Here is a 138,824-nt window from a genome sequence, read left to right on the forward strand (position 1 = left end):
AAATCATACCTGGTGGTAAAATAGGGGCCCTTGAACAGTGTCCATCATAACACCCTACAGTCTAAAGTGGAAACCCGTTGAGACCAACTTAAAGGCTGTGCAAATCAAGTTGAAAACAGGAAACATATAGTCGGGACTCACCAAGTGGTCCCCTTGTAAGTCCAGCGCATGGTATCCTAGCAACAACACAGAGATGGCTTGATTAAGCAGCGAACAGGAAGTTCCACCGGCGTGTGTGTGGCCATAATAAATCAATGACCTACATGCAACCACCACGAGGGGACAGACAAACAGACCTCGCCTTAAAAAGCAAACACATTATAACGATTCCCCAATGTCAAAGTCCTTAACCGGGAGCAGGGGCAAGAAGATAGACAATAATTTGTTTTTCGGTACAACAAATGATTGGAGTTTGTTCTTCACACCCGTTCAAATGACCAACCGTTTTTTCAGTCGTTCAAGTGATAGTTGCTGCAGTATGAGTGATACCCGTCTGATATCTTGTGTGAGGTGGGTGACGAAAGGCGCGTGCGCGCGCGCGCGTGTGTGCGTGCGCGTGTGTGCGTGCGCGTGTGGCAGGCGTTGTGAGGGGGCGTGTGTGTGTTTTGTGAGTGTGAACTCTCACCAGCTTGTTGGGGTAGGACAGCAGCACCGGCTGGACTGGACCTCCCGCAAGAAAAGCACCTGGAACCAGATGAGTTAGTGAGACGGACGGGAGGGATTTCAGAGAGACAAAAAGACAGAAAAGATGAGCCAATCAGAGAGATCTGATTGGCTGGAAAGAGAGGAGCGAGAGACAGAGACAAGGTGAGAGGGAGAGAGAACAACAGGGAGACAAGGAGAATCCGGTAGAGAGACGGACAGAGACCAAAGCGATCCAACGTACCGGGTTTGAACTTCATGAGCACTGTCCCGTTGGTGGTGGTGCCCTCTGGGAATATCAGCATCTAAAGAACACAACCCACATCATCATTAACACACACACAAACACAGCAGACACCTGAAAACCCCACCCACAACAACTAAAAGCCAAAGAATAAAGAGGCTAGTTGAATGACACTCTAATCCAAGTGTTAAACAGCATGAGTGCATATAATTCTTAGCCCGGCCCCGGTACGAATCGACCACAAAACCCTGGCAGTTTAGAACTATTTTCGTTTCACAAACAAAACTCAGGCAAAAGAGGTCAATGAGGAACAACAAACAAAAACACCAAGCGGATCGCCAAGATAAGATGAAGGTCTCTAAAGGTGACCACAAAAGATCCCATGGATCCACGACGACTAACCAACTAGATAGGACTACAGCAGACAGACAGACGGTAGAGTAGAGACAGACAGTTGCTGGTGGGAGACAGACAGGCAGCGGAGACAGATGGGTAGTAGAGACAGAGGGTTAGTAGAGGCAGACGGGTAGTAGAGACAGACAGGCAGTAGAGACAGACAGACAGGCAGTAGAGACAGACAGACGGGTGCTCACCTGAGGCCAGTATCCGTTGGAGGTGAGCCTCTCCTTGATCTGGGTCACAGCCTTCCTCCTGGACTCTGGGTCCTTACGGCTGACTACCACAGACTGGTTGAACCCCAGGAGGGCTGGGAACACAACAACACAAGTTACGCAACACGTTTAATAAACCACAGGGAAAGACCAGCCCGGGACGACTGGGAGAGGGGGAGAGAGGGGAGGCTGGGGGAGGGAGAGAGAGGGGAGAGACTGGGGGAGAGAGGCTGGGGGAGAGAGAGAGAGAGAGAGAGAGAGAGAGAGAGAGAGAGAGAGAGAGAGAGAGAGAGAGAGAGAGACTGGGGAGAGAGGCTGGGGGAGAGAGAGAGAGAGAGAGAGAGAGAGAGAGACTGGGGAGAGAGAGAGAGAGAGAGAGAGAGAGGGGAGAGAGAGGGGAGATAGACAGGGGCACTGAGAGGGGAAGTGAAGAAGTTAGGCAGAGCGTGAGAGAGAATGTTTAACTTCAGCATACTTTGCATGTTTAAGTTTTTCTCCCTTCAGCTGTGTGGACAGATTTGCCCCAGAGGAATTGTGTGTGTGTGTGTGTCTGTTTGTGCTGGTGTGTTTGTGTTGAGGCATGCATAACTCTTCATGAATAATCCTTTTCTCCCTAAGGTAAGGGTCATCTTGCTCTGTGATGCCTAGAGGTAGATATTGGGGGATTGAATCCCACACTCTCCAACTGGGAGTCCCACCAGTCACTAGACGAGACTCTCATGCTCCCGAGACTGAACAGGGGACAGTCCCAATTACAACTCCTATACAGCGCATTTCCTCTCCAAAACAAGAAATTCCTGCTCTTGGGTTCTCGGTTCCTGCTGGGATCTCCTGACCTGCCCTTTGCAACCCCTTCCGCCTGCTGTCAAGTTGCCCAATCAACACTCACTTAGGCCACCAGTAAATGGTAAATGCTGGGGATGAGGTCAATGATGCAACGCTGCAACCCGCCCCCTCAGCTAACCATCGAAATATCTAGCTCTATCTTCCCCATTCAGCCAGAACTTTTCGAACTTTTGTATGCTTGAGTTTTCAAGCATCAAAGGTGGTCCACCAGAGTGGGGCACCTGTTTGAGTCTCGAAGACCATGACTTGGACCAGTCGAGAATTAGACTAGCGCGTGACCAGAAGAAGACCAGACCAATAGCCTGAGCAGACCCAAACCAAACCTAGACCCAAAGAAATGACCAAGCCCACCCCAAATCCAAACGAGACCCGTCCCCTTACCTCCGATGACGGGCAGGTTGACGTTCTCTGAGCGGGACACCACGGTGGCCAGCTGGGTGGGCATCAGGATCACCATGTCCAGGAAAGAGCTGTGGGGCGCCACCACGAGCGCTGGGGCCTCTTTCACGTCAGCGCGCCGACCCTTCACCTCGATCCACACGAAGCCCAGGGTGAAGAACATGACCCGGTTGATGCTCAACATCATCGCGTGGAGCAGCCAGCATCGCCAGCCACGGATGGGTCGCGACAGCTCCTCCTCGGACAGGCCGGCCGTTCGCAGCATTGCTATCGGCCACATGAGCAGGAATAACAGGACAACAAGAACCAAGCGGAGCGGGAACAGCACGCTGCCCAAAATAATCCCCTGGTGCCGGGGGAGAGAGACACGAAAATAGCATTAGAAAACATTCCTGCGGAGCCTCCTTATGTAAACGTTCCTAGTTTTACGATTTCAAAACCTGTGGTTTAAAACCTGTGCAGAAGATCACGTCATGTTTGCGAATCAGGTGATTGTTTAAATATGAAGACAAAGGTGCAGCCAGCGTGATTAATCCAATTTCTTGCAAAACGAGTATTGTCAGTATGTGCAACAACTGCAACAGCTCATCTCTTTAGTTATGACACACCGGTACAGCTCGGGGAAGGGGGGGGGGGGGGTATAAGTACGCCATCTGTTGACCCCTCCTCTACCTCCACAATAAGAGCGGTCCTGTGCTCACCTTGATCCGGTGGGCCGTGGGCAGCCTCACCCGGTGAATGAACGGATGGGGGTACTCGGTGGTGGCGGCGTGGCCGTCCCTTTTCTCCATAGCGACTACAAAAAAAACCTTAATGACAATTAAGAACAGACAAAGTCACTATAGGATCATTAAAGATATATAGAACGAAAACTGGTGCGAAGAAGGAGTCCAAACACTTACCCTTGTTGGTGATATTCCAGGTATGCGTGTCGCTGCTCTGAACTGCGACTGAAACAAGTGCGTACTGAGTGCCTGCCTGGTGGACGCGACGTGCAGCGCGTGCGAACCGGTGAAATCCAAACGTAACAACAAAAATACGGTGGCGCAAAACGTGGTCCAAAAGTTTGTGGTTTAAAAAGACAAAGACGAGTGAAAAATAAAGCGAAAACCTTTGATTAAAAAGCACAACGTCCTCCGTACACACATGGACCACATGGAGACCTGCCAGTGGCGAAGGTCATCGTTCTTTAAACCTTACTCTTTAACCCGACCGGCCACGCCCCAAATCTGACAGCTCGGCCCACCCTACGGGTCCGACCGGTCCCTGGAACCATCCCTCAAAACACGCCCGCACCCTCCTGTGTATGTGCGTGTATTGGGGGAGAGTTTCTCTATATTAAAAAAAATCACATGTATGACATAACATAAATATCTAAAAGTCGCTTTTCATATTAGGAATTCTTAGACACCGCTTTTAGTATGTGTTCCTTAATGCTTCCCTAATGTTGTGCTCATAAGCCATATGGATATCTTATCACCACCAAGGAGAAGGAAGCTTTGTTCCACCTGGATTCTCTCGTTCGACTCCTACCCCACCCAGAGCTGTTGTTCTCACCAAGGTGTTGCGATACCAACTACTCAAACTCTCCCTTTTTCTTTCTCGCTCTCACACACACACACCCTCTCAAACACTCTCTCTCTATCAAACACACACACACACACACACACACACCCTCCCAAACACTCTCTCTCTATCAAACACACACACACACACACCCTCTCATACACTCTCCCTCTCTATCAAACACACACATACACACACACTAATGCCATAGGGCTGCATTCCAATTTTTCCTTGTGTCTCCAAAACTCCACATTGATCATGGAAGGGAACCTGAACAACCAATAATAAAATATAATGCTCAAATCGGTAGCCCCTTTCCTGAGGACCCAAGGTATTAACATGTGGGAGACACTGACCATGAGATAAATGTGTTCCATATATATGAACAGATACTTTAGATAGATCTCACATTTCAACCAATTTCCTTCTGAATTAAACACCTTTAAATGTTTTGCTGAAACGAAAAACTAACTTGGGAGACTCAGTCATTTTAAACAATTTCAAACATTTTATTTGAGAAAGAATTATCATACGGCTAGTCGTTATAAATAAAAATGTCATTGTAACTTATTTTTCTTTAGAAAGACATACGTTAGTTATGATGATTAGACAGCATGACGCACACATACCTGCTGACTCCATAGATTTCAAACTAAGAGAAAGCTGAAAACTTTAAATTGAAAAATGGCATTTCAAAAAACAAAATAAAACACCCCAAATCATACTTTGTCAATGCCATCATGGAGTAAAACTAACTACAAAACACACATTCAACAGGTTCCACAAAGGTGGTAGTTTTAGTTATGGTGCATTATTGTGGAACTGGCGCTTTTATAGCAGAAAGCAGGGCCCGATTAAGACCTGGGTCGTGGCCTCTTGAATCCGATGTCCGTTTTGATCTTCCAGTAACGGTACAAGCAAACAGGTGTGTGTTTGTTTTTCCTGTTTGTGTTCATTGAGTGAGTATGTGTATGGATGTGGTGTGTTCCTTACAGCACCATTCCTCCACCCATTATTTCCATTCTCTGTGGAGAGAGACCACAGATCAATACATTTGATTAGACTCGACATATACCACTTATACATACTTTACACGAAACCATGAAGGTTCTCCATACACTGAAATCATATGTGAAATGAATCGTTGAATTCCAATACATTGCGCAGCCTTTCTTCCTTCTATATTCCTACTATTTACATTTATTTTTTCAAAATGACTCAAATCTGAATGTCAGTTTTACCAGAGGCGGTTCTATGAAGGCCAGCCAATCCGACGAGTGTGTTGGCAGCAGTCCCATTGATTGACACTTGTAGATGGCCAATGCTGAGCCCAGGAGGTTCCCCACAAGGTAGACCAGCCCCTGAAGCCACTGCTGGCTGGAGCTCTCCAGGAGCTTGAAGGCTGAGGAACACAGGAACACACGTCAACATTCATTCATATATAAAGGGTGCATGGATACATGTATTCAGTCACACAGGTTAATATTAATTCATCTATAAAAAGGGTGCATCTATACATTTATTCAGTCCCACAGGTTAATATTAAATAATCTATAAAAGGGTGCATCTATACATTTATTCATAGTCACACAGGTTAATATTAATTCATCTATAAAGGTGCAACTATACATTTACTAATAGTAACACACATTCATATTTTAAGCATTAAATCCAATAATTACTTATTTTCATACACACACACACACACACACACACACACACACACACACACACACACACACACACACACACACACACACACACACACTACACCTAGAATCCATGTTTCCTACATCCATAAACTGATCTATACTATTTACTAGGGATGGGCAAAATGATTCTTTTCCGGGAACTAGTTCTTTCAGTTCAGTTCACTATAACGATTCGTTCGTTTGATTCATTCGTTACGTCAGATTACGTCATTTGACAGGGAATCTCAAAGTTGTCTGCCCCCCCCCCCGTGAAAATCGACGAAATATAAAATATAGTTTAACCAAACGTCCCACCAATATTTATACCACTTGCTTACTCTCTATATGTCATTCATGGTTTTATATTTATAATTTGATTTTACTTTACATTTAATTCTTCATCATTCAGGCATTACAGAACTTTCATGGTCATAAATAAAAAATACGAACTGCAGTTTAATTTCTTTGTTTGTTCTTGAATTGACGTAGAATGGAGCAAAGACTCCTGGGATTGGGAAATGCGTTTATCCAATAAACAGATGGAGGTCAAGTCTATTTTCGGAAATGTAAGGGGATATATGAGTGGCCCCACGTCGAATGGTATGACCCAAGATACGTCAGACAGAGAAAGCGCGCAAATTCGACGGTACTAACTTGTCATTTGTCTACCCGGGTGCCATGGCAACACCATTGCTACCTCTCATTGGCTGAATCTTTGAGAACGTTGTAGACTCAATCGATATAAGGTCGCGGGGAGACGAAGCTCTGTTCGCTTGTATATTTTATTTACGCGACTATATTTTTGTTTTATGTTAAAAAAAAGAATCAAAGAACCAGTTCTTCTTGTTTTGGGGAACCAGTTCTTGTCGTTCACGTTCGGGATTCGTTCGTTGTGAACGAATCGGTCCCGACCGACTCATCCCTACTATTTACACACAGGAACATCAGATCTATCCATCTATCATCCATGCATACAGCCACCGTTTATCTGTCTAGCTTTTCATCCGTCCATCCCCTGACCTAAAGCAGACCTATAGCTACACATAGCGGTCCAGCTAGCCCCGGCTGGACAGGGGGCCCCAGGTAGGAGTGGTCCCACCCCAGGGTGGAAGCGGGTGGGCGGCGGGGTCAGGACTCACTGGCAGACATGGACATGAGGGCCTGGATGGGTCTCCAGGCCATCATGCACACCATCATGATGGGGAAGATAGAGATGGTGTTCCCCGACATGTACATGATGAACAGGTTCATGGGGATCTGCTTCAGGGGTCCCAGGGCCACGTCCCAGCAGCGCTGCAGGGGGGGAAGAGAGACAGAGACAGAGACAGAGACGGAGACGGAGACAGAGAAAAAATACAATGTGAAAATAATTAAACCAAGTTTTAAATCATTGACCGCAAAACAACATATCAACAAATCTGCTTACCTGAACCACATTTAATCCGCCCCCAACTACAACCCCCACAACCCCTCAGCGAGCATCTGCATGACATCAACCTCTCATGTTGAAGCCATTCCAGCCAAATTGAATGGGGCCAGTGTCTACATATACACTCCCTCCCCTGATCTGACTACCATCATCACAATGACTGTTGTAAGGCAGTGGGAGGATAGTACCTTCTCCACCAGGTTCTTGTCCGTCTCCTGGATGCTGTTGTCTGGGACAGGCTTCTCAGAGTAGCCGATAGGATACACCACGTCCCCCTGGCCTCCCTGCCGGTCCACACGACTCCTGCACACACACACACACACACACACACACACACACACACACACACACACACACACACACACACACACACACACACACACACACACACACACACACACACACACACACACACACACACACACACACACACACACACACACACACACACACACACCATTTGAAACGTTACAAAAGTGGCAGTCTTTGTTAATCGTCGGCCCTGCTGATTTGCATTGACAACCTCCAGTTGGTTGATAATGTGTGACTAACGACCTATTGTATCTAAAGGACACAGGTTCTTATTACTGGCTGACAGTGTTGGGATTGTATTCTGAATACTTGGATTACTTCCACATTGAATTGCATTTTATAAGTGTAGGAATGGGGCATCAAATTCTGTTCTTCTGTTCCAACTGGCTGAATGTGTTAGGCCCAAGTCTCCCTGATAGTGCACTATATTATATAATTTGCTGTAGGGAAACACAGACTATAAGGGCAGCTCGGGCCAGTCTTTTATTTAGGGTGGCACATGATTGTCAAAAACTTCCATTTTAAAACTCACACACCGCGTGTCAGCCCGTCAGGCCATAAACAATGGATTGAATAAACGTTTCAATCCATCGTTTCTGTTCATTTCTTTTTCCAGGCTCGTTGCCAGCGGGGGGGCCATCCTCTGACTGGCCCCCATGTGGCTGCGCCCCTGATGATGTTTATGCAAAAGATAAGAGCAGCTGTCCCTTTTCAGTTTCTCTATTTATTCAGCTGTGGGAAAATAGATAAACATAACATTTTCTGTTTCTGTACAGAATTTGCTATTACATTTTTTTACTTGGCTAAGTGCATAGGAGTAAAATCAGACACAGAGAGAGAGATAGAGAGAGTGAAAGCGAGATTCACACTCCCTAAATATATTTTTGGGGTTTGGTGCGGTTCCTTTTCACATTGCAATCGCAACGGTCTCCGAATTTGTCAACAACACATGTGTGCAAAGGTCGTTAAATCATTGGACAAAAAGGTCTAGTGCGGGGGAAAACAGTAGATATAAAAAAAAAGAAGTGAGGAAAGCGTCTGTGAAAGTAAATAATCATGGATATCCAGCGGGCTGCAGTTGCTGTGCTGATATTGATTTGTTTCATACAGGTGCGGACCGGTCGAACTCCTTCTCTCTCATCCTGATGCTGAATGTGTTAAATGGCATTTTTATGTTTTTTTTTCCAAGCATAGTCTTATGTGGGTGTCCGTCCAAATATCCACTAGACATGCCGTCTCCTCTTTGCTCCATGCTAAGCCACGAATTATTTTCCACGACAATGCGCTGATAGTCTTGGAGTTACCGCTAATCAAACAATAATTCCCCTACTGCGTGCAGTTGAGCGGGTGCCCGTTACGTCCAAAGAGGCGTATGCTTTTTAGAACTGGATCAGACTCTGGTGCCTTCGCTTTCACATCTCAAGCGAAACAGAGAAGCATCGTCACGTAATCCATTGATTTCAACAACGCAACTGTATTCTAAATACCAACTATTTAAATTGTAACTGTAACGGAATACAGTTACTTATAAGTTGTACTCTAAATACGTAACGCCGGTACATGTAATCCGTTACTCCAACACTGCTGGGTGAGAACACATATCAGCGGACAAGTTATAGGGCTGGGGTGAAGTCGCCCACCAGTGATGTCGCTAGTGGATAGATTAAGCCATAGACTGTATAAAAATGTGTTAACCATAGACTTTAAAAAAATAAAATGTGTTAACTGTAGACTTAAGTGCATAAAATGTGTCTTTACGATGTACCTCAGTGGATAAAATCTGTGAACAATAGTCTTTGTTCTAGAAAATGTGTGTTTTATAGACTGTGTTAAACTGTGTAAAATATGTGTTTACCGCGCGTTGCCCATGCTCAGCTCCAGAGCCCATTTCATCCTGCGGACACCGGCTCCTCCCCTAGTGGACAGAGCTCCTCCCCCTCCTCCACCTTGACCGCCGGGCGAAGCCATCAATCAAGCCAGCAATAGCCCGTATACCTGAAAACATTAAACAAAAGAGTTATTCGTTTTCGTTTCAGTTGTCAGACACACCATTTCACCCCCTAAATAACGGGTAGATTGTGTGAAGGGGAGAAAGTTCTTGATTTGAATTCTTGTAATGTCAATAAAATTAAAAGAAATGCAGATATACATTACGCATATATTGTGACGTATATAGGCCGAAGATCGATTTCGTGATCGTGTCATCTGATCTGAGGCCGCATGTTTTGGACACTCGGGTAAAGAGAGGGGCGGAACTGTCAACCGACCACCATCTGGTTGTGAGTTGGATCAGGGAATGGGGGAAATTTCCGGATAGACCTGGTAAGCCCAAACGAGTAGTGCGGGTGAACTGGGAATGTCTGGAGGAGGCCCCCGTCCTAGGTATCTTCAACTCACACCTCCGGCGGAGCTTTTCTGGCATTCCTGTGGAGGTTGGGGGCATTGAGCCGGAGTGGGCGGTGTTCAAAGCCTCCATTGCTGAAGCTGCGGTGGCTAGCTGTGGCCTCAGGGTCTTAGGCTCCTCAAGGGGCGGTAACCCTCGGACACCGTGGTGGACTACGGTGGTCAGGGAAGCCGTCCGACTGAAGAAGGAGGCCTTCCGGGATATGATATCCTGGAGGACTCCTGACTCGGTTGCAGGGTACCGACAGGCTCGAAGGGCTGCAGCGGCTGCCGTGTCGGAGGCTAAGCAGCGGGTGTGGGAGAAGTTCGGAGAGGCCATGGAGCACCAAAGTGTTTCTGGAAGACTATCCGGCACCTCAGGAGGGGGAAACGGGGAACCATCCAAGCTGTGTACAGTAAGGATGGGACTCTGTTGACCTCAACTGAGGAGGTCGTCGGACGTTGGAAGGAACACTTTGAGGAACTCCTGAATCCGAATAACACGCCCTCTATGTTGGAGGCAGAGCTCGAGGTTGATGGTGTTTCGTCGTCAATTTCCCTGGTGGAGGTCACTGGGGTAGTCAAACATCTCCGCAGTGGCAAAGCCCCAGGGATTGATGAGATCCAGCCAGAAATGCTAAAGGCTCTGGGTGTTGAGGGGCTGTCATGGTTGACACGCCTATTCAACATCGCGTGGGAGTCGGGTACAGTGCCAAAGGAGTGGCAAACCGGGGTGGTGGTTCCCCTGTTCAAAAAGGGGGACCAGAGAGTGTGTGCCAATTACCGGGGTATCACACTTCTCAGCCTCCCTGGTAAAGTCTACTCCAAGGTGCTGGAAAGGAGGGTTCGGCCGATCGTCGAACCTCAGATTGAAGAGGAACAATGCGGTTTTCGCCCCGGACGTGGAACTACGGACCAGCTCTTCACTCTCGCAAGGATCCTGGAGGGGGCCTGGGAGTATGCCCATCCGGTCTACATGTGTTTTGTGGATCTGGAGAAGGCGTATGACCGGGTCCCCCGGGAGAAACTGTGGGAGGTGCTGCGGGAGTATGGGGTAAGGGGGTCTATCCTCAGGGCCATCCAATCTTTGTACTCCCAAAGCGAGAGCTGTGTTCGTGTTCTCGGCAGCCAGTCAGTTTCGTTCTCAGTGGGTGCTGGTCTCCGCCAGGGCTGCGCCTTGTCACCAATCCTGTTTGTGATATACATGGACAGGATATCGAGGCGTAGTCGTGGTGGGGAGGGGTTGCAGTTCGGTGGTCTGAGGATCTCGTCACTGCTTTTTGCAGATGATGTGGTCCTCATTGGATCATCGGCCTGTGACCTTCAGCACTCACTGGATCGGCTGGCGGCCGAGTGTGAATCGGCTGGGATGAGGATCAGCACCGCTAAATCTGAGGCCATGACTCTTAGCAGGAAACCGGTGGATTGCTTACTCCGGGTAGGAAATGAGTCCTTAGCCCAAGTGAAGGAGTTCAAGTACCTCGGGGTCTTGTTCGCGAGTGAGGGTACTATGGAGCGTGAGATTGGCCGGAGAATCGGAGCAGCGGGGGCGGTATTGCGTTCGCTTTACCGCACCGTTGTAACGAAAAGAGAGCTGAGCCGCAAGGCAAAGCTCTCGATCTACCGGTCGATCTTCGTTCCTATCCTCACCTATGGTCATGAGGGCTGGGTGATGACCGAAAGGACGAGATCGCGGGTACAAGCGGCCGAGATGAGTTTTCTCAGAAGGGTGGCGTCTCCCTTAGGGATAGGGTGAGAAGCTCAGCCATCCGTGAGGAACTCGGATTAGAGCCGCTGCTCCTTTACTTAGAAAGGAGTCAGCTGAGGTGGTTCGGGCATCTGGTAAGGATGCCCACTGGGCGCCTTCCTTGGGAGGTGTTTCAGGCACGTCCAGTGGGGAGGAGACCTCGGGGAAGACCCAGGACTAGGTGGAGAGATTATATCTCAACACTGGCCTGGGAACGCCTCGGGATCCCCCCGTCAGAGCTGGTCAATGTGGCCCGGGAAAGGGAAGTCTGGGGCCCCCTGCTTGAGCTGCTCCCCCCGCGACCCGACCCCGGATAAGCGGTCGAAAATGAGATGAGATATATTGTGACTCATGTCAATACACGGATCTAATAATAATAATAATAATACATTTAATTTAGAGGCGCCTTTCAAGACACCCAAGGTCACCTCCTTACAGAGCATATAGTCATCATTCAAAACTATGTAAAACAGACTAGGAATAAAAGGAAAACAGAGGTTAAACATGAAGAATAATAATAATTAATAACACTCAAAGACGCCTAAAGTGAAGGGGGGACCTCACTAACCACCACCAATATGTAGCACCCACTTGGGTGATGCACGGCAGCCAATCGGTGCCAGAACGCTCACTACACACCAGCTTGAGGTGGAGAGTTAGGGATGAGGTGGAGAGATCTAGGACGCTGTCAGGTTAGAACAAACGTAACCTATGGATTACAAACGTAAACCATACAGCACCGTCACCCGTGTCGGACAATGAATAACCCCTTTATGTGTTTGAGGTCCATAACACAACATTGCAACTCTTGAATTCTCGTCATTTTCAGATAATGTTCAAGTTAACATACACACAATTTAATGTAGTGTAAGGGTGCTGAAAGGTTCGGGGATCGATTCCCCAATGTCTGCTGCCTAACTTGCAGGCGTCCGAGAGCAAGATGATCCCCGACCCCTACGTGCTCCTTAATGAAACACATCTTAATTCACTGTCAGCCACCGTGAATGAATGCATCTGTCAGACGACTGAATGGTCCAATAGCTACCCTGTGAAGCTAACCATAGCCACAGCTAAGGCTAAACCTGGCCATGGGCTGATAATCAGACAAGATAGACATGAACAAAATTATAACCACTATCGTTCTTACCTTGTGCACACGTTAAGTTATTGAACGAGATCGTTTATTGCGGACGAAACGCTAGAATTGGTCCCCTTATAGACAAATATACAGGAAAGAATCGAGTGCTGCTCGCTGTTGGTAGGCACAAAATGATGACGTACCGGAAATAGTATCTGGGTCTCGACCGCTCTCTAGCGAATACGTCAGGAAATACAGGCGACGCGCAGATAGTCAAGAGATGGGACAGCTTTATTAAACGACTATCATTTAAAAACAATTATCAGTATTAACACACATTGTAAACCCCATAAAAAAAAAATACATTTCGGGTTAACAAATACGAATACTATACAACTATAATTCCATCCTATATTGTCATTTTACAAGCAACAAAACAAAACAACATAAGTGAACAAGTATGTATAACATACCAACTTTTAAACGACTGAGTTAAGGACATATTCCTGACTAGGCTTATTGCTGTGGACTGCAAGGTCAAATATAGACCTAATTAAAAAACAGAATATTTACTACATCCTTCTTTGCATTTTATTTAACAAATGCCCCTCTATCATTGGAGTTATAAATATAGACACATACATGTTATTATTGCATGTTATTCTGTGGTGTTATCGGCTGGGGAGTTTCAGCTCTGTGCATTACAGCCAAGCTGTCTGTATGTTTCTAACAAGTAATTTAAAGGCACTATGTGGGTGTGGGTGCATCTATGTTGTGTGTTTATGCATGCATATTTTGTTTATTGTCTCCTCTCCTTCACTTGTACAAGCTGAGCTCGGGACTGTGGTAGAAACACATGTAAGCGTCACACAGCAGGCGGCGGGCGGGCTCAGGCAGGGAGGCGGGCTCAACACGACTCAGCTCCTCCTCTGATAGGCTGAGGAAGCGGCCCACCTCGGGACACGCTCTCACCTGCGGAATGTTGAAACCGTTCTCGCCACCTAGTGGAAGGAACATGTATGACATAGCTTTAGCGCCGTAAAATGTTGTTGCAATAACCGTTTTTGTATAGTATAGACTTTATATGTTCATAGTAACTCAGGGGAGATGTTATTCTCCTTGCGGTTATTTATAAAAATAAAGGAACATTCTATCCTAAACTATTTCATCGAAACACAATAAATACTTTAAAATTAATGAAACAAACAAACAGACAGGGTCTCACCCTCTCGGTCGGCCATGCTGTCGAAGAACAGCCAGTCCGAGGGCCGTGGCCCGTGCTTCACCAGGCTGACGTAGTGGCTGGTCTCGATGCACGTCACGGCGAACAGCTCCAACCGCTGGCGGGTGCCATGCAGGGGCCCCGCCCACGGCCCCCCGGGGACCCGCACCGGCTCAGGGGTGTGACCCAGTCGCTTCCTATGGCTGTGGACCTGGGGGGACATTGAGAGGAGATTTAGGGTGCACTCTCACTAGGCCATTTGGCCGTGGCCGTTTGGCGTTTTCACACCTAACCGTGCTCAAATCTGCCAGTGTGAGTGTGGCCAGTCTGGCCAGGCCAGGCCAATATGGCCACTTGGGAGAGGTGTGCTGCTACGGTCCGGGCCGCTACGGTACAGATGCTAATGAGCCAAAACTCGCACACGCACCGCTACGCAACCTGAGCTGGATGACGTATAGTCCATGCGATGACCGCGGACATAATAAAGGCGACGAGTCTTTATTATGGTCCATGCAGCGGACGCTTGGTGATGACGTGTTACGACGTGATGACGTGTGTACAAGAGCCTACCGTGGCCAGGCCACAGTTGCGACGGCCAACGGCCACGGCCAGATGGCCTAGTGTGAGTGCAGGCCGGAGAACAATGGGGCCAGTTGAACACGGTTGGGTGTGAAAACGGCCACACGGCCACGGCCAGATGGCCTAGTGTGAGTGCACCCTTAGCAGTTGTTTCATGTGTATTTACCTGTGTGTAACAGTTGGAATTACCTATGTGTTACCGTTATATTTACCTGTGTGTTACAGGTGTACTTACCTGTGTGTTACAGGTGTATTTATCTGTGTGTGGGAGGTGTATCTACCTGTGTGTTACAGGTGTATTTATCCCTGGTTGACACAGCTGTATTTAACTGTGTTACAGGTGCATTTACCTGTTTGGTACAGGTGTATTTACCTGTGTGTTACAGGTGGGACAGTATTGTTTGAGGCGGCCAGGTGTAATGTCCTGGTCCGGGTAACACTGAGAGCACTCCCACTCAGCCACTGCCTGGCAGATACTGCACTGTCTCAATGCTGGGAGAGAGAGAGGAAGAGGAAGAGGGCGGGAGAGAGAGAGAGACATACATAGATGACATGGGTGTGACAGAGTCATGGAGAGAGCGAGAGACAGACACCGAGGGATAATTAGCTATAATGTTGATTTCACAGGAGAAGATGGATGTTATCTCAATGAAGCCAATTTGACTATGTTGATGGTTTTAGCATCTACTCTCCACACGGAAACCGCCGATCAACTAGCACTGTGCAACGTGATCCCCATGTAGTACAGGTACTGTAGTCACTACAGGTCCAAGAACTATAGACTACCAAGGGCGAAAACTAAAGCTAGGGCCTCCTAGAGTGGGCGTACTGTCGTCCAGCAGGTCAGTGATGTCCAGGGACAGTGTGGGCGAGATGGCATCAAACATCTTGAAGTCCTTCCCAAACCTGGGCATCAGTAGCAACAGACAGGAGGGGGCCTGGGGAGCACACACAGACACACACACACACACACACACACACACACACACACACACACACACACACACACACACACACACACACACACACACACACACACACACACACACACACACACACACACACACACACACATTAAAGAAAAACTCACAATACATCCAATCACAAACATCAAGCAGAACAATAAATCACCAGAGACTAACCCTCTTAAACCTTCAAAATGCACATTATAGTGTAACGGTAGTGAAAGCGAGCATATTACGATAATAAAAAGACACCTTATATGTCATCCATTATGAGCCGGCAGGCCTAACATTCCAACCAATGAAAAGAGTGAGATGACGATGGAGGAGGGACTGTGACGGAGCACTTCCTGTCCGGTCTGGACACACGGTTCTGCGTGGTTACCTCCACGAATTTGAGTCCCGTGTGGAGGAAGGAGGAGTCCAGCATGGCCTGGACGCTGGCCACCCGCATGGGTCCCGGGCCCTGGGGGAGGGCGGGGGGCGGCGAGAGGGAGGGGGAGAGAGGAGGGGAGGGGAGGGGAAAGGCGGGAGAGTGGGGGAGTGCGGTCGGAGGGAAGAGCTGGTAGAGGTGGCACTCCTGGGGTTCCTGGGACATGGATCTGGGGGGGAGAGAGAGCGAGAGAGAGAGAGAGAGAGAGAGAGAGAGAGAGAGAGAGAGAGAGAGAGAGAGAGAGAGAGAGAGAGAGAGAGAGAGAGACAAGTTAGCAGAGACAGACAGACAGACAGGAAGACAGAAGGCCTAAAGTTATGTTTCAGGTTAACATAATTGACCTTAAAATAAAACATGTAAATTCAAAATAAAACACAAAACTTCAAAATAAAATACGAAACTTCAGAATAAAACATCTAAGAGAGACGTGAATTCTTTTGGAAACATGAAACTATGAACTAACTATAACTGACTTGTTTTTCAACATTACTCAGCGTCTAGTAACTTAATTACGCAACAACTGAAAACACTCTTTGACATAGTTGACACACACACACACACACTGAAGGGTGTGTTCACCGGATCTTGAGGAGTGGCTCCACGTGAAAGAGCTGGAAGAGCATGTTGAGGAACTCCTCTGGATCTGAAACACAGCAGCAGCAGGTTCACATTCTTGTTCTCACCCTGAGCCCTCACACATACACACACACACACACACACACACACACACACACAGCTAATGGTACTCTGCTAACAGGCAAATGGCCCACATACACACACACACACACACACACACACACACACACACACACACACACACACACACACACACACACACACACACACACACACACACACACACACACACACACACACACACACAGCTAATGGTACTCTGCTAACAGGCAAATGCCCCACATACACGCACACACACACACACACACACACACACACACACACACACACACACCTTTCTCCTGGTTGGTGAAGCCGGCGTCGTGGTTGTCCGCCTCCAGCAGCAGCCTCAGGGACATGGTCTTGCTGGCGCACACGTAGCCGAACCTGGAGGGGGTGAGTACGACCCAACTCATCAGTAACCCCCTGACTCCCAGCCCGGGGCCCCCCTGTAGGGGCCCGGGACGCTAGAACCAGCGCTACACGGGGACCGGCGCGGACCAGACCTGCGCAGGGGGTTGACGATCTCGCAGCGGAGCAGGTCCTTGGCCCGGCCGGAGCCCGGGGGCTCCGAGGGGCCAGGGGGGCTCAGCATCACCCAGTCGGCTGAGCTGCAGCAGGAGAACAGGCTGGGGGGCGGGACACAGAACAGAGGGGGGCATTAAGGCTCCTGATGGGGGATGGATGGAGGGATGAACAGATAGATGGATGGATGAACAGATGGATGGATGAATGGATGAACGGATAGATGGATGAATGAACAGATAGATGGATGGATGAACAGATAGATGGATGGATGAACAGATGGATGGATGGATGAACAGATGGATGGATGGATGAACAGATAGATGGATGGATGAACAGATAGATGGATGGATGAACAGATAGATGGATGGATGAACAGATACATGGATGGATGAACAGATGGATGGATGAATGAACAGATAGATGGATGAATGAACAGATAGATGGATGGATGAACAGATGGATGGATGGATGAACAGATAGATGGATGGATGACCAGATAGATGGATGGATGAACAGATGGATGGATGGATGAACAGATAGATGGATGGATGAACAGATAGATGGATGGATGAACAGATGGATGGATGGATGGATGACCAGATAGAGGATGGAGGACAGGGGGTGGATGGGTGATTGACAGGGGGCTGTGGTACCTGAAGAGGGAGGCGTCCAGGTAGCAGGAGTTCAGGTGACCTTGTATTCCTCTCTTCCAGCCCTGCAGCACCTCCAGCACCTCCCCCCCCTCCAGAGGGGCGGTAGGCTCCTCCACACGCTCACTGCCCCACTCCGCAAACGCTGACACGCAATCACCGTGGCAACACAAACGACAAGGTCACACAAACGCCACGACCGGGCCAATAAACGGCGATAAGCGCCATGGCAACGCAAGACTCCATGTGGAAAGGACAAGCAAACATAACCGAGATTACAAACACTTAAAGAGGTCATTCACTCACTCACACACACTCACTCCCACTCACCTATTGAGTTGCATCGCTCCACTTGATTGACAGGCGTCTCCGGCGCCGGGAACCTGGAGTCCCGCCTACAGTTGCGGAGTTTGACGAACAGCCCCTTGTTTGCCGGGCAGCGGAAGTACCGGTTGCCAAGGTAACTGCCGTCCGTCGCCGCGGCCAGCTCCTGATCCTGAGAGAGGACGCTCGCATGTTTTATTGCAATAAACCGAAACAAGTTTTTTTAATTTTTAAAAAGGTGACATATTCTACCACAAGGTTTTGGTTACAAGCCATTTGAAAATCAGCCTCTTCTGACGTCACAAGTGGGCGCGACCACCTAGATTTATGACAGATAGATGAGCAACGTTTGCTACAGTCCACTAGGTAGGCTGGTAGACGGATCGATCCAGTACACATCTAGGTGGAGACGCCCACTTGTGATGTCAGAAGAGGCCGATTTTCAAACGGCTTGTAACGGCTAATCACACTCACACCTGGCGGTATAATATGTCACCTTTAATATTCGGTTTCAAATATGGACAGACTCTAATCCATGGCAAGCAGTTTGGCTGTGAACACGCTGGTGGACGAGCAAACACAACAACAACAGCCTTCCCGTCGTACCAGTTCGAGTCCGGCCACCGTCTGGTTGATCCCACTGATTCGTCCAATCCAGCGGATCACTCCAAAAAGGGGCGGGTCGTTCACCTCCACCATGGACCCCACCTCCAGCGCCATCGCCACATCCGTCCCTCGGCCCCTCCAGCCGCCGTCCTCGCTTCCGCCCGGCGACAGCATGGCGGGAGAGGCGGGGGCGGGCTCGCCGCTGGGGGGCCACTGTTGGTCCGCAGTGGTGGGGATGGGCGAGGGCAGAGCCTGGGGTTTGGGGGGTGGGACCGGGACCGGGGGGAGGACCTTGTAGGGCTGCTTGGGAGGGGGTAAGGGTGGGGTATTCGGGGCTGGTTTCGGGGAGGGGAGCTTGGGGGGCATCAAGGCCACTTTTGGAGGGGGGATGGGTGTGGGGGAGAGGGAGGGGCTAGGTCTATAGACGGGAGGTGGCTTTAGAATGGGTTTAGGGTTGGAGGGGACCGGTCCTGGAAGACGATTTGATCGGGACTCTGTGGTTGGAGACGGGCCGAAAGAAAAAGAGAGATGAAAGATAGAGCGAGATGGATAGTAGACTGTGTTTGAGGTTGGGGGTTAAATTCCATCAGTCTCATCTCGTAAGCATCCTTAAGCAACAGGACTAGGTGAGGCCCCTACATTAAAGGTGAATCCTAGTACCTTGGGAGACTTTCGCGATGGGCAGCAGTAGCCCATACAGGGGGCTGGGGATCTGACACAGCCTCTCCCCTTTATAATGGCCATCCCAGTTGCCCACTGGAGCATCCTGAGAATGAGGAAACACAGACGCTACCCAAAGGTCAAAACAAGCCAACAGCACGCTCAAACACGCTCACCAACCCATGTTCAGTGAAGGTCATAACCTGTTGATTTAACACATTTCCATAAGCATTATCATTTCATCGGCATACAACAACACATACCAGCAGTACTCCCACGTACGTTCCCGAGGAGGCCCGACCAGGCAGGGGCCCACAGTAGCGCACCTCCCCGCCCTGGACCCTGTCTTCCAGGGTGAAGCACACCCGCTGGCACACCTGCAGCAAGGGGGGGGAGACAGCTCTTGCCGTGGCTTGGCTCGGGGCGTGGACGGGCGCCGAATCCGCCGTGCGCGGCAGAATGCTAACGGCTTCTAGAGGCTGGCCCTCGCGGCGCTGGTGGAAGCTAGCGCGGACGCCTGCGCGAGGCTGCGGTGCCGGCGGCTGGTGCTGAAGAGGATGGGTGTTGGGGTGGTCATCGCTACCGCGGTAACCTTTGTTGTTGTAGTTGTTGTTGGTGGTGACTCCGCCGGCGTGTTCCGGACCTGGGTTCGGGGCGTTGCCGCGTGACAACCGCCGTATATGGATGCAATTAGCCGGTACGAAGAGGGCAGAGGCCTTGGGGCAGATGAAGAAGGACTGGCCTTTGTAGGAGCTGCTCACCCCGTGACCCGCCGCCGCCCCCTACAGGAAGGTAAGAGAACAAACAAGATAGAAAAAGAAAGAAAGAAACTTAAAGGGACACTTTGTAAAACTTACTCCCATCTAGTGGTACAATTGTATATTGCATTCAAACTAATAGTGCTCGCTTGTTCAAAAACTACGGTGGGCAGTATGTGCCAAGAAGCTGTGTCATGACATCCAATACTACGTCATCGAGTCATTCGAGTGATGATGAGGTTCGTTATTTCAATCAAATTTCAAACTGCATTGAATCATTAGTGTAAGCTAATGATGTATGAGTAATTATTCCTCGAGCAAGATAGTGAAGTATTTCAGTCATCATTCACGCTGGCTCAGAGTGAAAACGCGTTTGCATTTCCTTTACCACGTAGTGCTTTTTGTCCTTCTCGGCAGTTCATAGACCGGAAGAACATGGAAGCCTTCATGAAGCTTACCCGTCCTATGTAACTACATATTAATTATTCTTCGCTCAGGAGGATAAGTGAGTTTTTTGGCAGAGATAATTTTACACCAATGAGGACTTATTTATGAATGAATACGTTGATTTGAGGTAATAAATGACTGAAAATATTACACAGTGTCCCTTTAAGACATTGCTGACACGAACACCTTAAGCAGGTGCAGAGAGAGCAACATATCCTGCTACACTGTAGCATATATGAACACATTAAATATCATAAATATAGAGCAGGGCTGCAGGGTACTGTAGTTTGCTAGGGGGGTCGACTCTCTGCTGAAAAGTACTGGGTTTGAACCCGAACCCCGTGAGCAAGATGCCCTCCTCAAGAAAGGGTTGATTCTGATTGGCTTTACAAGCCAATCAGAATCAACCCAACTCAATCAGGAGGGCATCTGGCTATTCATCGTCCCACCTTAGGTAGTTAAATAGGGGCCCTTTAATAGAGACAACTAAGCTAAATCTATGCTACTCCTTACCTTGAGCTCGACCCCAAACATGATGGCCGAGCCTCCTCTGGTCAGAGGGCCTCTGTAGCGAAGCTCCGCCTCCATGAACTCATCTGAGTGGCTCCTCTGCACCATGAGGGCGGCGCCGAGGGGTAAGGCAGCCAATTGACGCAGCTTCAGCGGGTTGCCTGAGAGACAGCCCAGTACACATCCGGTGCAATATAATCGTTATAAACATGCAATATTCTGCAGTGTAACATTTCTACTAATGTCAAACCAATCAATAATGATATGCTACTTAATTGTACTTATAAAGAATTTTGTTGCCTATTCATGGCATTTATAATCATAACGTTTTACACTTTTCGGCTTAGTTCCAAGTTATTGAACCGATTTTTGACAGACTTTTAAATGTAAGTTAATGTTTTACTGCGTTTCACGTTTATTATCGTGTTGATTTTACCGAACAGTTTAAGGCGGGCCTCCGCTTCGGGGACGGCCTCCAATAGGCCGCTGAGGTCATGGGGAATGTCTACCAGGTGGATCCTATCTATCCTCACCAACACGCCGATGTCCAACACCTAGGAGAGAAGAGGTCAAAAAGATTGAAACTATCCTTTTATTTGAGCTGTGATTGGATCTACCGTCTTATTCTCAGCATTTCAACCGTTTTCCTTTAGCTCACTAACTTGTGATAAAGATATTCTCGCACATTCGTCACCTTGGACGCAGCTTTATGGCCATGCTTGTAGATCACTGTCCGCTGGACAGCAGCGGTGTGTTTAACGGGAGGACGAAATGTGTGGTGATATTTATATATTATAATATTATTCTCACTCGGTAGATAGTTCCTTCCTCTTTTAGAGGTTGATAATGGTGGGTTTGGTGCGATGGTTGCATTTGTTGAGCATCTTATATATTATATTTTACAGCAAATGTCTAATCCCACTCGTCAGAACGTTTCTTCCTATTTTTTGGTTGTGATAGTTGTTTTCATCCAACAAACAATGCGCGGTTGAGTCATGAAGGTATAATAGCATCGATAAAGGGGCGTTTCTGTTTACCTTCACCCAGCTCTGGTCCGCCCGGGAGCTGGGGGTGGACTGCTCCTGACAGATGCTCCCCCTCTCCAAACAAATGGTTCCTTCCAACTGATCCTGCAGCTTCAGGTGTCTGCTGATCAGGAACATCTTGCGACGTCTCCTGGGTGGCTGCGGACCACCAGACATTGTGTATGAGGGTGTGTGTGAGGAAACCAACTCCTCCAAATCCAACTTATTTTACGCAGTATGCTCGGAGAAAACCTGTGGAAACAAACACAAGATTCCAACGTTTAAAGATACATATTTTTTATTTTAGGAAAAGGCTCAAAGTATGCCACAACTCGGTTCATTCAGTGATATTCAGCTTCATATGAATAAAAAAGTTTGACAATAATAGAGTGTTATTATGGGAAACTTCCTACCTATCAGAGACCAAGGCGTTTTCAACTCCTGGCTCGCTTTGCTCTACAAAGGTTCATCCTTGGCGCAATGCCGTCTAGAAGTATTTAAGGCGATCCCTCTCGCCTAAACCTCGGTTAAAAGTGATAAGTAAATGATTGTTGCTCCGTCTCATTTCAGTCAAATCGACTACGAACTTGTTTCTACATCGTTGGTTATGGTTACTTATTACAACGCAGCGCTTGAAGCAGGAAGCAGTTGATTGGCACCGAAACGGGCCAACAGCAGCTGAGAAAGACTGCTGACGTATATATAGGAGGCGGTGCCTTCGCACCTATACGCTCTACAAAGGTGAAGTCTAGACTCTATGGTACACACACACACACACACACACACACACACACACACACACACACACACACACACACACACACACACACACACACACACACACACACACACACACACACACACACACACACACACACACACACACACACACACACACCGAAACAATCTAAGTATAATATATTTATTATTATTATTTTACATTCATAAATAAAAGTAGAAAAATACTATGCCTAGAAGCTGGAGTAAACTATTCGAATATTCACGTGCAAGACTTCCTGAATGTTTGAAACCATAACTGAAATTTTTTTCATCAATTGCACTAAACCGAAAATAAACTAAAAACGTATTTTTATGTGTAATGTGTAATAAAAGAGCTGTGCTTTTCAATATTTATCAGGCTTTACATTCGTCATATCAGAGCAAAACATAAACAAACACATACCCTCTCTATTATAAAGAACGACATTATTATGCTTCAAATATACATTTTCTTAAGGCAGCAATATAACATCATTTCACAGTCCAATTGACTATCTAGCAGATGCTTTTACTCAAAGTGACATTCAGTGAATTCAGATACATGTCATTAGGGAGCAGGTAGGGGTTAAGGCCCAGTCTCACATCTTCGTCCGGCACCTCCGCACTCCAACCGCTTCTCAGAATTGCATTTAAACGATATTATAGCATATTTTTTTCCCGTGGATATGATGCCTTTACAGCATGCGTTTCCCCTTCCCCTGAGGTGAGAGCATGTATGCAGGCAGCGCCGCGCGGTGCCGCACCGTCGCTGGGCGGCTCTCACCCGTTGTGGGACGCAGAAGGTGAATTCAGCTTCATGGGAATTCAGCTTCAAGGGGGCATCTTGTCTTGGATGCCTACAGGCAAGGCTGCAGTCAGTGGGGTCCGAACCCAAAACCTCCTGGCTGGAAGTCGAACCCCCTGACCACTAGTCTATCCCGCTTTCCGGTTTCATGGTGGGAATGTCAAGCCCCACCACCTGATGGGAGGTTCAGCCTATCAGACTCAGTTAATTTCCACGGCCACATAATCACATGATCAGCTGGCAGTGCTGTGATTGGCTGGGGGGAGGACCGGGGAATTTATTAGTTGGTGTTGATGAAGTAAGTGGTGAGTTGACCTTTGCCCTTGACATTAATCACCCCGCGTAGAGTGACCCCGTAGCCTAGAGCCTTGACCACCTCCGCAGTCTCCTCCGTGACCTTCGCGGACCAGGGAGAGAGAGTTTAGCTTAGAGAGAGAGAGCGAGAGCGCAAGACGACAGACTGAGGTGTAGACAGAGCAACCTATCCTGCTACCTCGTAGGGTTTATGAACACATAATAAATCATACATACAGAGTATTCCATACACTCTCTGACCAGACTAAACTGAAACATATATCTGTAGATGTTACTGGAGAGAGAGAGAGAGAGAGAGAGAGAGAGAGAGAGAGAGAGAGAGAGAGAGAGAGAGAGAGAGAGAGAGAGAGAGAGAGAGAGAGAGAGAGAGAGAGAGAGAGAGAGAGACGTTATAAATGACCTGTATCTTGTTGAGTTCTCCAGTGCTGTCCATTCTGCTGGCCACGTTGACTGCATTGCCCCAAATGTCGTACTGGGGCTTGTGGGCTCCGATCACCCCCGCGATCACTGGCCCATGGTTTATTCCTGCCAGGTCAACACAACACAAGACAGAGACTCAGAGAGTCAGTTGGTTCAGCCCGGGAGGGGTGGCGGAAGACATCATGAGAACATCATTAGCACACAGTGCCAGGTTGACCGTTTTTATTTTGTATTTGTGTGTTTGTTTGTTAGGATCAATAGATACGTGTTCTGACCGATACGCAGTTTGAAGCTGTTGAAGGAGTGTGTGTTGAGCAGCTCCAGCTTGGCCATCAGGGCCATGGCGAACTCAACCATGGAGCGCATGTTGCTGTGAAACATGTCCACCGCCTGCAGGGGGGGGGGGGAAGATAGCACAACGTTTACCGCATAAAGAAGGTGGCGTTTGATCAGAGCTTGAAAAAATTAAATGCATGTAATCCAACTGAATCGAATTAGTTGAACATTACAGTAAAGTAGACCTTATATTTAACGTGTGACCTAAGATAAATGTTAATGCTAACATATTGATGATGCTGTATCACAATTGATGGCAGTAACCTCATCGTCAAACCAGTACAAAACCTCCACCAGCCTACCTTGGGCTTCTCCTCCTCCTGATTGGTTAGGCCGGCGGCGGCCATGTAGGTGCTCCCGATGGTCTTGATCTTCTCCACGCAGCAGAACTTGGGCTTGGACAGCAACTGAGGCGACAGGGGGAGATGCAGGAGAGGTTGGCGTTGAGCTCTGGTTCATTTCTGGCTAATCTTTGGTTGATGGCAGCGTTCAGCTCTAGTGCGAGGTGAGGCACCTCATCGAAGTCGGAGATGATCTCGTTGAGGAAGCGGATGCACTCCAGTCCGTCTCGGTTCTCCATGCTCTCACTGTAGAACTCTTTGAACTCCGGCACCGAGGCGAACATCACGCACACGCAGTCACGCGAACGGCTGTACAGGTCCTGGAGACAACACAGCAAGGAGTATGTAGAACACAACAATAAATAATTGTTGAATAAAAAGGAGAAGACAAAGTGATAGTGCTCATTGTGGTTTAGTACGAATGGCTCGCAGTTGGTTTTAAAAGATTAACTTTTGACAGGATTTTTATTTTGTTATTTTGTTACCGGAACTGACCTATAATTCTCATGTTATAATATATTATACAATATATACTATCACAGCACTTAAAATGGCCACTTATTTTTATTCTGCCATTTTATATTTTTAAATATCACGGTCAGAAAGGACATAATGTTGACCTCATATTGACACTGAGCCCTTCCTTTGATCCTCCACTACCTGTTGTTGAGCTGTGGTTATTAAGGCGTCACCGTGGTTACCTGATTGCATACAGCCTTGCCCATGAAGTAGGAAGCCACGTGCAGCGGCAGGACGTTCTGCAGGAGCAGCTTGTTGACGTTCTCCATGGTCTCCATCTCCTCCTGCTCCGTCCGGAAGCACCGACCCAGCAGGAACTCGACCCGGCTGGACAGCTCGTCCTGAGGGAGAGAGACATAGGGGGGACTCAGTGGGAGGGAGGGAGGGAGTGGGAGAGAGAGAGAGAGAGAGAGAGAGAGAGAGAGAGAGAGAGAGAGAGAGAGAGAGAGAGAGAGAGAGAGAGAGAGAGAGAGAGAGAGAGAGAGAGAGAGAGAGAGAGAGAGAGAGAGAGAGAGAGAGAGAGAGAGAGACCTTACCTGTCTGATGAGTACAAGACATGTGAAGTAGAACATGACCAGCCAGATTCCTGACATGATCTGAGGGTCCTTCAGTATACCAGGCCTATACATTAACACACATTAACACACACACACACACACACACACACACACACACACACACACACACACACACACACACACACTCGATTACTTTGTTTTTGGTCATAAAACATAATGTGTGTGTATGTGTATCTGATACGGTGTCTGTGTGCGTGTGTGTGTGTGCGCGTGCATGCGTGCGTTTGTGTGCGTTTGTGTTTGTGTGTGTGCATCAGTGCATGCGTGCGCGTGTGTGTGTGTGCATGTGTACAGACTCCTACCTGGTGAGTTTGTAGTGCAACATCACCAGACAGTGAGCCCTCTCTGCGTAGACGTGCAGGAAGAGAGCCAAGTAGACCACCACGGCCAGGGTCAGCAGGAACGACTTGAACAGCGCAGACATCCTCACAAACACCACCACCGCCAGCAGCGCCAGGAGGCAGCAGTACAGGTAGTACTGAGAGGGACACAGAGAGACATGGAGGGAGAGGGACAGAGAGACATGGAGGGAGAGGGACAGAGAGACATGGAGGGAGAGGGACAGAGACATGGAGGGAGAGAGACAGAGAGACATGGAGGGAGAGGGACAGAGACATGGAGGGAGAAGGACAGAGAGACATGGAGGGAGAGGGACAGAGACATGGAGGGAGAGGGACAGAGAGACATGGAGGGAGAGGGACAGAGAGACATGGAGGGAGAGGGACAGAGAGACATGGAGGGAGAGGGACAGAGAGATGAAGGTAGAGTTGCATAGAGACAAGGAGATAAAGTAATTAGGGATGTGAATAACTAACAATTTGTCATGGTCGAATAATCGGTGGGTGGTGTTAACGAATGATCGATTAATCGACATTCACAAAGGCAGCCATGGATCATCGGATATAAATCACTTAATATCTTAAACTCAATAAAACAACTACCTGCTAAGTAGTTCCAGTCAAATTGTCTGTTGGTATATATATAGAGAAAAAAGATGATAGCAGTTTAGAGACAGATCTTACAACGTAGGTGTGGAGGTTGAGGTCATGTAGGTCTGGTCTGCTGGTGATAGACGTACAATTATCACCGCTGATGAAGATCTAGGAGAAGACAACAGGGAGGGAGGATATTCACATGCCGACAGACAGACAGACAGGCAGGAAGGCAGTCAGACAGACAGACAGACAGACAGACAGACAGACAGACAGACAGACAGACAGACAGACAGACAGAGAAGAGACATACTGATAAACTGACAGAGAGATGGACAGACATTCAGACAGACAGACAGGCAGACTGACGGTGACACAGACAGACAGACAGACAGACAGACAGACAGACAGACAGACAGACAGACAGACAGACAGACAGACAGACAGACAGACGGTGACACAGACAGACCGACAGGCCAGGGAGGCAGACAGAGATGAAGACAGACAGGGAGGCAGACTGTCAGAGATACAGACAGACAGAGCGTGACAGACAGACAGGCAGACAGATATGCATCTCACCATGTTGAGGAAGGCCATGAGGAGGATGACGAGGAGGAAGAGGCTGAGCAGCAGCAGTCGTAGCGCCGCCCTGGAGGACAGACCCCGCCACAGCCCCGAGAACCACTGGATCCCCACCGGCATCTTGGAGCGCCAACGCTGGGACACAACACACACACACACACACACACACACACACACACACACACACACACACACACACACACACACACACACAGACACACACACACACACACACACACACACACACACACACACACACAGACACACACACACACACACACACACACACAAACACACACACATACACACACACACACACACATACACACACATATGCATACATATACACACACACACACACATACATACACACCCGCATGCACAAACATACACACACATAGTGAAGACATGCACACAAACATACTAACAGCGAACATATATGTGTGACAATAAAATATCCACAAGCATGTACATGTAGCACCTCTTTTATTTATCTAAACTGATCTCAATCAACTCTAACAAAACTAGAATCTAGTCTGTTATGTAGCCCAGTTGAATGTGATGAGATCTAGTCTTAATCTGCTCTAATTCAATGAACTGTTATCTAATCTAATCGAATGTCCTCATCCTGTTGCAATGTGCTATAAATTAATGGAATGTGATCGAATTGCATTGCACTTCTAAATCAACTCAATGTTATCGCAATCTACTCCAATCCTTTGTCCTGTAATCCCCTCCTCTGTCACCATCGAGGGCGTTCTCCTGTAATCCGGTCTGTACCTCCAGGTATCCTGTGAACACCACGGCCAGCAGCAGGATGACCACAGAGAAGGTGACCCCGTACGACACCGCCATCACAAAGTTCCTGCAACCAGACGGAGAGTCATGGCCTCAGCACAGAAGACGAGCACACACTGGCTCCCAACCTGGGGGCCAAGAGCCCTTTGGGGTCGGCTGATCTGCATATCGGGTCGCAGAAGAGTGGCCAGGGAGGGGACGTTGGTGGGGTTCTTATGAGAGCCCTCCCATACTTGATGATATTAAGATATAAAAAAAGTGCACATTTGGTACATTGTTTTGAGGACTACGTTGACTACTTGAATTCACATTTAAAGGAATGTTCTGCGATCTCTCTGAACTAGTGGCTGATCCTCCACTTCGTTGTGTTTTGGTCCATTACTAAATGTCAACAGTTTACTGACTTTAAATACACCTAATAAGAATCATGCCTTTTACAGTAGTCGCAAATAGGATAGCTTCCAAAGGGTTAAAATCACATACCTAAAACAAGTTTATAAACACAGGCAAAACCAAGGTCACACACTTTTCTTAGGCACCGGAAATGCATACCTAACATGTTTTCTATTGTATATTGGAGGTAATGATATGTATTTTCCTCAGTGTTTGCGGAAACAGACACTCCCAAAGAATGTGTGGTAACGCCCGCGTAGGAGATATAGCTATCAGACGATAGGGTGAGGGAGTGAGAGGGGGCGGGGCTTACAGCTCAGAGACCAGCATCTGGACAGTAAACATAGTGATGAAGATGAAAGCGGAGCATCCCATGGAGTGATGAAGACCAGAGACCTCAGAGAGACGAAACTAACACACACACACACACACACACACACACACACACACACACACACACACACACACACACACACATACAAACAGTGCTTTTAGGGGATCATTACAAATAACACCATCATAACACTATAACAATATATTTATAGTGGTATAAACACAAAGTCTTACCTGTTTCTCGAGCTCAATGTCATTAAACCACAACGTTAGCCAGTTCAGCTTATTTGTCCTCCTCCTACAAACACACACAACACTTAAAGGTTGATGGTTTGAACCCCATTGTCCACAGTGTCCCTGTAGGCATACTTGAGCAAAATGTCCCGTAACCTGTACTTGCTTCATAATGAACTGTCTCTGTAGTCAAGGTAAATCTCTTTGGACTAAATGACGACACACAACATTTATGAAAACTTATCTTTACATTAATATATCCATAATAATGTACCATATATCAACATACAGACATACAGACATACAACATACAATATAATTATTTATTGATTATATTGTGTATCTACTCCCGTTCTCTTTGATATTAAATAACCAACCCAAGAGGAACAACAGCAGTAGTAGCAGGCGCTGAACAGAGAGACCTCACCTTGCACACTCCACCGTGTCCAGGGATGCCCGGGCGATTCGGACATCTTCCATCTGCACACTGAGGACCAAAAACAGTTTGAACAAGCTTCATCAAGACCTACCACCCTGTACATTACGAAGTTTGGTTTGGGGTTGATGGTGGAGGGAGGAATTCTTCGTAACCATGGTTGAGCTCTTACCTGACTGGCAGTTTGTTTTCCAGCGGTCCTTCCTTTGAGCAAACATGAAGTGAATTAGTTAATCCACCAAACAGTTAACCAATCACTGAATCAACCAATTAACAAGCAAATAAATAAATTCCTAACTAATAAGCATTTGCTAAGTTATTCTTTATTATAATATCTTACTGTAGATTATTATACACAACAAGTTATGAATAATCCATAATGAGCAATCACAGATAATACACCAAGAGCAACATGAACTAATGAACACTGAAGGAGTGGATAGTGCGTGATGAGCAGAACCTGCAGGTCGGGCAGCGCCCGGGTGGCCGACGCCCGGGTGGGCCGGAGGCGGGGCTGGAGGGCGGCGGCCTCAGGGTTGCTGAGGTCGGCGAAGGGGTGGATGGTCTGCCAGGACTGCAGGTACTGGGACATACGCACCGACGCCCGTAGCTTGGTCCCCCTGGCTCCCAGGGAGTTGCTCTGCACAGCCCGGGGAGGGGGGGGGGGGGGGGGGGGGACACAGGGCCATGAGCAGGAGCTAACGCTAACACAGCAAGAGCACGCCGATGGTGGATCTCATGCTCTGTTAGCATGGGACTCTATGGTAGCATGGGACGCTATGTTAGCATGGGACGCTATGTTAAGACAAGATAACATTTATGCTACACAAAACAGCACCAATTTCGGCTTCCACCGTACCAGGGTTATTGGGCTGGGTGCGATTTATATAGAAATCAGGACAGCGAGAATGCCTAGTGGACTCGATGTGTTTCACCACAGCATCGCGTTTCAGATTAGGGTTCCCCGTTATAAACAGAGAGGAGCTTGCCATTGCCAATGGGGCTTCCTTACAAAATGTACAGAACATTTTCATGTTCTTAGCATCATAAACTAGCCACCCGAAATCCTTCAACCAGTCAGGGGTTGAATTTGGAGACTTTATAGACTACAGTAACAGCATTAACTTTCTCCACGCAGTCTATTCATAATATTGTAATGACCACGGAAGAGGCAGTGAATGAAGTATAGATTAGACAGCGATTTAGATACCTAATAAACCGTGGAACACACAAGACTGGTAACCATAGCAACGTAGGTAAACAAACCCCGCTAAACCCTCCCGTAGCGCCTCCCACGCTACGGCCACCCGGAGGCGCACAGAGCTTTTGGCCGTGAAATTATGTATACAAAACAATTATATTATATTATATACTGTTCTATATAGAGCTCGGGGAGTCGCAAACGGCAACAATCACTTTCTCCTCCATTCTGCGGTTCACCCCGGACTGCACTGCAGGGAACGGTTGGCCGGTTGAAAACTGATTGGCTGTTACGTTACGCACGTCACTCAGTGGCCACAATGTTGAACGCTGATTGGCTGTCATCACGCGAATGTCGCGGCAAAGTTTAAATATTTCAACTCGAGCAAAAGTGGCGTGCTGCAAATCCACCTGAAATCCACGTGAACGCGCTCGCCCGTGCCGGGCAAAAGTGTCGCGCTGCAAATGGAATCGTTTCGTCCCTTCGCGTTTGGTGTGAACGCAAAGTATAGTGCGCTGTGGAGAAGTCACTCGCACGCGTGCTCCTGTTTGGTTTTTCCCGTTCGCACGCCGAAATATTCGCTCGCAAATGCGAGTGAAATGGGCGCACTGTAGAGCCATGGCTGCCGCTGTTACACGGGACACTTTTACACAAATAGTAAGGTCCCCCAAGGAATGTTTACAGAAGAAACGTATCCTTAATTTTCAATTTGCACACTTTAAATTGGTAGTAATTGGTCTCACTCTAGCAGTTAAACAAAATGATTTGTGCTGAAACCCTTAAGGAGGGCCGCAGTGAGGCACAGACACTATTATTGACCTACCTCAAAAGGCCTCCTTGCTTTCCTCTTGTGGGGGTCAGTCACCAGGTAAGTCTTCCTGCCCTGGAGGAGAGCGTCCCTGGCGCCCCCGTCTGTGTCCTCCACTTGGTACATCCCGTTTAAGTGCCTCATGGTTTCCTCAGAGATGTGCACTCGGCTGCAAAATGGAACGGTTCATTAGTTTGAAGATGGTGTAATACCCTCAACATGGCGTTGATAAATTGTCATAATTATAAAGATAATAATAATAATAAAACAACACTATAAGATAAGCAAACATTGCATTGAAAAAAAAGGATGTTAATTTAGGGGGTGTTCACACAGGCAGTTTTTTTTTCAGGTGCGGGTGGATGTTTTACATTATATTCCTATGATACAGGGTGTTTTTGTAAAAACATCCTGGGTGCTTTTAAAAACACCGCTGCCAGCGGTTTTTTTTCACTGCTCTGGGTGGTTTTCAAGTTGGGATAAATTCAACTCGCCAAGAAAAAGCACCCGACGTCAGGCAGTTTTTTGACAGCTGACCAATGAACGAGAACCTACGTCACTAGGAAAAACGTTGGAAATTCAAGAATGGCGACCCAAACCAAGACTTTCCCGACGGAGAAACTTGTTGTTCTTGTTAGTGAACATGTTGAGTTATATGACATGACCAACAAGTTATACCACAACATATATCACAAGGAGAGTATCTGGAGGACGATCGGTGGGATTTTGGGACATTATCAAACCGTAGCTCCTGAATACAACTATGAAACGCCCCGTACTGCTGCCGTCCCCGGTTTATGTCATGCACCCACAAACGGGAGGGTTCATCGTTATCCTCGTCGTTGTCATCTAACGCCAAAACAAGGGCTAATTTTCTCATCCTCGACATTGTAACCGACACACTAAATTCCCGTAAGACCACTCTCTCCCACCAGTCTTGGCTGCGGACTCGCATCCAACTTCCTCTTGTTTGCGGCGGCGCTTAGGGTAAATATAAAGATCTGACGAGAAATTGACGTTGCTGCGCTGTCCTCCTCCTTCTTAATTGAAGGAGCAGGCAGAGAAAAGCTCTCTCCTGCTGTGCTTTCATTAAAATCAAATTTAAAATCCCCGATAGTGATAAGACATTATGTCGCCGCCGGTCCAGAGACGTGTCAGGTGTGCGCGAGAGACATAACGGACACTTTTGTTACTGCCATGTATACAGTTCATTCGGAACACATTTTAGGAACAGATCTATGCCGCATAGAAATCTATGCGGCATAGATCTGCCATGTAAACGCGGCTACTGTAGCATAGTCAAACCACTTTGATACGGTAACCGATTGGCAACGTTGGCTCTAGAACATTCTGCTCTAGAATGAACTTGACAAAACCACCCTGTCAGTTTTTTAGTTGGTAAAAAACCGCCCGGGTCAGGTTTTTTTATATATTTTTTAGTCTACTTTTTTTTATAGTAATATAAATTAAACAGTAAATCGGAATTATTCCATCTGATTCAGCCATTTTTTATCATATAAAACATCTAAACATATTTTGAATATTATATTATTTAGTCAAACATCGTATATCATCTTACCCAGCAAGTCCTCCCGACTCCATGTGATTGGCCAACGTCACGTCATGTGACCAAACATCATACTGCCACTTTTGTAGGCCAATCACACCGCAGAGCACGTTGCCGGTGTGAACTCCGACCCGCATGCTGATATCCACCCCGGTGGCCTCGCGTAGCTTACTGCGAGGGAGAGACACAACGGGGAACCTTCATAACGCGGTCGTCCAGACACCAGGGAAAGTACTGAGGCAGGAGGTGACAGGATGTACAGTAAGAGACACTGTAATCATCATCATTTAAGATATTCACGTCCAAAAGCAGAATATACGATTGTTGGCAGGAGGAAAGATGAGGAGAGAAGAGGAGGATGGTATATATATATATATATATATATATATATATACGTATATATAATATACATAATAGAGTAGAAGAGAGGAGAGGACTGGAGAAGGAGAGGAGAGGAGAAGAAGAGATGGAAAGGAAAGGAGAAGAGAGGAGAGGAGTTGAACGGAGGTGAGAGGAGATGATAGGATGAGAGGAAAGGAGAGGAGGAGGAGATAGGGGGCGAGGACAGGAAAGGAAAGGAGAGGAAGGGAAAGGAGAGGAGGAGAAGAAAACAAGTGGAACCCAACCGCAAAGAAGAGGTGATAGACTGGCTTGTGAGCGGTTCATGTTTAGGTGATGGATCAACCCGTGTGGACCGACTACTGATCATGTGTGAGTGAGTGGGGCTGACTTGATGGCGGTGCACATGTCCAGGCCCATCTGAACACAGTTCCTGGCGTGGGAGGACGTGGGGTCCGGCAGACCCGACACACAGTAGTAACAGTCCCCCAGGATCTTGATGCGCAGGCACTCGTTCTTCTACAGAGAGAGAAGCACAAAGGGCACACCCCCTTTCACAACTCCCTCCTCGAATACAAGCGCTTCTCCTCAACTTCATCACGAGTGCGTCTCTGAGAAGCTCAGTGACATCATCAGCCGTACCTTCGCGATGTCATCGAAGCGTCCGAAGAGCTTGTTGAGGACGACCACCAGCTCCTCAGGTGTACAGCTGCTGGACAGCTTGGTGAAGCCCACGATGTCTGCATACAGAATACTACAGGGAGAGAGAGAGAGAGAGAGAGAGAGAGAGAGAGAGAGAGAGAGAGAGACAAGTTAGCAGAGACACACAAACAGGCAGACAGAAGGCCTAAAGTTAAAGGGATACTTCACCCATTTAGAACCGGCGTTCTATCATTATAAAATCGCTATTGTAATATAAATAAATATATAAATAAATATCAGTCTAAACCAGTCTCCCCTTGGCCCATTTTTTCTCATCAAATTTTCTCCCGAAATGACGTCAAATGACGCGTTTGACGTCATTTCGGGCCACCAAAACACACTTTTGGTGGCAAATTTTTCCACCAATAAGGAATGAGAGGGGGCGGGAGCTCGCGTACGGGAGACCGGCAAATGGGTCGGGGGTGCCCACTGGTGGCGCCCTTAATTAATTAACTAAATTATACGAAACCCTCACCGTAGGACAACGCGACCCCCCCCCCCCATTAAACATGTAACTTCAAAATAAAACATGTAACTTCCAAATAAAACACGAAACTTCAGAATAAAACATGGAACTTCTAAATAAAACATTTAACTTCAAAATAAAACATGGATCTTGTCCCTGAAGGACAACTGCCCTTCAGGGATGTCTCTGGCGGATGGCGTTGCCGTGGAGACGCAGGTCACCTGACGTCCTTATGCTGGCGGACGTAGAGGCTGTGGAAGTTGTTGGAGGTGTTGGTGTCCCCCTGGCACGCCTTGGGTTTGGACAGGCGCTTCACCACCTCCGTCTTCAGCTCCAGGGCGATGTAGCGTGGCAGCACCGACAGAAGCAGCTGCTCCTATAGCGACACATGCAGAGATACATTTGAAAACTATTTGAAAATGTTAAAAAAATAAATTGTTAACTATTTAATTTTAGAATGTCTACATTAAGAAGAATAACAATGGGGTGTCTGCCAAAATTCGAACAGTCAACCATAGAAACATAAAGAAAGTGTCACATCAACCCTTCAACCATACAGCAAATCAGCAAATCAGCATAAACATAATTCAACAATTCACCAATATTACAATACAACCATTCAAATGCGTAACAATATAACAATACCAAACATGAAACAATTCAAACCTAAAGATAACATCTAGTATGTGCTCTTGGTTTCAGTGTGTGGGCTGGGAGGTGCTGACCTGCTGGTACTTGGTGACCTCCTTCTTGCTGCGTATGCAGCTGAACTCCTCCCTCTTCTGGTTGGAGATCCTCCGGTCGCGTTCCGTCATCCACAGGTGGAACAGCCCCACGCCGTTCACACACACAAACATCACTGCGTTGGCCACCAGCTAGACAGGGAGACGGGAGACGGGAGGGGGGGTGGGGGGGGGAGGAGGAGGAGGAGGAGGAGGGGAGAGGATAAGAGGGAGAGGAGGAGGCGGGATGTGGAGGTAGAGCAGAGAGAGGAGGGGAGGAGAAAGGAGAGAGGAGAGAGGAGAGAGGAGGGAGGAGGGAGGAGGGAGGAGGGAGGAAGGGAGGAGGGAGGAGGGAGGAAGGAGGAAGAGAAATGGAGGGAAGGAGAAGAGAGAATACATTTTTAAATATCAACACAGATAATGTCAACGTAAGTGACCAACAGCAGAACAGACCAATAGCCTATATTAGTATATACTACCCGTGAACCTCCTAAGATGGCGCAATTTGATTGGTTCACTACATTGGGCAATATAATAGGCAATATCCATGATTGCGATCTCAAACTTGGGATATTGTTTTCATCGCAAAATGTCGTCTCGTCACGCTAATAAAAACAAATAAACCGCTAATAAAAACCAATAAATCCCGGCCAAAAAGTGTTATCTTGTATATTTTTGGTGTGTTCACATGTAGTATATACTAAAACAATTATTCACCTCAGGCTCCGTGAGGGAATAGCCTGAGGTGAGTAATTTATATTCACTTCGCCTTCGGCAAGTTATTGATAATTATGATCAACCTAATAAAAGCTTTGTGTTTTGATTGAATCTTAGACTGTAATTGATTTCCCGGTATAACACTGTTTTTCCTAGATGACAAAATGTCAGCGCAACAAAAAGTAACATTAGAATGTAAGAGGGACTGTGTTTCTGCTCATATAACAGCTTCTGTCTTGTTCCCATTATATTTTTAATTTCCTTAACCTGAACTTTTCGATTTAAACTGTGTCAGGATGGTAGTTGCTGGATGAATCAAATCACACACACACACACACACACACACACACACACACACACACACACACACACACACACACACACACACACACACACACACACACACACACACACACACACACACACACACACACACACACACACACACACACACACACACACACACACACACCTCACCTGTACTACCAGGTGGGGTGTGTCTGGGCGCTTGACGGACACGTAGGTACTGATGATGATGATGTGCGACAGGCTGGTTGCCGTGCCTACGATGAGGGCCCAGCTCAGCGATAGAGGAAGTACGGTGTACACACTCAGAGAGAGGAAGAGGAAGAACGCCACCTGGAGTTGAGGATGTCGGAGAGGTCACCAGGAAGTAGAGAAGGAGAAGTTACAAAATATATTAATGGTTCCGGAAAGAAGAAGAGCATTACCCATAGACTCCTTCCCTGTTTTCCCTCTCTCTACTTCTCGCCTCTCTCCTTCCCTCCTCCCTCCCTCTCTCTCTCCCCCCCTCCCCCCCTCCCTCCCTCTCTCCCCCCTCCCTCCGGCCCCTACCTGTTCCCAGGCGAGGACAGGCCCCCCGGTGAAGATGAACACCAGGGCGGTGGTGTAGAGCATGAGCCAGACGGAGAGGGCCAGCGCCCCGCTGCAGCGCCTCACGCTGGCCAGCCAGGGCAGGCACGCCAGCAGGAGGCAGCCCAGACACAGCACCACGCACACCACCGCCAGGGCCCCCACGTCCACGATCTATAGGGGGAGGGAGAGGGAGAGAGAGAAAGGGGGAGAGAGAGAGAGAGAGAGAGAGAGAGAGAGAGAGAGAGAGAGGGGAAGTTTGAGATGCAAATGTTGCTTTATGACGCTGAATGCAAACGACGTGCCCGTAGAAGCATGCAAATATAGTTACAGTAACTACGGCCACATAAACACACACACCTAATTGTTAATGTAAATGTAACACAAACACACAACAACACAGCGGGTGGCAACCCCGCGCCGTCGCGCCTGGACGAACCGCGCCAGCACCCTGAACAGCGCCCTCTCCGCGGACAGGGAGTCCGAGGGAGATACGTGCCGTTCAGCGAGGCTGCGCTAGATCGCGCATCCCACAAACCCGGGCAATCATGGACATCGGAGTCGCCTGGCGGAAGGAGGCGACAGAGGGTATTTAAGGGCCGGGCACGCGCCAGACGGGGGAAGAAACCGAGCTGGAGAGACGCAGTAAGGAAAGAACGCACCGTACCGCATTTCACGCCGGAACACTTCCTTCCCCAGGACTGAGCGGGAGAAGCCGCGAGCGAGAACCACGCCGACCTCCCCGACGGACCGGACCCGGAGACGCCTCCCCCCCTTTTTTGCCCCATTGAGGAAGAATTTCAGTTTCTTAATGATTTCTTCTTTTTGAGCTGCAGGCAATAAACCCGTTGCACCGAGCCCTGTTGGAGCGTTTTCATTCGTGATCCCAAGCGCCGACGAACGGGGTTGCCACAACATACAAACAAACACAACACACACACCTTGCACATGGTGGGGATGAGGATGATGATGGTGATGGTGAAGAGCAGGGTGAGCAGCAGCCCGGGCAGTATGGCGGGGGTCTCCTCCAGGCACCGCAGGAAGCCTCGGCTCACCGCCCGGTAGCAGCAGCACAGGCTCACGCTGCGCCCCGACCAGCCGCCGCCGCCCAGGCTGCCATGGTTACACCGGCAGCACGTCGCCTGGTCCAGGCCGCATCGGACGCAGGAGTGGGCCCCCGAGGGCCTCCTGTGCAGCCCTCCCCCGTCGCCATCGTCCTCCGCTCGGGCCCACACGTCGTCTTCCTCTTCTTCATCTTCTATGTCTCTTACGCAATTTCCGGCACTTCCGACAATTTTTCCGTCATTTTCGTCCTTCTCCCTGGAAGCATTGAGGTCGCCCCCGACTTGTGGGGCGACGTCCTCCGACCAATCAGACGCCTGGGTGGAAACCGGGGTTTCGGGCTCCGTGGGCGGAGTCGAGGGCGACGTCGACGACACCTTTGGGTGGGCCTCGCGGGGTTCCAGAGCTAGCGCCGTGATGGCCACGCCCACCTCTACGGAACTCGCCGAACCAGCGAGCTCCGGGGCACCGGCGGAGTCGGCCGTGAGGTCCCTTCCTGGCGTGACGACGCCGAGAGGGTCCCGTCCCCCAGAGTTGTCCTGCATGGTTGGGGGGGGGGTCTCTCCGTCAGTCCAGGGCGACCAACTCGCGCTGTGTCCGTCTTTCTGTCCTCGTCAGGGTCACCGGTGTAAAAGTCATTCTCTGTTCGGAGTTCTGTATGTCCGTCTGTCTGTTTGTCTTTCTGTTTGCTCCGTCTGTGTATCTGTCCTGTCTGTCTGTTTGGCAGCCTGTCCGTCTATCTGTCTGCTTGTCTCTCTCTCTCTCCCTCTTGGTCGTCCTTTGTGCAGTCCTTTCAGCACACAGTAAAATACATTATCACACTGTGAATACAACGTCTCTCTCTCTCTCTCTCTCTCTCTCTCTCTCTCTCTCTCTCTCTCTCTCTCTCTCTCTCTCTCTCTCTCTCTCTCTCTCTCTCTCTCTCTCTCTCTCTCTCTCTCTCTCTCTCTCTCTCTCTCTCTCTCTCTCTCTCTCTCTCTCTCTCTCTCTCTCTCTCTCTCTCTCTCTTGTCTTCCCAGGTCTTCAGTGCAGGTGCTCCTAGGTAGAGTGCCTCCAGACAGACCAGCTCAGGGGTCTACCATGGTGTTGAGAAAGCCCTCTCCCTGGTCGCGTCGTAGGGCCGGGCTCCCCAACGTCGCTGTGCCGGCCGGAGGGCTGGAGAAGGAGACCTCTGGAGGTCTCTCACAGGAAGGTGGAACGGCCCTGCTGTGAAAACAGAGGTGAGCTGTGCAGACAAAGAGCTCTGAACGAAGCGTTGACCGTAATGCTTTTTATCCTGAAAATCACACAGAGGCACCTTATTCAAACCACAGCCTGACCTCACCGAACGGGAAGTGGGATTGTATGGGAGCCTTGTTGGATATAAATATGCTGCGTTAAACCACAGCGCTGATGCAAACCCATAGATAACGCAGCCTTAATGCTATTGTAATGATGAATGCGTTGGGGCTCATTTCTCTTTTATGTAGAAACTTGCTCGACTGGCTTGTTGATATACTTCTCATTAAAACACACGCGCGCGGGCACACACGCAGGCACACACATACGCACCCACACACACACGCACACACACACACACACGCACACACACACACACGCACACACACCCACCCACCCACACACCTCAGCAGAAAGAAATGTGAGCGGCGCACCCAGACAGCATTAGTGCAAGTTCACCTTGTCTCTAGTTCACCACATATAGGCTATCTTTCCCTCTCTTAGGTTGAGACACATGTCACACATGCCAAAAATAATACAAATACCTTAGTTTTGCTTCATATCATATTGGCGCTACGGAAAAATAAATACAAAGACCTGCATGTGACTGCGATGCACGCTTTACGCAAATCCTAGCGAAAACCCGTCCGCACGTTGTCATCGGAGCGTTGGTTTTACTGATTTTATTTAACTTTATACATGAGTCGTTGTTTGTCTAAAGTCCCCTAACAATCTCAAACTTTATATAAAGGCCTATATAACAAACTTTATTTTATCACAGTTTATACTCGAATGTTACCCGGATGGATTCAGCATAACCTTACGAGATAGACTCAGAAAACCTGGTCTTTTACAAAGAATATTGTTTTCAATGGCGGTTTTAAAAGTAGGAATCGGGTATCTAAAAGTATGAACTACGAAGAAAGAGTATAATAATATGACTACCTTCATCGGCGGAGCAACGGGTGGAGACGTCTCCACAAACGGGCTTCTACGGCAGACTGACTTCAGACAGTCACAATTACCATCACGACAAGTCTCGTAAAAAAAGAAGCCCAACCACATAACCAGTTAAAGGGTTGTTTCACGAACTAAATCAAACGTTAACACTGCCTTTACGTCTCTGAAGGTGCTCTCCGATCCGGTGCGTCATAGGCCCGTGCGTCGACTTCATTATTCACGATTCGCGCGCGAATTTCTCACGGCTTAGTGACAGGTCACGCGCATTAATAAAGCACGGAGGTCCCTGGCCGACTGTGTCTGAGATGAAAGGGCGGAGGGCGCGCACCCGATGCGGCGTCCGAGGAGGAGCGCATGTTGGTCTAGTCCGTACTATGCAAATATCAACAGAGGAGCCGCAGACGCACCAGTCAAAGGTCAAACCGCATTTATTATTTCCATTTGCAAACAGAAAGATTGGATAGAAAGTATACCTTCTCTTCCTGTCTCCCTCCCCATACAATGCAGTGCAAAGGGTTCGCCTTTATTGGCATGGGATACGTGCATTAATGTCCCAGCACAAAGGGTTATGAAAATAAACGTGAATTAAATTTAAAATGAAAGATTAGTCAAAAACAACAATGATAACACATGTATCTTAATCCGACTACGCTCACACACACACACACACACACACACACACACACACACACACACACACACACACATACAACCCCCCCCCCCACACACACACACACACGCACACACACTAACTCAGTAATAGTATGGTCTCTATTGTTATTATTCTACGCAAGTGTGGGCGTGCACGCCATGTAGAGCTCCCCTCAAAGAATGTTCCAGAAATAGTCGCAGTTTATTCTCCTCCATTGTCTAAAACACACCCGGCCAGTCTTATATACCGGTACACCTAATCTCAGAAATACCAATCTGCTCACGATAGAGGTCATGCATGGCCTCATGTAGAGATGATCATTATTTGATGGCTATGTAAGCAAAAGCATGATGACAATATAAACCCACTAAGAATATAATATTGTTGTAGTGGCCTGTAACAGGTAAAACTTTGCAGTGTTTTCTATAGTTGCTACACCTGCAGAAACTTCCATTTGTTGATATCAAAAAACCTAAATCTACAAGATGGATAGCTAACTAACTAACAAAGTAACTATTACTCTCTTACTAACTCACAGACCATTAAATAAACATCCCAACCAGCTGTAATATCAACTGAGTACTATAGGCTAAACTGAACACGTAAAGTTTAATTCTTCCACACAATAGTGAATAAGTTGACACCAATAATTAGCTAATTAAAATATATATCTGTACAGGTCAGTCCTTCACTTTGCGCTTGGAAGTTGCATAAGATTCAAGATTCAAGATGGTTTTATTGTCATATGCACAACAATTACAGAGCAGTCATGGCAATAACATTCTTTAGTCTTGGGCTCCTCCAACAGTGCAATATAAGAGAATATGGTTTTATTGTCATATGCACAACAATTACAGAGTAGTCGCTGGCAATGAAATTATTTAGTCTTGGGCTCCTCCAACAGTGCAATATAAGAGAACGTAAAGGTAACAGCACTTTGCTCCGATTGGTTTAACAGGAAGGGTACAAAGTCCGGGTAGCCAGCATCACCAAACAGCTGCTCTGGTTTCTTGACAATGGCGAGAGGAGGTGGTCATATAGAACCTATACCTACGCCCAAAGGCCAAGTTTTGCGTGCGCCAAAAAATATTCAGACTCATAAAACCCTGCGTACGCACACCGTACGCAATCTTTGCTTTATAAATCACAGAGTGCTTACAAGTGTGCGCAGCTGAATCAGCTTCACGTTCCGCCCTGTACACGCCCCTTTTTAACCATAAATGGTCAATGCAATCGATCTCATGAATGCGATCTGCATATAAAACAGACTCAAATGCAAGTATTATGTCTTGTCGGAAACAATGGCAGAAGGACTGAGAAAAGCAAAATAGCGAAATTTCGCGGAGGTTGAAGTGGAGACACGTGTGGGTGAGGTGGAGGCCCGAAAAGTAGTTTTGTTCGGCGGTCACGGGATTGGGATCACTAACAACAAAAAGCAGAGTGAGTTGCAACATGTTGCTGCAGCAGTGAACTCTGTCAGTGGCACGGAGCGCAGTCCCAGGATTAAAAAAGAAGTGGTCTGACATAAAGGTACATATTTGTATCTACCAATAGATCGTTATTGTCCCTGAAGACCCTCTCCCTCCGAAACCATCCTCCAGCAATGCCAGCAGTGCTATGGTGCAACATTACGCACGAGGCTCACCGCTGTATTTATAGGGTTACGGTAATAAGACTGACCAAGAACACCTTGGATAATCAGTTTGTAATCACCCACGTAAATGTTTTTGAACATGACCCCTTTTTAATGCCTGATTTGTCATGAAAAGCATCAAGAGGAACGGACAATAATATAACGATTGTGATGAGGAGTAGGCCATGTGGCTTGGTTTTCCACACTTGGGATTTCATTGACATTTGATTATGTGTTTACAGTGTCACATAAGAATATTATGTTATTGACACATGTTGGACGGATGCTTTATTCCATGCAGTCGCGCCGTCAGTGGACAGTATGGAGTGACGGGATTAAATATAGAGACTTTTCTTTTCTTTCATTTCTATTCTAAGGAAATGCTTCTGGAGTTATAACTGAGAAATAACGCAGTTGACTTAAATTATTCTGATTACATAGATTTAACACATGATACGGGTTGAAATTAAATTTATGAAGGGCGATGATAAAACATAATCGTTCACTCTACAATTCTTCTTTCTGACTTCAGTTCACCAACACACCTTCTGTGTCGCCAGTACTCCAAACCATGCGTACGCATGGGTCAAGGCCAATTTCCACCGGAATCGGCACGGAAGCGCCACGGCAGCGAAGCGGCTGTGTTCCATACTGCAATCCCCACTGGAAGCGGCACGGACACGTTCCGACAGATGGCTCAAGACGTGCATAATTATACAATATTATTCACAAGTTATATTCAAACCATATATATTATAATATACATTATAATATACATTATAATATACAATATATATATATATATATATATATATATATATACACACATATATATATATATATATATATATACACATAGGCCTACCTTATAATCAACCATACACATAACCCATTAAATACGGTAGACCTATGATTTCTAGATGTCATGGCAACGTCCACTCGCGACACTGGACTTGCGAGGCATCGACGCGGACTTTCAATTCTTCTTTGCCACTGATTAGCTATTGATACCATACCATAGATAGACTGTATAATATTACAATACCCTGTGAATTGCATAAGGATCGATGTGAGCTCATGAATATTCATGCACAAAGGCAAACTGATTGGCTGTAGTCGTGTTCTGAGACACGGCAGCGAACCGGCAACTTTCAGAAATAGAAGAGGCAAGTATCGTAAACGAAGTGCCGGTTTGGGGACGGTTCTATGAAGGTATTATTGTAGCAAAAGTCTTTAGCACCTGTAACTGCAGAATTTGAATGCGTACACTAAAGTCACAGTAAATTTGAAGTCGTATATATTTATTTTGCATGTGTACTCTAAAGTCACAAATGTGTAACAGTACATTTGTAGTCGTAAAAAAAATATAAATATTTTTTATACCATTGTAAACACAAAATAGGGTCTACGAGTACGCTAATCTGTGTTACAGGTGCACAAATCCTTTTGCTACAATTATTGCAGCGCAGTTGGTGCAAAACACATTCGCACACCCGTGTTTCATAATCTGAGAACATGCCCAAAAGGTGTGCATTCGTGAACCCAAATTTGAACAAATGCATCAGAAGTTGCACATCTGTGAACGCTATGTTAATTCAGCATTTTAATGAGCGAGCACAAAACCATTTTACAACTGCTCGAATCTGCTCCTGCAAGTCTCAGCTGTGGGGTTTTTGCAGGTTGTTTTGCAACACCCCTAGGTGGTAAATGTGTAGCAAAAGTATTCGTATCCGTAGATGACAGAGCGTCCGTGAGCGGGACAAAATAGTCCCGCCCATAATTTCCTAATCCAATGAAAATCGCCGGCAGGGATGCATTTCTCAAATTACACTGGGACCCACCCCGTGCCAGCCATGGAGCTATAAAGATCGCAGCATACTCGGCACGGGATACGTTTCTTTCTGGAGAAGTGAAGAGGGCGTCCTACTGAACGGAGATGGGTATCCTACATTATGTTAAATGAAATGACTTAGTTCAAGTGAATTCCCCCCAAAGTATTTCATTAACATGCCGCAAATGTCCTTGAATGTATTTTAATGGTCGCCATAACATAAATTCAGAAATGTTAATGCAATACTTTGGGGAGAATTCCCTTGAACTAAGTCATTTCATTTTACATAATGTAGGATACCCACCTCCGTTCAGTAGGACGCGATTTTCATTGGATTAGGAAATTATGGGCGGGACTATTTTGTCCCGCTCACGGACGCTCTGTCATCTACGGATACGAATACTTTTGCTACACATTTACCACCTAGGGGTGTTGCAAAACAACCTGCAAAAAACCCCACAGCTGAGACTTGCAGGAGCAGATTCGAGCAGTTGTAAAATGGTTTTGTGCTCGCTCATTAAAATGCTGAATTAACATAGCGTTCACAGATGTGCAACTTCTGATGCATTTGTTCAAATTTGGGTTTACGAATGCACACCTTTTGGGCATGTTCTCAGATTATGAAACACGGGTGTGCGAATGTGTTTTGCACCAACTGCGCTGCAATAATTGTAGCAAAAGGATTTGTGCACCTGTAACACAGATTAGCGTACTCGTAGACCCTATTTTGTGTTTACAATGGTATAAAAAATATTTATATTTTTTTTACGACTACAAATGTACTGTTACACATTTGTGACTTTAGAGTACACATGCAAAATAAATATATACGACTTCAAATTTACTGTGACTTTAGTGTACGCATTCAAATTCTGCAGTTACAGGTGCTAAAGACTTTTGCTACAATAATACCTTCATACGGTTCCGTGCCGTGCCGGTGCCGTATCCAGTGGAATAGCCTACGTTCACTTTAATGGTTTCCATTATTTTCGGCGAGCGATTCGCTGCCGTGCCGCTTCCGTGCCGCTTCCGTGCCGATTCCAGTGGAAATTGGCCTTCAGAGTTTGCTTAAAGGCACCCAGTGCAACTTTCGAGGCTTAAAAATAAACATTCAATTTCTAGTCTTTTTTACACGTAGTAAGTTTCAATAACTCCATACCATTACATACCGACATTTAAGCAGCAAAGATGAGACGTCGTTGTGTGGTGAGAACTGATACAAAATCGATAACAACAATGCCGCCATTTTCTTTATTTTTTGTAACCTACAATAAATAAAGCAGGCTTCCAGTCAATGGAAAAATGGCTTCTCCCCACCGGCGATTGTTGTTGTTTACGATTTTCTATCAGTTCTCACCACACAACGACGTCTCATCTTTGCTCCTTGAATGTCGGTATGTAATGGTATGGAGTTATTGAAACTTACGTGTAAAAAAGACTAGAAATTGAGTGTTTATTTTTCATTGAATGTTTACATAAAGTTGCACTGGGTGCCTTTAAGGCTGCGCACATTTTCCCGTCAAGTAATTTTTTTTATAGATCAAATTTTTATTGATTTTTTTTTTTTTTTTTTCACCCCATAGGCCTGAACATGTTTGATCTATAAAGAGAAAATACATAGATGTTATAGCCTAGTCAAGTACATTCCTTAAGCTTCCATGAATGTTTTACAATGGAAAGTATCAAGGTATTTTGCTCTCCTGGTATGATCAAACATTTAGCACAAAGCAATGCAAGATGTAAAAAAGATCAGTAGCTGATTTTCAGTATATTCGTTACTACTAATACTAGTTAGTAGTAACTAGTCTGCAAGCAATAGTTGACTATAAGACTAATTAGTCACATTACCTCTCACCTGTTGTCCTTTTTCCTCTCTTCGTCTTTTTCTGTCCTTCAATCTGTCTTCTTCAGGCCTTGATGATTCAATAACGACATACATTCACTATAGTAGGTCTATATGTAGTATAGACAATTGATATAATGTGTACAATATATTATATGCATGAAAACATTCATGTTGGTCTGTTGATAGTGAGTAAAACAGTTTGTTTTTGTGATGTGATCTAGAAGTGTGATATAGAAGTCACTTATCGCATGAGGAAATTCTGCAAGAGAAAAAGCAAACCTGAAACAGGGCTCAGCAATGCTGAACAGGTCTTACCATCCAAACAAACATACCACAGTTGTTGAAGCACCCTTGCGTTGCTAGGCCCTGAGGTGTGAACAAGGTATTTTAATAAAATAATGGCAAGAAAATAGTAACATTTTAGCAAATGCTATTAAGTAATGTCTCACCCGGACATCATTCAGGCCAAGCTTCCTCCAGGGGCCAGGAGATAGGCTGTGAGCAATTGATCTGTACAAATAGTAAGCGTAGCCTATATTAGCGTCATCAACTCTGTATCCGTATGTGGTCCGACCGCATGCCACCATCAGACATCCGATCAGCAGCGGTTTGGGCGATCAACGGTCCTGCATGATTTCATCATAACTCAGTGACTCAGAACGAAACTTCAATGAGTGCGTTTCTTATAAACGTGCGCAGCCCCGCATCTAACTTCAGACCACGGCCCTAGCTCTTTCCTAGCTGGTCTTCAGTGTGCCCTCATGCAATTGAGTTGCAAGCAACCCCAGCGCGCTCTAGCATGCAACATGAAATGGGGGAGACCACGCCGTTTTACAATAATAAAATAATTTATTATAGTAAGAAGATAATTTTACATATAATACCATTACATATCGACATTCAAGGAGCAAAGATGAGACATCGTTGTGTGGTGAGAACTGATAGAAAATCGTAAACAACAACAATCGCCGGTGGGGAGAAGCCATTTTTCCATTGAAAATACCTTGTTCACACCTCAGGGCCTAGCAACGCAAGGGTGCTTCAACAACTGTGGTATGTTTGTTTGGATGGTAAGACCTGTTCAGCATTGCTGAGCCCTGTTTCAGGTTTGCTTTTTCTCTTGCAGAATTTCCTCATGCGATAAGTGACTTCTATATCACACTTCTAGATCACATCACAAAAACAAACTGTTTTACTCACTATCAACAGACCAACATGAATGTTTTCATGCATATAATATATTGTACACATTATATCAATTGTCTATACTACATATAGACCTACTATAGTGAATGTATGTCGTTATTGAATCATCAAGGCCTGAAGAAGACAGATTGAAGGACAGAAAAAGACGAAGAGAGGAAAAAGGACAACAGGTGAGAGGTAATGTGACTAATTAGTCTTATAGTCAACTATTGCTTGCAGACTAGTTACTACTAACTAGTATTAGTAGTAACGAATATACTGAAAATCAGCTACTGATCTTTTTTACATCTTGCATTGCTTTGTGCTAAATGTTTGATCATACCCAGGAGAGCAAAATACCTTGATACTTTCCATTGTAAAACATTCATGGAAGCTTAAGGAATGTACTTGACTAGGCTATAACATCTATGTATTTTCTCTTTATAGATCAAACATGTTCAGGCCTATGGGGTAAAAAAAATAAAATAAAAATCAATAAAAATGTGATCTATAAAAAAAATAACTTGACGGGAAAATGTGCGCAGCCTTAAAGGCACCCAGTGCAACTTTATGTAAACATTCAATGAAAAATAAACATTCAATTTCTAGTCTTTTTTACACGTAAGTTTCAATAACTCCATACCATTACATATCGACATTCAAGGAGCAAAGAAAATCGTAAACAACAATCGCCGGTGGGGAGAAGCCATTTTTCCATTGACTGGAAGCCTGCTTTATTTATTGTAGGTTACAAAAAATAAAGAAAATGGCGGCATTGTTGTTGTTATCGATTTTGTATCAGTTCTCACCAGTGTTGGGAACGTTACTTTAAAAAAGTAATTAGTTATAGTTACTCACTACTTGTTCCAAAAAGTAACTGAGTTAGTAACTGAATTACTCTATAATAAAAGTAACTAGTTACCAGGGAAAGTAACTATTTGCGTTACTTTAAAAAAAAAGAAAGTTCCTATATGTGAAAGATTTGGATTTTTCTGAGCAGTTTTCACTTGGCCTGAATGTGTTATATGGTTGAACTGCCCATTCAAGGCCCTGATATGCTTCCAACTGAGGCCCCGATCCACACTAACCCGGGTAAATCTACAAATGCATCAATATTCATCCGTTTAGTCCTTCCGTCCAAACTAAAACAGAGAATTCCGACGCTGAAAACGATGCTTTTCGAAAACGATCGCTGAGGTGGATAAATGTGAAACCGATGGGTTCGCGTTGTAGTGTGGACAGACGGAGGCTTTCAGAAACGATGACGTTCGATTGCCATGACACTGCCATGACACTGCCGCAAGCTTGCGCTATAGACCGAGAAGCTCATCAAAAGAATGGCAGGTGAAATGCAAATGAGGATCTCTCTGTACATTGTACTTATTTATCTCCAGAAACAACTCGACATATTGAGTCAAACATAATCGTTGCTCAACGCCGGAGGCGAGCGCTGTACTTAATGTTCTTAAGTGATGGTATAAAAAAACGAAAGACGACAGTTCAAACCGTCGCCTACTTGGAGCGGCGTTTCTGGACAGAAACGATTAACCAGCTGATCAACTGTGAATATCATCTGATCGTGCGCCTGTAATCTTAACAGAGAGGGGTGGCGGAGTAACGTAACCATGACAACAACTGTTTATCAAAATGATTTCTGTGTGGAACGTGGATGCAAAACATTGTGAAAACGATATGAAAACCATAGTGTGGACGGTGATCTTTTTCATTGTGGATGGGCGTTTTTACATTTACCCGGGTTAGTGTGGATGGGGCCTGGATTTCATTTTTCAAACTCATTTTTCGTACAGTAACGGTAACAGCGTTGTAACGACGGAAATAGTAATTAGTTAGAATACCCCGTTACTGAAATAAGAACGGCGTTACATAACGCCGTTCTTTTAAACGGCGCTATTCCCAACACCACACAACGACGTCTCATCTTTGCTGCTTAAATGTCGGTATGTAATGGCATGGAGTTATTGAAACTTACTACGTGTAAAAAAGACTAGAAATTGAATGTTTATTTTTAAGCCACGAAAGTTGCACTGGGTGCCTTTAAGTTTCGTTTTCCAATAAGGACGCAAATAGTTTTGGAATCACTTACAATAGCCCCAACCAGAAAATCCTGTTCATGCGAAGCAAAGTAAACACATAAAAAGCGAGCCATCACCGCTCTCTCTTCTTATGTGTTGACTAGTGCGGTGCCTGTGTTAGTCAGACAATAAAACTCCACTGCGAGCTCCAAGGTTGCATGCCTGCACTGTTTTCAGCCCTTGACGAACAACGGACAGGTAAGACTTTATAAGTATCACTGGACCGACAGATAATGCAGTCAAACATTCAATGAGTTTGATTACATTTTGTATGTGCATTCTTTTTCTTCAATAAAGAGATGATAAATAATGTTTAAAGTTACTTATTAAAGTAAATTATATTTTCACAACATACTGTATAGGACTAAAATACAGAGCAGGGTGTAGCAAGGAATTTGCCATTGATCGATAATCAAAGTAGTGCAGTTCTTTTTTTCCAACGTTATAACATTTCAATAGGGTTCATCTTTACATTTGTAGCCTATTGTAGGCCTACTAATGCAATTGTGCATTAGTGAATATCCATATGGCACAACAACAAAATGGTCACATATTTTTTTTAAATAAATAAAAAAATGCAAGACAAACAACCCAAGCCTTTATTTCCCAGCTGAACAACATTGCAAAGCAGGTGAAGACGGCCGGGTCTGTGGCGCTAACTCTGTTCGACTTTTTATAATACACGTTCAACCAACTTGACATACACAGGGTAACCTGACTCTCATTGGGTGCACATTGGTGCAAACTGAATGTTGGCAACGATAGAAAACCCTACTTTAACTAACAAACAAAACATCATATGGAATTCACTGAACGGAGAATATTAAATTATCGAGAAATGTCATCAGATCCAAACGCATTTTAACGTCCAAATTAAAATATTGCGTATTCCACTGGGAATTAAAAAAAATAATCTTTGTTTAGGAAGACAGAAACTTGACTTATCCCACGGTCTGGGGGAATTCTCGATTCTGATTGGCTAAATAATGATAATAAATAATGATAATGAAAAAGCCCCGTAGAGTATACTTCTTCATGGATGCATTACCAGTAGGCTATGGCTCATAGCTGAGCGGACAAGAATACCTCCCGTTGCCGTCCTATTTACTGGAGGACTGAACAACGTTTCCCCTGCATAGGAACCTTACGGAGTAATGATTGTTCAACGTAGACCAGAAAATCCTGTTCATGATAAGTAAACACATAGAAAAAAGAGAGACAAAGAAAGAGAAAGAGAGATGCATAGTGACTGGGAGGGCATGAGAGAGAGCTGTTGAAGCAGCCTCACCTGGCTCCAGTAAGACTGATTCGACTCTGGGGCTGGGTTAGGTTGCAAAATGTTGTTGCATTTGTCCATCAAGCCACGCAGGTTAAACCGTCTGTCGCCGCACACACACACCTTATACTCTGCTTTAAACTGCTTCAAACAGCAGCAACCTCTGCCCTGGTCATTGGCTGGGCCCAGTAAAGCCACCTAGCTTTAGTGTGGCAGTAACCTCGGTGAAAGATCTGCTGCTGCATAAAAGAAAACCAGTTCCCACTGTCATACTGATAACAACTGTCACATATTTTATTTAAATAAATAATACAATAAATGCACATCATTTGCACAATCAAGCCTTTGTGTTCCAGCTGCCTTCAGGGAACGCAATTTATGTTCCTTTGAGTTACAGGTGCTTTGAAGGGCATTAAGGAGTTATACACCTCTGGAATTCACAGTGGCATGCTTTGTGGCAAGCTTCACTTCCAGTACATGATGCAGGATTGTTGGCTGACCGAACAATAACGTTCAGCCAACATTGGTATGAGAAAGGAGGAAGAGAGTCTTTAAAATGGGTAACTATCTTCTAAATAGTGTGCTATAATAGGAGTAGCTGTAAGCAGATAAATGTCCCTCTCCCTCTCCCAGGCTGCGATGTTGTACTCTGTAGAGTGTAGACAATAGCTATTTTATACTAGACAATAGCTGAGCTTGTGAACCCTTCTAATGCCGCTTTTCCACTGCATGGTACCAGCTCGACACGACTCGACACGACTCGACTCAGCTCGCATTTTTTGCGTTTCCACCGCGAAAACATGGTATCTGGTACCTGAAGTGGCTGCTTTTTTTAGTACCGCCTCGCTCTAGGTTCCAAGCGAGCTGAGCCGATGCTAAAAGGTGACGTCGGCAGACGGCCGGCCACTGATTGGCCAGAGAGTGTGACGAAGTCACGAGAGCGACATGGCAACCATGCTGGTAACAGCCATACCAGCGCCGCAGCCAACATATTCCACTTCTTCAACTTCTTCAACATGCCAGCTAATAATAGTAATGTTATCGATGTCCTCCATTGTTGTTATGTGGGTTCTGTCCATGTGTGGGTTGAGTATGTGTTGTTTGCGTCACGGCCCTTTTGCGCAGCCGACCCCGCCCACGTCCAGGAGGTACTATTTGCGGTGGAAAACGACCCGTGCTGCTACAGTGTCGAGTCGTGTCGAGTCGTGTCGTGTCGAGTCGAGCTACATGTGCGGTGGAAAAGCGGCATAAGTGTTTCTCCCTGCTTCCCAGACATGGGGGACTCGAGTCACATGACTTGACTCGAGTCAGACTCGAGTCGAAAATTTGAGGACTTGAGACTTGCTTGACTAACACTGATAAAAGACTCGACTTTGACTTGGTCTTCAGGACTTGAGACTTGACTTAGACTTGAGACAGATGACTCGAAATGACTTTTCTAAAGTTAGATTATAGGTTGGATATGTGATTTGAGATACGCCAGCAGATTTTGAAAAGACGCAACTCAAATGGTCCTACCCCCTCTCCTTCAACGCTGACTCTGACTCCACCCATTTCAAGTACATGGACACGCAATCACACAAGAGTGCGAACACAGATGCGCGAGAGTGGGCCAGGGCAGGATAGCTAGGTTGGAGTTTAGGGTTGTATTCTAGCGCTAGGTCCAAATGTGGATTAGCTAGTAAACTAGCTCCAGTAGCTACCGCAGGATAACAACAAACAGAAGCTTGCTCTGGCATGAGCTTTGAGTACGTGCACGTGCACGAAGAGGTCACGCGCGGGGGGAGGGGGAGTGCAGTACGACCGTTTGATTGACGTACTTACTGTCCAATGCCATTCGGTGTTTCTGAAAATCATTGGCTGGAGTTTTTCGAGCCCTGCCCGTTCCACAGATGATTAACTTGTTTAATTTTCATGTCAGTAGGCTACTTTTAACTCAGTGGTTTTAAGTGTCTTTTTGTTCAAGGTGGAGGTACGAGTTATAGCAGTCCCTGCATCAAGTGCACCTCTTGAACGTGTGTTCAGCCATGGTGGGGTGATAATGTGACCGCATCATTCAGAACTCAGTGACAAAGTACTGTCAAATTATTTTTTTTGCAAATGCAATGCATTGTAAGTCGATGCATGTTGCGAGGCAGCAAGATTGCTACCAGCTTTCAGGCTTGTGTATTACTATTTCCCCTTCCTACAGTATGTGTATGTGATATTACTTTTGAAATATTCTTTTTTTTCATGTCTGATGCCATGTGTTGCAAATAATATTCTACAACATGTAGGGAGATTGAGTGATTGACTTGAACTGTTGTCGTATACAGCTACCTAGAGGTTATATTTGATTCTGTTCATAGGTTGGAGGTAATGATCATGAAAAACATTTTCAAACTATGCACATAATGGTTTTGGAATGTTTTGAATAGTTATTGTTATTGTTAAGACATCGTTATTGTTAATGTTGAAATAAAACTCAACTTATGAACCACTCTCTTTACCGATTTTTAAATGTGGAAACTGGGTTAGATCATCAGATTTTTGTATGACTTGACTTGTGACTTGCTTGACCTGAGCAATGACTTGACTTGTGACTTGCTTGATTCTCACCACAGTGACTTGGGACTTGCTTGAGACTTGAAGGTTATGACTTGAGACTTGCTTCTGACTTGCACATGAATGACTTACCCCCACCTCTGCTGCTTCCCCACCCAGAGAGAAACAAGATGGCCGCCACTCTGGATGCAGAGCAGATCCAGTGCAGCATCTGTCTGGACATCTTCTCCAAGCCGGTGTCCATCCCCTGTGGACACAACTTCTGCATGCACTGCCTCGCCACCTGCTGGGCCACCCAGCAGCAGGCCCAGTGCCCACTCTGCAAGGAGGTCTTCCATCCCCGACCAGCGCTCCGGGTCAACAGAACTCTGGCCGTCATCACTGAAGCCTTCACAAGGTCGGTGTGTTTTGACGGCTGAATCGGCTGTTAAACTCAATTTCCCTTGATGCAACTTGTGTAACTCAACCCAAACCAACCCCTCTGACCCAGGGCCCTGTCAGAGAACCTTGAGGACAGGGAGGACGGCCTGCAACCGGTTCCCAGGGAAACCAAAGGCCCGGCCCGCCCCGGTCAGCCGGTTGACTGTGACGTCTGCACGGGGCTGAAGCTGGCGGCGGCCAGGTCGTGCCAGGTGTGCATGAGGTCGTACTGCGAGGCCCACCTCAGACCCCACCAGACCGACGCAGTGCTGCGCAGACACAAGCTTGCGGATCCCGCCGCCTTCCGCACCAGGGGCCTCTGCCGGAGGCACCGGGGGCCCTTGGACATCTTCTGCCGGACAGAGAAGATACTGGTGTGCGCCGCGTGCATCGAGACGGACCACAAGGGCCACGACGCTGTTGTCGTGGAGACGGAGGTCGGCAGGGTCAAGGTGAGGTGCAGAGCTGAGGGATGTTGAAGAGGTCGCTCCGTCATCACCCCTCAAACAAATCCAGTCCATAGTTGAACTTCTGCTCCTTCTTGTTTCAAACTTCTTCAGGTGGAGATGAAGGAGGCAGAGGAACAGCTTCTCCAGATGGTGCAGAGCAAGAGGGAGAAGGTCCAGGAGATCGCAGGCTTTCTGCACAAGGGAAAGGTGAGCGACAAATTCACACCTTGAGCCCCACCGTTAAGGAGGTTTACGGAAAGGAAGTCAAGGCTGGCGGAGGGATGGTGGGTTACCATCACGATTCCGTTCTATGGCTCATAAAGACAAGTGACGCCACACCGCTCTGCCCAGAGCAGTCAGGGTGAGGCGACTTGCTCAGGGACACCTCGACACTCAGCTAGGAGGAGCTAGGATCGAACCAGCAACCTTCCGGTTACCAGCTATCCCGCTCTACCTCCTGAGCTACAGCTTGCCCTCAGGTTTCAAGTCTGAGACGGTTGAAGGAGGTTGTGAGAATAAAGGAGATCCTGAGAAGGTGGGTGGGTGAAGTAGGATAGGGTTGAAGTATTCATCGCCATGGAGAAGTTCAATTGGGATGTTTGTGTTTTGGGGGCGTGTGGCAGGAGTTGGCGGACAAGGAGATGCAGGCGGTGTTTGAGGAGCTGGGGGGCTTCCTCTCCAGAGTCCAGGCCGGCCTGCTGGAGGAAGAGGGGGAGGTGCTGATGGCGGCGGAGAAGAAGGCAAAGGTGATGGTGGAGGAGCTGGGGGAGGAGATCACCCAACTCCAGAAGAGGCGCAGCGAGCTGGAGCAGCTACAGCACACACAGGATCAGCTGCACCTCCTGCAGGTTGGAGTCCTCCTTCCTCCTTCCTCCTCCTCCTCCTCCTCCTCCTCCTGGTTCTGCAACAAACTAGAACCTCTCTGCTCCATTTCCACCTCCGCCTTTTCCTCCTCCTCCTCTCTCCTCATCCTATTCCTGACCACGGTGGTGATGATTCTCTATCATCAGAATCTGGTGGGTAGAAGGGGGGTGGTTCGGCCAATTCCCCCTCTGGTGTTTCGAGGCCAGACGTTAAACTTTATTGACAAATCCAGAGTGTGATCTCCTTTCCTATGTCTAGGAATCTCTCTAGAAAGTGGCAGAAAGTAATGAGCTAAAACATCCTTATTATTTTTAAAATAAGTAGTAGTAAGTCTTTACGAGTCTACTAAATCCATAACTCCGGACATTTCTCTGTCTTTCAGAGTTTTCTTTCTATGCGCGACCCCCCGACCCACAGGAACTGGTCCAAGGTCCGTCTCCACGACAACATTAACCTGGGCGGGGCGAGGAGGGCCGCCGCCAAGATGGCTGACTTCTGCAGAGAGATGGAGAGGCGGCTGTGTGCCCAAGGTAAGCCCGCTGTGCACAGATGAAACACAGCTGCAGTGTTTGGTGCTTGTTACTCTAATAATATAATGACGAGTGTGATGATAATGGTGATTATTTACTAGCCCATTCTGAACATACTTTCAATTACAAGTGATGGAGGGGAATTTTAACAGCTATGCCTAATAAACAGTGACACTAAACACATGACCGTGCTTTTTATGTTACAGAGATCCAATTGATCGGCCAGTATGCAGGTGTGTTTTTATCTCTTTTTGCATGAATGCCTTAACATCTTTCACCCAGTCTGCCTGTCTATCTGAATAACTAAATGTCTGTCTGTCTGTCTGTCTGTCTGTCTGTCTGTCTGTCTGTCTGTCTGTCTGTCTGTCTGTCTGTCTGTCTGTCTGTCTGTCTGTCCAGATGATGTGATTCTAGACCCAGATACGGCGTGCCCTTGGTTGGCTCTTTCCCCTGACGGAAAGCAGGTGAGACGGATCAGATAAGAAGAGGAATGATGATGATGAGACGGTGACAGTGACGGTGACGGTGACGGTGACGGTGATGGTGAGGAGGACGATAACACAGAGATGCATACTCACAAGATAACTGCTCTGTTGTTCGTCAGGTGAGCCAGAGCATCCAGGAGAACCCGAGTTGGTTGCCCAGCGACCCCCGGAGGTTCCAGACGTGTGTGTGTGTCTTGGGGACAGATCCCATCCAGCAGGGGAGACACAGCTGGGTGGTGGAGGTACGATCGTCCTCTCATTCTGAACATCTCCCCTCGCCTTGTTTCATCTCTCGTCTCCTCATCTCTCATCTCTCCTCCCCTCATCTAATAATAATAATAATACATTGCATTTTTATAAGGCTTTTCTCGCAGTCAAGCGCTTTAAATAGGAAACAAACAACTAATGAATAAACAAAAATAAATTCAAAGATGATGGGGGGTGGTCAAGGGGTAGGCAGAGGAGAAGAGATCTTGAGGTGGGACTGGAAGATGGTGGGGGACTGGGAGTCGCGGATATGATGTGAGTTCCAGAGCCTGGAGAATGCTCTGTCCCCAACAGACAGCTTTCCTCCCTTCATCTCTCATCCTTCCTCCGCTCATCGCTCCTTCTCATCTTTCCTCATATCATCTCTTATAAACTCATCTCTGCTCCCCTCATCTCTCCACATCTCTCCTCCTCTCATCTCTCCTGATGCCTCCACATCATCTCTTCTTACCACGCCTCACCTCATCGCTCCTCACGTTCGTTTCACGCTAAAGGTCGACACAACCTTTAACTTCACTTCACTTTACTTTCCTCAGGTGGGGGACAAGAGTGAGTGGGACGTGGGCGTGGCCAGGGAGTCCATCAACAGGAACGGCATCATCAGGGTGGAGCCCGATCAAGGCTACTGGGCCATCTGCCGACGCAAAGGCGGGGCCGTCACCCCCTGCCCCCCCCCACTCATCCAGCCCCGCCTCCAGGCCACCGCTCCCACCCGGCGGGTGTGCGTGTTCGTCGACTACGAGGAGGGCTCGGTCTCCTTCTACGACGTCGACGCCCACGTGCTCTTGCACACGTTCAGCGGCTGCCATTTCACCGAGCCCCTCTACCCCTACTTTAACCCCTGTCTCCGTGACAACGGCATGAACACCGCCCCCTTGGTCATCTGCCCCGTCGAGGGCCAGATGACGGGGCAGTAGGTTGGGCCAGGGGTTATCCCAACCTTTGCTGGCCCTTGACTGACCCCATGTTTATCAACTGCATGTTCTAGTCAACCCGGTATCACGCGATTTCGTGCTCATGCGCACAAACGTTAATCTGTGTGCATCGTGTCCCAGATCACGATTGTCCGACTTTTTTAGTGCTGCACAGAACGAAATGTAAACCAATGCATTCTGAATGGGAGCGTTCTCCGACAATTAACGTCGTTTTTTAGGAGGTCTGCTTACAAATCAGAAATGTTGACATATATATAACTAGATAATAATATATACAGATATATAACTAGAGGGTGCACTGTCTCGCTCTCTCTCTCTGTCCCTCCCTTTCTCTCTTTCTCTCTCTCGTTTCGTTTTGTGGAGCATGTCAATTGTCGGAGAACGCTCCCATTCAGAATGCATTGGTTTACATTTCGTTCTGTGTAGCACTAAAAAAGTCGGACAATCGTAATCTGGGACACGATTCAATAAATTAATAACGTTTGTGCGCATGAGCACGAAATCGCGTGATACCGGGTTGGTTCTAGTACTATGTTGCTAGCTAGTCATACAGCAGACGCTTTGATGAGACATTGTGCACAACAGTGGTTCAACTGTACGATTTGGTTGTGGCCACATTTGTTGCCAGAGAGACGCAGATTATTAAACTACTAAGAACTGCCTTCGAAGCTGAAGCGCTTTGGCGGTTGCCTGTGCCCCATGACCGGAAAGATCAGCATAAAAGAAGATTAAGTTCCTTAGGGGAGAGATGTATCCAACAGATATGGGTGTGGTCAACCTACCCTAGCAGACGGCAATAATACGTTTTTTCATAATGAGAATATTTCACCTCTCAGGCTACGTTTACATGATGACGGTCGAAACAGAAGACGCGAAACAGAAGACGCAAAAGTGGCGTCGCGTAGACGCCACTTTTGCATAGAATCTTCCTTCTTCTCTTATCTGCGCCGTGAAAACCAAAACATAATTACATATCCTTCTCTGTTCAGTAATACTATCTGTACATATCCTGTACATTTCGTGGAAAGACTCCTGTAAGTTTATTAGACCTGCTGTCAGAGCAGCTTGACGGTCCGACGCATGGAGATAATCCAACATGTTTGTTTATTACCCTGTACTGGCGCATGTATGTGACTTAAACGCGTACGCGACGTGAGCAGATCTGAGCAGTTTTGTGTCTTGGCAGTGTAGACGTAAACGCTAAGCGTATTCAAGTTTTCCATTCTGGAGGGTGGTTTCAGTTTTTTGCGTTTTTAAGCCCCAAAAACGCTGTCACCGTCTAAACGAAAGGCACTTCTGATCAAATATTTTGTCGTTTTACCCGCAGGCGTCCTCGTGTACACGGGGCCTCAGCGTTTACCCACTGTGTCGTGGTTAACCTGAGCTCAGTCCATCGTGGTTCATAGCTGGGTACATTATCAGGACACCAATTGAGAATACCAGGATAGATGCTACTCTGTGTAATTAACAGTTTGATCATGATTAAATACTCGTGATATAATATCCCGGGGTGATTATTGTGTGTTGCGTACTCATGTCTAGGTGTGTTTGTGTCTCCAAAGCTGTGACGTTTAAGGCTGAGAGGGAGGGAAGGGTAGATGGAGAAAGTGAGAGGGATTAGAGAGAGAGAGAGAGACAGAGGGATGGAGTGGGAGAGAGCAGGGGAGGGATCGAGGGAGGGTGAGAGACGGAGGGGACGTGTATGTTAGAGGCAGTGTATCCCTCGAGGTACAATACAACAACCTGCAGGCTTAGAAGCGCCGGGACATTCACTTGTAGAAAGGTAGGAGTTTAAACCTTGATCTTTACTTTTCCCAGCCAAAGAAATTATGTCGATTTTCCTGTTGGATTGTACTACTGTGTTACCGTGGTTTCCCTGTGTCCTTGTATCTAATTGGTAGATTCATGTCACATGGGATGATTAGTGATTGTGCTCACCTGTGTTCTTCGACAGTTTCCCTTACGGTCGGGTCTTCATGTTTCTGTGTGTGTGTCTGTATTCGTTTGTGGGATGTTTTACTGTCATAGCACAGCGAAGCTCTGTTTTTACCCCTGCGGTTTGGTTCACCCCTCGCCTCGGTGGGCCAATGTGTGCGTGTGTTTTAATGAAATTGAACAAGTTATGAGGCTATTGTGAGGCCAACAACAGAAGTGCTGCATATATTCTGCTTATTCGCTCACGTGTTTGTTTACTGGAATAAAACTATGATTTTAAAAACGATGATGTTTAAAATCTATGACCTATGAAACTATGATTTTATTCAAACTACTAGAATGAATATTAGTTTGTAGTATAGTAGTAAAGTAGTACAGGACAGCTAAATTGTTTTTATAAAAAAATAAAATATATACAGTAGTTCTAGATATTGTGTGTGTGTGTGTGTGTGTAGGAATGTGTTCCCTCATGGACATGGTGAAGGGAGGGGTGGGGGGGGGGGTCTATAATGGTTACCAACAGATGGTGGCTCAGCGGTGGGCATGCTGCAGCTCTCCCTTCCCCCCCAAGGTCCAGCTGCTCTGGTCCTCACTTTGGCCCTCTCTCCTCCCAGGCTGCGGCCTCAGCTCATCACTTCCACCTCCTCTTCGTCCTCTTCCTCCATCCTCCCCCTCTTCTTCTACTCTCCTCCTTCACCTTTTCTATCCACCCTTTTTATATCCAATATATTTCATTACTATTGTTGTGTTTGACCTTCAGATACACAGAACACATCAATGTCACGGAATGTTATCTTTGGATACTCAATGTACCTTACTGGAAGATGACGGCATCCACGGTTTGTTTTAATTCCTCTCCAGTGTCTCACGGATATACTTAATTAAACTGCTGCCGGCAATTTTGTGGAGGTGCCAAAACCTCGTATCCGGAGAGACTCACCCAACTTGTTCAACGTCAACACACCTCAATACTACTTCTCGTTGCCAACACGCCTTCCGAGATAATGTTGTTGATGTACACAGAGTGACAGCAGATATCTTTTTCTCATCGAGCAAGCCGCAGGATTTGAAGGTCCCCAGGCACTGCCTGGTAAGCCGTTTTATAATTTTGTGTAATTTTGCGTGTATCTGTCTATTGTGCATTGCCTTGTTGTACTTTCATTTTATATTTTCACACTATCCTCTCTTCTTGACTGAGCAGCGCAACCGATTCCCGCCGGAGAAGAATAAAGTTTTCTAGATCTGAACCCGACACAGTCGCCATGGTGACCCTGGCCCCGCCTTTTCCGGCGCTTGTCCAAGCCGTTCCTCTGCTCATATTGGTGCTGGGGTTCCTCCACTGGGGGCCTCCGGCGGTCGGGGCTCAGAACGACACGGAGCCACTGGTGCTGGAGGGGAAGTGCCTGGTGGTGTGTGACTCCGCCCCCTCGGCGGAGCCCTCCTCCTCCGGCGGCGCCCTGGGCATGTCCGTCCGCTCGGGGTCGGGCCGCGTGGCGTTCTCCGCCGTGAGGAACACCAACCACGAGCCCTCGGAGATGAGCAACCGCACCATGACCATCTACTTTGACCAGGTGTGGGGGGGGGGGGTTCATGACCATCTACTTTGACCAGGTGTGGGGGGGGGGTTCATGACCATCTACTTTGACCAGGTGTGGGGGGGGGGTTCATGACCATCTACTTTGACCAGGTGTGGGGGGGGGGTTCATGACCATCTACTTTGACCAGGTGTGGGGGGGGGGTTCATGACCATCTACTTTGACCAGGTGGGGGGGGGGGGGGGGGGTCATGACCATCTACTTTGACCAGGTGGGGGGGGGGGGGGGGGGGTTCATGACCATCTACTTTGACCAGGTGGGGGGGGGGGGTTCATGACCATCTACTTTGACCAGGTGGGGGGGGGGGGGGGGGGTTATGACCATCTACTTTGACCAGGTGGGGGGGGTTCATGACCATCTACTTTGACCAGGTGGGGGGGGGGGGGGGGGGGTCATGACCATCTACTTTGACCAGGTGGGGGGGGGGGGGGGGGGGGTCATGACCATCTACTTTGACCAGGTGGGGGGGGGGGGGGGGGTCATGACCATCTACTTTGACCAGGTGGGGGGAGAGGAGGGGTTCATGACCATCTTCTTTGACCAGGTGGGGGGGAGGGTCATGTCCATCTACTTTAACCAGGAGGGGAGGGGGGGGGGGGAGACATGACTATCTACATTGACCAGGTGGGTGGAGGAGGGGGGGGGTCCATATACTCAACAAGGCGTCCCTCTCTGGTCTAGTAGTCCATGTGTTAATGTTTGTATGTGGGTGAGTGAGGAAGTGTTGCACATGTGTGTTTGTGTATGTGTAAGTGAGACAGGGTGTGTGGATATGTGTGTGTTTATATATTTAGGGCGTGAGAGTAAATACCTGTAACACCTAATTAGAGTACAAGTAATTAAACGTAACAACTGTCTACTCTATCGGCCATGTTAGATCCTGGTCAACGTGGGCGGCCATTTTGACCCAGCACGGAGCATCTTCGTGGCTCCCAAGAAAGGAGTCTACAGTTTCAGCTTCCATGTGGTCAAAGTGTACAACCGACAGACGATACAGGTGAGAGGGAAGACAATTCAACCACAATGGCAGGGCTATTTGACAGCTAAAGAAAGCCGAGACAGGAAATTGTCACTGCAGACATGTGTCCGACTTGGCAGTGACATAATGAATCAAGTAATTAAGGACCACACCTGATCATTAGCCTGCTCGTTGTCCTGATTGAGTTTTCCCTGTTCTTCTTTTCTCTCTGCTATTTAAGTTCACCCCACCTGCTTTTCACTTTTTGAATTTTTCATTTTGGAACTCTCCGTGGATCTTTTGTGCGGGGCCTGCCCGTAATTCCAACACCTCATTGTTCCGACGTCTCAATGGTCCGAAATATTTCCCATTAGATCGACATGCCACTATGCCGACGGTTCAATGTTCCAAAAACGGAACCCATTGGTCCGAAGGTCCGTTTGTCCGACTTTTCAAAAAGGAGGCGCATTAGGCCGACGGTTCAATATGCTGAGAGCGCACTGAGCTAATCTCATGGTGAGACCATTAGCCGTATTGAATGATGCACTGTTAAAGAATTAGACATGCCTCGGACATAACCTAAATGTTTTCTGATTAGTTATGGATTAATCTATGAATACATACATTATACAATGTTTTGTAACCTTGAATGAAACTTGACTTAATAATTATTATATTGCTATATTAGCAACTGCAACGCTGCTGTGTAGAGTTGCGTGTCAACTGAAGGAGGCGAGAGAAAAAAAGAGATGAAGATGATGAAGACAGCGATTTTAGTATCGATACTGTTGCACATAAGTATCTAATCCGATATTATTATTTTTAATTTTGATCGATTAGTATCTGAGTATAAATTTTTTTGACAACCCTAAACTATATACATGTGTGTTAACAGTATTCTGCTTGAATGTCATGATTCGGTCTTAACCTTTCATATTTACTCCTCTCTTAGGCGACTCACCTTTATGCCACCACTAGATTGACAAACTCTCCCTGTGCTTTCATCCTCCAAACTTTCTGTCCCTCCCGCTGGCTCACTAGCTCTACTCTGAACACAACAGAGGAAACATGGAAGGAATAATATCACAGATATCAGCAAACTATTTACCAGTAGACTACTGAAACACTAGTATAGACATCAGTGCCACTGCCAACAGGATTCTGCTCTAATGTCACAATTTGGTTTAAACCATTAATATTTACTCTTTGACAATCATTTTGCAGACGCTTTTATCCAAAGTAACTTACAAATTGCATTGAACATAGGAAAAGCCAAGGCTCTATTAGTTTCCAGAACTCCTCTCTTAGGCTACTCACCTCTATGTCACTACCAGATTGACACACACTGCTTTCATCCTTTCATCCACCAAAGTGGACATGCCACAGGGAAGAAATATTATCAGATAACAAGTACTGTTCCTTTCTCAGATAGTCAACAAACCACTTTTGATCTGAATGACAATAATTCTATGGCTAGTTTTTTGTAGTCTATTAACTCTACTGTACTGTAATGCTACAACTGATAGGTTAACACTTCTCATTTTCTCACCCTTCTTTACTTACTTTGCTTCTTTTCTGAGACGAGGCAAAACATTGCCGAATGTCTCTGCAACCCTCTTGCTTCCTCTTGCTCATGACGACTGTGAAATAACACAAGCAGCACTAACATCATGAGAGACAAGTTAAAACTTCACGCAGGCTTGTTGTTACAATGTACAACATTGATAGTTCCTAAAATGGAGTGCTGAGAATGGTTGTGCACTTCGTAGGCCTACAGTGCATGTGACAGATTTACCCATGGTGACATACACAAGTGCGTGTGTGCGACACAGAGACAATTTTGAGGCAGGCCTGGCTAACATGAGATTCTACTATCATCCTTACCTCCCTTCTCCTACTCCCAATCATTTGCTCTTCTCTTTCGCTCTCCACACCTCCAAGCCTAGTTACCCTGAAGAGGATGGTGAATTCACTTAAACCAGCAAAGGTTGCTAATGCATATTTGTTACAGCTTGCCAACACCTTTACTGTCACTGGCATTTGTTAATTTGTGAATCAGGCCTCTCTCTCTGTCTCTCTCGCTCTCTCTCTCACACTAAGCAGCACCAAATACAATCTTGACGACTTTTGTAGTGCTGTGTGTAGCACTAGCCACACGTTTGCCCCATTCTGAACTTGAACACGCCGTTAATTTCCTTTCCTAGCTCCTCTTGTTTATGTTGGTAGCTTAGCCATGTCATGTCACGTTGTCAACATTGGATACATGGAGCAGAACATAGTGGGTCATATGTCCGATGTTTCTTCATAAAACGTGCCAGACAGATTTTGTATACATTTTATTCCTTAGTATTAGCTACATGGGTGTGCCGTCTTTCAGAACCTTTCATTAACTAAAGAGAGAAAAACGAGTGCATCCAGCACTTCTGAAAATGCACTTCCGAATGCATCTCTGTCCCCAGCACATTTAAAACCAAACTGCCCATGCATTTAGATCTAATGGGGAACATTTCGGAACATTGAGACGTCGGCATAACGAGGCGTTGCCGGGAATGGGGCCGGGGCCAACGTCATCTAGCTGGCATATTACATAGGTAACACATAGCTAATGATGCTCGCTAGAGACGCGACAACAACCCACAAAATTTGAGAGACACTATCAAAAGCTTCATAACTTACCTGTGTTTTCGATCGTAACACGCCACTCATTTGCTGTTGTTGATGTTTTTGATTCCGTGGTCATGTAAAAAAGACGGTTGATGACCAATGCAATCGACAAGTCACCGTCACCGATCCGCACGTGCGGGGACGAATCAAATCATGGATCTATCCCATTGGCTAGCTAGCCCGAACAGCCATATTCTCATTGGCTGTAAGAGCTGTAGATGGAATCGGATTGAGTTCTTTAGGGTGTGCGGCGCGCACTGTGTGCAGAGATGCATTCAGGGAACGGAGTGTACTTCAGGGCAAACCTAAGTGTTCTACCAATAGAAATATTGAATTGCTATTTCCCTATTCCCAGCGATTTATTTGGGGGGACATTTTGGGCATATCTGAACATTGTCAGCTCACAGCCAATAAGAGCGCCGTTTTAAAGGACAGGGCATCCAAAGGGGCCTGAGACAGAGGCTCGAAAGGGTCCCTGGACTACCCGCGCAACACGGTGGGGAGATCCCAGCGTGGTGTAGGCACGCGCAAAACAGGCCTAACCCGTCTAGCCCCACGCAAGAACCTCTTGACCAGTGGATGGCTGAACACCGTCCCATGGGCCTGTGAAAGCGCATCCGGTCTGAAAGGTACCGGCCACGGCGCCGTCCATGAGAGCGCCGCCAGCTCTGGAAACCACAGAGCAGAGCGGTTCTCCGGAGCCACTATAATCAGGGACAGTCTCTCCTGTCTGACCCGTTCCAGAAGAGGAAGGATCAGCTGGAGCGGAGGAAACGCATACAAGAGACCCGCGGCCAAGGTGTGTGCGCCAACGCATCCACCCCCAACGGGGCAAGATCCCGTGGGTCGAGAGAGAACCACCACTTGCAGTGTGTGTTCTCCCTGCACACAAACAGGTCCACCTGAGCCGTCCCGAACCTCTGCCAGATCAGTCTGACAATGTCGGGAAGCAACCGCCACTCGTCGCGGCGGGGACCGCCCCGAGACAAGAGGTCCCAAGTTCTGGGCGCCCGCGATATGCAGGGCTCTCAGACTGAGGAGATACTGATGAGCCCAAAGCCAGAGCTCGACTGCCCTTTGGTGGAGAGCAGGGGAGCGCACTCCCCCCTGTTTGTTTATGTACGCCGCCGCCGACACACTGTCTGTCCTGATCAGAACGTGGCGGCCGCGCACCAGGTGAAAGAAATGCAACAGCACTTTCCTCACAGCGACGAGTTCCAGCACATTTATGTGGACTGTAGGGGGCGTGGGCCACTCGCCTCCCACCGACAGAGAGGCACGTTCCTCCCCAACCCGTCAACGAGGCGTCCGTGAAGACCACTACGTAGGACGTCACTCTGCCCAGGGGAACGCCCCTGAGAAGGGCGGAGGGGTTTCTCCAATATTCCAGGTCTGGTGACACTGAACGGGGTAGGAGGAGCACTCCTACCCAGGAGCTGGAGTCTGCGCATAAAAAGCAGACCCAGGGGAACCACGGGATGGGCGGTCGCCATCAGCCCTAACAGGCGCATGGTGGACAGCGCGGTCACGTTTCTGAGAACGCGAAAGCGAGAGAGGATGGCGTCTCGCCGAGGAGGCGCGAGCATCGCTGTCAGGGCGGCTGAGTCTAGGCAAAGCCCCAAGTAGACTGTCTGCCGGCCGGGGAGCGGGGAGCTCTTCTCCCAGTTGATGGCAAAACCCAGGAAAGAGAGATGGTTCATCACCGTCATGGTGTCCCTTCTCGCAGCTTCCTCTGAGTTGCTCAGAATAAGTAGGTCGTCGAGGTAGAAGAGAACCCTCTTTCCCTGACGCCTGAGCGGTCCCAACGCCGCCTCCACACACTTTGAGAAGGTGCGCGGGGCCAGGGAGTCGCCGAATGGCAGGCACTGGTACTCGTACGCCACCCCCATAAAGGCAAAACGGAGAAACTTCCTGTGCGCCTGCCGAACAGGGACGTGGATGTAAGCATCCTTGAGATCCAGGGATGTGAACCAGTCGCCCTCTCTCACACATGTTCAACAGATTTGCGTGTTCAACGAATCTGTTGAACACGCGAAGATCCAGGATAGGTCTCATCTCCCCTGACTTCTTGGAAACCAGGAAGTAGCGGGAGTAAAACCATCAATGTGGGGGGGAACGACAAACAATGGCCCTCTTCTCCAAGAGACGGGCCAGCTCCGCTGCCAGAGCCGCGCCTGCCACCGGATCTCGTAGCCTGGTCTCCACCAACCCCATAAAGGGTGGGGGACGGCGCTTGAACTGTATGGGATGACCCCATCTCAACGTGTTGTCAACCACGATGGCAGAACGCACCGCTCTAGCCAACACACGTAGCGGTCGGAGAGTGGGCGAGCTGACAGCCGAGGAACGCTGTCCAGGAATAACCCGTATTCCTCGGCCCCTACCGCCTCCACACAGTGTGTGGACCAAGGGGGCAGTGGCGTAGCTTAGTTGTGCTAGGCCTCGGGGCAAGATCGTGCTGGGCCCCCCCCCAACACACACACACACACACACACACACACACACACACACACACACACACACACACACACACACACACACACACGCGAATGCATCCACTCCCCCATAGGGCCTAAGCCAACAGCCGCCACAACGAGAGAACGCAAAATCATCATCAGAACCATGGACAGAGACTTAGCATCCCTAGATCACACGTCAAAATCATGGAAACATTATTAGGACCACGTACACTGTATTTGCAACACACTGCCTACTATCAAAAACAAAACATAAATACTCCATTCAGCTGACCACACAACTACATTTCCCAAACAGCACAACTATGGCCTAATCAAAATGGCCAATGGTAACATACTCCTACATGGCACAGCGGCCATAACCAATAATAAAATAACAACTGCTCTTACCCGTTCAGAAGTTAACTCTGCGTGCCTTCTGTTCAGCAAACTTGTTGATAATAGAGGTGAAATCCAATTTCCTTGCTCTTTCATTCTCGATTGAGAGTATGGCCAATACACTCAATCGCTACTGTGCCATGGCGCTCCTTAGAGAAGTCTTTATCAATTTGAGCTTGGAAAATGACCGCTCTGCCGTGGCTACTGTCACTGGTATGGTGAGGTACAGGAAAAACGCTGTGCAAACATTTCGAATTGCGCGCCAGGTCTTTCTTCTCTTTACGTTTTTTAGTACCACTTTTTAGCTTGCAAAACACTGCAATGGTATGGCTTAGCTTTTAACAATATGTTAGAGTTGGAGATACTAGCTGTGTTCGAAGTCGTTCGCTATACACTCACTCACTATTCCCTATATAGTGTTCATGATATAGTGCACTATATAGGGAACGAACAAACGAGGATTCGGACACTACGCTGAACATTTGTAAACGTCATGTGCGTCAGTAAATGCGCCGGGTATTTGTGTGACGCAGACAGATGGGCCCACATCATGTAAACAATCCGGGCACTCACGAGGAAAGCTGGAGGTTGGATTGATGTTGAATGTTACATTTCCTTGTTCAAGTTTTTTTTAATTAATTTTGAATGTTACATTTTCTATGTTAGATTCCAAATAAATTGTTGACGTTTCTAAACGAAGACAGAAGCTGTGTTCGAAATCGTTCCCTATCATGGATGTAGTGCACTAAATAGGGTGCACGCCATTTTGTAGGGTGTTCGAATTCTCAGTGGTCCACCATATAGGGCACTATATAGTGAACTTAAAATAGGGTACATACGATGTACCCTACATGTTACTCCCGTATACCACAATGCAATGCGGTCGTGTTTTCCCGGAGGAGAAGAAGAAGCTGAATAACCGCGAAAACGAATACATTTAATGATGGAGTCTCCGGCTTTCGTTTAGAAATGTCAACAATTTATTTGGGATTTAACATAGAATATTTAACATTCAAAATGAATTAAACAAGGAAATGTAACATTCAACATCAATACAACCTCCAGCTTTCGTCGAGAGTGACCGGTTTGTTTACATGATGTTGGCGCATCTGTCTGCGTCACACAAATACCCGGCGCATTTACTGACGCAAATGACGTTTAGAAAACTTAAGCGTAGTGTCCGAATTCTCGTTTGTTGGTTCCCTAAATAGTGCACTACATCATGGACACTATATAGGGAATAGTGAGTGAGTGAATAGGGAACGATTTCGAACACAGCTAGAGACTCCATCATTAAATGTATTCGTTTTCGCGATTAATCAGCTTCTTCTTCTCCTTCGGAAAAACACGACCGCATTGCATTGTGGTATACGGGAGTATCATGTAGGGACGTCGTATGTACACTCAAAACATCACAGTGATTGATCGAACAGATTTCCCAGCAGGCCCTATTCTTTTGTAAATGTTGAAACTAAAAGAAAATAAATTAAATAGCCTTAGTGCGATTGTATATACTTTTTTATTCCTGGCCAAAATATCACTACTGTAACCAAATTACATACATTAAGGCAGAGGAAGATAAAATATATAAGCCAGACTCTCTTATGAGAGAAGAGAGTCTATATAATGTGGTCAGTTCCTCTCTACATTCACTCCAGACAACTTATGCTGCTTTCACACCGCCGCCAGCACGGCGACCGTCGGGCGGCCGCGCGGGGGCCCGACGGGCGCTAGGCGGGGCCCACGCGGCCGGGCCCCCCCGGACCCCCAGGGCCCCACCCCGGAAGCCCCGGCCCAAGCTACGCCCCTGCAAGGGGGGCATCCCATGAAAGGGAGGAGGCTCAGCGAGCGTGGAAGACGTCACAGAGCTAGTCGCTGTACAAACAGCGAGCTGTCTAGACGCCGCGTTCGTGTCCGCTGAACAGGCGACGAGCCGTCTAGCCGTAGCACTCATGACCGTGTGTTGTCCGCTGGCTGTAACCACAGCGCGCAAACCCGTCTTCTCGTCTCCACAGACTGTAGAAGGGAGGTAGAGGGGATTATGTGGAAACTAGGAAACTAGTACAAGCGTCCGTATCCAAGGGCTCCAGCCCGCCCACGAAGTCTCCAGCCCGCCCACGAAGCTCAAAGGGACGCCACTTCTTAGAAGCAGGTGAACCAGAGGTTATGTAAACACGCCGTCAGGCCGCCTGCTGGTGGGAGGAGCCCACCAGCAGGTTTGGTGATTGGTTCATAGTTGACATTTTTCAGTGCGCGCGAGCACGCGCACGGGACAAGCCCATAAGGTGAAGCCTAGACGGCGTAGCCTACATGAAATAGAACAGGTTTACGCACAGGAGCGTCTCTACCTCTGTCACGGTCAACGGCATGTTCTTGTGCGCGGATCCTGCCATGTTCAATAATCAATCACTATTGTTGACTGAACGCTGAGGCCAATGATGCCGGGTGTTGGGTGTCAGGCTCGGATGTCGGGCTCATCATTTTTCGTCCAGTGGCGTCACTCACCCTAACCTCGACGGAGGTGAGACAAAAAAAGTACCAGGTACTAGGTACCTCATTTTGGCGATCGAACTTCAAAAAAAGGCGGGTCGACAAGAGTTCAGCTGGTACTGTCGGTGGAAAAGGGGCATTAGTAAACTACATTGGTACTATATTATAACATAGTACTACCTGATCCTCCCCCCAGGTGAGCCTGGTCCTGAACAGCTGGCCGGTGCTCTCTGCCTTCGCGGGGGACCAGGATGTGACCCGGGAGGCGGCCACCAACGCCGGGCTGGTGCTGATGGAGCGGGGGGACAAGACCTCCCTCAAGCTGGAGAGAGGCAACCTGATGGGGGGCTGGAAGTACTCCACCTTCTCCGGCTTCTTGGTCTTCCCTTTGTAGGTGTGGGGGGGGGGGTGGACTCGGTGGACGGAGGACTTGAGGATGACAGGGGGGGCGTTGTAGTGGACTGGGTGGATGAGGGTTTGAGGTGGGGGAGGAGCTGCTGGCGGTGGACCGGGTGGATGTGGGTTTGAGGTGGGGAAGGAGGTGGTGGTAGCGGGGGTGAGGGTGGATGGAGGAGTGGAGGATGGGGATGTGATGGTGACAGAGGTGGTCGTAGGGGAGGTGGTGGTCATGGGGTGAAGGAACTCGTGGATTGGGTGGATGGAAGGGTGGTGGACGATTTTGATTTAACCTCTGTTTCCAGATCGATGAAATGTATTGATTCTGCTCTATATGGACATTATTCTGTTTTACGTCTGCTATTTATTGATCCTTCTCTTTATTTATTTTGACGCATGATTTGGTAAACAGGCTTAGTACATACTGTAGCATAAAAACAATATCAAATATGATATATATAATACAACCAAGTGGAAATGTAATTTATGCTTTGAAAATAAAAACTCCATTCATCAATCAATTCCAGTATTTATACATCGGCCTCTGAACCAGTCCGTCTCCATGGTGACAGCTGTTCATTCTACAAATAACAAGCGCCCCGCTGCTTGGAGAACAGAAAGACCTTGACTCCGCGCAATTGACTCACAGATACATCACACAAAAGGCCCCCTCAGACATACACACCCAGTACTGCCCTAAAACAACCCCACCGAAACGTAAGGTACACCTATATGATACCGTCTCCGAACTCCAACCATCATGTTAGCTTATGCTTGTTTACGTTCCCCATTAGATACCACAGAAAGCTGACCCTTTACCACACACACAGAGCTTCCTGTTGCCGTAGCGTGTCCTGGTGCTTCTCAGGGGACGTGACTCTGCGGGGGGGCTCCAGTGACAGATGGATCGTGGGTGAGCGAGGGGGCAGAGTGGGAACTGATGCCGAGTGAACCCTGGTCGCTCCAGGGTGCCATGGTAGCTCTCTCTACTACCCTGGGGCTCGACCAACACAGTCTGTCCACACCCATCTGGCTCAATGGCCCTGAGTGTGTGACAGAATCTTCTAAGCTAATTAGAGCCGTTTATTTTAGACTTGTTTTAGACTTACTTCCCAAAATGAACAAATACACAAGAACACAAGAAAACAAAATAATCATAAAGGCCTCACAGATAGGCAGATAGACAATTACAGCAAAGTCATTAATTTAGCCTGAAAAATAACAGATCGTTAGAAAACCATGAATTTACTTTTAACAGGAAAGATTTTAGCATTTTCCGGGAACCAGCCTGATAAAAACAAGTTGATGTTCGATTTACAATTAACCCTATTACATAATGTTCAGCTTGTGTAAGGCTTTTTTCTTTTAATCAAAGGTTTATTAGAGACGATTGCAAGAAAATCGTAAAACATGAAGAGTGAATCCAGTCAATTGAGTTGAATGAAATGCAAATAATATGCTGCAGTTAGTATAAAAAAACGAATAGAACTTTTTTTCCTGGCAAAATATGAGTTTCAGTGGCGGGGAAAGGTAAAGATCATCCCAGGTGATCCAGAGTCAGTGTTCTCCTGTGGGTGCTCCGTGGCCTTTTGAGTTGGGACGTGTGCTGTTGAACCTCGGGGGTGCTGTTGGGTGCCGCCTCCTCTCTGCTAACCCGTCGCTGATGTGCATGTAGTTACCGTCGCCTCTCTGAAAAAAACTCACGTGGCTGTTTTTGATGGATAGGGGTCGCTGCTCGGGATTGGAGAACTGGCGCTACAAACCAATCGTTGGAAACAACGAAAAACAATCAGCAACAATCAACAATCAGCATGAAACACCCACTCCAGCAACATTCAGATGCAACAAACTATAGTCAACAACCAACCAGAAACAACCAACAGCAATCAACTGCAATCAGTAACAATCAACCGAAATCAGCAACAACCAACAGCAATCAGCAACAACAAACAGCAATCAACAACAACCAACAGCAATCAGCAACAACCAACAGCTATCAACTGCAATCAGTAACAATCAACAGCAATCAGCAACAACCAACAGCAATCAGCAACAACCAATAGCAATCAACAACAACCAACAGCAATCAGCAACAACCAACAGCTATCAACTGCAATCAGTAACAATCAACTGTAATCTAATCAGTAACAATCAACTGTAATCAGTAACAATCAACTGTAATCAGTAACAATCAACTGTAATCAGTAACAATCAACTGTAATCAGTAACAATCAACTGTAATCAGTAACAATCAACTGCAATCGGTAACAACCAACAATAATCTGCAACCATTCGGCAACAATTCGGTGAAAGAACCGAAAGCGATTAATGACAATCAGCAACAACCAACAGCTATCAACTGCAATCAGTAACAATCAACTGTAATCTAATCAGTAACAATCAACTGTAATCAGTAACAATCAACTGCAATCAGTAACAATCAACTGTAATCAGTAACAATCAACTGTAATCAGTAACAATCAACTGTAATCAGTAACAATCAACTGTAATCAGTAACAATCAACTGTAATCAGTAACAATCAACTGTAATCAGTAACAATCAACTGCAATCGGTAACAACCAACAATAATCTGCAACCATTCGGCAACAATTCGGTCAAAGAACCGAAAACGATTAATGACAATCGGCAACAATAATCAGCAACGACCAACAGCATTGGACACCAATTCCGCAACAATCAGCAAACTCAACTACATCAGCTTCTATGGACAAAATCAACTACAATCATTAAAAAAGAAAGGCAAACATTTAACTACAACAACAAGGACCATTGTAAGCAGCTCACCTGGTACGGTGACCCTGGTGCGGTAAGTCTAGCCGTGGCTTCCGGTTGTGGATTCGGAGCGTGGTTGAGGTTCAAAGAGGACCCTGGCTCCATATTGGCTGATGCACTGATAAGTTTGGTTTCAGAGAAGCTCATTGGCTGAGATGAGGGCTTTTCTAGATAGCAGAGAACATCATCGAAGTGGGTTTAAACATTCTTATTATGTCTGTGATGGTTTTGTATTTTCAGTGATTTAATATTTTGTAGTTTTCCCTCATTGCAGTGGCCAGGCAGTGATACACCAACCACGACTTCGCCTTTAAAAGTGTTTACCTGTGCCACACTTCAGGTCTCGGTTCTTCCTGGTTAGATCATCAGCCGTCTCCTTAAAAACAAAATGGATGTTGAGGCATATTTCTGTCTGATTCCTGCTAGGTCAATTTGAATGCGACAAATAATGGCTCCTCTTAATGTAACACACTCTTGTTTTCTTAAATATTCACACGTTTAGATATTTGATGTTGATTTTTATTTTAAATGTATGAGCCAATAAACAACAAGACAATAGTCATCCAGTTGACTATTATGAGGTCCTAGTCCTTATGTGTAAACATAGGCTTCTGCATCGCATATCAATAAAATAAATAAAAGTAGTCTGACTGCTACACAAAAAGCTCAGCTTACACAAAGTTGAATGGTGCAACTGTAGGCCTATACCTGAACTGGTGGAGGGCCTGTTATGTCGTCCATTCGCACATTTATGGATGATGCTGTGTGAAAGAAAGTAGAAGAAAGTGAATTAAGAATAATATTACATTATATTCCCTGTTGTGTAAAACGAAAAATCATTTAAAGAATTAAGTATATAGTTCAGTGCTATATTTGTTTGTATTTAGCAAGCCAGCTAACTATAGCAAGCAAGCTGACAAAATAGTTAAGCTAGCACATCAAATGGGCTAGCCAAGTATAAAAAATCGAATTGTGTGTCTTATTTTTGTGTATTTTGTTCACGTTTTACTTTTACTCAGGGGTGATGCTGCACAATAAATAACATAATTATGGTTCAGATTAATAACTAATCTTTCATTGTGTACGATTGAAAAGATATAGAACCAACATGGCTGGGTTATGTGAAGCTCTGTGAGTCCATCCGAGATCTTTCGTTCTTCTCTATTTGTGTCCTAGAAATAGGAACAGAGAAAATATAAGTGTGAGAATGGGTGGAATACAGTAAAAGCAAGAAAAAAGAGAAATAAATAAAGCAAAAACAATAGCAAAAAAGAGAAGGATAGTCTACTCTAGGATTGAGATAATATGTGATACGTGGGCAAAAAGGGCAGAACAATCGGGCAAAACAACAACAAAGGAAAATTGAAAAATAGCATTGTCAGAGACAGGAACACACTTTGTACTTGATGGCAAGATTTGTGCTGTGTCATCAACCCGGTTCCGAGGCTACGGAATAGTTGTGTGGGGTTATAGGTTGTGTCTGGAATGCTGCATTACCAGTAGGGCCTGCGTGGAGTGGATGGCACTGGTGATGCCAGACTTATGAAGGTCATACTGCTGCTCAGTCACAGAAATGCAGTCTATAGAAAAATACAAATGAACTGAGAAATCAATGGACAAGATGGCTTAAAATTAAAATTTGTCCAGACGGAGTAGACAGAGTCTGTGTAGACGGAGTAACCAAACACAAATTTACAACTTCAGGGGAGCGCTATCTCTAGTGTAATCTGTGCTATTGCAAATCCAGTATGGGGATTGGTTTAAATAGATGACCTGATCCCCTGGCAACAGTTCGAGCCAATCAGAAACAGAGATTCTAGTCTATACCTGATTGAAATCTTTTCATAAGCTCCAAATTACCCCCCCAAAAATAATTATAGCATTCTACACTGTTCCATTTAGTTTTGTCTTTTATTTTATACACAGCGAGTGTGTTCAGTGTTACACAGTGGAAGGAGTCCTACCCAGGAAGGATGGCCTTTGTTGGGGTACACTGTGCCAGCACCGGGCCATCATGTCCACCAGCGGCCTCAGACCCTCAGTCTGGCCTGGGTCGATACTCTCCAGGGGGGGGCGGTCCCCTTCTGGGACCCGGAAACGCACGAGGCTGGAGAAGACATCTGCAGGGCGAAGTAGACCACCCCGGAGGGAGGAGAACCGTTGTGTTACCTGTCCCACTACTCTGTCTCTGCAGCACTGATGAGCGATGGAAGAGAGATGGAACTCACGCGTGTATGGCTTTTGACCCGTCAGAATGGACCACAGCAGGATCCCATAGCTGAAACAAGAATAAACACGCCGCTGAACTAAGCGCACATCGCCACAACGCCTTGTAAATCAACAGATACTGTGATTTAGCGCCGCACAACGGGCAACTCCCAAAATCATCTGCTACGGAGGCCCGTTGTGTTGCCTGAACGCGTGCCTGCCTAAGGTGTGTATACTTAATGGATAAGTGCACGTGCCAAAACAAATCTAGGGATGAATGGATAGGCGTTCTGTTGCAGGATGCCCGACAAGAACTTAACGAGGACGCTGAGTTTGACGAGCTTCATATGTACCGCTAGAATGAGAAACCCTCTAAAATAACAAAAGAGTGGCATCACACCCCACGCCCAACTTCACAGGCCCTTCCTCCGGTGTTGTGTGTGCAAGCGTGAGAGGGGGGGGGGGGGGCAGAGGGGGATCGCAGTATGAAAGGGGCGCAGTATGTGAGTGTCGGTTTTTCATGCTAAACATGCTCAGCTGTACCTGTACATGTCCGAGGAGCGAGAGGGCCTGTAGTCCCTCCCGAAGGCCTCGGGGGGCATGTAGCTGGTGGTCCCGCCGTCCTCCGCGCTGCCCACCTTGGACTTCTGACTCATGCTTTGTGAGATCCTTGCCAGACCGAAGTCCGTCAGCTGTGAGGGAGAACGAAGGGGTCCTTACATTACTGTTGCCATAACGAGAGCTTGAAGTTGACCGTAGCTAGCCGCTGAGCGTAGCAGGCCGCCGGGCCTTTGCCCAGGAGCCTGGGACTCACCTTGACGTTCAGGCCAGAGTCCAGCAGCACGTTGCCGGGCTTCAGGTCCATGTGGAGCATCGGAGGAGAGAGGGTGTGGAGGAAGTTCATGCCAAGGGCCACTTGGTAAGAGAGCCTGAAGGCCAAGGGCCAGGGCGGGGGCCCACGCAGGACGCCCTGTAACAAGACGGCATTAACTGCTGAATAATGCAACAGACGATGTATCTGCGGCGCTGAAGGGGATTAAGATATAGGGAGCAGCGTGTTATGGTTGGTTGAACTTGGTTCGTATCGCTACAGGTACGAAAACATCCCGCCAAATGTCCCTAATTCACAGAGAAACAGAGAACCTCCTGAACTGGTTTACTAGTTTCAGCAAAGACGAAGCATTCAATTTGCAAAACACATTTGCCTCGATGGTTTTCCGGTAAGCGAACTTGTTCCCTTGCGTCATTCACGGTGGGACAGGAAGTGACAGGGCTGTGGCCGGTCTCACCTGGAGGTCTGCAAGGGAGCCCTGCTCCATGTAGTCCATGACCAGGCCCAGGATGGAGGGTCCGCCGGAGGGCAGCCGGCCCTGGAAGACCCCGGAAACCCTCACCACGAAGGGGCTCTCCCCACGACGCATCAGCTCTGCCTCCCGCCGCAGGGCTGAGCTCGACCTGGAGGGGGAGAGGGGGAGAGGGACAGGGGAGAGGGACGGGGGAGAGGGAGAGAGGGACGGGGGAGAGAGAGGTTGGGGAGTTAGGGAGGAGAGGGAGATGGGGATGATGGGGGTAATGAAGAGAGAGAGCAACAGAGAGAGAGAGAGAGAGAGAGAGAGAGAGAGAGAGAGGGAGACCACTTGGACCATGGTTGTTCGAAATTAGAATAGAATAGCCGGTAACACAGGGGGAAAAGATTAATTCAATGTACGTTGCATTAGTATGAAAGCATATTAATGTCATTATTGGATATGATTGTGTTTAAGTGTTTAAAAATATTGTTTGTCATTTTTATTTGGTGTGAATTCAGCACTTTATGAAACAGTGTAGTGTACATACCCATCGTCATAGTGGAGGATCTTAATGGCAACGTCCCAAGCCCAGCGAACATGCCTGGCTTTAAAGATCTGTCCGAACCCCCCAGAGCCAATCACCTCCCAACTAACCAGGCTCGCTTCATCACACACCGGAATATGGCACTGGTTTAGTTCCATGGTTCACTAATATATGGAAAAATCTCTCATGTCATGTTTGGAGAAATTATGCATCGTCAGTCGCTCTAGGCCAGGGGTCGGTAGCCACCACTAGCACGTGGCAGCATAATAATTGGCACGCTTAAAAAAATAAATTAAAAAACTCATTTTTTATTTTATTATTATTATTAAAAAATGTCACCGCACAATACGGCAGCTGAATTATTACTACTGATATTTTTTGCACTTTATTCTGTTTTGGGCATTTCCTCCCAGTGCAAATATGATAAAATGATCTAACATTCTCATCTATTCTTGTTTTTTACATTTCTCACAGTGCAACTATGTTTTTGAATGAGATTCTGAAAGTGGTGTTTTTAGATGGGACATATGTAATTATAATTTGTAAGCCCATGTAGCAAATATAACAACAAAAAAAACATTTAAAATGTTGATGCATGATTTTGGACTATATGGAAATAAGACAATTCCAGGTCTTCTGGAAATGTTTTTGGTCACTGTGTCATAATTCAGCTTAATATTTAATATATTGTTGCTAGAGAAAATGTCAAAAAAAAATGTCAAACTGGCACTGCATGTTGAAAAGTTTGCTGACCCCTGTACTAGGCCTACATTGCCCTAGTGCTATTATCAAGTTCATTATTCACATTTTGAAGCAAGGGCGCCCCCATCTGTTCAAATATGGTAATATACCGTAATACATATGACATTGATTGAGGCCTACATATTAAAAGGATACCACGTTAATGTTATATACTTAATCCTGATTAGCCAATAACGTTCTAGGAGTAGGCATTGTAGTTCTTAAACGACACCTCTGCCTGTTAACTTTCTGTAAAAAGCAACAATGTTTTTGATGAAAGAAACACGTATCTAATCGTTGTTAGTAAATGTGGTTTGAACGGAGAATAGGCCTACATCTCCGGGTTGAAGTTTGGCGGTGGAAAGTTAACAGGCAGAGGTGAAATAGGCCGTGCATTTCTTTCCGATACCTGGAAACTCCGTGGTGGTTTATTAGCCTACATTATTAAAACCAATGCGCCTCATCATGGCCGCATTGGGCTATAGGCCCATTTCAACTTGTATTTACCATTGATACCTCCAATCGAAACCAAATGCAAGAAGACAGCAACAATATTCCTGGTTGTAATCAATAGTTCATCGTTTAATTAAACCCGTCAAACAAAGAATTGTAACTAGAGCCATACGTTTCATGTCAACCTTAGTTCGGTCACGTAAGTAACTAAGTTTATAAGCATATTTTTTTCACAAATGCCGTCAACAAATCAAACCTCACCTGTAAACGGATCATCTGGGAGATTTTAGGATTCAGGCCTAAGTAGATATTTTTTGACAAGGAAAATTGAATTAGGTGAGGTTCTCTCACCTAATATATATGTAGGCACCATTGAATAAAACGAGAAGTGAAACTGATTAAGTCCATCCCACAAGTTCCACTTCTGTGTGTTTTTTATGGTTTGCACATTGCACCCCTTTCACCTCAACGTGATTTGAAAGGATCATATTTGATTTAATTAATTAATTAATTTCCATTTAATTGACAAATCGGTTATAATTCACTTAATAAATTATAATAACTACACTATTAATAAATAATTCACTAACTATTATTTAATAATTCTTTCTGTCGGTTCACAATACTAATTTTCCAGCCCATCATGAAGTCTCCCTCTCTTCGTCTGTTTCCTGGACTCTGATGACGCGTGCGCTGCACAAGCTCAAGGGGGAAAAACAAGTTCGTGACGTTAATGGAATTCCCCTGGCCAATCTGGGTCGTGTTTTGACGTCTTTTATTAGGAAGAAGAATGTATACTTTATTATGATACACCCTAAATGCTACATATGTGTTGACATTACAGTTCTTTATCTCTTAAAATAAAACAATAAAGACACATCAAAAGACTCGTCGAAAATATTGTTATTGACGTAACTAAGATCAACTATTCACTTGGTTTCCGAGATAAATATCGGAACGTAAACTGGGCGGCACAAATCTCTTTTACCAACCAATCAAGAGACCAGTCACAGTGCGTCCGGATCATTGACTGGTTGGTAACGGAGAGAAGCAACTCCCCCTGTACGCTCGGACCCTTGGATCAAGGCAACCGCCATGAAGAGCCTGGGGGACCGCCCCAGTCTGGCGCGTCGTTGCCACTTTCGTTTTGTTTGGGTTCGTCCGGACTACGAAACTTTGCATTATAGTGAAATAGGAGACAGCGGCTAGCTACGGTCAACCATCATCAAGTTATAATGTAGAATATTCCGCTTTTTTGTCGCCTTTATTATCATAATCGAGTGCCAACATTTTGGACCACTAAAGTTACGACCAGTTCTTCCCCTGCTCAAATGAGAGAGAAGGGAAGTAAAGACGAAACTTAAAGGCAGACACAGATCAAGCCGTCCAACAAAGTAGGTAGGAGAAGTTAGGGCTAGCTCTACTTCAACAATGCATAAAGTAGCGTAATATCAGACAACTTAGCCAGCAATTGTCCCAATGTTTCAGCCTCTACCTCTCCATTCCCTTTCGATGTGTCGGTCCCCCAATAACCAATAGGTCGTTTCAGAGAGATTGGGAGGTGGTTGGAGAGAGAGAGACTGGGTTGATGGACCCGTCGCGCAGCGGTTCCGAGAGGGAGGGTGAGCTAATGGTGAAGGATGAGTTCGCCTGCGCCGGTACGTTGCGGGATTCTCTAACGTCCCAGCGACATTCAGTGGAGAAGATATTCCGGGTTTCATTTGGGATCGGGACCGACGATGTGCCTCACAACGATGGGCAGATGTGGCTCAACTTGCGGGGTGCGAGCCACAATGTGGCCGCTGCTAAGGTCAGTCTAACTCCATCATTTTGCCTTGAGTAAAAAGTGAAATGTATTAGACAGTGGTGTAGTCTATTTTATTGTAGTGGGTAGGGTATACTGTGATGATTCCCTCCCAGCCTCGTACAAACCCGTCCCACCGGTACGTGTACGTGTGTGGCGCTCATGGGGTGTCGCACCACACTCACCAACGCAGGGGTCTACAACCCGCTGATATAAGAGTATAACTATTATCAACAATCATGGAAAGCTGAATAGGTTTATCAGTTTTAATAACAGTGTGAACAAATAGAACACAAAAATGACAAGTTGTCCTTTGTATATCTATAGTAGCAATAGCACATGCTAAACAAGGACAAAATCTACTCAAAATAATTTAATGAACTGTTTACAACCATGGCTAACCAGTGCATGAGAAGGAGATGACAGGAGACTAATGTTTCACTCTTTCAATTGCTCTTGCTGTTGTTATCTAAACATACCATACAGTAATTTAATTGTGTGAAAGTGTGAAATTACTGCACCTTAAAAATGACCATGAATTAGCTATACTCTCATTTGCATAGTGATTAACATTATGAATTTCAATTGTGCATACCAACTGCATGTTGGCTGACATTTACCTAACTTTTTTTCCCCTCTACTCTAACCAAGGATGCCTGTTTTTAAATTCCCTAGCCTGACACCCAGTCCGAAAGGCTGGCCAGGGGTTCTCATCTAAAAGTAACAAGGAGATATACAGTGGGATTAAAACATTGTCTTCTGTTGACTACTTGTTATGTGGTTTACACATTAATATGGGAGGACTGGACAGTGGACAGTGGACACACACACACACACACACACACACACACACACACACACACACACACACACACACACACACACACTTTTCTTTCTGTTGTGTCTTTGCTAGTCTCCGTAGCTCTGGTAGTGGCATCTGCTGCTGCAAGCTCAACTTGCAGCAGCAAGTTGACACTATGTGTGTAGTTTGCTTTTCATATTGTAATGTTGAATGTTATTGTAGCATGTATCCTGGGACTCTAAGTGTTTGTGTTGTGTTTTTTAACGTTTTTTCCAGTTGTTTTAACTGTTTGGCCAATTGTTTACCGCGTTTAACTTTCAATCTGTGTGGGATGCTAATCACAGCGCGAGAAGGAGGGGCTCGGCCCGCCAACTAACATGCAGAGATGCAGGGGCAGCTTCGCGCTTCGTAACAGAGACGGGGCAGAGCGCGAGCGCGCAGGGGGAATTTTATGTATGGTGAATGTAGGAGATAACTTCCCCTGCTAAAAGTATTTTATTGCAGTTATACCCAACCGGTATTTGCGAAAAATAAACACAGAAGTAAAAGATCTGTCACAAGACAATTGATACGTATCCGTGCACATTTTTAAGTGGGTATACGCAAATCCTGGTGCGTTCCTAGTGGGTATACGGCGTATACCTGCGTATCACGTAGACTACACCACTGTCTGTAGAGCCGGCCTATTCTATTACCTTTTATTAATGCTGCGTTATTGTTCCAATCACCGCCTGTATCCCTTCCCGACCCTCTGCAATGTAGTTATTTAACTGACACCTCTTCCTGTTAGCTTTCCGCAAAAAGCAATAATATTTGCAATAAAGCAAACATTATACCTCTGAAGGTCCATAAACAACGCAGCTCACCAACAGATATTAAATCAACATTCAAATTCTCTGAAGGTCCATAAACCTCGCAACTCACCAACAGATATGACACATCATTCTAGTCTTAATGTATTAGGGCGGCCTAGACCAAAACACGGCCCACCTGGGTGATTACACCGAGATGAATGCGTTGAGTCACAATGCGTCTTAAAGACCAAATTAATTTTCCAACTTGTATCAATACAAATTTTTATACATACACGATGATTGACAGAGACAGATATATACTAGACAGAAAGACAGACAGGTTGATACGTATCGATCGATCGACTACTTCTTGTATGAAATTTGAATCTCATAATTTATCGTTTTAACTATTTTGTGTCTAAAGTTTTAACTCCTGGTTAATAGGGTTAGGTGTATGTATTATTATGGACTCCTCTCCTTGCGGTGACATTACATTGCTCTTACTTTGAAAGTAATTTGCATTATTTTTTTCTTCTTGTGACAGCTGTTTGTCCGAGGCCTGGTCAACGAGGAACAACAACAAGAAGTGTCGTACCCGGGGTTCCTGCACTGTGTGTTCTGCGGAGCCCAGGGGTTGTTCATGGACTGCCTGATCAAAAACACATCCGCATATATTGTGGTATGCATGGAGCTTGTTGTGGATAAAAACCCGCAATCTAGTACTCGAAGGTCGAGAAGGACTAGGTTTGAAAGATTAAGGCTTTATTACCACTTGCATAAAGTAACCACTGTCGTGGCAATTCCTTTACCAGATATTGCGTCCAAGACAGATGAGATTTCCAAAAACGACAATTATGGTCATATATATTTGTAATAATACTAGAAACAATGATACATCACAACAATCATCAACAAACAATAGAATAGGCATACAATACAATAATCCGAGGCCTCAGATGGGAGTTCGCCCTGCGTCTCTCTGAAAGTTTGCAAGGAGGTTTCTGAGGGCAGCTGTCCCCCACCAACCCAACAACGTTTCTTAACCTGATGGTGATCTATTGATGGAAGCTCCTCAGGATGTCATAAAGGGGGTCGCGGCCGTGCCTCTGGTTTAATCAAAGAGATGCGGGGCTCCTAGCAGAAGCCTGTCAGGTGGTTTTATGAATGACAAAGGGAATCCCTTGGAACAGGGCCCTCTGTTAACTCAGCTTTGTTCCACACTGGCATCAAACAGATGGACAAGGTGTTCCAAATAGTTATTTTAAGCCTCAATACATATTTTCTCCCATACTATTAGTTTGTTCTATTTGGAGATTAATTCGATTAGTTTTGTAGAATGAAGTCTGGATGACAGTTAAACTGCCGTACTGTGGAGATCTCCAGAGATAGAGAACCTTTCAATGAATACATTTGGGCAATATAATGTTATTTTTGACAAAATTATTCAGCTTGTTTCTCCCCTTCGACATGAACAAATATAATTTCCCTATGTTGAGATGTAAAGGGATCAGTGTGTAAAATGTAATAGCATCTAGCGGCGGGGTTGTAGATGGCAACCAACTGTATAACATGAATATTATATTCCATTTCTGCGAGGTCCATTACGCTTTAAGTGTAATCCGATTTGTCAATATCGGTGGTAATATTTTGATCTAGAAAAGCGTGTTGAGACCGTCAATTTTATCGATGGGATCGACAGACTTAAACTTGACATGGTTTTCTCTCACCTGATTCAGGTCGGCTCCCATGGTTGCCTGCTTATCTCTGGCCTCACAGAGCCAGTAGTACAGGCCTACTCCCTTATCACAGACCTGTTGGAAAGGTTCCATATCACCCAGGACCAATGCCCCGAAACAGGCAGCCGGGCCCTGGGAAAGTCCCTGGATTCAAGCCGGGCCTTCAATTGTCTGGTGAGGAAATGGGAGGACAAGCATACCCCGGAACTTCTAGCGCTCCCCGAGGCGGCCAAGCAGGGCCTGCTGGCCCTGGTGAAAGAGTCTGGTCTTTATTCCAGCCCCGGTTCTTTGGATCGTTCCTCAGAGTGTCTAGACCAACCAACGGACCACGGTTCACCTAGCCCCGTGTCCGGGGGCCCCGCGAGACTGGGCTGGGAGTCGGGGAACATCGCGAGCGCCCTCGCCTCCAACGCCCTCGCTCGTCTCGGGCCGGAAGGCGCCCGGGATCCCGATGGCCAGGAGGCGGAGCGTCGCCGAGCCGCGCCGCATTTGGTGGCAGAGCACCCGTCGCCGGCTACAGAGCGACCTGGGTGGGGTCTCACAGGTCCCCCGGCGGAAGACCTCCCACCCTGGGACGCGTCGGGCCCACCCGGGCACACGGCTGTCGGAAACGGGGGAAGAGGAGGAGGAGGAGGAGGAGGCGGCGGAGGAGATGGAGCCGAGCAGCGCCCGGAGGAGGAGGAAGCGGTCAGGGCGGAGGCGCTCGAGGGGAAGGTGGAGGAGGAACCGGAGGAGGGGGATATGGAGGACGGCGAGGCGGTGCTCTCCCTGGGCAGCCAGAAGGAGTTCCGGCTGCTGCTGAAGTTCTTCACAGCCATGGGCTACACGGAGCAGGTGGTGAGGCAGGTCCTAGCCCGCACGGGTCCCAGGGAGGCCTCCCAGATCCTGGACCTGGTGCAGCAGGAGCAGGACTGCAGCGGCAGGAGCCCGGAGCGCGGAGACCGAAGCGGCCAAGTCAAGTTGAGTCCGAAGAGCGACCTGCCCATAATCGACTTCCTCAATAAAAGTCGCCAGGCCCAGAGAAACTACCCCACGGAGACTGAGGTCGGTGAAGCGGGGACGGGTGAAAAAGGGAGGAGAATGCGACGAGAACCTTCCAGAGACGAGGGCCGGGGGGACCCGGAGGAGGACTTTGTCCTGGCGGTGGTGAAGAGGGCGGCCGCCAGCTGTGGCTACAAGGAGGAGAAGGTAGCGGAGGTCTACGGCAGCCTCCCCGACCTCTCCACCCACCAGCTGATCCTCCGGCTGCAGCGGGAGGCGGGGACGCTGGGCGTGCCCAAGGAGGAGGGGGAAGAGGGGCTGCTGGAGTGGGAGGCGAGGAGGACGGGCCCCGGAGAGGAGGAAAGAGGCAGGCTAGGAGGTCACCTGACGCCGGCCCAAATCGCCCCGAAAGAAAGGAAACCGAGCGTCGCGCTCCGACCCCAGGGACCTCTACCCAAGCCTTCCGTTTCCACGGCGACGCCGCCGCCGCCGCCAGAAGTCAGGGGCCCCCCGCTGCTTACCTACCCCGCCACCGGCCTGGGTCCGGGACCTACCCCCCGCCATCTCCCCCACGCGGGTCAGAAGGCAAAAAAACCTGAAACTTCACCCCTGCTACCTTATTCCCACCAGCCCCAGCCCCATGTCCCCTTCATCTACCCCCAAGCCCCAGGCCACCTCCCCCCTACTGGCCAAAACAACAAAACCTCCAATCCTTCGGCCGAGTTCCCCTACCCCTTCCCCCCGCCCGACCCAGCTCACCAACACCAACCCCTCCTCCATCTCCCCGGCCCGGCACTGAAGGATCCGCCGCAGGGCTTCCTGGCGGCGCCTTGGTCGACAGGCGCCTTGGTCACCGGAGAGCAGCGCTTCCTGGAGGGTCTCCGGCAGACCTTTGACCTCCAGCTGCCTGCCCAACCCGGAGACCCCGGGCTGAGGATGATCATCATAGACGGGAGCAACGTGGCCATGAGGTGGACGGTTTTTATCGTGTTTATAGTGTCCCGAGTACGAAATATAAACATATTAATGTGCATGTCTGTGTTACCTATTTTAGTAGAAGTACATTCAAGATTTGAAAGTCTGTGTTGTGTTGCAAGCAAAACAGTATGCTTGCTCTCCATTAAAAATAAAACAGCCACACAATGTGTGACAATAAGTAAGAGTAAGTGAAAATAAAACTGATATTAAACTGAAAGGGAACTCTTTAAATACCAACAGTGGGCATTAAAGTAATGATGCCCTCAGTAGAGGCGCCGCCCCTGACAATAACATTATATTCCATATCTAAACGCTGCATGTTAGGACAGATACATAAGCCGTTCGCCTGAAGAGGGCCCAAACCTATCCCTATGTATGCGGCTTGTGTTTTGCCAATGTCCATCTGTCTATTGGTGTGGCTCATCGGGTGGCGCCCTGGGAAGCTTTGTATTGATGGTGTGTGTGTGTGTGTGTGTGTGTGTGTGTGTGTGTGTGTGTGTGTGTGTGGTGCAGTCATGGTCTGGGCCACTTCTTTTCGTGCCGTGGCATCGCTCTGGCCGTCCAGCACTTCTGGACCCGAGGCCACCGACGGATCAGCACCTTCCTGCCCCAGTGGAGGCAGAAACGAGACCCCAAGATCAAAGGTACCAGGGTTACCCCCTAGACCCCAAGATCAAAGGTACCAGGGTTACCCCCTAGACCAAAGGTACCAGGGTGACCCCCTAGACCCCAAGATCAAAGGTACCAGGGTTACCCCCTAGACCCCAAGATCAAAAAGTACCAGGGTGACCCCCTAGACCCCAAGATCAAAAGGTACCAGGGTGACCCCCTAGACCCCAAGATCAAAAGGTACCAGGGTGACCCCCTAGACCCCAAGATCAAAAGGTACCAGGGTGACCCCCTAGACCCCAAGATCAAAAGGTACCAGGGTGACCCCCTAGACCCCAAGATTAAAAGGTACCAGGGTGACCCCCTAGACCCCAAGATCAAAAGGTACCAGGGTGACCCCCTAGACCCCAAGATCAAAGGTACCAGGGTGACCCCCTAGACCCCAAGATCAAAAGGTACCAGGGTGACCCCCTAGACCCCAAGATCAAAAGGTACCAGGGTGACCCCTTAGACCCCAAGATCAAAGGTACCAGGGTGACCCCTTAGACCCCAAGATCAAAGGTACCAGGGTTACCCCCTAGACTTGCAATGCAATGCAGTTCCTGAAGTATACGTGCACTTCCTGAAGGGTGAACAAACATGCACTTCCTGAAGTATACGTGCACTTCCTGGACGAACGGGGAAGTAACTCTGCAACCTGTGGTTCCCCCCCTCGTAAGTCCTTTTGAGCTAGGGAGAAGATAATCATTCTCCCAGTGTTTCAAACAATAGAAAGAATCTGTGTATTGTGATTTTCCTCTAGGGCTGGTGGTACCACCAGGAATGTCTTATCTAGCGTCGTCACACCCACTCTGTTAATAAGTTAATTACTCCAGAAGTCTGAGTGAGGGAAGCTGGTGAATTATGAGTGCATTTACAGGCACAGCGGAGGCTGTCTGGAATTCCCCCATTAATGGTTCAGAGTGTGGGACTATGTGGCTGTGGGTCATGATGTATTTGACCGTAGGTGTGTTTGTTTCGCTCTCCAGAGCAACACTACCTGACGGAGCTTCAGGAGCTGGGGCTGCTCTCCTACACGCCCTCCCGGGAGGTGCTGGGGAAGAGGATCAACTCGTACGACGACAGGTCAGTCCAGACCAGTCCAATCTATAGAGCAGCGCTTCTGTGGTCCTGACTCCAAATGGGTCACGATCCAGACGTAGGTGTGGCGCCTCGCTTAGCAATGCACTTAAAAACATATATATATTGTTTAATAGGCTGTTGAAAACATTGTTCTCTACCAAGTCTGTTATGTAAATCTGTTGCAGTTGCGTACCCTTGCTGACCTCTGACCTTTGCCTGTTCCCGTCAGGTTCATGCTGCATCTGGCCCAGACGACCGACGGCGTCATCGTTACCAACGATAACCTGCGTGACCTCCTGGACGAGTCCCAGGCGTGGATGGACATCATCAAAAAGAGGTCAAACAATGCCGTTTTATTCTGACCAACGGAGAGAAGTGTTCAGGAAGATCACACATTTCTACGACAAAGTTTGAGAAGTGTGACGAAATATATTAAATTAGCTATTGGATAAAGGAATTGAAAGATTGCATAAGATATGAAAGAGGTACAGGAAATCATGGACAATAAGAATTACTCGTGTAGGAATGCTGCACGCCACCCAGGTTGAATTGGTTGGGCTCCCCCAGACAAAGGATGCAGGGTGGGGGTGTCGGAAGATTTATTGTAAGATTTCATGGCAATTGGGCTGCATGTTGCCATGCAGGAGATCTCCGTCTGAGGCCCCGTTTACACGAGGACGCTTGCGGGTAAAAACGACAAAATATTTTATCGGAAGTGCCTTTCGTTTAGACGGTGACAGCGTATTTGGGGAATGAAAACGCATAAATCTGAAACCACCCTCCAGAGTGGAAAAGTTGAATACGCTCCGCCGTAGCGTTTCCGTCTAGACTGCGAAGACGCAAAACACTGCTCAGATCTGCTCACGTCACGTACGCGTTTACGTCACATACATGTGCCAGTACAAGGAAATAAACAAACATGTCAGATTATTTCCATGCGTCGGACCTTCAAGCTGCTCTGGCAGCTCTAACAAGCGTACAGGAGTCTTTCCACGAAATGTACAGGATATGTACAGTATAGTATTACTGAACAGAGAAGGATCTTTTTGTTTTTTGCGGCACGGATAAGAGAAGAAGGAAGATTATACGCATGCGCTCCGACATGGCGGTGTTGTGTGATAGTGTATCACAGCACCACCTAGCCGCCTGGCATGCATACCCAATCGAATTCCACACACTTTCGCGTCACCGTATGCACGCAGATTTCCTCCCGAAAACGCTCGTCTAAACACGGAATAAAAAGTGAAGACGCGACGCCACTTTTGCGTCTTCTGTTCAGACCGTCATCGTGTAAACGTAGCCTGAGTGTGTGTGTGGGGATGAATGGTTTAACCTGTGCACACTGATTACTGAATGAGTGTGCACAGGTGTGCAACCTCACCCAGCCCCAGAGTCCAATTAGACTTGGCCAGGTGAGGCTGCCTAAACCAGCATTCATCCACACACTCCCACATCGAGATGTTATTATTGAGATGTTTTTTAACCTAATTTAAAAAAAATGCCACACAATATTCCTGAGAAAATCAAAACTTCCCGATAATACATGAAAATAATCCGACATCATGAAATCATGAAATTATTATTATTTTTTTTACTTTCAAATTGGCGCCACGTTGGATCCACGTTGATGACAGTTTGTTGACAGTCTCCTGGTTGCTTTTCTCCCCATGCAGGCTCCTTCAGTACACCTTTGTTGGAGATCTCTTCATGGTGCCAGACGACCCTCTTGGCCGAGGAGGGCCACACCTGGACCATTTCTTACGCTCTGAGCATTGGTAAAGTCACAACGCACACCGTTAACACAAGGCACAGGTAAACTCACAATGCACAGCGATAACACACAGCACTGCTAAACACGCAACGCACACCGCTAACACACAGCACAGGTGAAGTTACAACGCACACCGTTTACACACAGCACTGGTAAAGTTACAACGCACACCGTTAACACACAGCACTGGTATCCGCACAACGCACATCGTTAACACACAGCACAGGTAAAGTCGCAAAACAGGTAACATGCAGCACAGTTGGCACAACAAACATCTGCTCAGTGCTCAGAACACAGGTAAACGCACAAAACAGGCAAACTCACGACACCAGTGAACTGTGAGGCCGACAACAATCAAAGTGTACAAACTAATTTGGAAGAGCTACAAAGCATTATAGTGCTCATATCGCACAAACTTGTTGAAAAATTCGACCTGACAGATGGCAAGAAAAGCCATAGGAGTCAGAAATGCAAAGTTTGTATTTGAATTGGCGGTAGTGCCAATCCTTTTTTCAAGGTGACATATTATACCATCAGGTGTGAGTGTGATTGGCCGCTACAAGCCGTTTTGAAGTTCTGCCTCTTCTTACATCACAAGTTGGCGTGTCCACCTAGATGTATGCTGGATTGATCAGTCTACCAGCCTACCCAGTGGACAGTAGCAAACGTTGCCCATCTATCCGTCATGCATCTAGGTGGACAAACCAACTTGTGATGTCAGAAGAGGCAGATTTTTAAGACGGCTTGTAAAGGCTATTCACACTCACACCTGGTGGTATAATATGTCAGCTTTAACCTCCTCCCCCTCCTCCTCCTTTCAGGACTCCTTACCCGGGCAGCCACTCCTTCGCTGGCGTCGCCTCCCCTTTCCCCTCCTCCAAACTCCCACGAGCCAAGACGGAAGTCCTGCAGTACCGCGACCTGACACCGGGGGGAGCGGCTCCAGAGCCAGAACCGAGGGGGATACGGGCGGCTGGCGGGAAGAAGAAGAGCGCGCCGGGCAGAGCTGCCAGCCCAGGAAAAGTCACCCGCATTGGGGGTTGGAAGGCTGGTCCAGAGAGGGGCGTGGATGAGACGGCCAGACTCAGGGACAGCCTGTGCCAGGTGTTCCCTGGTCAGGACAGCACGGTGGGCCTGGTTCTCCAGCGACACCCCACCGAGACGGACATCAACTTCCTCTCACACTTTGTCTTAGAGCTGCAGAAAGGCTGAACGATGTCAGTACGTTTTAAAATGCTTGCGGGGGAAGCCCCCGGTTGCCTGAGTGCTAGACGCACAAGGACTTGGACCAATGATTGTGAAGTACTGTGTGTGTTACATTTCGACATGCACTGCACTGAATTATGAATATTGTGTTGATGGCATTGAGCGCTGACAATGTTTACAAATAACCCCAGTGGTTAAACTAGCTTAACAAACAATTAGGTAGCTTATGACCAAATTATCAAAATACACAGCAACAAACAGCTAGCCTGAGGCTTAACAACCAAATATTTAATCTTTTGCTTCTAGCAAACTAGGGTAACACAACAAACAGCCTGCCGTTAAACTAGCAAAACACCCCAAAAATAACTTGCCTGTGGCTAAACAAGGTAAACTCACTGTATATTTTCCTTTGCATATTGCAAGACGATTTTATGGATTTTATATGAATTTACGTAAAGCCTCAATATCAGTGAGCGCAGGAATAGTGATTTTAATTTTTTTCTAAAACGCTTAATTTTTCTAAAATGTGGAGACGTGTTCGATAATACTACTTTATTTTAAATTCAAGTGCCTTATTTCAATTCCTAACATAAAAAAAGTGTAAAGGGTCCGTTAAACCAGAGCCCGTCTTCCTATTAGACATTCTCTGGTTATACGAAGGGACCACTGCAGCAGTGAGAACTTCCTGTATTCCACCGTGAGATATGACCACATGTCTGTTGGCCTCGTCGCTCTGGAAGCATGAAGAAATTCTCTTAATTTGATGAAAACATAGACTTATCCTTCAGAGTGGATCATTTTATTTTTCTAAGAATAAATACAGCGATATATATATTTTTTTATTTTCTCTAAAGAGCAATAAATAAATGAAATAAAACATAATAGATGACTTTATGTTTTTGTGAGCAGAGCCGTTCTCCCGAGTTCACGTCCATGGATGTGGGAGGGTTGCTGAGTTGCTCTCTTAGCCGACTGGGTTCCATTTATTCAAAACCACTCATTTTATCTTGATAGTCTCTCACCTACCTACACAGAAACTCTTAACAAATAATGATTTAGTATTGTCGAAATAAGGGAACTACTGTGTATCAACACATCTACTGGGCACTCTGGTCTCAATCCACATCTACAGGAGCAGCAGCTGCCAGCAACAACTACTTAAATTGCAGACTAGGTGAGTCCAGACCAATCCATTTAAAACTTGTCTAGTTTATATGAAAAAATTAACTGGACACGACATGAAACATGTCTTCAAATAAAAACTAGACACGTTTAGTTCATATTTGAAGACATGTTTCATGTGTATGTCATTATCAAACAATACTCTTGCATTTATCACACATGTATGCTTTTCCGTTGTTGCTAGCAAGCTAATGCTACATGCTTTTCGCCGTCAGCGTCTGCAACTTTTTGAGTGCAATATTGAGACGCTGTTTTTGCTTATGCACACAATGTCCTTCCCGCTGGAAGGAAACGTCTTTGTTAACCGAGATCAATGTCAAACAATCGTTCCTGTCTCTTAACGTGGATGTCGTTCTTTTCAGGTTCTTTTTCAGGATTTAATTGAAAGCTAGAGAGGGTCGACTTCTCTTTCTATTTATTTATTTTTGTTTAAATTAATATTGATATAATAATACAAATAGTAAGAGATGATCCGCACGGAGCCCCGAGTCCGGTGGGGCTTCATGTGGTGCTCGGGCCACGGTGGTTGGTGTCTCCTGTGTCTAATGTTTCAAATTTAAGGTTGTTGGTCTCCTTCCTTGTCTTGCTTTAAAATAGTCGTAGAATTATCTGAGATTCAGGCCTATGCTGTTTTTAAATGAAAACTCATCGTGTTCGAATTCCCGCTGAAAGTGAGTGAAAAGCGATCCTGACTCGGCGACTTTCTGAAAGAACACAGCAATTTGGCGTGTGGAAAACCCACTTCTAACACTTAATACACAAATACGAGACTCAAATACGAAAAAAATTAAATATGAAAGATAAAGACTTTATTATCACTAGCAAACAGCTAACAGAGTTAGTTTTCAAAATAACCCAAGAGCCTCTCCCCAGACCTCGGCCTGTATCCTCCATTCTGGCCGTCCATCATCCACACTTCGTTACCTCATCCCATGCATCCTTTCCTTATGTGGACATTTACTGTACTTACATTTAATCGTACACTCCTATCCAGTGCTCCCTAGCTACCCTCTCGGCTCACAGCCTGTAACACACCTTAAATGGAACATGCTAGCGACACACATAAAACATGTCAGCTTGGGCTGGCTCCATAGGCCGCCTGCACTCTTTAAAGGGGTAGTTCGGAATTTTGGACATAGGGCCTGATTCCCAAGTGAGCATTGGTATTCTATATCACTGGAGACAGTTTTCAACACATTTCATACAGTCCTTCTAGTTGCAGAGTTCGCTCGTGCTAGGCTAGCGCAAGTCAACGGGCAATGCTAGCCTGCTATTAAAAACAGTCTTACCCACTCCACAGTACACCCGAGGTAAATCAATTATAAAATAATGTTTATAGAATAATGTTAGAAATAAAACCGAAATAAAACCAACCTAACCGAATCACGAAACTGAGGTTCATCCTTTCAAAGTAATGTAGGATTAAAACTAACAATGTAAAAGGATTTAATTGAAAGCTAGAGAGGGTCGACTTCTCTTTCTATTTATTTATTTTTGTTTAAATTAATATTGATATAATAATACAAATAAAAAAATAAGAAAAGATTACATTATTTTTTTTTTTTTATAACTTACATGTGTATGTCATTGCGGGCCTCCAGGAATGTTTCTGCGGGCCGCCATTGGCCCGCGGGCCGCACTTTGAGAACCAATGCATTAGATATTAGTTATTAGGTATATATTTAGCAGTGGTTCCTGACCACTTCATCGCCTTAGAGGAACTTTATTGGTCATTTAGCTTTGCATGAACACAAATTGAACTTGTTTCCATGTGTTTTGCATTCTCAGAACCCTGCGGGAGCTAAATATGCCATGGGCTCTCGGTCCGACACAACTTCTGCTATAAACAATACAGTAAAACAAAAGATCCCAGCCTGTTATGACATACCAGTTGTCATGACTTTACATAATAATAATACAACATGTTATTTTCATAATAGTGCATACTTATGGACAATCAGTGTTTTCTCAGTATTTAGGTAGTTCTCCTTTCGTGTGTTAGGGAGATCGTGTGAGATTTTTTTGTTGTTCAGATGCTTTCATGCAAAGGACCTTAAAGTAAATACAGAGACAGGTCATTAAGGAGAAGGTAGGAGTAAGGGGTCATCTTGTTGAGGGATGAAAACCGGTAGACTGAGGTCATCGGTGATCAAACAGCCTAACCACTCTCCAGCCTCCCTACTACATATCTAATATATATGCATATGATGCTCAATTATGTTCTGCTGAAATGGTTGAATTAGTTTGGATTTGAATATGCAAATTTTTTAACCTCCTCATTGTAATAATAATAATACCTTGGGATATTTATAGCGCCTTTAAAAATGCCCATGTTCGTTTAACAAAAAAAGGGGAGAGGGGAAGGGGTAAAAGGACTTAGGGAAGAGGGTTCAAAGGACTTGTTTTTTTAAACATGGGTAGGGATGGGGCAGAGCAGATGTGGAGTGGTAGGCTGTTCCAGAGTGTGAATGCCCTGTCTCCAAAGGTCCGCATTCTTGCGCAGAGAGCGTGACTGAGAGTGTACCGTAAAAATGTGTCCGTAGAAAATATTTTTTTTAGGCTACTCCAAGTTTGGTTACGGGCAAACCCATCCTCCTCCCTAGTCAAATTCATGTCTGAGACAGATGATACGGGGGGAGGGAGACCTTGAACCATGCGGTTTGAGACAAAGGAAGACTTTGCATGACTTCCAGTATAAGTATTGCCTGCATAAACAGAAAGAGAAGAGAGTGAGAGACCGAGACAGATTATTCCAAATGATCAAACAAATTTTACGGTTTGGGTCCTCTCCAGCTCACCGGCAAGTAGGTACTTAAAGAACTGGTATATAATTGGCAAACACATTTATAGAGTGCATATTGATTATACTGCGTGCCTCAGCAAGTGAATTATTTTTTCAACTGAATATTTGAGTTCTACATTGATTAGAAATGCATAAAACATGTTTTGTGGTCTTGTTCTTGTTTTATACCTTTTTTGAGGGAAATAATATTAGACTTTTCTTTGAAATCTTTATATCTTGGAGAACTCCCGAGGAGAGGAATACTGGAAAAAATGCGATCGCTAAAAACATAAAGACTCTTAATTCTATTTCATTATATTCCAATGTGAGGATATATTTCAAATGTGTGCATTGTCATGTCCTATCACTCTTTTGTTTGCTTGTTTCTTGTTCTATGTTCATATAAAACACAAAATAAAATATATATGCATAAAAAAGAAATGCATAAAAACTATGAATGAATGTTTGATATTGGCATGTGTAATTGGTTCATATTTTTGATATAATCCTTCTTGAATACGATTTTTTTTTTTCACAGTGATTAAAGGGAGCATGATATACTTTCTGCTGTTTACAGGTCTGTGAGTGTTTACACTGTACGAAATAATATATGATTCAATTTCACTTTTGTATGTCTAATCACCTGTTCTACCTGTGTTTGACATGTGTTTTACCTGCGTTCCTATTTTACTTGTGTTTGGCATGCATTTGTTTGACCGGTTTCCCTGTATTTCACCGGTGGTCACCGTATTGTGCCGTGTGTTCTACCTGGTTGCCAGTGCGGTAACCTGTGTTCAACTGTGTTCCCAGGTGTCTGTTCAGCCCTTCATCAATACTATTTTGTCGATAAGAGCCTGACCTGGAGCGACGCCCGGAGCCACTGCAGGCAGTACGGTGGTGATCTGGCCACCGTACACGGCCCGGAGAACCAGACGAGGCTGGTGGAAGTAGCTCGCAAGTACAACTCCGATGTCTGGATAGGGCTGTACGACGATGTTGAATCCTGGACATGGTCGCTGTCGGAGAACGCAAATTATAGCGGTGGAGAGGTGGAGCCCTGGAGCTGGCCCTGGAGGGGACACGAGCCGATCAACGGTAGAGACATGGAGGGATGCGTCAGAATATACCTGGAAACCTGGGACATAGTAGATTGCAATATTGGCCATTACTTCTTTTGCTTCGACAACAACACAAATGGTAAGGCCCTGGTAGAAGTAGTGGTAGTAGTAGTAGTTAGAGTAGTATAAATGGTAAGATAATTACAACTAGCCACTGGAGAAGGCCAATAACACGTGTATTATTTAGTGAGTTGACTCTTTTCATTTTCCTTAATTGCAGACAATAGGCTCAGCGATTCAAGTTTCATCTACGTCCATTCAAGGAAGAGTTGGTGGGATGCCCAGTCGTACTGCCGGGAACACCACACAGACCTGCCCAGCATAAGGAACATTGAGGAGAACAAATTGTTGCATCAAATCCATAATAGCACTGCATGGAAGTGGATCGGACTGCACCGGAACCTTCGGAGTACGTGGTCGGATGGGAGCAACTCCTCGTACAGAAACTGGAAGCACAACACACCACCCAACCGCCCTGCCTGGACCGAGAATAACTGTACTTTGGCTTTATCCAACTTTGCGTGGCAATGGGTCGATACACAATGTAACTCCAAGTTCAACTTCCTTTGCAACGGGGGTAAGATTTGCTCTATTTTGTTTCAATAAAATAATCGGTATTTCTGTCTGGCATCTGTCTGTCTTTTTGACCACACATGTCTGTTTGTGTGTATTTCATGTGGACTGTTGTAGTCTGTTAGTCATGACAAAAATGATACAACATCACCTAAAAACAAGCCGTTACAACTCAGCAATTCCTATATTATTATTGAAATTGCTCTTTATATACAGCAAGCGTCACATGATATTACTTTAATCGATAATCTCTTAATCGCATTGAAATAATCACAAATTCAGATAAAATAATCCCAATAATAATATGTCCTAATATTGTAGCCCTTCTGTCTTGGTGATTGTTTAAATGCTCTACAACATTGTGCTTTCAGTTCCAGCCATGAAGAAGTCGTTCAGAATAAAGCTCAGCTCGGCAGACATCGACCCCAATGACCCTGAATGGAGCGAGGCGATCCTGAAACAGGTCAGAGGTCAACTCAATTGCTGTTGGTAGGTTTAAGCCTGGTGGATGACAATAAAGTTATCTCAGGGTGCAGAGACTCAGCGGGAAGTATTGTAGAATACAGTCCACATTCACTGCATGCTGAACTTAGCTCTCAGCTGTCTCAGACTGTATGTAGTCTCAACAGACGCAGTCTGTCAGTCCAGACAAGGGTCATGGCAAAATCTTTCCCATGATCGTCAAAGGTCAGCTGACTTTGAGGGGTCAATATCGCAGGTATAGTTGAGAGAAAGGCGCACCTGTCATTTGTTATCAGGTGAATTAAACACATTAGAGAAAATAAAGGAAAAATATTTCGTTTTTTGGTTTTATTTCCTACTATCCTACTTTATTTCCTTCCTACTATCTCCAATATTGTGAATTTTGAGTGCAGTACCCATTTTGAAAGACCTGTCTCGATTGTTACATATTGTATCCTTCAGCCAAAATCTATTGGAATGTTTACAAACAGAAAACGGGTCCATAACTCTCTATATAGCTATCATTATAACTAAAATCTAAAATTAATAACTTTATAGAACTAACTGTATCTAACATGATAGGTAAGTAACTTTATGGAGGTAACAAACTATTAGAAGCTCAACATTATATAGCAAACATATGTATATGGCTTACTTTATATAACTACCATTCTGTAGCTAACTTTGACTGTCCTATTGCAGTTGCACGGGAAGCTGAAGGAGAAGATGGTGAACAACGACTTCAATCTGACTTGGACGAAGGCCCCAGATGGAGAGATCTTCCACAACACACGCAAAGACGAGAAACAACAACATCCTTAATTTGCAGATGAAAGATGTCCTCCAAAGGTTGATTAACCTAGCTGTGACGATAACAGTCAGTTAGCACCTTGTTCTACAGCAACCTCTTCAACTAACCCACTGCTTCCCACCCTGTTTTGCCCTCTCACCTGATTTTAGCGTTGTTTTAATCAAAATCTGGGACCTGCACTCTACTGAGTGGTTAGGAGTAGCCTAGCCTACTTGTGTCTATGAAGGCGGGTATTTTGGGACCTGCGTGAGACCTCTACATTTTTATCATGAATTTTTTTTAATATAAAATGTACCAGTGTATAACTCTCGCTTATAAATCAGAAATGTCCCCCGACCCCATGTGTGGCCCACACAAGTGGGGTCCCGACCCATAGGTTGGGAACCTTTGAACTCCCTATCTATACTATCCTATAGGCCTACTATACTATGTAGCATGGCGTTACGTAGGTCTGAAAATTAGAAACTCCTGAAACAGCTGAAACAGCTCCAGCATAGACCAGTTTTATATTATTGATAAATAATGATGAGAATAGCGAGCTGGATTGGACCCAGACAATCAAATGAGTCCAATCTGATCATATGTAATAATCTCTCTCTGTCTCCACAATGTTTGATACTGGCGGCCATGCAAAGTCTTCCTTTGACTCAAACTGCACGGTCCAAGATACCCCTCCCTTCCTCCCCCTGTCTCGTCTGTCTCAGCGTTAGTTGGACTATGGAGGAGGACTTGGTATTGATTTGCCCGTAACCAAACTTCAAAACCTGATGCAAACAAAGATATTGACCCGTACAGCCAAGAGGTTGAAATGGAATTCAAAATCCAATTCAATCCAATGAATATAGTTTAGTAGAACATAATTTATTAATATTGGAAGGATAGTGTAGTGGTTGGGGTCTTGGACTCTCATCTGAAGGGTTCTTGGTTCAACGTCCACAGTTCTACTGTAGGACTCCTACATCAAGATGCTCCCTAACCTCTACCCCATGATCTGTAACCAAATGAACTTTTGTTTTATGCGATGAGATGACAAGTAGATGTGTGGTTAGTTATTTATTAAACAGATAGTGCCGGTCCTTGGTTCTGATAGACATTTAGCAGTTGTAAAATATAAATATAGACCTTGGCAACCATATGTTGTCTTGAGGAACTGTTGCTGTTGTTGTTGTCTCGAGGAACTGTTGCTGTTGTTGTTGTCTTGAGGAACTGTTGCTGTGCGGTAGAACAATGTTTATTTTTAATTATTGATCACCTTTTACGTTGCTGTGTTTATTTGTTTAAATCTCTCAAAAAAGATACTGTTTTAGTAGCCATTTAATAAAAGCAAAAAACCCTCCGTGATCCATTGCCTTAATCAGTTATTCAATATAAGATATTAGTTATTACTCACATATCATTGATTTGAATTTAGTGATAAGCTATTAGATGTTATTCTCTTATTAGCCAGTATAACTTTATTAGGTATTGGGGATTAGTTGTGTTGTGACATATTAGTTATTACTGATTAGATATTGGTCCTTAGTTATGACATTTTTGTTATAATTGATTATGTTAAGTGATTGGTTATTCCATATTATTATTGATTAGATATAGGTGATTAATTATAAAAGGGTTAGGGTTAGATGTTATGCAATATATATTAGATGTTAGTAATTCGATTTAATGGATAGTTATTGGATGATTAAAGTTATTATTGATTAAACGTTAGTTATCAATTATTATTGAGACTTAGTAAGTTATTACTAAAAAGTTATAAGTGATAAGTTAGAAGATGTTAGTTATTGATGATATGATTTTCCTTTTAGTCTGTGATTAGATATTAGATGTTCGCTTTTATACAATGTTAGTTATTATCAATTACTTATTATTGATCAGACATAAATGATAAGTTATTAGAATTTATTAGAAGTGCTAAATTATTATCGACTTGTTATCATTGATTATACATTAGTGATTACATATTAATGACTCAATATTAGTGAATCGTTAGGAGATACCAGTTATCATCCATTTGATATTAGTTATAAGATGATAGTTAGTTATTTAACAGCGGTTGCTCACTACTTACTCTGCTTAGAGGAGCTTTATTGGTCATTTAGCTTTGCATGAAATCAAACCTGTTGCCATGTGTTTTGCATTCTCAGAACCCTTCAAGAGCTAAATCCGCCAAGAGGTCTAGACCTTACACAACTTCTGCTGTAAACAATACAGTCAAAGAAAAGATCCAGACCTGTTATGACACATGGTTGCCATGACTAATCAATTTACATGGGTGCAAATGTTATTTTCATAATAGTATTTACTTATGGACCATCAGTGTTTTCACAGTATCGTAGCCTGAATTTAGCTAGTTCTCCTTTCGTGTGTGTGGGAGATCGTGTACGATTTTATTTTGGTTAAGATGCTCTTATGCAAAAGGCCTTCCAGTAAGTACAGAGAAAGGTCATTAAGGAGAAGGTGGGGGTAAGGGGTCATCTTGCTCAGCGATGACTACAGGTTGACTGAGGACATCGGTGATCAAACAGCCTAACCACCCTCCTGCCTCCCTAATACATATCTAATATACATGATGCTCAATTATGTTCTCCTGAAATGGTTGGATTAGTTTGGATTTGAATATGCAAATGTTTTAACCTCCTCGTTGTAAAAATAATATTAATATTAATAACTTGGGATTTTTATAGCGCCTTTCAAAATATCCAAGGTCGCTTAACAAAAATTGGGAGAGGCGAAGGAGGGGGGGGGGGGCATGGGTAGGGATGGGGCAGAGCAGATGTGGAGTGGTAGGCTGTTCCAGAGTGGGGGAGCATTGGCAGAGAATGCCCTGTCTCCATAGGTCAGCATTCTAGTGCAGGGGATGGCCAGCAGGTCCTTCTCAGAGCGTGACTGAGTGTGGACCATGCAAATGTGTCCGCAGGAAATATTTTTTTAAGCTACTCCAACTTTGGTTATGGGCAGACTCATCCTCCCCCATAGTCAAACCCATGTCTGAGACAGCTGATACCTGGGGAGGGAGGTGATTGTTGACCTTGAACCATGCGGTGTGAGACACACAAAGACTTTGCATGACTTCCAGTATAAGTATTGGCTGTATTGACAGAAAGAGAAAAGAGTGAGAGACAGAGAGAGATTATTCTAGATAATCAGATCGGACACCTTTGACGGGTTGGGTCCTCTCCAGCTCACCGGAAGTAGGTACTTCAAGAACTGGTATTTAATTGGCCAACCCATTTATAGAGTAGGTCTATGCAAATTGATTCTACTGCGTGTCTCAGTGAGTTAATTCTTTTTTCAAAGCGATATTTGTATTCTATATAAATAAGAAATGCAAAAAAACGATGAATGAATCTTTTCATGTTTGATGTTGGCATGTGTAATTGGTTCATATTTTTGATATTATCCTTCTTATTTTTTCCACAGTGATTAAAGGGAGCATGATAGGCCTATACTTTCTGCTGTTTCCAGGTTAGTGAGTGTTTACACTGTATACAATTATATAAGATTCAATTTATCTTTCGTGTGTCTAATCACCAGTTCTACCTGTATTTGACATGTGTTTTACCTGTGTTCCTATTTGATTTGTGTTTGAAATGCATTTGTTTGACCGGTTTCCCTGTATTTCACCGGTGGTCACCGTATTGTGCCGTGTGTTCTACCTGGTTGCCAGTGCGGTAACCTGTGTTCAACTGTGTTCCCAGGTGTCTGTTCAGCCCTTCATCAATACTATTTTGTCGATAAGAGCCTGACCTGGAGCGACGCCCAGAGCCACTGCAGGCAGTACGGTGGTGATCTGGCCACCGTACACGGCCCGGAGAACCAGACGAGGCTGGTGGAAGTAGCTCGCAAGTACAACTCCGATGTCTGGATAGGGCTGTACGACGATGTTGAATCCTGGACATGGTCGCTGTCGGAGAACGCTAATTATAGCGGCGGAGAGGTGGAGCCCTGGAGCTGGCCCTGGAGGGGACACGAGCCAAACAACTGGGAAGCCAGGCAAGGATGCATCGCAATAAACAGGACAACCTGGCTCGATGCCAATTGTAATAATCAATATTCCTTCTCTTGCTTCGACAACGACACAAAAGGTGAGGCCCTGGTAGAAGCTTTAGTAGTAGTAGTATAATTACAACTAGCCGCTGGAGAGGGACAATAAAACTTGCATTATTTAGTGAGGTGACTCTTTTCCTTTTCCTTAATTGCAGATGTTGCGCTCAGTGATTCCGGTTTCGTCTACATCAACGAAAAGAAGAGTTGGTGGGATGCCCAGTCGTACTGCCGTGAACACCACACAGACCTGCCCAGCATAAGGAACATTGAGGAGAATGAAATGTTCTCAAAAATGAATGCTCCCATACAAATTAAGTGGATCGGACTGCACCGGAACCTTTGGAGTACGTGGTCGGATGGGAGCGACACCTCCTACAGAGACTGGAAGGCCGGAATGCCCAAAAACTCTCATAGGACCATGACTAACTGCGCTTTGGCTCAAACCGACTACGGTTGGCAATGGAGCGATTATCCCTGTCAAAACAAGTACAAATTCATTTGTAGCGTGGGTAAGATTTGCGCCTAATATTTTCTTTCAATAATCAACTAATCTGTATTTCTGACTTCATGTCTGTCTGTGTGTGTGTCTGTGTCTTGTTGACTGTTGTTTGTTAACTTTGCATAATAAATTGCATATTATTCTGAATTAGAACTTTGCAATCAGCAATTAGCTAATATTGATAATAATCTTGGCGCAATTTATGAATAAAATCAAACAAAAAAATGATACTCACGTATCCAAAGACAGAACATACAAACCATTACAACTCAGAAAATGTTATTTTATTATAATTGCTGTTAGATAAAGCAGGCACCACATAATACTCCTTGATTTGCTAATCTATCACAATGAAATACTCGCAATAACAATATCAGGTAAAATAATCGCATAGATAATTGTCGTCATAATTGCAGCTCTTCTGTCTTGTTGACTGTTTAAATGCTCTACAACATTGTGCTTTCAGTTCCAGCCATGAAGAAGTCGTTCAGAATAAAGTTCCACTCGGCAGACATCGACCCCAATGACCCTGAATTGAGCGAGGCGATCCTGAAACAGGTCAAAGGTCAACTAAATTACTGTTGGTAGGCTTAAGCCTAGTGAATGAAGATAAAGTTATATCAAAGTGCGGAGCATCAACTGGAAGTATTGTAGAATACAGTCCACATTCACTGTATACTTAGGTCTATGCTGTCTCAGACATTATAGTTTCAATAGACGCAGTCTGCCAGCCCAGACAAAATCTCGAAGTCATGACAAAATCTTTCCCGGGATGCCTTGGAGCGGTCAATATCACAGGTCTATTTGAGAGAGACACGTGCAATTTTCTTATAAGGTGAATTCAACACAATACAGGAAATTAAATAAAAAATATTTTGTTTTGGTCTCATTTCCGACCTACTTTCTCCAATTATGAGAATTTTCGCCAACTTTTTATGAAGCTTACTTTAAAATCTGAAATAATAACTATATTACTAAATGTATCTAAGTAAAAAAAGTAAAGTAAAATGTTTCATTTCACTGACCACAGTGCCGTACATGGTTCAAAGAAAGGCATATAAAGAACAAAGACCACTTTATATACCTACAGTCTATACAAACATTAAAGTTGATTTAAAATAAGGACAGCACATGAAAAACATAAAAATAGCAACATATCATAAAAGGGGAAGAATGGCCAAGGAAAAGAAGTGTGTTTGAGCCTAGATTTAAAAATGGTGACGGAAGGAGCGTCTCTAATTGAAGGCGGCAGTTCTTTCCAAAGGCGGGGCGCAGCCACAGCAAAAGATCTATCACCCCTCTGTTTTCAACGAGTGGTGATGGATGAGCTCTGAAATGCAGGGCGGGGCCAGACCATTTAGGGCTTTAAAAACCATAAGTAGGGTTTTAAAAGGAATTCTGTGCTGGATGGGCAACCATTAGAGGGATGCTACGATGGGGGTTATATGATCCTGCTTTCTGGATCCAGTCAGCAGCCTTGTTGCAGAGTTCTGGACCAGCTGAAGGTGAGAGAGTAGTGATTAAGGGAGTTCTAGGTAAGGGAGTTGCATTAATCCAGCCGTGATGTGATGAAAGCATGGTTTACTTTTTCCAGATTGTGAAATGATAAATACCTAGGTTTCTGATGTGGGATTTGACCTAGGGGGAGAGAATACCTAGGTTGGGCGTGAGAGGGGCTTTAGATTTGGAAGGGCCAAAAATAATGACTGCTGTTTTGTCATTGTTGAGTTTGAGGAAGCTACTTCCCATCCAAACTTTTACCTTCTTAAGGCAGTCAAGGAGGGTCTGGAGCGAGTCCGCTGATCTGAGAGGAAGGTACAATTGCGAGTCATTTCCTTAAAAGTGAAATGAGATGTGACGCTTCCTGATTATATTACCTAGAGGGAGCATGTATAGGCAGAAGAGGACTGGGCCAAAAAATGGACCCCTGGGGGACCCCACAGGACACAGGGGCAGAGGGTGAGGAGAACTGGCCAACAGACACTGTGAAAGACCTATTGCTAAGTTAAGAGGAAAACCATTTAAGAGCTGTGCTACTTATACCAACCCACTGCTCTAGGTGCGACAAGAGGGTGTTGTGGTCGACAGTGTGAAAGGCAGCACTGAGGTCTAATAAGATCAAAATGGCATTTTTTCTACAGAGTCTAGAGTGAGGAGCAGGTCATTTGTTACTTTCAGCAAGGCTGTCTCAGTGCTGTGACGTGATATAAAATCAGATTGGAAGGGCTCCAAAATCTTTGCATGGTTTAAAAAGGGCAATAGTTGTGATAAAACCTAAAAAATAAAAGGAATTGAGATAGGGTGGTAGTTTTTTGGACATTTTGCATCCAGGTTGTGTTTTTTAAGCAGCTGAACAACCGCATGCTTAAAACTTGCTGGAACAAAACCCATGGTCAGGCAAGTGTTAAGAATGACCTGAATACTTGGGCCAATACTGTCAAAGGCATTTTCATTATTTGGGAGGGGACAGCATTGTTCGGTTCCCTCGGTTCCTCTAATGACACAGGTAGGAAATGGTCAAAAAGAGCTGAAGGCCTAGCACCTAAGTGATGCAGGGAAGTAACTGGTGATGGGGGTGAAAGACTGCCTAATGTGATTGATTTAGTCAATAAAACATTTCAAAAAATTCATGCATATGTCGGTGGAAGCCTCGACTTGTGAGGGGGCTTGTGGATTAATGATTGAGTTTAAAGTGCTAAAAAGGATTTTGGGACGATGAATGTGTTTGTTGATAGTATTGGAAAAGTGCCTATCTCTAGCTACTTCGGCTGCTGTTTGGAATGTTGCTAGTAAGTTCTTAAAAATCTGGAAAGAAACAGTGAGGTGATCTTTCCTCCACTTTCGCTCAGCTGTCCGACAGGCTCGCCTGAGAGAGCGGGTTGTGTCATCCAGCCATGGTTGAGATTTGATTTTGGGGCGTTTGAGCTTAAGGGGGGCAATCATTTAAATTGGTCTTTAAGAAGGTTGTCTCATATCTGGCTGTAGGTGAGTCTTGAAATTAAGAACTCTAGTGTTTAACATTACAATTGGCTAGTCCAATCACTGGTCATCTCTCGCATCGACTACTGCATCTCGCTCTTGGCTGGACTCCCTGCCGCTGTGATTAAACCTTTGCAGCGCATCCAGAATACGGCAGCGCACCTCGTGTACAACCTACTGAACTTCTCCCCCTCTTCCTGGACCTCCACTGGTTCCCTGTAGTAGTTTGCATCAGATTCAAGACGATGGTACTGGCATACAAGGCAGCCGATGGAACTGCCCCTGCCTACCTCCAAGCATTGCTAAAGCCACACACCCCTGCTCGATCCCTCCGCTCAACTACCTCAGCTGGACGTCTGGTACCGCCATCAAGAGCTAGCAAAGGTCGATCAGCAAAGTCACAACTTTTCTCTGTTTTGGGACGCCCCCCAAAACAGAGAAAAGGTTTTTTTTTGTTAAAAAATGCGCCTTCATATTTATAACTGATGACATATGTAAATGACCCCCCCCCCCCCCCCTGGGTCACTTCCAGTAAAAATGGAGGTAGTTATATCACTAGCCAGAAAGCAATCTGCAAACTGCAGCAGTGAAAGGGTTAATGTAGCGTGCATATCTAACATGATATGCTAATAACTTTATGGAGATAACCTCATGTAGCTTTACTTCCTATTGTTAGCTTTGTTTGGATATAATTATAAAGCTCAACATTATATGGCAAACATATTTATATCTTTAGATTGCTAACTTTATATAACTAACATTCTGTAGATAACTTTGTCTGTCCTATTGCAGTTGCACGGGAAGCTGAAGGAGAAGATGGTGAACGAAGACCTCAATCTGACTTGGACGAAGGCCCCAGACGGAGAGATCTTCCACAACACCCGCAAAGACGAGAAACAACAACATCCTGAAGTTGCAGATGCAAGATGTCCTCTAAAGGTTGATTAGCCTAGCTTTGAGGATATCAGTGTGTTAGCACCTTGTTCTACAGCAACCTCTTCAACTAACCCACTGGTTCCCACCCTATTTTGCCCCATGACCTGACTTTAGGGTTGTTTTAACCATCATCGGCCCAAAATATCGATGTCCCAGGTAAGGGACCTGCACGTAGCCTAGCTTACTTGTGTCTATGAAGACAGGTCTTTTGGGACCTGTGTGAGACCTCTACATTTTTATCATGAGTTTTGCAATATAAAATCATTGTATAACTCTTGCTTATAAATCAGCAATGACCCCCGACCACATATGTGGCCCACACAAGTGGGGTCCCGACCCATAGGTTGGGAACAATTTAACTCCCTTTACTATACTATACTATACTATACTACTTAGCATGGCGTTACGTAGGTCTGAAAACTAGAAATTACAGAGAAAACTCCTGATACAGCTGACACAGCTCTAGAATAGCCCAGTTTTATATTATTAATAAACAATGATATAGTGAGCTGGATTGGACCCAAACAATCAAATGTGTCCAATCTGATCATATGTAATAATCTCTCTGTCTCCACAATGTTTGATACTGGCGGCCATGCAAAGTCTTCCTTTGACTCAAACTGCACGTTCCAAGATACCCCTCCCTTCCTCCCCCTGTCTCGTCTGTCTCAGCGTTAGTTGGACTATGGAGGAGGACTTGGTATTGATTTGCCCGTAACCGAACGTCAAAACCTGATGCAAACAAAGATATTGGCCCGTACAGCCAAGAGGTTGAAATGCAATTCAAAATCCAATTCAATCCAATGAATATAGTTTAGTAGAACATTATTTAAGATACAATATATATTCATGGTGAAGGATAGTGTAGGGGTTAGGGTGTTGGACTCTCATCTGAAGGGTTCTTGGTTCAACATCCACAGTTCTACTGAAGGACTCCTGGATCAAGATGCTCCCCAACCTCTACCTCATGATATGTAAGCGAATGAACTCACTGTAAGTGAATGTTTCATGTGATAGTAAATGTGTAGTTAATTATTCATAAAACAGATAGTACCGGTCCTTGATTCTGGTTGACATGTAGCAGTTCAAATGCTCTGTAAACATAGACCTGTGACCGCATAACAATTAATTTTAGATTGAATGCACAGCCAATCTTCAGGTAAGCTAGCCTGTGTTGCTCGGCAACCATATGCTGTCTGAGGAACTATAAAGCTGTGCGGAAGAACAAGTCTGTTTTGTTTTCAATTATTGTTCACCTTTTATGTTGCTGTGCTTATTTGGTTAAATCTCACAAAGTAGTAACTGTTTTACTAGCCATTTAATAAAGGCAATAAACCTACCGTGATCCATTGCCTTAATCAGTTTTTCAATATTAGATATTAATTATGACTGACATATCAATGATTTGAATTTAATGATTAGCTATTAGATGTTATTAATTTATTAGCAAGTATAACAACTTTATTATATATTTTACTTATAATTGATTATATATAAGTAATTGAGGTCAATATTATTATTGATTAGATATTAGTGATTCATTATTAGACGTTATTAAATATATATTAGATGTTAGTAATTCGATATAAGTGGTAGTTCTTAGATGTTATTATTGATTAAATGTTACTTATCAATTATTATTGATTCAGAATAAGTTATTACTTAATAGTTATAAGTGATAAGTTATAAGATGTAAGTTATTGTTGAGATACACGATTTTCATTTTAGTAATAACCTATTATCGATTCGACATGTGATTAGATATTAGATGTTCGCTTTTATAAAATGTTAGTTATTAGTAATAAGTTATTAATGATCAGACATAAGTAATAAGTCATTAGATATAAGTGCTAAGTTATTTTCGACTTGTTATTATTGATTATACATTAGTGATAGATATTAATGATTCTATAGTAGTTAATAGTTAGGAAATACAAGTTATCATCCATTGGATATTAGGTATAAGTTGTTAGTTGGTTATTTAACATAGTTCCTGACCACTTACTCTCTTTAGAGGAAATGTATTGGTCATTTAGCTTTGCATGAACAAGTTAAACAAATTAAACCTGTTTCCATGTGTTTTGCATTCACAGAACCCTTCAAGAGCTAAATCAGCCATGGGCTCTCGGCCTGACACAACTTCTACTATAAACAATACAGTCAAACAAAAGATCCCAGCCTGTTATGACACACCAGTTGTCATGACTAAACAATTTACATAGGTACAATAATGCCACATTTTCACAATAGTACATACTATTGTGCGGTCATCTTGTTCAGGGATGACAACAGGTAGACTGAGGTCATCGGTGATTAAACAGCCTAACCACCCTCCTGCCTCTCTAATACATAACTAATATATCTGTATATGATGCTCAATTATGTTCTGCTGAAATGGTTGGATTAAGTTCACCTTTGGATTTGAATCTGCAAATGTTTTCAACGTCTTGTTTTACCTTGCAAATGTATAGATAGGAACGTATTTTTTTTATATACTCCAAGTTTGGTTATGGGCAAATCAAAGCTGAACGCGAGTCACACTAATTCTCCTCCGCAGTCACACTAATGTCGTAGACAGATGATACGAGGGGAGGGGGGGGAAGGGGTACATTTATTAATTGTTTAAGAGTATGAACGCAAGGCTTTCCACAGTGCCTCAGGGGGATGTCCTTAATGGCCCGTCAAGTTAGATTTATTGGTTCTCTGATGCAGACTTGTGATTATTGCATAATAGCGAGTTTTTGTTACCATGCACATGATTTGCATAAATTATCGAGTTAAACTTAAGTGGGGACCATTGACTTTAAATATATTCTGCTTCATTAGCAAACTCATTAAAAATGATACTAGGATGCTTATAACATTTTGACTTCCCTATGTTAATGTGTGCGAGCAGATAGGCATCGAAAAAGATGAATTAAGTCGAAACATAGTGTGGCTTGCTTTGCAATCACACTAAGAAACATAACCGTGTGCCTTGTTCTGCAACCCCACTTATTGGCTACCAGGTAGCATGTCATGGAATTACTTAACATACGGACTAAAGTAATGTAACAAGAATGACAATGACTGCAGTTGCCACAGTTTTATAGCTTATGGAAACATTGTTTTGGGGGTATGCAGAGGAATATGTGTGGATGCAGATGATGATTGAAATTTAGCAACGTTGATATTTAGAATTGTAATGCTTTTTACATTGCACCCCTGAATTCAATAAAGACGCGTTTCAAAATATGCTCCCCAAATTCTTACATTGTACATTTAGTGCAGTGGAGTGAAATGTGATTAGGTAGTTTAAGCATAGATTGATAGAGGCAATTGGTCTACAGATCAATTACACTAGCAAGAACAAGGTAGCATTTTTGGCTAGGATAGCAGGAGACGATAGACTGCCATCGATCATCAAAATCTGACGAGAGCATACATTGGCAGAACACCGTTCCCAGTGTGCTTGCCAAGAGACGGCGGATGGTTAAGCTAACAACATGGCTCCTTTAAGACACGCAAATTCAGATACGTATTCAATCAAGTATGACCAGCCCACATCACTGCTAGATCTTTATAGTCACTGCAGCATGACATGTACAACTCATGAAGGCTACCCGTCTAGCCAGCCTGCGAAACTCACCCAAACCCTGTGTACGTCTTCCCTTTCATACTGGCCCTGACAGAACCCACAAGCACATGGCCTGACTTGCAGTGAACTCACTGCTTTTGACACTCTTGTCCTCATCTCTCAAATTCCGCATCATGTCAGAAATGGACATGCTCTGTATTAAATGAGCGAGTTCAGTTGTAGCAGTAAAGCAACGGCAAATACAACACTGAATGATATTACATGAGGTAACTCCTTAGTATGTTATGTCGAGCCCTTTAATATACCAAAAAATAAATAGAGAAAAATTATCGTTTTTTGATAACATTTATTCAAAGTCAACCCATCCCCAAAGTAGTTAAATAAAGTGCCGCTAAAAGTTCATCTGTATTTAAAAAAATAAAAAGACAATCAGTGATTTAGCAAAGGAGCAGCCATAGCCATAAGGGCTGATGACTTAAGGTGAGGGATCAGGCTGATCTTCATTAACTTGCTGCTCGAGTACTTGTTCTTGACAGCCTGTTGGAAGGGAAATAAACTCAGCATCAACAGTGATCTAGAGTCTTCCACAACATGCTTCTTATTATATCGCCTGCTTTTCTGACCTGAAACTTTGTTTTGCCTCCATTGACGGTCACTACATTCTTCGCCATGTGCTGCATGATCGGCTTCAGGTGGCCCTCGTCATAGGTAGCGTAGTGGTGCTGCGTGGGCGACTGCAGGAAAAACACGAGCTTTAGAACTGTAGATTCCGGGGAACTAGAATGAACCATTGATCATACCCATGGAAGGTCCTCCAGCAGGAGCTGAGAGAGGCACAGGGAAGCAGCGGCGATCTCGGAGGGCCGGTAGTGGACCATGGCGAAATCCACCAGGGTCAGCTCCATAAGATACTTGGCAAGGGTATGCTTCTCCACATTGGACTGAAACAAAATGGCCGGTGACATTGTTTCCACTCTGTTGTGATGGCAAGCCGTCATTGAGCCTATGCCTTTTATACACCACATTTAAGTGATGGTCCACTTGGTATGCTGAATAACTAACCAGACTAGTAGACCTGCTAATTCACAATATGCCTGGTAATGAATTCTTCATCCACCCCGACTTACATTTGCAGCCTTTGAGGCTCTCCTGAGAAAGTGTAAAGGCAGAGGACGTCCAAGGTTGAAGTCGAGGCCCCTGAGAATCATCTGCTCCATTAGTAGAATCTGGGCCTTGGTGAAGGCGTTGTCAGTGATGTATGCAAAGTCTGCCACCTCGGGACTGTACATCTCCTCATACTTTGAAGCCACCAACATGGCCGTCACGCCTACAAGCTGGAGTTTCTTGCGCGACACAGGCTGAACCTGCAAGTGCCAAGGAAGGGAGAGGCATCTAGTAGACCAAGGGCAACTACAGCACTGACAACATAAGACCCCACTACACCCACCTGTAGAAAACGATCCAGAATAGCGACTGTGAGATACAGAGTCTCATGCAGCAGCTGGAACCTAGAGTGAACCTGGATCAGCCAGTCGACTAGGAGGGCCCTCATCCTTTCATTGATTTCATAGCCTTGCATGTAATTGGGTCGTACACTTTGTTTTTGCTATAGGAGAGGAAGCTGGTATGAATAATACAGAGCCAAGGGATGACAAAAAAAAAGGGAATACATTTATCTGGAAGTGTTATTTACCTCAAGAGCCATGAGATAGGCATAAATGTCCTTCACATATTCAGCACACAAATGTGGCATCTCCACATCCTGGTCATCGATATCTTCAACAGCAAGGATGGCATGCGAGAACGCCTCGCAGAGTTCCTCTTCCTCCATGGAGATGTCACCCACCTCCTCAGGAAGGGAGGGCAGGGGGCTTTCTGGAGCATGAAATGGCTGTACTACTGCTACACACTTCTGATGGATCTTCTGGTTCAGGGCTGGTTTGGCGCTATATTTGAGTGGTATACCCTGGTATTCGTTTTGACCCAGATTAGAAAAAAGTGAAATCAAAATGGAAGCAAAACAGGGACATTTAGTGGCATTACCTTTGTGTTTACAGCTACACTGGGAACGTTAGTTAGCTCTCCAAGCGCTGCTCGCCTTGTTCCGCCAGTGGCTTTACCCATTTTTGTAGATTTTCCTACAACAGCCACCTGTAGAATATCAATCCTTTATTGTAAACAGGGTTCTCGAGAAGACTTAATCACCCGTACCCTACGTGTTAAATTAACTATCCAGAATTAGTCTAACTTTTCTGTTTCAAGAGAGGACCTAGACTACTTGAAATTACATGAAAAAATACTTACGGATACGGGCGCACACAATCCCAGCGAAGACATTCTGTACTATTGACTCGATTACAATGCTGTTGCCCCCGATTTAAATCCAAGTGCTCCCACCATTCATGAAGGGCGCGTTCTGCTCTCATTGGTTGGCGCTGAGCTGAGCGCACGTGTGTAATTGGTTCCCGGTGGATGAATGATAAGTGAATGACAATCATTTCTTTCCGCTGTAGTTTTTTTACGCATCGATTTTAACACACAAGTAGTTTTTAGGAATTACACTTTAGTCAAACAATTAAAAAGAAAACATAAATCGTGTAAGTCAAACACAGGTAAGCGGAGGGGCGAACACACGTGTGTCTCATTACTATGATCATGGGCACTAGCATGCCTACAGACCATGCCTAAAGAGCGATAATTATCGATGTGTTTGCCATTGCACCTGTGTTGAGCCAGGTAAATATGGCAAAGTTACATGGTCTTAATAGGAACACTTAACCTACAACTGCGTGAAATGGAATAGTTAAGTACTTATTATTTAAGCACTTTCATTTAATTTAAGCGTTTTCGTCGGAGAATCATGGTCATCTTCATCATGTGGGCAGGATGTCCCCTTATAACGACGAAAACTCATGTTATAACGAGAATGACACAGAATGACTGTAGTCGCTTTATTTGATTGTATTACATACATTGCACATACTGCACCCCTGAAATCATCAATATAGATGTTATAATACAGTATCGACATATGTTCCCCGTATTCTAACAGTGTGAGTGAGGAGTGTATTTGTATTAATCTATGCGTCTTAAGCGTGGACCTATAAAGAAAGCCTAACCTCTGATCTACGTCTAAAAGGTCTGCCAGGCTACTGATCCATACTCAAGTCCAGCTGGTGGCAGTAATGCCACATTGAGCCTTTTGGTCTTAGTAGAAGAAGTAGCGGCAGTGCCCTAACTCGCCTCTAGGGAGGCCCTGGAGCAGCACTCGCCGACACACCCCAACCTTAACGTTAGGGTAGACTTGAGGTAGTGGTTTTGTTTCCAACATGGCGGCGACCATAGATGACAGCAATGCAGTGCAAGCAACCAAGAAAAAGCACCTCGGCATCCCTGAAGCAATCTTTGTGGTGCGTAAACCATGAATTACTTAGTTAAAAAACAATAGCGTTTGTCGTCTATAAGTTCCCTATTGGCGGGGCGGGGGTGGTTGCTCCGCGGCTAGCCCAGCATGCTAACATGCTACCAGGCGTTCTGGGTGCTGGGTCGCAGCCGGCGTCTCGCTGCCATGTTCAAGTATGGTTATGTGTACTCGTTGATATACATGGCTGTAACCTAGTCGGTTACCTAGTATAACTAGAAGCCGTCAGTGGGTGAGTAGGACAAATATCCGGCTGTTTAGAGTTTTCCTGACAGCGGATTTCTTGTTCCCTTGGACGGCTTCCAGAGAGCCAGTACAACGCGCCCCACACCGCACCGCACCGTTCGCTCGCTTTATTTAGCAACGGCGCACCGCCGAAAGAAGAAGAGCACTTATTTCACCTCGATTTGTATCTGAACCATTAGGCAATGTCATTATTGGTGTACTTTTGTAGAATACACGTTAATGTGAGACAAGGGAATGGTTTCCTGGTTGCTGAATAAGATTTAAGTTTGCATTGGTTTTGTCGTGCGCTTTTCAGGAGGACGTGGAGTCGTTTATGAAGCTGCCGGAAAATGAGTCTGCAGACGCAGTGCTGAGGAAACTAGACGAGCAGTACCAGAAATACAAGTACATGGAAGTAAACCTGGCGCAGAAGAAACTCCGGTAAATGCTCACTCGCTCACTCGTAAAAGTTGCGTTCTCAAGTAATGGCTGTTGGCAATATTCCCCCCTTCTTTCCTTCTTATGGTTCTACATTGTTTCCTCGAGTGCCGAAAGTGTAAAATATCAACTTTCGCTATCTAATAGGGTGAACTATTGTCCCAATGTCCAGTCTCTAGACAAAGAATAATCGTTAATAAACCTGTACTATTTTAACAAGGTATTATATATTGCAAGCATATTAAGTCATTCTAAAATTGCCTCTTTGCGCTTCCATCCAAACCTTTTTATTACCCTTTCTAATTAGGCTTATATGATATGAAGAACGAATAATGACGAATTTAGCTCCACATGCTCCTGCATTCCGATGCATTTCAGACACAAGAACGCACAATTTATCGATCTTATGTTCTGTTGCTCACCGTAAATTACTTTTAATTAGTTTATCAGAGTCTGGGTCCGTTCTGCCTCTAGCCATCCATGAGCACGGTGTCGCTTGGATGAAAGCATCTGCTAAAAGACTAGACACAGTCTAAGAATATGACCGGTGACCGACCGACTCTCATTCTTGCTGGACTTGGTTTGTTTTTGCTCCTTTCTCAGGCTGAAAAGCCAAATTCCTCAGATCAAGCAGACTCTAGAGATCCTACGGCACATGCAGAAGAAGAAGGTAAACCTTCATTATATCACCATGCATATCACTGTAGACCATCTTTTGTGTTCTTATATTTATTATGTTATGTGTGTATTATATTAGAAAGGAGAATGACACAATTTAACATCTCTATAGACCGATAAAGGTGGCCTTTTTTACATTTGCGTTACAGTGTTTGTATACACACACACACACACACACGCTCGCGCGCATATGCCGCTCGCACGGCCGTAGCTCATTGGGCAAAGGGGAGTAACATGTTCCCGTATGATGACATGCGGTAAAAATTCAAGAGGCAGAGCAGGATAGCTAGTGCTCGTTTTACACCTAGCGCCATTTCTAGATATGGGAGACCATAGGCAGGCTAGGGGAACTCGTATTAAGGTTAGAATATCTCATAAAGTGACATTTTTATGTCATGGGACCTTTTTAATGACACATTTTCATCATAAAACTGAAATGTGGGAGGGTTTGGGGAAGGATTATTACAGTATTTGAATCACAGAAGTACTTTAGGTGTAATATATATTAGGGCCCGACCGATATTGATTTTTGAGTGCCGATGCCGATTATTTTCAGAGAAAAATTACGATTACGATTTAATCGGCCGATAAAAAAACAAAAAAAAAACAAACATATAAAACGTAGTTTTTGATACCTTAAATATACTTTAAACACTTGACGAATATGTGAATTGAATGCAGAACCTTTGAGTGTTTTAGAATACATTTACAGTCAAAAATGAGTAATGTAAAATGTAAAATAAATACCGGTAACTAACTCCCAATGTGCTGCGCTTGTGAGCAGTGACTAACACGTGCGTGCTGAGCAGTATGGTCTCACCGTTAGAGTCTACAGTATAACAAATTAACATGGCCTGGGACCTAAAGAAAAACAGGCACAACATGCTCAAACAACGCGTCTTGTGTACATTGGTGAGGTGAGCGCGCAGCTGCCTGAGCGAGCGTGCTTTCATGTTGTACGGTAAAATTCTATCTCCTCTTTTTTACTCCAGCTAAAGTTGTTAGTTAGCAAGGCGAGTAGGAGCGCAATCTGCAGGATACTAATCGCTATAACATTTATAAAAATTTTTTTTGTAATCAGCGTCTTTTTGGCCGATGCCGATTATTTTCAAAAAGGCTATAATCGGCCGATTAAATCGGCAGGCCGATAAATCGGTCGGGCCCTAATATATGGTGTGTGGTTGGAATGACTTGGGGATGTCACATGACTGTACCACCACTCTGCTTCTATTCTTTCAGGAGACGACGGAACCCATGCAGACCCATTTCCTATTGGCTGATAACGTTTACTGCAAGGCATCTGTCCCGCCCACCGATAAAGTCTGCCTGTGGCTAGGGGTGAGTCATCATCCACCTGTATTCAAAAATAAGTGTCTTAGCAAATGAACGCAGTCCTGAAATGCAAATAATTACGGATGTCTGGTCTTGGTGGGTAAATGTATCAAAAAACTAGTTTGGACATTTATTTTCTTAACCAACGAACCATGAAAGGTTAAGAAAAAAAATGTTTTAACAGACTTGGTGAATAAACTGCCGAAACGTATCCCAACATTCCACAACATCCCCCCGTTGGGCAGTACAGTCTCCCGGGACAAGACACAAACCAGCCGACTAAGCATGTTTATTTTCTGATTACAGGACACTTCAGAGTGGGTTATTCCACTTAGGGCTGTGCAATATATAGAATATACCCGATATATCTCCGAAATAGCTGTGTGCGACACATACAATTATTATTTCGTAAATGGCTGTTGATTTTGATGTTCACGTACATCAACGTTCCCCTACACTTTAACTGTCACTTGTGGCTATTTCGCAAGAATGAAATAACTTGATAACACTTATATATATTACCCTGTCCACGCACATGAATTCTGCCTGAGTCACGTCCGATCGATTCTCAACGGGTATAGTGGTGAAGAAAACTACAGTAATTTTCGGACTATAAGCCCTGCCTTTTTTTTTTTTTTTTTTTAATTTTTCGATTCTGCTGCTTATATAACGGTGCGGCTAATCTATGGATTTTCACAGCTAACGGCCACTACGGGACCTCCTAAATCTATGGATTTTACAGGTTACCGTCTGCCAACTTTAACTCTATGGGCTCTATGACCGGTCTGCCCCCCCCCCCCACCTTTAAGCGGCGGGCTCCAGTGCGGCTTATGTATGTACACATCATTCAATTTAGCTGCTGCGGCTTATAGTGCGGAAAATACGGTACTCCAAACAGACGGCTGATCCTACGCTGATGTCATCAATCTGCGTCTCTTGTTATCGTATTTATTGAGAGACCCCCCCCCCCCCTCCTCCTCCTTGTGGCGGTTATATGATACTATGGCTTTCATAAGCTGAAATTGAAATATATTGTTCTGATTGTTGGATTCATAGTGCACTGCTGATTTGGAACTGTTAAAAGGTGGGCAATCTTGCAATGTTATTGGCCAGAGTATTGACCGACGCTGTGGTGTACCTTCCCACGTCATGCCCCGGTCGCGCCCAGGCTAACGTCATGCTGGAGTACGACATCGACGAGGCCCAGGCCCTGCTCGAGAAGAACCTGTCCACGGCGTCTCGCAACCTGGACTCCCTGGAGGACGACCTGGACTTCCTGCGCGACCAGTTCACCACCACCGAAGTCAGTATCCTTCCGCCGTCGGCCCGGCGGCTGGCCGTGAGCTAGTCCCAATGGCGGGCCCGAGACGATCCCTTTTTGTTGTGGTTCGCTCGCAGTGCAGAATGTCGCCACATTCTTATGCTAGGGAGGGTTAGGAGAGCGTCGCGCTCAAGGATGCCCACAGGTAAGGCTGGGGACTTTGGGGAGAGTCGAGTATTGGAGCAGGGAGCTCTTAACCCTTAGAGCAGCGGGTAGTAAAGCCCTCCCCCCTGCAACCACTATAAACGTAACGATAACCGTGTGTGTATAAAGCTGTTAATAACTGAAGCTGTATAGCTGTGGTTGTGGTGTTCCTTCACCCAGTTCTCCCCCAGACATGGCGCGCGTCTACAACTGGGACGTGAAGAGGAGGAGCAAAGAGAACCAGCGCAAGGCAGTGGAGTCCTAATCACGAGCCCCTCCCCCTCCCCCCATCGCCCGCTCCTTGGCGCAAACAGAATGCTCCTTTATGTATGTACCCGGCGGATTGGGCCCGCATGAAAGGCACGCTCGAAACCGTTATCCCAGCCCTAAGGCCCCCCCGAGGTGTGTTGGACCTGAGCCCAGTGGTCGGCCAATCAGAAACGTCCGCCCACGTGTGTTCTCGCGTTGCGTCTCAAACGTGCCCTCCATCCGGACCCTTCTCTGGCTCCCCCCCCCCACTGTCGGCGTGTTTCTGTTAATTTGTTACTTTTTAAAAGTATTTTTTCAAGTAAAAAAACTTAACGAAAACAAAAGCACCGGTGCCGTTTTTTTTGTATTGATTTCCTCATTATTTATCTTTCGGTATCCATTTTATCCGTCGTCTGGTTTACGGGGGGTACGGAGGATGTTGAGACGGAACTGGATATGCTCAGCGTCGGTCAGCGTCATTTCAAGCCACAGCCAATAAGGTCGTCCCTCTTTTTTTCCTTAACATCTTACTAGAATCCTAGACGAGCTTAGAACACTTGTGGCAGGTTACCATGGCTACGGGAACCGGTATGTGATGTAACCAAACCGGGCTGTTCCTCACCGGCTTTGCCTCTTTGCATACCGCTCGTTAAGGATTTGTTCCCATTTTTGTAGCCGTCTTAAACACTGGTGTGTGTGTGTGTGTGCGCGCCTGCCTCCTATGTTTTAGCCCACCTCTCCGTTGGTCTCCTCCATGCCTCCCTCCCTCCCTCCGTCCGTCCTCCTTCTCCTCTGCTACTGCGACCGCTGTTGTCTCTGTATTTATTTGCCTGCTACTGTACGCATTTCAAAGTAAACAAAGACCACGTTGTCTAAGGAAAGAGATCGACACTCCACCATTTGGCTCTGTGTGTTCTTTCATGTCTGGGTTCTCCTGTCTCAAACTGCCCCGTTTATATACGTCAATCTTCAGCCCTGGGACGCAGGTGACATTAAGGACAGTTGAAATTCCTCTATTTCCTTTCCTATTCTTCTTCACGGCTCTGTTCTTAGTCAGAATATTACAATGTTTAATATACTATTAAAGGTAATATTGAGTTAAATCTGTTTTCCCCACATTTACTACATAAATTAGGCAGAATATTATCTTAAGTAATTAAAACTAAGGCAGTTTATTGTGTGCCGCCTCTTATGTGGCTTTCTGCTGTTGCAGGGTTCTCCCTAGTGGAGGGATTCTGAACTGCACACAAATAAATATTTTAACATTCTCCAGGCCGTTCAGAATTGCTGCCTCAACCACTTTTCTGACTACGTTCGGAATAGGCTAGGATATGGTATTCGTCATGAGTTTATAATGTTACAGGAGATTGCACATGAAAACTAGAAAAGTCTAGTCGCACACATTCTCAAGCAGTTATTTTATTTTGTTTTAAAATGTACATTTCTAGTTGATGGATAGATAAGTTGTAGAGCAGAGAGAGGGAGGGTGACTTATTGACGGCCGTGGAAATAGAGAACCAAAGCGTGTTCCTCTTGGACAAAAAAAATTCTACAAGTGTATCAGGGACCACAACCAGACCAGCAACACACAGCATCAAACCAAACACTGTCTATTCCAGGCATTGCTCAGGTTTAAAGTGAGATTTCCTTGCCCCTTTTTCCAAATAGGTTTGATTCAGTGTTCAGCAGTGAGGTCATAAACTGATTGGGATTAGTCTGAAAAACATGACTCATTATGCTGACGTCTACTTCCTACTACTTCCTCAAAGTGTGCCGGTCCAAATTGGATGAAGCAACGTGTGAAAACGCTCTTCAAAGTGCAGAGGCCCTTAACCTTCTTACCAATTGTCCATTTCAAAGTAAGAAGGCGAGCCGGGAACATTGGATGAACCTTGGAAGGCAGGAAGCTCGGGAACACTAGAGATTAAAACAAAACCCGTCATTGACCGGACGTTAAGTCCGAAATCAGTTCCTGCGTGACATCCTAATAAAAGGGTGTACACAAGCCGGGAGGTTTCCATTGGTGCACTGTATGTATGCTGGTCGAGTCATCCGTCATCCATCTGGGTGGACACTTAAGATGGATGATTTGATGTCTTGTAATGGCTCATCAACATGACACTGGGGGTTTGAATAGGGACCCTATTCAGTGAAAGGTCCTACAAGAGGAATTAAAACGGTTCAGGTACAGCAGACTTCTGGAGGAACGGATAACTAAACTCATTTTAGTGTTTCTTCACCAACGCATAGACTCCTCACCGTCAACCTTTTAAAAAGTCAGTCTTTATCTAACATGTGTATTAACATGGGATAAAAAACATCCTTATCTACCATGATATATATTTAACAGTTCTGCCCTATAACTGTCTGGAACATTACAGAGCATGTGCCGAAACCGTTGCCGCTTAATTCCCCTTTGAATCATTGATATCAAAGATTTAATGCAGATGCTCCAAATCAATATCCGATAGCATTTGATCTATCTGGGAGGTGGCACACCAGTCATATCCAAGCATATTGCATGTGCGTTTGTAATGATGAAATAAAATTAAGCCACATGACCCAAGTAAACTAGGGGATTCAGTTTCCCCTGAATTCCAAAATATTAAACGCAGCATCAAAACCGACCACCAGATGGTGCTGAAGGCTCCTCCCCAGCCAGTACCGGCATGGCTAGGTACTTCCCAGGTCAGACTGGAGATGACCTTGTGCTCCAACGTAAAGCTATCCCATCCTCCTCGGACACAAACGTCCCCAGTAGGTAAGATACCACGGTTATTATGAGTGTGGTGTGCGCCCTTGGTTTTGCTATGCTATAGTGGGACGACGTCCATATCGTGGTGGAGACTTCAGAAGTGCAATGGAAACGCAGGTCATTGCTTTGATGTTATATTACAAACACGCAGTCTTGTGTCTAACTCACGTTAAACTAAGATCCGCCAGCTCCCCCTTGCAGCTGTGGTTGTCTGAAGTAGGGGCCAGTTTGTCTTTGAAGCCCCCGGGCGCAGGGACAGTAGGGGCTAACCCTTTATGTAACTGTAGTGTTGGTTGCTTTCAATTTTGTATGCGTTTTCAGGGCGTCCATGTTGGAGAGGGCACCCCTCCCATTCTCTGGAGGATACCTCCCAGGACAGTTCCCTTTCCTTTTGAGAGATATCGCCTCCACACGGGGGGCCTTTCCCACATCTGTAGTCCAGTAACATCTGGAGCTCAGGTGTGTCTGAACATTCCAACAATGACACCCAACCCCTCCTCCAGCAGAGAAAGGTAACCTCAAGGGTAGTTCCGCCAGGAGAAGTCCCGTGGAGTTTGTGTTATTTGAGGACCCATGGAGGGGGGGGAAGGATGGCAAAGGGGGGGGGGGGGGGGACCATTTGGTCTTAAAGTTGAGCTCAACTTGGGGCATCCATGGCATTGTTCAAAATGAGTATGCGTCGTCTGGTGTGAATGGCTGAATGGTTTCATAACAAGGAATGGCGGGTTTCGTGGGGAGTATATAGTTTCGTGGTTCGATGGCTTGTTAAAATGGTCACACACCAACGTTCATTCGTACCAGGACCTCCTCTCGGGGAGTGTGTGATTGCATAAAAAGGAAGAGAGGAGCCCAATCGGGAGGAGGAGGCAAGCGATGGAGAAGAAACGGATCCGACCCAAGCAAGAGGTGTAAAAGGTAGGGTCTGAACTAACCGTTGATATGGCTCAGCTGCTTCTGGACAGAAACTTCCAGCCAGCAAACAGATAAACTAAATGATCTCCTGCACGATAAAACAACCTGGTAACATGAAGCCTCCAAGTAAACAAAATCCAAAGTAAACAAAAGGTGCTGTTCCGTTCCCTTCTTCCCCTTATTCTCTGTCAATCATCCTCCTCAACGTCCGATCAGAAGACAGGAGGAAGCAGGGGACATTGGTGGGTAGGGTAGTGCAAATCCAGCCAATCGGTGTCATCGGAATCCTCTTTCTGTGTCCTGATGTCAATCAGCATGTCCTCCCCCCCCATTTACCTGTCATGCTCCCCAACGTCCAATCAGAACACAGGAGGCGACGAGGCTGACCAATAGTAGGCAAGGGAAAGAAACAACAGTCCACGCCAACCACCAATGCGGCGTCCATCCTCGTCTGTCCCCTCCTCCTCCACCTTCTCCTCTTCCTCCCCGTCCCGCGGATCAACAACAACCCATCCCCCTTCCTCCTCCACCTCCACCACCTCCTCCTGCTCCTTGTCCAACTCCTCCTCCACCTGCTCCTGCTCCTCCTCCTCCTCCTGCTCCTCCTCCTCGGCCCTCCTCTCTCCCGGGATCAGCAGAGGCAGCGGCGGTCGCTCTTGGTCACCTCCTCGGAGGAGTGGACCACGTTGGGCACGAAGCCGCTCTTGACGCCCTCCCAGCCCTCCTGGATGGTGATGTCGCCCGAGCGCACCAGGGCGAAGATGTCCCGCGTCAGCTCGGTGAAGGCGTGCTCCACGTTGATGGCGTCCCGCGCCGAGGTCTCCACGTAGCGCATGCCGTACGCGCCCGCCAGCTTCTCCGCCTCCTGCCGGGTCACCTAGGAGACGCGGAGACGGTTGGTTTATGGAGGTTATTCAGAGAACATGGGGTTAGGGCTGCTCGATTATGGAAATAAAGCATAATTACGATTAATTTGGTCAATTTTTAAATCAGGATTGGTCAACGATTATTTTTTAGATTGAAATCATGATGCATTTATGCAGCTTTTCTCTCCAAAACAATACTTTGTAACTGAGAACTTACCCCTTAAAAAAATACACAAAATGTTCCAAGAGAAAATGTACAAATATATATGCAGCTGTTATTTTAATGAATACAATTAATATGCTAAAACATAAAAACTAAATAAAATAGTTTCAACTCGATTATATTAGTTTGACGTAAAAAGGCGATAAAGTGTGATTAATTCCACAGCCCTAGTGGGGGAAGATGGCTGAGTTATAAGCCAAAGATATCTGGTGAAGGCCCTATCCCACTTCTACCACTTTCCCCTTCCCCCTCCCCCTTGTTTTGAAGGGGTAAGGGGAAGGGGGAAGGGGTAGAAATGGCATGGGCCTAAATATCTGATTGAATGATCATTGTTGATTATAGTATTAAAGCCCCACCTGACGCTGGGCCTCCAGGTCACATTTGTGGCCGACCAATAGGAAGACGATGCTGTGGGGCTGCACGTGGCTACGGGCCTCCTCCAGCCAATCGTGGACGTTCTGGAAGGAGCGGCGGTTGGTGATGTCGAAGAGGAGGAGCCCGCCCACCGAGTTGCGGTAGTAGGCCCTGGTGATGGACCTGCAGTTGGGGTCCGGGGGGAGAGGGGAGTCATGAGTCATGTGTATCCGTGAGGTTGAACGCTGACACAAGCCGTTACTAAATCTATCCTTGGGAGTGTACAGTATTCACCAATAAGAAAACCCCCCCAGTCGGGCAAACCCCACCCCCACAAGGCAAGCCAAGGAAAGGCAACTTTATTTATGTTTCCACTTTTCATTCACGAGGCAGACTCAAAGTGCTTCACATAGAAACAGTCATAAAATAAAATAATAGCGAACAATTGTTGACGGGGGGGGGGGGGGGACTCCTAACACTATGGGCTGGTGGATAATTCCGTGTTATTTTCTTTTTTTATTGCCATGGGCCCCCCTGCTGCCTTGGGCCCCCCCACAACTGTCTCACTTTCCCCCGCAGTCCGTCGGCCCTGCACACAAGTATTGGAATGTCCAAAATCTTTTAAATTAAATAGTTATCCATAAATACAAACTTAAAACCAGAAGTATACAAGTAAGAATTTTATTTTTTTTCCCTCAGGACTTGAGGCCCTACGCGCAGCGCGTAGTGCGCGTTATGGGAGCGGCGGCACTGAATAGCGACATCGCTACATGGCTCTCAGGCCCCGTTTACACGAGGACACTTGCGGTGACGGCGTTTTTGGGGCATGAAAACGCATAAATCTGAAGCCACCCTCCAGAGTGGAAAAGTTGAATACGCTCCGCCGTAGCGTTTCCGTCTACACTGCCAAGACGCAAAACACTGCTCAGATCTGCTCACGTCGCGTACGCGTTTGCGTCACATACATGTGCCAGTACAAGGAAATAAACAAACTTGTCAGATTATTTCCATGCGTCGGACCTTCAAGCTGCTCTGGCAGCTCTAACAAGCGTACAGGAGTCTTTCCATGAAATGTACTGATAGAATTACTGAACAGAGAAGGATCTTTTTGGTTTTTGCGGCACGGATAAGAGAAGAAGGAAGATTCTACGCATGCGCTCAGACATGGCGGTGTTGTGTGATAGTGTATCACAGCACCACCTAGCCGCCTGGCATGCATACCCAATCGAATTCCACACACTTTTGCGTCACCGTATGCACGCAGATATCCTCCCAGAAAACGCTTATCTAAACGCGGAATAAAAAGTGAATACGCGACGCCACTTTTGCGTCTTCTGTTCAGACCGTCATCGTGTAAACGTAGCCTCAGTGACTACCCGCGACGTCGGGGTCACACCTGCGATAAAAGAGGGACCCTTGAAGACGGGGCTGTAGAGCGCCTGAAAGTTATGTTTGGAGGGTGTAAACAACCCCCAATGCGGAAGATGCAGAGGTCAAAGGTCGTTTGAGGTTTCATGTTGTGTAAAAGACCGCTAGGTATGCAGTACAGAAGAAGATGCAGATGAGCTCATTGAAAACAGATGACCTGACACTGAGGCAGGAAGGTGAAGACATGAGAGGAGGTGAGGAAATTAAACAAGAAAGTCACAAGGACAGACTTGTTAGACAACAGACGCTCAGAGCTATATTTACCAGGAGGAGATCCAAACCGGCTGAGTTAACAGGGAGACGAGACAGAGATGAGAGGGTGTTTGAGAGAGGAGTGGGGGAGGAATAGATGAGTGATGTGTTGGTTGAAGGAGGAGGGGGAGAGAGAAAGAGCATGCCATAGAGAAAGAGAGAGAGAGAGAGTGAGAGAGAGATAGAGAGCAATGGACCTTTTTCATCTAGTGGCCATCTTGATTCTGCATTCCGTTCCCCTCCTCAGCCAGCGTTTAGAACCAAGATGGCAGCTGGGTAAACAAGGCCCATGGCTCCAACATATTACATTCAGGGGCTCACTGCCTTCAAATTTAATTTGAGTTGTATACTTGAGGACATTCTGTGAAGCATTATACTTGCACATTGTAATCCAACACAAATTGAGACCCCCTGAATATGTAATAATTATTTCCACAAATGAGGTGTAATTTCAGAGAGATTAGTGAGAAATAACAGGAGTTTCAGGAAAGATTCTAAGGGAGAATCTTTCCTAAGGAAGAATAGACAAGTCTGATTTCAGGTTTATGCATACAATCTTTCACTGTAAAATTCCGGCTCTGTTTTGGAACGGTGTGATCCCAAACAGCTCAACATCACAGCAAGCCTCGCACGGAAATGGGCCCGTTCACCAGAGACCCAAGCTGCACAGATGAAGGTGTCCCGCGGAGAGCCTGTCACCACTTCTAAACTGAGCATCCCCGTCTGGGAGGAATATGAGCGCTTGTGATTGGCCGCCGGGTACGGGGGGCTGCGGTTGCCACGGAGACGCAGAACGTGCTGACAGGTGAGGTGGCTTGCCTCCTACCAGGAGGAAGGAGAGCAGCCAGATGTAATAAAGTGTCTCGTCAGTCTGAAAGTTTGAGAGTGAGAGGGTGTGGGGGGGAGGGGGGATTTTTTCCCTTAAGTATGCAAGGGTGTTTGCGTGTATTTGAGTGTTGGAAACCTGCTCTAATCACCTGAGACTGCCTGTGTGTGTGTAATAATGAGCACTGGGGCGTGATACTCTTCCTAATTGCATATTGAAGTGACCCACATAATTACACGCAAGTCATTTAGCTCTTGACTCTTTTATCCAACGCCACTAAGTGGGAATTTGCTTTCAGGTGCGTGCCGTTAAGGAGGAGGCATGGGGGTCAGGGGGCATCTTGCTCTAGGAATGCTTACTGGTTTACGGTGCGGACTTTGGGAATGGAACCCACCACCATCAGGGTGGGGACTACTAGACTATCCTGCACCTCGTACACAGGTCGAAACCAGACTGGGATCAACTGCTGGGTCTCTCTGAGGTCGAGCCTGCCTGACTAGTACCCAAAGCAGTAGTCTCTGGGCTATTTGTCCTACTATTTCTAGACAACAGAGTCGACCGTGTTTAATGTTAAGTGTAGTTCGCCTTGCTTCAACAACCCGGGGCGCCTCCTGGTCCGTGCCCGTCCTACAGTGGAAACCGTCACAAAAACGTACTAATGGTGCTAACAGATCCTTCCATATGGCATTCCATTCCATGTTCAGACTTGCTGTACTTATGTTACATAAAATGGCATTTAGAGTGAATTGGACTGAAACAGTATGTAAGTAAACATTGCCTTCACTTTCACCTTTTCTCAATCTTATTGGTAGGCTGAACTGACAGTTGTAGGAAACACCTGTTACCTAGAATGAACTCTTCCTCTGAAACACATCAGCTATTGTTACACCACACACTCTTAAAACACACACACACACACACACACACACACACACACACACACACACACACACACACACACACACACAAACCGAAACACTACTCCACACACAGACATTAAAGTAAGGACAACACCCTTACTTAATGCACATTACCTGAAGCGCTCCTGCCCCGCGGTGTCCCAGATCTGCAGTTTGATCCTCTTGCCGGGTTCTATCTCCACGAGGCGCGAGAAGAAGTCCACGCCGACCGTGGGGTCCGACACATGAGCGAAGCGTCCCTCGGTGAAGCGGCGGATGAGGCAGGACTTGCCCACGGTCGAGTCCCCGATGACGATCAGCCGGAACTGGTACAACCATATCGCCTCCATGGCCGCCTGTCTATCGCGATCTGGTGACGGTATAGTGAGTGAGAAAAGTGTATGTTAAACGATAGCGCTCCGTCGCAGAGCGGATATTGTTGAAAATAACTTGCTCTACAGTCTCGTCCTCCCTCCCCCCACGTCTCTTCCAGGCGACGCTAGTTTGGTTTACAACAAAAACATTAAAAGCGAGAACTCGAGAGCCCTTTGTTTGGAGTGGGTCACAAAAACAATCGCATCTTCAATTTAATCTCCCTTTCGATTCGTCTCAGTAAAGTGTGACTGCAAGCACACGTGCACACATGCACGCAGGCGCACACACACACATGCACACACACACACACTCTCACACACACACACACACACACACACACACGAACACACGAACACACGCACGCACACACACACACACACACACACACACACACACACACACACACACACACACACACACACACACACACCAAAAAATATGCGCCTGTTGTCGACTCTTCAGAAAAGTGTGATTCAATTATCACCACGTGACGGGCGCCAGACGCGAATAGCCCGCTGCCTCCACACGGGTCGACTGATGTTTGAACGCAGAGCTATTTAGAAATAATCTCCAAACGGCTCTGTTTTAATGAGGTGGACTTTTCCAAACGTTTGCGGTGACCTAAATCTTCGTCCTATTGGCCTCGTCCTCAATAAAGGGCTAATTATTAAACTTGTGTGTCCCCCCTTAACCTCAGCCTCACGTGGTCTCAGACTAGTGAAACATGTCAAACTGTTATTGTGCGCAAAAAAAATGCCCAGACTGGCGCAAAGGGCCACTGCGATCTGCGGACAATGAATTGCCCCCCTGGTTGATGGTGGGCTGTAAAACCAGCGGTGTTTGCTTTACTGCAAGGGCTATTTTACCCCCAACCCACTAGCAGGGGGTTGGCGATTGCGTAGTTGGGTGAATGGTATGCGATCAGAGGCCAGATCCCCGGCGGACAGGACAGAGCTAGGGCCTGCTGTCGCCTCAACCCCGCGTCGCCCACCACACCGGGTGCATTTAACTAATCGAATAGCTATGTCTAACATGTCTAATATGGCCTCCATAGGTGTTGGTTTGTAAAGTTCTCCGTGTTTTTGCGAGTCAAAGTCTGCGTGACATACAGGTCAGTTTGAACCGCCCCCTTGGCACAGGGACCGAGTCCTATGAATCGGATCATTCTAGTGGGATCGTAGTACACAATCATCACATCCCACCACCACCCCACACCAAACTCAAACCACCAGACGGGAAAACAAACCAAAGCAGCCGATATAATATGAAGGTTCTGATGTCCACCAACGTCCCTGATTAAAACGTGCCCGCCTGCTCTCCTTCGGCCCTAAAGGAGATGGATTTCTTTGGGTGATTTTGCTATAACAACACAGAAAAACGTCCGACTAAACACAGATATAGGCCTGCGACGCTAAAACCAGAGGATCCAGAGCCTGAACCATGCTGGTGTCACCCATCACATCCTTACGTTATAGCGCCGTTCCGGAGCGGGCTTTAACAGGCGCTCAGCTCCATGGCGCAGAGACCCTCAGGAAACACCAAATCCTCCGGAGGGACCCCCAGCAGCGACCTCCAACCCGGGAGCAGTGTGATCAACCGCGGTCTGAAGAGGTGGATCTCCTCGTAGGGAGACGGGCCCTGTATGAGATGGCAGGGAGACGAGGCAGGTGCAGCACGAATCCTTTGCGCGTTCACACCGCCCCCCGCGCGATCACGATCCACAGCCGCCACCGTGCGCACGGAACCGAAGTGGCTCAGATTCCGGTGTAAAATACACCGTCTTCTTCTCTCCTTTAAGAGAAGCTCCGTGGCGGTGCTGGTGTGGGGAAAAGGCTACGCGTCGTGTGTGTGTGTGTGTGTGTGTGTGTGTGTGTGTGTGTGTGTGTGTGTGTGTGTGTGTGTGTGTGTGTGTGTGTGTGTGTGTGTGTGTGTGTGTGTGTGTGTGTGTGTGTGTGTGTGTGCATGTATGTGTGTGTGTGTGTGTGTGTGTGTGTTGTTCGCTTATGATGAAATGGCAGCGGCTTCAGATAGCCTGACTCATCCCGCATCAGCACCGCTGCCGTAATGCGCCGTGTGAACGTGCAGAAATAAACCGTAAACGCTTGTGTTCTTGGTAAAAAGCGCACGGCAGTCAGACGCGGCCACGGTATTTTATGGTTTTAATGGCTCTAGCTATTATATGTTAGGCTATATGACCTGACAATAAAAAAAATAGAGATGCTATTAGGTGTTTTGTTTCATTTTGTTAGTGAATTGTAGTCTTCATCACGGCTGTGATGATGATTGTGTTTGGTTCAAACAGGGCGGCAGATGGGGACAAAACGCGCTGACTCCGTTCAGAGCAGCTCGTGGAACTGTTGGTCTGCGCTATGCCTAGAAACGCCCTTGCCTTAGACAGACATGTTTCATCAACTTCGTTTTGCGTCCCGATAGATAACAGTATTCTCTGTCACAGACAAGAGAAAGAAAAACCGAGAAAGAGACATGCTTTTGTCATGCCATCAAACCACAACTATTGAGAGAGAGAGAGAGAGAGAGAGAGAGAGAGAGAGAGAGAGAGAGAGAGAGAGAGAGAGAGAGAGAGAGAGGATTGAGTGAGATACAGGCGTAGTGTGTTCAGGGAGGAGGATGGAGGAAGGAGGAGGAGGGAGGGGGCGTCCCTGGGAGAGATGGCACCACAGAAAACAAACAAACCGCAGGCGTCTCATTGAGAGAGAGAGAGAGAGAGAGAGAGAGAGAGAGAGAGAGAGAGAGAGAGAGAGAGAGAGAGAGAGAGAGAGAGAGAGAGAGCGAGAGAGACACACACACACACACGCACACACACACACACACACACACACACACACACACGCACACGCACACGCACACGCAACGCACAAACACGGAGAGAGACCCATAGGGAGGGTGAGAGCGGTGTGACACGGGTCGAGCACACAGAGCAGAGACCAAACCTGTTGGTGAGTTAGTTGTCGCTGTACTTTGCGATGGCAATTTGAAAATGTTTGTTTTGGGGTGGAATAAGTTTTAAACTGAATGAATTGGATTTCGATCTCTACAATTTGCCAACGCGGGAACCAAGACGCAAACAGACTTTGTTCGAAGGTGAAACACGTTCTAGGACCGATGCTGAAATAATCTTCCATAAAAAAATAATCTTCTCTTTTTGGGGTCGTTTTTACCAAACCCCAGTCCGGACGTCATGCAGCAGGAGCGGCTGCTCAAGGTGCTGGTGATCGGGGACCTGGGGGTTGGGAAGACCTCGGTCATTAAGCGCTACGTCCACCAGGTCTTCTCCCAGCACTACCAGGCCACCATCGGGGTGGACTTCGCCCTGAAGGTCCTCAAATGGGACCACAATACGGTGATCCGGCTGCAGCTCTGGGACATAGCCGGTACGTTCAAGTCCGTGGTCAGAACTAGTCTTTACCTCAATCCGCAATGAGATTGGGCCTTCGTGTTTTAACGTGACTTCGTAGGTATAGATGTTTTGAATGTTTCTTTTAACTTCATGTCGTGTCATGCAACCTCTGCTTGAGAAGGTCCGCTTAGAAAAGAGCTGGAGGAATAAAATAGGATATAATTCCTACCTTTAGTATACCTAGTGTGTGTTTTGGCACTCACTCACCTTCTCACTTACAATAGGCGTCTATATTCTAGGGCTGATAAAGATTTTGGTTCACACACGCGCACACACGCACACACACACACACACACACACACACACACACACACACACACACACACACACACACACACACACACACACACACACACACACACACACACACACACACACACACACACACACACACAGTGGACCTTAGACTGTCGTGAAAACATGCAGGAGCAGACTGTGTGCGAGCGTATTTGCGTGGCACAGGAAGCGTGCTGTCACATTAGGACCGGAGTGGCTCCACTGTGACCACATAATTGAAGGAATTGTGTGCGTGTTTACATGCATGTTTCGTGTTTATTATGTGAAGTCCCTTTGTCTCTCTTGTGTCTGAATGTGTCCCCCACTCTCTGGATTACATCTGTCAAACACAGCAAAGGAATGTGCTTACTACAATATTGTGTGTTTGTCTGTGTTTATGTGCGTGTGTCGTGTGTGAGTGTCTGTGTATGTGAGACATTTTCCACGTTGTATAAATAGGGCAGTATCCTCAAAACTAACTTCTCTCACATGAGTTGGATATACCCTACCAGCATGAACTGGAACAAACCACACACACAGTTATGCACAGACACACCCAGTGTAATTGTAAAAATCACGGGTTTGCATGCAGGTTTGAAATTAAAAGGTGTGCAGTGAGAGTCACACACGCACACACATGCACGTGAACTCAGACACACACACAAACGCACATATACATGTGAACTCAAACACACACACACACGCACACATGCACGTGAACTCACACACACACACACACACACACACACACACACACACACACACACACACACACACACACACACACACACACACACACACACACACACACACACACACACACATTTGATCAGTTCAGGATTACATAAAAATAAAGATCACACAATCCATAACAGAGGCATAAACATTGTTGCTCATGTCTTCTCATTCAGATGACCATAGATTATCTAATTTACTGTCCATGTCAAGAGCCCTGGATGCTTCTGTATGAACTATCATCTTTATTGACATCGGCAAATCTTATTTATTTATCAGAAGGAATACTATCAAACAACCGGTGGGAAGTAACAGAGTACAAATTCTTTGTTACTAGCCTACTTTAGTACAGTTTTCTGGTAGGCCTATCTATACTTTTCTTGAGTAATTATTTCCTGAAAACTTTCTACTTTTACTCACTACCTTAAAAACAGGCTTGTTAATTTAGTTTTAATACATTTGAGGGGAATCAACGATTATTATTTTAATTTGCATCATTGCTCTCCTTCTCAACATCAAGGCCGATTTCCATCTAAACGGACGGGACAATAACACATAAAGATGGTCCCTTATGGCGCGTTTCCACTGCAGGGTGCGGAACGGATCGGTTCGCAAAGGTGCGGTACGGGTTGCGTTTCCACCGCCAAAAGTGGGCGTGACCCGGACTTAGCCGTACAAGACGAGTGAGACCCCACCTTGTACAAATGGAGAACTACCGCAGAACTTGTAGATTTGCACATTACAGTTAATTATTTTTAAAAAGTTTAGTTCATTATTATTAGTCTATTTTTTATTTTATTAGAAGTAAGAATGGTTTAAGAGGTTCAGTTAGCCTTGCACAAAAAAAGCCAGTATCAATATCAGAGGGCTATTGCTTACTTTTATACTTACATGTAAGCACATTTTAGAGTCTGTACTTTTACACTTCTACTTAAGTATTGGAATCATACTTTGACAAGCATAAAAGTAGAAGTATTTTACCTCGGCAACAACCGAAGATCCAAGATCATAGTGATTCTCCCTTTCACTGCTACCTCACTCTTCGTCCCACCCTTCCATTGTCCTCTCCTCACCCTCTCACCTCCCTTTCTCCCCCGTCCACCTGCTGCCCCCTGCAGGCCAGGAGCGCTACGGCAACATGACGCGGGTGTACTACCGGGAAGCGGTGGGGGCCCTGGTGGTGTTCGACATGACGCGCCTCTCCACCTTCCAGGCAGTCTTGCGCTGGAAGGGAGACCTGGACTCCAAGGTGGGTCAACGGGTCATTTTACGTTTTCAATAAAAATGAGGAAAATGTAACAGAAAAATATACATTAAAAGTAATTATTGTTTATTTATTGTTTCGTTGTTTCAATGCCTCTATATCTACTTCCTGTTTGTGGCAGGTCGCCCTGGGCAACGGTCGGCCGGTTCCAGCTGTCCTATTGGCCAACAAGTGTGACCAGCGGGGGCAGGGCCTGTGCTCCAAGCTGCCTAAACTGGAGAACTTTTCTAAAGACCACGGCTTCGTCGGCTGGTACGAGACCTCCGCTAAGGTGAGCCAACAGCTGTGTTAGCTCGGCCTCTAGCTTGACCTTTAGCTTAGCCCTTAGCTTATTTGAATTACTTAGCTGTAGGCTTTGCCTGTAGATTAGCCATGTTATCTTGGCTATTATCTCACCTATCAGTTTAGCTACGGTGCTAATCTGATGACCCTGCCATAGATGACCCTGGTATTGGCCAATGCTGTTAGCGCTGAGAGGAAAAGAACAGGGAAGAAAAACATTTGCTGCAAAGCTTTATTGACAGTCGAGTCTTTCAACCACACTTAATAGCAGAGGTAACCTTATCCCACTTCACCTTTTATTGCATCAGTTCTGGTGTGTGTGTGTGTGTGTGTGTGTGTGTGTGTGTGTGTGTGTGTGTGTGTGTGTGTGTGTGTGTGTGTGTGTGTGTGTGTGTGTGTGTGTGTGTACCTCAGTTCATCCTTTCACTCTTTTTCTGCCTCAGACACTCTTCAACCAATCCTTCTGTCTGTGTAGTCTCTCTTACTCCCTCTCTCATCTCTCCATCTTCCTCTCTTGACCAATCAACTCCTTCCCTTACTCCTCCACATTGCATCACTCAAAATCCGTTTCCATGGCGTCTGCTCCGTTGCCAGGACAACACCAACATTGACGCGGCCATGACCCGTCTGGTGGAGAGCATCATGGCGGTGGAGGAGGAGCTGGCGGTCGCTGCCGGCAACGGCAAAGTGAGCGACCAGACGGACTCCGGCGTGCTGGTGCTGCCCCGCCTCCATCACCACGACGCCCCGGAGAGGGAACTCCCAGGATGCACTGGGTGCCCCACCCTACGGCCCAAGAATCACCACGCCTACGACTGAGAGCAGGAGGGTGGGTGGGAGAAGGGAGGTTGGGGGAGAGAGAGAGAGAGAGAGAGAGAGAGAGAGAGAGAGAGAGAGAGAGAGAGAGAGAGAGAGAGAGAGAGAGAGAGAGAGAGAGAGAGAGAGAGAGAGAGAGAGAGAGAGAGAGAGAGAGAGAGAGAGAGAGAGAGAGGTGGAAGAAAGTGAGAGGGATGAAGGAGAATGAAAAGGAGTTATGGGACATCTTGCTCTAGGACAGGGTCCCTTAACCTTTTTTACTGATGCCCGGTATTTATTCCTAAATCTATGCGGCCCGGTGACCAATGCTCCACTGCCCGGTACAGGTCCGCGGACCGGTGTTTGGGAATTCTGCTCTAGGATCTGTGCAGGTTGACTGCAGGTATTGCTGGATCAAAGCCAGATCCATTGCCATCCCCCATGATGTACATAACGTTGGAAGCTTCCAGAACTTGTCTGTATGAAGACATTGTGAGCCACTGGAGAGAGGTTATGAACCGCTGCCCTTGCGTTGTTCTCTTTGTATATACAAACGACTACATTTAAATAAATCACACATGATGTTTCAACTTTCTGAGCCCTTCTGAAAATATTTTGAGAGTTTCATGATTAGTCTTTATACGTTATAATGACTCTGATTGCAATTGCACTGCAATTTGTTAGTAGTAGGTGATTTAAATGTATAAATTACTTGAAAACCATTAGATAACTAGAAAATCAATTTCCTGCAGAAAATGCGATGAGTGCTGTAGTGCAAAGTGAGGTTGAAAATATTTTTTAAAGGAGACAAATTATGAAAACAACACTTCCTGGGATTTTGGGTGTTGTTTTGGGTTTCTGGTGCTCCCACACACATACAAACTGAAAAAATTCTGTCCATGATTTTTTGTGTGAGATATGCGTTTCTGAAAGTACCCCGCCTACAGTTACCAAACGAGCGAGTCAGTTTCGGCGCCCCTTCCTACGTCGGAAGGGGGTACAGTTGAATATTACCTCCCACTTCCCCACTCCCCTCCAATCAGAGCATAGCTAAGATTGTGTGGACCAGCGGACGAGCAGCTCAGCGGCAGCCCGGCAGCTCAGCTCCAGGTGTACAATCCCTTTCTCTGCCGGACTGCCGCCGGACTGCCCCCGAAGCCGTCGAAGCCGTCCGGTCAGCAGCAGCAAATAGACTGCAGTGAGAGAAAAGAAAGTTAATCAGGAAGTTGGCCTGGGCCTAATTCTTGTGAAGCACTTTCAGAAATGTTTGCACTCTGATGAATACATATCTTTGAAAATAAGTTTACTCAGGTTTCATGTTAAAAGACAATGAATATTGTGCAGTATATCATTCTCAGCTTCAGTAGCCTACAAAACCGTTAGATCTGATGTAGCCTAATCTCATTGCTCCTCCACTGCTATAACTTTTATGTTTGTTTAATTTATTTATATGTGCACATCTACATTTTCAAGGCGGTATGATAGCTTTCTTCATAGCTCCCACTTGAGTTTGTTTAGTGTGGTGAGTTGGTTCAGGTGTTCAGATGTAAAAATGTCTTCACTCAACTCTATAAAAATGAACCAGTTGTGAATGAATGTGAAATACATTTTGCAGATTTGGAGTTGACGTAGGTTATTTTGCCATCATTTTACTGGTCTGGCCCACTGGAGACACTGGTTTGACAACCCTGATTTAAATTAAATGGATGGTTAAGCCATCGGAGGAAATGGAGGAAACGGAGGAAAATACGACTCGTAGGCTACGACAGGAAATGCAGCTGCAATAAAGAATGGGAAACTATCTATCCCTGGGTGAAACCAGTGAGGAACGAGTCTGGTAAAGTTTGGTGTGAGTAATTTTTCCATTTCACTCGGAGGTGAATACGACGTGAAACGACAATGTGGGTCTCACAAAAAACATTCTTATTTTTGCCTATTGTCTAATTTTATAGGTGTGCCTTTATGGCATTGTCCAGTGAAAGCAGATAATGCATCTCTTTTGTGTAGTTAATCTATGTGATTCTGAGCTGAGTGAGTTTTGTTTTGTTCAGATAATCAGTCTGCTCCATGTAGCCTAATCCAGTGCATGTTCTTCTTGAATATGTGGTTCAGTATTGTTCGACTACAGCAAACAATTTAATGTGGTGTTTTGAATTGTGCTGGGGTTAGGTTGTTGCTCTCTGTTGTTTGAGAAAAGGCACATTAAAGTACAATAGGCTACTTGAAATAACAATTAGACTTGACTGTCGGTTCTGTTTGATTGTATACAGTCAGGTGTGTTAACTTGAGGCATTGTGAAATAGCATGAAAGCTCCATGTCTACTATGTTTTCTCACTTGAGAGAACTTGGGAAAGTTCCATTTAAATAAGAGATATTTGTTACATTTTATTTGCAGGCTGTTATGTGCTACTGAATCAACCAGATGGCAGATCAATCAACCAGATGTATGTTATATGCAAAGGGGCAGAATAGAAATGTTTAAAAAAGTTATTTTAGACTACCTCAATGCATTGGTATCCCACATTGTCCCACACAAACGTAGTCATCACTCGAGCGGAGAGCGATGCCGTTTCTCGTTGACCAATCAGAGAATGCTCAGTAATCCAACCAAAAGCATTAGTTTAAACAGGGCTAAACGGTAAAGACGGCTTTTGAGGCAGGCAGACTAGCATCGGAAGCGAGTTGGGTGTTTTCATGCTGATTTCATGGTTTAAAATGGGGGAAAATAGACTGCTCAAATACGTTTGCCTATTAAAATATACCTTCTTTAGACCGTTTGTACCAGAAGGGGGCGCCAAAAGCAAAGTTTTACCTCTAGCAGTGCTAACATACTATTCCCTTATGTAATTTCCTGATTTTCTCGCCCCAATCCATCTCCATAATGTAGGCCAGGGCTATTCAACCTCCTTAACAAGTTGGCCGAAAAGGAAAACCACTGGGGGTTCATGGGCCACACAGAGTAAAACGACGTGAATGAATCGCTACAAATAAATCGTACTTAAAGTAGTGTTAAATTAATATATATTGTACTACTACATTGAATAAACTTGTCAGACGCATTCCTTCCTTCCTCATTTTTAATCGTATCATTATAAAAGATTTTGTTCTCACATATTTTGGACACGTGTTTAGAATCAAACAATGTTGTTTGAATCATCATAAAACAGAACTGCTGTTCAGATGAGACATTTTGAGCCAGTGTGTCAGTGAGAAAGATTGCACTGCCTTGTTTGCCTAGTTTGGCTCATCCTGAGACACTCATGCAGCTTCTCATAGGTCATGGAGCAACGTGCCCTTGTTCTGATGGCATTCATATGAGAAAAGCTAGACTCACACGTATCGGTTGAGCCAAACATTGTCAGAATAAGTGATGCCAGTTCCTGATTGTGGGGTACTGATACTGGCTAGTATCACCGGCTACACACAGAAACCTGATTTGCATGCAACTATGTTTCTCCTTTTATTTATTTTTTGCATGCAACCTCTTGCGGGCCAGAAAAAAATTAAGAGGCGACGCATTTGGCCCACGGGCCGCTAGTTGAATAGGCCTGATGTAGGCTATAGTTGTGACGGTTGTGGGTTCGAAACCCATACACTCAGTCCACCTGTTGTCGTATTTAAGCAAGAAGTGTCTGCATAGCCTACCTGCTATTTGATGCTGTATAGCTGAATTCACTGTGAATTAATTTGTTTATTTAGAAATGCAGTGCATAAGACAAACTGACCCTGGAGGAAGATCTGTTTGGGTCAATAAAGGAACCAGCAGCCCAGTGGAGAGCTGCGAAGGGCAGAGTTCTCCAATTAGACTTCGTTCCCTGGCATAATTTAACAGTTTTGTCTCCCTTTAGAGCGGGAGAACTGAATAAACAAACACACACACTGCTCATATTAAATATCAATTAAATATGCTTTCCATCTGTGCCCTTGATCTCCCAATGCTGGCTTTTATCAGTTCACTCAAATATTCCATTCTGCCTTCAATCTGTTCTCCTTGAAGTGATGTTTTTAAGGATGTTCATGATTTTAGTTCATAAAATATAATCAAGTGTGTATGTGGTTGTGGGTCTGCCACGGCATAGGGTAAAGAGAGATTGTATTATTTTTTTAACTATTTTGTTTAATTTTACATTTTTACATTTAGGGCATTTAGCAGACACTTTTATCCAAAGCGACTTACAATAAGTACATTTGTCATAAGAAGTGAAACAAAATATCGCTGTCAGTACAGTAGAGATGTTCATAGAACCAAATGCAAGTACTAACAATCGCTAGGCTAACCCATTCCCCCTGTACAGCAGGTGTAGCAGCTACTGCAGATGCTACACAATTAAGTACTATAAATAAGTGTACATTAAGTGCCAGGACGTACAACATACGGTGGCCGGAAGGGGCTGGGTGGCAGAGTCGAGGTGAACTCTGAACAGGTGAGTTTCATACAGTACATACAACTTACATAGGCCTACTTCACTTTATGTTGGTTTTCAGCGTAAATTGCTTACATGTGATTGACAGGCGTTATGAGACTGCCGTTGCCAGGGATCTCCCCCTTCTAGTTGCCATGGAAATAGTGGAAACATCCCTTTTATCCTACCTGCAGATGGCGCTGAATCTCAACCCAAGGCTAACCAAACTCTTCCATGTTATAAACACTCCTTAAACTTTTGACATTGCTCTATGATAATAATTATTATATTTTTGTTTACAACACATGCAGTAGGCCTTATATGGGTTATTGGTAGGCCTTCATATTTTCTAATTTTTTACAATTTCACAAAAAATGTGTAATCCTTTGGATAAAGTATTATAACGGATTCAATTATGAATCGAATTGTTTGTTGGATTGTTGGATCTGTGCGCCGACTTCTTTTTTATTGTGTTCTTCTCTGACGATTTGTTAAACACCATATATAGCGATTATTTTGTAGTATCTCAGTAAATGAGTCATTTCTTCTTACAACGTCAATAGACCAAATGTTGCATGCCTAATCCCCCCTCCCCCCTCACACACACACGCACACGCACACACACACACACACACACACACACACACACACACACACACACACACACACACACACACACATGTTAATGAGTAATCGCCGGCAAGTGTTTCTGGCCCAATGCCAGAACGCTATCATTCCACTGTGTGTGTGTGTGTGTGTGTGTGTGTGTGTGTGTGTGTGTGTGTGTGTGTGTGTGTGTGTGTGTGTGTGTGTGCGTGTGTGCGTGTGTGCGCCCGCGTGTATATGTGCGCGTGTGTGTCAACCTTGTGGCTATTTAAACAGAACACAGACAGGGACAACAAGATCTAGCCAACAAAGAAACAACACACACACACACACACACACACACACACACACACACACACACACACACACACACACACACACACACACACACACACACACACACACACACACACACACACACACACACACACACACACACGGTGCGTGTTGTCTACACACCGGGACTTGCTTCTCCTCCTCGGTTTGTCTCTGTCATAAATCCGCGTGTAGGCGACCAGATCTGGTTTTGCCTCATTCCGCTGTTGCCTGTGGTGACCCAATTCCTTGCAATTAGCCAACAAAACACACGGAACAAGCAGGATTTAAATGACGCCTGGTTATTGTCTGGGCACATTGCAAAGAATCTAAATGCAGCACATCACATGAGTGAAACAATAAGTGAAATGTTTTATTTGTGTTAAACTCACGATTATATACACACACAATTCCGGTCCGGTGAAATCAAATATTGGTGATGTGCTGGTGGATTTTCTGCACATCTGCTGTATCAAATGGTTTGTTTCACAGCTCGAGTCAAACAAGGACACCATTTATTATTTAATTATTACGACCTTAAATTCAGATGTTTTAATCTATCCTCCAGTGTGATGAATAGAGACCGTT

The 138,824-nt window shown here is 45.8% G+C and overlaps 13 protein-coding genes and 2 long non-coding RNA genes across 30 annotated transcripts in view; 7 read left to right on the forward strand and 8 right to left on the reverse strand.

Moving 5' to 3' along the window:
- lpcat4 (lysophosphatidylcholine acyltransferase 4) overlaps positions 1–4,048 on the reverse strand; it is a 9,378-nt gene extending 5,330 nt beyond the window's left edge. The window contains exons 1-7 of one of the 3 annotated variants that reach the window (XM_060076979.1): positions 3,645–4,048; positions 3,444–3,551; positions 2,725–3,088; positions 1,480–1,592; positions 887–947; positions 626–684; positions 142–176 (exon numbers count right to left, since the gene is read on the reverse strand). In XM_060076979.1, coding sequence (XP_059932962.1) covers positions 142–176; positions 626–684; positions 887–947; positions 1,480–1,592; positions 2,725–3,088; positions 3,444–3,533 — 722 coding nt within the window. In that variant the 5' untranslated portion in view covers positions 3,534–3,551; positions 3,645–4,048. Of the gene's footprint in view, positions 1–141; positions 177–625; positions 685–886; positions 948–1,479; positions 1,593–2,724; positions 3,089–3,196; positions 3,416–3,443; positions 3,552–3,644 lie in introns of those variants that run through there. The other 2 variants (XM_060076980.1, XM_060076981.1) reach the window with 2 other exon arrangements.
- A 745-nt stretch (positions 4,049–4,793) lies between these two features.
- On the reverse strand, positions 4,794–13,213 carry emc4 (ER membrane protein complex subunit 4). Its single transcript, XM_060076988.1, has 6 exons — positions 13,017–13,213; positions 9,596–9,735; positions 7,617–7,731; positions 7,139–7,292; positions 5,550–5,710; positions 4,794–5,333 (listed from the first exon to the last, which is right to left on the reverse strand). Exons 2-6 carry the CDS (start codon positions 9,706–9,708, stop codon positions 5,298–5,300), a joined length of 579 nt encoding a protein of 192 aa, XP_059932971.1. The 5' UTR covers positions 9,709–9,735; positions 13,017–13,213; the 3' UTR covers positions 4,794–5,297.
- LOC132475717 (uncharacterized) lies at positions 6,038–7,132 on the reverse strand. Its single transcript, XR_009529969.1, has 2 exons — positions 6,933–7,132; positions 6,038–6,127 (listed from the first exon to the last, which is right to left on the reverse strand). It is a non-coding gene; the product is annotated as an uncharacterized LOC132475717 (long non-coding RNA).
- Positions 13,214–13,217: 4 nt separating the features above from the next.
- Positions 13,218–22,977, reverse strand: si:cabz01101003.1 (ubiquitin carboxyl-terminal hydrolase CYLD). Of its 2 annotated transcripts, none has more exons than XM_060076975.1 (17): positions 22,740–22,977; positions 22,339–22,485; positions 21,738–21,855; positions 21,305–21,462; positions 19,850–20,368; positions 19,587–19,692; positions 18,927–19,420; positions 18,327–18,492; positions 18,000–18,141; positions 17,325–17,447; positions 17,114–17,205; positions 16,723–16,786; positions 16,096–16,312; positions 15,578–15,686; positions 15,122–15,240; positions 14,173–14,380; positions 13,218–13,948 (listed from the first exon to the last, which is right to left on the reverse strand). In XM_060076975.1, the coding sequence occupies exons 2-17, from the start codon at positions 22,462–22,464 to the stop codon at positions 13,764–13,766; spliced, it is 2,946 nt and encodes a 981-aa protein (XP_059932958.1). In that variant the 5' UTR covers positions 22,465–22,485; positions 22,740–22,977; the 3' UTR covers positions 13,218–13,763. The 2 variants fall into 2 exon arrangements, with proteins under 2 accessions (XP_059932958.1, XP_059932957.1); XM_060076974.1 differs by having other exon boundaries at positions 22,339–22,578.
- A 255-nt stretch (positions 22,978–23,232) lies between these two features.
- On the reverse strand, positions 23,233–41,080 carry LOC132475706 (adenylate cyclase type 2-like). 2 transcript variants are annotated; one of them, XM_060076973.1, is made up of 26 exons: positions 40,728–41,080; positions 38,438–39,767; positions 37,485–37,676; positions 37,107–37,268; positions 35,916–36,065; positions 35,412–35,566; positions 34,665–34,776; positions 34,414–34,541; positions 33,696–33,854; positions 32,132–32,285; positions 30,568–30,747; positions 30,280–30,311; positions 30,099–30,158; positions 29,672–29,735; positions 29,418–29,515; positions 28,694–28,778; positions 27,911–28,048; positions 27,422–27,499; positions 26,702–26,877; positions 26,358–26,442; positions 26,004–26,162; positions 25,476–25,622; positions 25,264–25,368; positions 24,901–25,015; positions 24,606–24,730; positions 23,233–24,287 (listed from the first exon to the last, which is right to left on the reverse strand). In XM_060076973.1, exons 2-26 carry the CDS (start codon positions 39,107–39,109, stop codon positions 24,171–24,173), a joined length of 3,648 nt encoding a protein of 1,215 aa, XP_059932956.1. In that variant the 5' UTR covers positions 39,110–39,767; positions 40,728–41,080; the 3' UTR covers positions 23,233–24,170. The 2 variants fall into 2 exon arrangements, with proteins under 2 accessions (XP_059932956.1, XP_059932955.1); XM_060076972.1 differs by having other exon boundaries at positions 38,438–39,770.
- Positions 41,081–49,971: 8,891 nt separating this feature from the next.
- Positions 49,972–57,953, forward strand: LOC132445445 (nuclear factor 7, brain-like). 2 transcript variants are annotated; one of them, XM_060035433.1, is made up of 10 exons: positions 49,972–50,180; positions 53,962–54,199; positions 54,293–54,674; positions 54,783–54,878; positions 55,295–55,519; positions 55,918–56,065; positions 56,272–56,298; positions 56,465–56,529; positions 56,670–56,792; positions 57,354–57,953. In XM_060035433.1, the coding sequence occupies exons 1-10, from the start codon at positions 50,141–50,143 to the stop codon at positions 57,732–57,734; spliced, it is 1,725 nt and encodes a 574-aa protein (XP_059891416.1). In that variant the 5' UTR covers positions 49,972–50,140; the 3' UTR covers positions 57,735–57,953. The 2 variants fall into 2 exon arrangements, with proteins under 2 accessions (XP_059891416.1, XP_059891417.1); XM_060035434.1 differs by lacking the exon at positions 57,354–57,953 and adding an exon at positions 57,001–57,335.
- Positions 57,939–70,644, forward strand: si:dkeyp-74b6.2 (cerebellin-1). The gene is made up of 5 exons (XM_060035445.1): positions 57,939–59,535; positions 60,549–60,777; positions 60,889–61,258; positions 62,160–62,279; positions 70,446–70,644. Exons 3-5 carry the CDS (start codon positions 60,950–60,952, stop codon positions 70,641–70,643), a joined length of 627 nt encoding a protein of 208 aa, XP_059891428.1. The 5' UTR covers positions 57,939–59,535; positions 60,549–60,777; positions 60,889–60,949; the 3' UTR covers position 70,644.
- A 510-nt stretch (positions 70,645–71,154) lies between these two features.
- Positions 71,155–79,092, reverse strand: ripk3 (receptor-interacting serine-threonine kinase 3). The gene is made up of 13 exons (XM_060035435.1): positions 78,936–79,092; positions 77,484–77,644; positions 76,937–77,102; positions 76,462–76,617; positions 76,191–76,339; positions 75,668–75,717; positions 75,404–75,559; positions 74,937–75,019; positions 74,548–74,611; positions 74,148–74,200; positions 73,764–73,815; positions 73,452–73,606; positions 71,155–72,400 (listed from the first exon to the last, which is right to left on the reverse strand). Exons 2-13 carry the CDS (start codon positions 77,636–77,638, stop codon positions 72,203–72,205), a joined length of 1,437 nt encoding a protein of 478 aa, XP_059891418.1. The 5' UTR covers positions 77,639–77,644; positions 78,936–79,092; the 3' UTR covers positions 71,155–72,202.
- Positions 79,093–79,759: 667 nt separating this feature from the next.
- khnyn (KH and NYN domain containing) lies at positions 79,760–91,359 on the forward strand. Of its 6 annotated transcripts, none has more exons than XM_060035431.1 (9): positions 79,761–80,072; positions 80,214–80,484; positions 82,619–82,753; positions 83,811–85,762; positions 86,283–86,413; positions 87,407–87,503; positions 87,730–87,837; positions 89,174–89,275; positions 90,093–91,359. In XM_060035431.1, exons 2-9 carry the CDS (start codon positions 80,263–80,265, stop codon positions 90,481–90,483), a joined length of 3,138 nt encoding a protein of 1,045 aa, XP_059891414.1. In that variant the 5' UTR covers positions 79,761–80,072; positions 80,214–80,262; the 3' UTR covers positions 90,484–91,359. The 6 variants fall into 6 exon arrangements, with proteins under 6 accessions (XP_059891415.1, XP_059891414.1, XP_059891412.1 ...); XM_060035429.1 differs by having other exon boundaries at positions 80,224–80,484; XM_060035430.1 differs by having other exon boundaries at positions 79,761–80,068.
- A 4,811-nt stretch (positions 91,360–96,170) lies between these two features.
- On the forward strand, positions 96,171–98,458 carry LOC132445475 (uncharacterized). The gene is made up of 2 exons (XR_009522600.1): positions 96,171–96,595; positions 97,297–98,458. It is a non-coding gene; the product is annotated as an uncharacterized LOC132445475 (long non-coding RNA).
- Positions 98,459–101,021: 2,563 nt separating this feature from the next.
- On the forward strand, positions 101,022–107,196 carry LOC132445769 (macrophage mannose receptor 1; the record flags this gene model as incomplete). Its single annotated transcript, XM_060035895.1, has 4 exons — positions 101,022–101,490; positions 101,608–101,961; positions 102,418–102,509; positions 105,723–107,196. Coding segments are annotated over 4 exons (1,071 nt in total), but the record flags the coding sequence as incomplete, so codon positions are not given.
- A 2,573-nt stretch (positions 107,197–109,769) lies between these two features.
- Positions 109,770–111,867, reverse strand: LOC132445447 (G2/mitotic-specific cyclin-B2-like). Of its 3 annotated transcripts, XM_060035437.1 has the most exons (8): positions 111,748–111,866; positions 111,487–111,594; positions 111,137–111,409; positions 110,891–111,049; positions 110,571–110,807; positions 110,244–110,384; positions 110,067–110,177; positions 109,770–109,980 (listed from the first exon to the last, which is right to left on the reverse strand). In XM_060035437.1, exons 1-8 carry the CDS (start codon positions 111,778–111,780, stop codon positions 109,873–109,875), a joined length of 1,170 nt encoding a protein of 389 aa, XP_059891420.1. In that variant the 5' UTR covers positions 111,781–111,866; the 3' UTR covers positions 109,770–109,872. The 3 variants fall into 3 exon arrangements, with proteins under 3 accessions (XP_059891420.1, XP_059891422.1, XP_059891421.1); XM_060035439.1 differs by lacking the exon at positions 110,891–111,049 and having other exon boundaries at positions 111,748–111,867; XM_060035438.1 differs by lacking the exon at positions 111,487–111,594 and having other exon boundaries at positions 111,748–111,842.
- Positions 111,868–112,130: 263 nt separating this feature from the next.
- On the forward strand, positions 112,131–118,147 carry vbp1 (von Hippel-Lindau binding protein 1). Its single transcript, XM_060035447.1, has 7 exons — positions 112,131–112,179; positions 112,583–112,853; positions 113,406–113,530; positions 114,131–114,197; positions 115,445–115,543; positions 116,706–116,844; positions 117,194–118,147. Exons 2-7 carry the CDS (start codon positions 112,773–112,775, stop codon positions 117,265–117,267), a joined length of 585 nt encoding a protein of 194 aa, XP_059891430.1. The 5' UTR covers positions 112,131–112,179; positions 112,583–112,772; the 3' UTR covers positions 117,268–118,147.
- Positions 118,148–118,653: 506 nt separating this feature from the next.
- rab39bb (RAB39B, member RAS oncogene family b) lies at positions 118,654–128,680 on the reverse strand. 3 transcript variants are annotated; one of them, XM_060035444.1, is made up of 4 exons: positions 127,610–128,680; positions 125,902–126,136; positions 122,364–122,544; positions 118,654–121,795 (listed from the first exon to the last, which is right to left on the reverse strand). In XM_060035444.1, exons 2-4 carry the CDS (start codon positions 126,114–126,116, stop codon positions 121,550–121,552), a joined length of 642 nt encoding a protein of 213 aa, XP_059891427.1. In that variant the 5' UTR covers positions 126,117–126,136; positions 127,610–128,680; the 3' UTR covers positions 118,654–121,549. The 3 variants fall into 3 exon arrangements, with proteins under 3 accessions (XP_059891427.1, XP_059891426.1, XP_059891425.1); XM_060035443.1 differs by having other exon boundaries at positions 125,902–127,468; XM_060035442.1 differs by having other exon boundaries at positions 125,902–126,122; positions 127,595–128,676.
- Positions 128,681–128,966: 286 nt separating this feature from the next.
- Positions 128,967–133,501, forward strand: zgc:162171 (uncharacterized protein LOC565931 homolog). 2 transcript variants are annotated; one of them, XM_060035440.1, is made up of 5 exons: positions 128,967–129,098; positions 129,331–129,533; positions 131,689–131,819; positions 131,956–132,105; positions 132,711–133,501. In XM_060035440.1, the coding sequence occupies exons 2-5, from the start codon at positions 129,341–129,343 to the stop codon at positions 132,933–132,935; spliced, it is 699 nt and encodes a 232-aa protein (XP_059891423.1). In that variant the 5' UTR covers positions 128,967–129,098; positions 129,331–129,340; the 3' UTR covers positions 132,936–133,501. The 2 variants fall into 2 exon arrangements, with proteins under 2 accessions (XP_059891423.1, XP_059891424.1); XM_060035441.1 differs by having other exon boundaries at positions 129,026–129,533.
- The last annotated feature ends 5,323 nt before the right edge of the window (positions 133,502–138,824 follow it).

Source organism: Gadus macrocephalus, chromosome 17 (genome assembly GCF_031168955.1).
Source record: "Gadus macrocephalus chromosome 17, ASM3116895v1".
NCBI classification, from domain to species: Eukaryota; Metazoa; Chordata; class Actinopteri; order Gadiformes; family Gadidae; genus Gadus; species Gadus macrocephalus.

Coding starts and splice junctions, on each gene's coding strand:
- ripk3 (XM_060035435.1), bottom strand. CDS start 77,638: ATGGAACTAAACCAGTGCCATATTCCGGTGTGTGATGAAGCGAGCCTG. Junction 74,201..74,547: donor GCTTCACATAACCCAGCCAT/GTTGGTTCTATA, acceptor TCTTTCACACAG/CATCATCCATAAATGTGCGA. Junction 73,607..73,763: donor AGACCTGAAGTGTGGCACAG/GTAAACACTTTT, acceptor TCTGCTATCTAG/AAAAGCCCTCATCTCAGCCA.
- si:dkeyp-74b6.2 (XM_060035445.1), top strand. CDS start 60,950: ATGGTGACCCTGGCCCCGCCTTTTCCGGCGCTTGTCCAAGCCGTTCCT. Junction 61,259..62,159: donor TGACCATCTACTTTGACCAG/GTGTGGGGGGGG, acceptor CGGCCATGTTAG/ATCCTGGTCAACGTGGGCGG. Junction 62,280..70,445: donor ACAACCGACAGACGATACAG/GTGAGAGGGAAG, acceptor TCCTCCCCCCAG/GTGAGCCTGGTCCTGAACAG.
- LOC132445445 (XM_060035433.1), top strand. CDS start 50,141: ATGCCTGCACTGTTTTCAGCCCTTGACGAACAACGGACAG. Junction 54,200..54,292: donor ATCACTGAAGCCTTCACAAG/GTCGGTGTGTTT, acceptor CCTCTGACCCAG/GGCCCTGTCAGAGAACCTTG. Junction 55,520..55,917: donor ATCAGCTGCACCTCCTGCAG/GTTGGAGTCCTC, acceptor TCTGTCTTTCAG/AGTTTTCTTTCTATGCGCGA.
- khnyn (XM_060035427.1), top strand. CDS start 80,263: ATGGACCCGTCGCGCAGCGGTTCCGAGAGGGAGGGTGAGCTAATGGTG. Junction 82,754..83,810: donor ACACATCCGCATATATTGTG/GTATGCATGGAG, acceptor CACCTGATTCAG/GTCGGCTCCCATGGTTGCCT. Junction 85,763..86,282: donor GGGAGCAACGTGGCCATGAG/GTGGACGGTTTT, acceptor TGTGTGGTGCAG/TCATGGTCTGGGCCACTTCT.
- rab39bb (XM_060035444.1), bottom strand. CDS start 126,116: ATGGAGGCGATATGGTTGTACCAGTTCCGGCTGATCGTCATCGGGGAC. Junction 122,545..125,901: donor GCGGGGCAGGAGCGCTTCAG/GTAATGTGCATT, acceptor CCCCAACTGCAG/GTCCATCACCAGGGCCTACT. Junction 121,796..122,363: donor ACCTGGAGGCCCAGCGTCAG/GTGGGGCTTTAA, acceptor CGCGTCTCCTAG/GTGACCCGGCAGGAGGCGGA.
- emc4 (XM_060076988.1), bottom strand. CDS start 9,708: ATGGCTTCGCCCGGCGGTCAAGGTGGAGGAGGGGGAGGAGCTCTGTCC. Junction 7,732..9,595: donor CTGAGCATGGGCAACGCGCG/GTAAACACATAT, acceptor GTGTGTGTGCAG/GAGTCGTGTGGACCGGCAGG. Junction 5,711..7,138: donor CCTCATGTCCATGTCTGCCA/GTGAGTCCTGAC, acceptor TGTGTTCCTCAG/CCTTCAAGCTCCTGGAGAGC.
- LOC132475706 (XM_060076973.1), bottom strand. CDS start 39,109: ATGCAGGACAACTCTGGGGGACGGGACCCTCTCGGCGTCGTCACGCCA. Junction 25,369..25,475: donor TCATCTCCGACTTCGATGAG/GTGCCTCACCTC, acceptor CTGTCGCCTCAG/TTGCTGTCCAAGCCCAAGTT. Junction 25,016..25,263: donor AGGAGGAGGAGAAGCCCAAG/GTAGGCTGGTGG, acceptor CCCCCCCTGCAG/GCGGTGGACATGTTTCACAG.
- vbp1 (XM_060035447.1), top strand. CDS start 112,773: ATGGCGGCGACCATAGATGACAGCAATGCAGTGCAAGCAACCAAGAAA. Junction 114,198..115,444: donor GGCACATGCAGAAGAAGAAG/GTAAACCTTCAT, acceptor CTATTCTTTCAG/GAGACGACGGAACCCATGCA. Junction 116,845..117,193: donor GTTCACCACCACCGAAGTCA/GTATCCTTCCGC, acceptor GTTCTCCCCCAG/ACATGGCGCGCGTCTACAAC.
- LOC132445447 (XM_060035437.1), bottom strand. CDS start 111,780: ATGTCTTCGCTGGGATTGTGTGCGCCCGTATCC. Junction 110,808..110,890: donor TTCTGGATCGTTTTCTACAG/GTGGGTGTAGTG, acceptor TGGCACTTGCAG/GTTCAGCCTGTGTCGCGCAA. Junction 110,385..110,570: donor GAGCCTCAAAGGCTGCAAAT/GTAAGTCGGGGT, acceptor ATTTTGTTTCAG/TCCAATGTGGAGAAGCATAC.
- zgc:162171 (XM_060035440.1), top strand. CDS start 129,341: ATGCAGCAGGAGCGGCTGCTCAAGGTGCTGGTGATCGGGGACCTGGGG. Junction 129,534..131,688: donor GCAGCTCTGGGACATAGCCG/GTACGTTCAAGT, acceptor TGCCCCCTGCAG/GCCAGGAGCGCTACGGCAAC. Junction 131,820..131,955: donor AGGGAGACCTGGACTCCAAG/GTGGGTCAACGG, acceptor TGTTTGTGGCAG/GTCGCCCTGGGCAACGGTCG.
- si:cabz01101003.1 (XM_060076974.1), bottom strand. CDS start 22,503: ATGTCTGGTGGTCCGCAGCCACCCAGGAGACGTCGCAAGATGTTCCTG. Junction 21,856..22,338: donor CGGACCAGAGCTGGGTGAAG/GTAAACAGAAAC, acceptor CTTCTCTCCTAG/GTGTTGGACATCGGCGTGTT. Junction 15,241..15,577: donor CACTGACCTGCTGGACGACA/GTACGCCCACTC, acceptor TCTCTCTCCCAG/CATTGAGACAGTGCAGTATC.